General features: G+C 40.8%; 3 protein-coding genes across 11 annotated transcripts; 2 read left to right on the top strand and 1 right to left on the bottom strand.

The window, feature by feature from the left end:
- Positions 1-34,381: 34,381 nt before the first annotated feature.
- Positions 34,382-98,211, bottom strand: myom2b (myomesin 2b). Of its 2 annotated transcripts, none has more exons than XM_047029934.1 (36): positions 98,104-98,211; positions 97,089-97,194; positions 95,484-95,541; positions 95,166-95,320; positions 94,940-95,026; positions 92,545-92,633; positions 92,366-92,416; positions 91,255-91,419; positions 90,960-91,121; positions 90,509-90,650; positions 88,531-88,730; positions 88,298-88,351; positions 87,766-87,893; positions 87,478-87,661; positions 71,282-71,456; positions 71,066-71,187; positions 70,135-70,322; positions 69,866-69,992; positions 69,605-69,783; positions 69,377-69,491; positions 68,815-68,977; positions 68,576-68,682; positions 64,767-64,811; positions 64,278-64,414; positions 64,018-64,162; positions 63,842-63,904; positions 62,891-62,958; positions 62,607-62,720; positions 39,482-39,569; positions 39,351-39,389; positions 39,026-39,131; positions 38,136-38,299; positions 35,880-35,916; positions 35,667-35,689; positions 35,498-35,553; positions 34,382-35,251 (listed from the first exon to the last, which is right to left on the bottom strand). In XM_047029934.1, exons 2-36 carry the CDS (start codon positions 97,172-97,174, stop codon positions 34,811-34,813), a joined length of 4,263 nt encoding a protein of 1,420 aa, XP_046885890.1. In that variant the 5' UTR covers positions 97,175-97,194; positions 98,104-98,211; the 3' UTR covers positions 34,382-34,810. The 2 variants fall into 2 exon arrangements, with proteins under 2 accessions (XP_046885890.1, XP_046885889.1); XM_047029933.1 differs by lacking the exon at positions 98,104-98,211 and adding an exon at positions 97,886-97,932 and having other exon boundaries at positions 97,089-97,154.
- Positions 98,212-98,346: 135 nt separating this feature from the next.
- Positions 98,347-105,934, top strand: LOC124474083. The gene is made up of 6 exons (XM_047029956.1): positions 98,347-99,504; positions 103,237-103,332; positions 104,097-104,426; positions 104,496-104,655; positions 104,759-104,883; positions 105,230-105,934. The coding sequence occupies exons 2-6, from the start codon at positions 103,297-103,299 to the stop codon at positions 105,551-105,553; spliced, it is 975 nt and encodes a 324-aa protein (XP_046885912.1). The 5' UTR covers positions 98,347-99,504; positions 103,237-103,296; the 3' UTR covers positions 105,554-105,934.
- Positions 105,935-120,672: 14,738 nt separating this feature from the next.
- On the top strand, positions 120,673-143,960 carry rnaset2 (ribonuclease T2). Of its 8 annotated transcripts, XM_047029959.1 has the most exons (11): positions 120,682-121,051; positions 124,938-125,051; positions 125,196-125,250; positions 126,857-126,906; positions 127,240-127,297; positions 133,786-133,850; positions 136,853-136,966; positions 137,062-137,107; positions 137,202-137,240; positions 137,583-137,657; positions 143,254-143,960. In XM_047029959.1, exons 2-11 carry the CDS (start codon positions 124,981-124,983, stop codon positions 143,440-143,442), a joined length of 762 nt encoding a protein of 253 aa, XP_046885915.1. In that variant the 5' UTR covers positions 120,682-121,051; positions 124,938-124,980; the 3' UTR covers positions 143,443-143,960. The 8 variants fall into 8 exon arrangements, with proteins under 8 accessions (XP_046885917.1, XP_046885915.1, XP_046885922.1 ...); XM_047029960.1 differs by lacking the exon at positions 137,202-137,240 and having other exon boundaries at positions 120,732-121,051; XM_047029962.1 differs by lacking the exon at positions 124,938-125,051 and having other exon boundaries at positions 120,733-121,051.
- Positions 143,961-144,179: the final 219 nt, after the last annotated feature.

Genomic DNA, 144,179 nt, shown 5'->3' with positions numbered 1-144,179 from the left:
CAAACTTATTCTCCCGCAATGTATTTAAGCACTTAGCTTTGTTAGATGAAGCAGTTCAGCTACCCCACTGCCTCTTTAGTGTGACTCACAATTTTTTTAAATTAATTTCAGCTTGCAGGTATTTTTTCATTTCTGTATTTTCATCCATAAAAATAAAAAAATCAGACTTCAGCATTCCAACGCATTTTCAGCAGGAAATGCATTTTCTAGTTTATTATACAATTGCATTTATTATCATTTTAAGGTTGTGTATTTTTTAATACTTATTTATACACTAAATAAGAGGAAGACACAAAATTAAACCCAATGTAAAATGGCATACTGTCCTACATACCTGGACAATCATATCTGGAAGGCGAGCTGTCATACGGGAGAGCTTTTCTTTCAGTGCCATGGTTTTATCCATCAGAATCTCCAGCGTTGGGATGAGAGTGCCATAGAAACAATTGTCCTCTCCCTGAAGGATGTCCAACGCCATATAGAGCGGTTTTAGTACCATGCAATACTCTTTGAGAAAAGTACATTTGCGCGCTTTTATGCACCTTATGTTCAGTCGGGCGCAGAGACTGTTTAAGGCTGTGATGGGGATATCAGTAACCCTAGCCAAGGCATCACGGAACGAGTTCCATCTCGTAGATGTGGGGACCAGTAATTTATGACAGCTGACCTTCTCTACACACTCGTATGCCACTGTGGAGCGGCTGGCCTTGGTCCAGAGGGCTGAGCACTTTGCAACAGCGCTTCTATATACAGCTTTTGAATCCACGTTTGCTGTCAACCACTTGTCCACATCGTTGGTGGATATTAAGTTAAGAGTGTGAGAGGCACACCTATGATGTGGAGGGAGGGCAAATTGTCGGTTTTCGGTCTCTGTGTCTGTATTGGCGAGCAGCTAGTAAATCTATAAAGTTTACTTCAGATTCCTCCATCTCGTTATCTTCTCCCTCTTCTTCCTGTGCTCCCAAATCCGCTTTGAACATTTGAAATGCCTTAATGAAATTTGAGCCGTTGTCAGTCACGGTGGCTGTCACTTTAGGATTTAAGCCAAAGGATGGGTGAATTTGTTCACTATTTCACTAGCAATGATGTCATAGGTGTGTCTCCCTCTTATTCTCTTGCATGCAATAGCAGCTTTCCCACGCTGCATAGTGTGCGGATCGATCCAATGGGCTGTCATTCCCATGTAACTTTTGTTATGCATTTTAGTATCATAACTGTCTGGTTCCTACTAGCCTACAATACATTGTCTAGGTGGTGCACAAGTCCTTTGTAGCCTCTCAAAAAGTTGTCAAGGGCTCGCAGGAAATGTGAAACCCACCAAGTTCCACCTATTCTTGTTGGCATCAGATTCTTCAAGCCTATCTCCTCGAAGCTTCTCCTCAAGTTTGACCTGTTCACGCAGCTCTTGTGGCAGAAACAGAACAGGCCACTCAGGAGGTTATCAACTTTCCTTGCCAGATTGTTGTGGGACACAGCATCGGAGTAGGCTCAGCCGATGGGACATGCCATCACAGCAGCGCCGTCCGTCCCAAACGGTACGAGTTTCTGTAACCACTGCCCTGTTTCATCTTCGCTTCCTGACACGGTCTCCATTATTGAAGATATGGCCTCAACAATATGGCTAGCATCTTATGGAACGCCGACAGGGTCATATGTACGCGCAATTTAAACGTGTATTTTCGATAGGACACGCGTTTAGGAAGCGCCTGCAGCTGTTTCATAAGCGGCTGCAGCCGTAAATGTGCAGGCGAAAGTTACACATGAATGTATGCGTTAGTTAAGGCTTGCAGGCGTTAAATAAACACCTGTATATTTACACGTGCATTTGCAGGCGTTAAATAAACGCCTGTATATTTACACGTGCAATTGCAGGCGTTAAATAAACGCGTGCATATTTACACGAGCAATTGCAGGCGTTAAATAAATGCCTGAACGCCAAATGCAAATCACTGCCCACAATTTCCCTAGCTCCTCCTGCAGTTAGCTGGGCTTGTGTGATTGGATTCCTCCCTATATTTTCAAGTACCATGGATCCTCCCCACTGTAGAAGCGGCCGATTCAAAACAAGTTTAGCCCAGCACAGTCAGAAGTTTGAAGGAAGATGGCAAGAAGGAACGACGTCGACAAGGTACAGTTTTTTCAAAATCATTATTTGTGACATGAATCGTAATCTTCACCGGCTAGCTAGGCTAACAGGGGTTTAACTTGCTCACTGGCTGTGCGGATAGCTTTTGTATGTTTGTTTTTAGCAAATGGATTGCTACTGTGATACTTCTGCCTTGCTAGCTAGCCAGTAACTGACTAGTCTAGACTGTTGGATAAAGACTAGCTATTTGCGTTTCGTTTTTATCCGTGAAAGCTGCCACGTTAAGGCTGGACAGTCCATATCCAACTATCAGTCCCCTAGTTAGTTAGCTTAACGAGTTAGTAACATCTCAAACGCTATCAGGTAGCTCACTTGTTTATCAACTAGAGTATAATGTAAGGAATAACTAAGACATGTACTTTGCAATTAGATGGTTCCATAAGTGTAACCCATCTCCATCATTTCAGCAGGGTGATGTAATTTTCTTCATCATAATGTAGCCATAGTCTACATGAATTTCAATCACACACAATATTAAATGTTACACCCAGCACGTATAAATGTAGACAATGCATGTAATTAATGTGCAGCTCAGCCCAACCATGTTATTGGTCATCAAGCTTTAATAAATAAACGACTGAATTTGGAATATAATATTTCATTCTTTACTATTAACATGAACAAAGCAATCAATTTGTGATGTGTAACATGATTACAAACATTCTTTGTATAGCACACCAAAGCTGTATGACACACAATGCAAATTTGTGCTCCAATAATTTTGTAATACAAAATTGTTAAATGTGACCAAAAGGTAAGCGACTCCTAAGAGTTTCATTTCCAAAGACAAGTCATCACAGAATATTACAATTCTTCCTTAGCAAACCTGCCCCAAATCACCCTCAAAAGAATCAGTGAAAATAAACGTTCAGAACTGTTAGAAAACCTTGTCCCAAAATAGTTTATTTAGCCCTGAATTTTCAAAGACTGGAGCTAGCGCGTGGCTGATCACGTTCACAGTCGGTCATGGCATGCACAGCAATGGCGTCTGTAAAGGTATCATGTCACTAATTCTTCCAATTTGTACATGACATCTGTTTTTGGATAAGTTTATTCGTTTTAACCTTTAGATGCGTGAGTTCTAAATGTTTCAGACGCTTTCACCAGAGTGAGTTATTTTTCCAAAACGGAAGCTAGCTTTAATTAGCTTCCGTTACCTAGCAACCTAACATAATACTCGTACCAATGTTACTTATTAGCCTACTAATTGTATATTTTGAAGCAATACTATAGCGTTTGTCATATCGTTTTTTCTCATCGGAAAATAGTCAGTTGGAATATTCAGAATCACACGTGGGACGCTACGCTGTGGGGCCCTGCTTTGGAACGATCACATACAGTGCCCTCCAAAAGTATTGGAACAGTGAGGCGAATTCCTTTATTTTTGCTGTAGACTGAAAACATTTGGGCTTGACATCAAATAATGAACGTGAGACCAGAGATCAACGTTTCAGCTTTTATTTCCAGGTATTTACATCAGGATCTGATGCACAACTAAGAAAATATCACATTTTGTTTGAATCCACCCATTTGTCATGTGAGCAAAAGTATTGGAACAGATATACTTAAAACATATTTAAGTGAATAAGACTTAATATTTAGTTGCAAATCCTTTGCTTTCAATAACTGCAGCAAGTCTGTGACCCATTGACGTCACCAAACTTTTGCATTCTTCCTTTTTGATGCTTTCCCAGGCTTTCACTGCAGCCTCTTTCAGTTGTTGTTTGTTTTGTGGGGTTCCTCCCTTCAGTCTCCTCTTAAGCAGGTAAAATGCATGCTCTATAGGGTTTAAGTCTGGAGATTGACTTGGCCAGTCTAATACCTTCCATTTCTTGCCCCTGATGAACTCCTTTGTTGTTTTGGCAGTGTGTTTTGGGTCGTTATCTTGCTGCATGATGAAGGCTCTGCCAATCAGTTTGGTTGCATCTTTCCTTAAATTGGCAGACAAAATGTTTCTGTAGACTTCCGAGGTCATTTTGCTGCTGCCATCATGTGTTACATCCTCAATGAAGATTAATGAGCCCGTCCCAGAAGAAGCCATGCAAGCCCAAGCCATGACATTACCTCCACCGTGTTTCACAGATGAGCTTGTGTGTTTGGGATCATGAGCAGTTCCTTTCTTTCTCCAAACTTTAGCCTTTCCATCACTTTGGTAAAAGTTAATCTTTGTCTCATCAGTCCATAAAACTTTGTCCCAGAATTTTTGAGGTTCATCTCTGTACTTTTTGGCAATTTCCAGCCTGGCCTTCCTATTCTTCTTGCTAATGAGTGGTTTGCATCTTCTGGTGTAGCCCTTGTACTTTTGTTCATGAAGTCTTCTGCGAACAGTAGATAGTGATACCTTCACTCCTGCCATCTGGAGGTTGTTGCTGATCTCACTAACAGTTGTTTTAGGGTCTTTCTTTACAGCTCTCACAATGTTTCTGTCATCAACTGCTGATGTTTTCCTTGGTCTACCTGTTCGACGTCTGTTACTTAGTACACCAGTAGTTTTCTTCTTCTTCAGGACATTCCAAATGGTTGTACTGGCTATGGCCAATGTTTCTGCAATGGCTCTGATTGATTTTCCATCTTCTCTAAGACTCACAATTGCTTGTTTTTCACCCAAAGACAGCGCTCTGGTTTTCATGTTGTTTTCACCTCTGAATACAGTCTGCATAGACAAAACCTATCTTACCCAATCTGAACCTGAGTGTAGACATTCAGTGGTATTTATTGATTGAATAATGTATGTAATAGGACACACCTGGGCAACAAAACACACCTGTCAGTCACATGTTCCAATACTTTTGCTCACGTGACAAATGGGTGGGTTCGAACAAAAAGGTGATATTTTCTAATTTGTGCATCAGATCCTGATGTAAATACCTGGAAATAAAAGCTGAAACGTTGATCTCTGGTTTCACATTCATCGTTTGATGTCAAGCCCAAATGTTTTCAGTCTACAGCAAAAATAAAGGAATTGGCCTCACTGTTCCAATACTTTTGGAGGGCACTGTATGTGCGATGCTACTCCTTTAATATCAATATACTAAACCATGTACGTAAACTACATTCCACTTTAATTTCTGTACAGATTATCCTACCACCGTCACACGGCCTCGCACTGTGTCCCAAGGAAATTATGGTAAAGTAATGAATGGCCGTTTATAACAGTGACAATAATTGTATGAGCCATGGCAAAGGCTGTTTTTGAAGCAAAAGCATGACTTTAAACTTTTGCATCACCAGATGCCATACCCCTAGGTGTCAACTCTGGTCTGGTGGAGGAAAACCCAATGGGGGCCCAGGAAAACAGCTGGCAGCCAGGCAAGTGCAAATATAAGACAGTATAAGCAAATACTCAAAGCTTCTCAATAGCATTGCCAACTCATTGTAAGGCATACATAAGTTGTTCTGATCGTGGCGGGGGGATACATATTTGTCAAAACAAAAAAATGTTGTCATACTAATGCTTTGTATACAACCATTCAAGGTAACATTTGTTATTTACATCAATGTTACAGCTAATCTAGACGAACCACAGTGTATGCCAATCATGCTAACTCTTGTAAACTTGTTTTACTTTTCTTTAATGACAGACACATTACAGGTTATGCTCCGGAAGATGGAGACATTGGAGGAGAACCAGCGAGAGGTTCTCCTATTCAGGCAACTACCAGACCTGCAAACTTGTCGCTTTTCGGCGACAAGTTTGCAGGCTGCCCTTCTTCTGCATGCCATGCAGGCTTAGAATTGCGAAACATTGGTTTCTCACCTTATCTGTTGATGTTCGGAAGAGAAGCCCGTCTACCTGTGGACATCTGTTTTGGAGTGTCAGCGGAAAGTGTGAAGAGTGCAACCTACCAGCAGTATGTTACTAAGTTGAAAGCAGATCTTCACAAAGCTTACCAACTGGCTACTGAAGCCGCTGATAAGAATCACCAGAGGAACAAAAGAGCCCATGACAAACTGGTGAAAGACCAAGTCTTGGAAGAAGGAGATCGAGTCTTGCTAAGGAACTTTGGTGTCACTGGAAAGCACAAGTTGAAGGATAAATGAAGGTCAATGCCATACATTGTTGTTGGGAGGATGCCCAATCTCCCAGTCTACCAAGTGAAACCAGAGAGAGGAACAGGAGCTGTTAAAACAGTGCACCGCAATCATCTGTTGCCCATTGGCTATCTAATGAGATTGTCTATCGATAGTGATGAGCCACAGTTGCCCCGCAGGCCTATGACTAGGACACAGCAAGGGCAAGCCCAAAGTCTAACACAGATTGTTGACAATGGGAATACAACACTCTCTTCAGAGTCTGATGATGAGGATGTAAATCCCCTAGCCATGGGTCTGGGGAGGTTATTTGTCGCGGCCAGAGTTTGTCCCAACACAACAGACTCCGGCTAAAGTCCTTGATGCGGTCCCAGTTGCTTCACCGGCCAGGAGCATCGCAGAACTTGTCTAAGTATAGATACCGTCAACATTCCAAACACTAATCTGCTTCCCTACTCTGATCCAGGCGGAGACAGAGAGGTAGAAGAGGGAGCGGGTGAAACTGTGGATGAAGATGATTACCTTATAGAACGTTCAAAGAGGGTGAAACTAGTGGTTCGTTTGAGTTATGATGAGCTCGGAAAACCCTCTGACCAGCCTTTGAATGTACTAAGCCACGGTGTGCTTGTGGGAAGCGGCACCTTCCGAGACTCCAGATACCATCTGTGCCGGACGGTCTGGTGTCATGCTATGGCCTTATGCCGTGATTGTCATTGTTTAAATACTGCTAGTTGGTATAAGCGGATTCAAGTTATCTAAAATGTAATTTGATGAGGACATCAAATATTTTAGGAGGGGGAGAGTGTAGCCCTGGTGTAAATTTAATGGATTGAAACCGTTTAGTTTCTACATTCATTTCTACAAAAAGTATGTGTAGGAAGCAAAATTGAAGTAATGCCATTTAACTCAGTCATTTAGTTTAAAAGAGAAACAAAAAGGGTTAACTGAGATTTAAACATTTTAGTGCTAAATCAAACAAAGTTTTCAAGAAGTTAAAAGCTAGGAGTTTATATAAATTGTTCTTAATAGTTTGGAGCATGAACAGTTGTGTAAACAGAACAATATTTATACTATTGTCCTTTATTTTGACGTGTGTTATAATATTGTACTGTTGGTCAATGTTGTTGTCAGTCAAAGTCGACAATGTGTGAGGGAGGGGTTGGTGGATTTTTGGTAAAAAGAACGTTGAACGGATGAAGAACAAAAAAGAGAGAGATTCACCACATGGAGAAGAGTGGAGAAGAGTAACACTAACATAAATAGAAAATAAATAAGAGTCTGAGAAACATCGAGAGACACGAGAATAGTTAGCTTGGAGAAAATGTAAATGGATTACCGAAGCTGAAGAAGGGTACACTACGGCCCTTTTCTTGTCTAACCGCAGTGTTTATAGCAAACGTTGTGCTAGTGTGGCTGGTTAACAGTTGGAGCTAATGGCGGAGAGTTGCTAATTCAGAGGACACCGATTTCCGACTGGAGAGGACGACTGTGTGTTTCCTGCTGAAGAGGACTTTGCTGTATCTCGTGACTGGTTTTCGTGTTTGGAGCCGTGTTTCTCGGATTAACAACTAACTGTAAATTGGATTTCTGTGGGTTTGCTTCACTGAAGAAACACGACCATCGGAAGCATCGCACACGAGCTACCATCAGGCCTGCAACGGGTGTGTGTGTCTGTGTGGTACCACGGTTAATATGTTTTGAAAACGTTTTGCATTGAAACTGATTTAAGGAGGAATACTTTTGTTTAGTTGTAATGTTTTAAGTGGAAATAGTTAAAGAAAAGGATAATTTTGTGTAAAATCATCTAAAGAAATATTGCCATTAGCCTATTTGAAGGGTGTTATATGTTTTTTGTTGTTTTCAATCGGACGCTAAATATAATTTGTACATTTCAATTATCATCCAGTAAACAATACTTTTCTTGTTTAAAGAGTTGACTGGGGTCAGTTATTCTAATACCAAAATATAGATTTGCATGTAAAAAAAATGGGTAGTATATGACTAACCCAAAATAGGTAAACCTTCGGGGTAGCTACCTTAAAGAAACAAACTCAAACACCTCATCATTCCAGTTTTAAGATAACTTGTTGCAGCTTGGGCATGTTATGGAGTGTTGGGGTGCAACACTTATACAAAGTCTTGAGCTTGTCCTTTGAAAAAACAACATTCATGATGCACTTTCAAAAATACACTTACCATGAGAAACTGCTGAACTGTTAAAAAATTTCGTACCTCGTTTTTTCCACAATGGGGAACAGTGTCACAGAGAACAGTTGGCCTGCTTGATCAACTGCACCTTGTTCTTGAACATCTCTGTCTGTACACTTGTCTGTCTGTACCTCTTCTGTGGACTCTCCATCCTCACCTCCCATATCATCTTCTAGTCCAACTACCATCTGTACTCCTCGTTGATCAGGTGCTTCTGTGTAAAAAATATAAGTCGGACAATGCCTCAAGCTGTAATTCATTATCAGTATCAAAAAGTCAATTTAGCAGTTGCAAACAATGAACATACACCTGTGCCAAACAGGCATAGTCTGCCATTGAGACAAATGGCTGCCTTTCCCTGAGCCAGTCTGTGCATTTTGTCAAAAAATGCATTATTCACCCGCTGGTTGTGAAGGTGAAAGACCATGAACATGTGGTGCATGTCTTTCAGCTGGCAGAGGAAATGCCGGGCATTGGCAAGCTCTCTGTTCAGCTTTTCCGCCATTGAAGATTTTAGGACACCTGTTAGTTCAGTGACAAGGTTCAAACTCCTCAATTTCTCTTCTGGCCTCTCCTGGTTTCCTTGGTGGAACCCGTCATATACCGAAAACCTATGATTTGTTCCTGTGATAGGATGTGGACACTGAAGGCCTTTGTCCACCAGGGCTTTCTCTACAGGTCCACCTAGTTCTTTAAGTTTACTGACCCATGGAAAATCCAGCTGGACTTTATTTTCCTTTGCCAGTGTCACATTTTCAGCAGTAGCATCACACAGCCTGCCATCAAATGGCTGAAAGAACTGCTGCCTCGACCTGGGGCCTGTACTACGAATCAAGTTCAACATGCTCTGGATTACTTTCAGTTACCCGGCTACGCGAAGCCTAACAATCGCAATCACGATAAGTGGTATCACGACGGCGGTTATCATCTCTCTAACTCAACCCAGATCTTTCCAATCTAGAGACGTGCGCGTTCACGTAAAGGGGCGGTGTTTGCATCGTATGTCCAATCGCAAACATGGACAAAACAAGAGCCGCATATTTCACGCAGGAGGAGCAGACAATAATCTTACAAACTTTGTCTACTCCTCCTGCGTGAAATATTGTAATACAAGCGTATCAGGAATACAGACTTATAATACAGGCAAAATTCAACAAAGTCGCTGCTGCCAAGCTGGCCGAAAATAGCATACGCTGTAAATGCGTGAGCTACATGACTTATTGAAGATGTGACCATAATTACACGGGTGCATTCCACAACGTTAAACTTTTGTTGCTGTATTATTTTAGTTGCAACCCCGCAGTGGCAAACGGTCGTGGGAGCAAATGCAAAATAAATATAAAACCATAATTCAAAACGGTAAGTAGCAGTAGGCAATACTTGCACATATTTTAAGGCCAAGGCTGAAGGCTGAATTGCCTGAATTAGTCTATTGTAGGATATTGTATAGCTGCAAAAGACCTATAGAACAATGAAATTGCCTGCAGCCAACAGGAAGAAAAATTAGGCAACTGGTGGCAGCAGGTTGGAAGCCCAGGCATATGTATGTTTCAAGTAATCTATGTGACCATGTTCATTCAACAATTATTTATAAATATTGTACGAGTGAAATGTATTGAGGTCCTAGATGATCAGGAAGCTGTGTCTGCCTGCTCATTTTGGGGGTACACTTTTGAGTTTTATTTACCACTTGCAACACAGATGGTGAGAGTGTGTGAACGTGTGGCTGTGATTGAAGTGTCTATAATGACTTACTAATGGTGGTGGTTTCAACATAAGACACAAGTCCTTAAAGTGCTCATTTCAAATATGACTCAATTGATTAAATGTCTATGGTGTTAAACTCAGCAGGAAGAGGAACTTCTTCCTCCCCCTGAGCCTAGGGCCTCCACTTTAAGGCCAAGACAAAGACACAAGGTATAAGCAATGAACCACAGTAGTCAAATGGACACCTTCAACTTTCTCGAAGTGTGCCTTGCAAAGGGACAATGTTCTTCATTTGTTTCAGGTTGGAGCAGACAATGTGAGGGCCCTGTATAAAAGAACCCTGGAGCTCGATTATAAGAGGCTTTTAATTAAAAAAAACAAGGCTGGAGACAGAAAAACTGGAATATGAGAAGAGATAGTACATGACTGAATGAATGACACTAAACTTAGTTACACTGACATATTTTTCCTGTTCATAGGGGAGGGAGAACACATGAGGATGTATTTGTTAAACTTTTGTCTACGTTTTGGTCTTTTTATACCTTTTTGTGTCTTTTTTGTTGTGCCTTTTGAATCTTTTGTGGGGTTTTTCACAACTACTCTCTTTCAATGTCCTATTTATTATTTTTGAAAAATGCTATAAAAGTGAATGAAACATCAAAATTCAATGAAAGTAGTGAAATGATAATGTATGTATCACTTGTGAAGAGCTTTGTACAGATACCCATTGTTCTTTTTGGTTTGAAAGGTTTTGGTTGAAAGAAACCCCAATTTCTGATATGGAAATGATTAGAAAATGGGTCAAAGCAACCCAAGGACAAAAGGGTTAAGGGGAGACACCCTGAATAGGGATAACATATCAACATGAAACCTCTCAAGTTGATAACTAATAGTAGGTCAAATAATGTTTTCATTACTAGTTTCCTGTAAATGTAGGCCTATGTTTAAATGAGCAAATGATTAAGTTGTAAAATATGATATTCTTTGCATACATTTCCAGAACGGAAATCAGAACATTGAGTGAAAAACCTTGTTTAATTTTGTCAACATATTAGAGTCCAAAGTTTTTACAAAGGGCACTTTGGGCACACATCTATTTTTCATCACTCCGCATCACCCACACTATAAAACTACCCATAGCGAAATAACGAAACGCTAGTCTGTGGGACTGAGTGCACAGCTTCAATGCGTCGCACTGGCAACATACGGCTCAAGAAGCTGGCAATATACGTAATTCCCTCTGTTAAGAATCTATATCTTTCAGAAAGATACTCATGAGGGAATGCGAAAGGGTTTTGTTGGTCTCTAAATGTTCTGGCTCTTCTGAGCGCACCTCTCACTATCCGCGCACCAAGCTGCACAGGATCTACTATGAACAGTGACGACATTATCGTCAAGAATGAGTTAATGGGCGGGGTTTTATACCGGTTGATCTCTGATCTCCAACTTATCCTGCTCCCGACCAGGTTAGCCTTTCAGCATGTGTTACCATGGCGATCTACCCACCGTCGTAGTACAGAAAACCCTGGGTTGAACCTGAAGTTACCTCGCTAACGCCAAATCTTGATTCGTAGTACAGGCCCCTGTTGTTGGTGTGTCTTGCCACCCTTCCAGCTACATCAGAAATATACAGTGTTGGAGGGATCCGGAAGCTCAACAGGGCATCTGTGTGGTCTCTGGCTGACTCTTGCCACCACAGTAGAGAGCTGTAGTACACTACTGAGTGCATGCACCCAGCATGTAAGACTCCACCTAAAAGTACATCAAAATACATCAAAATTACATTGGTGATATTTTATTTCTTGACCATTTTTTACAGAGCAGTTTGATGATGATCCTTACCTCCTGTCGTCTGGAGCTTCATGAACATCTTGGGGTAGATGTCCTTGTAAAGGAGTAGTTCCTCCAACCTATTAAGGATGTCTGACTGAGAGCCCTCAGATGACACCCAAATCCTCACAGGCAGCAACTAATTCAGTCTTTAGGGGCAAAAAAAAGTTGTATGTAAAAATGAACAAATAAACTACATAATTTACAACATATTAGACATACCTGAGGTCTTACATACCTTTTTGGAGTCAAGCTCCTTGAAAAGCACATCCTCTAGAGATGAGGATGAGGGGTGCCTTGCCACATTGTTCAAACGCTTTGACAGTCCTTTAAGAAACTCTGTCTTTGGAAGGACAGGACCAACCCTGCTGGATTCCCCAACCCATGGAGCAAATCCCGAGTAGGTCAGCTCACTGCAAAAAGTTTTTTTTTTAATCTTGTTCCAATTGTCAAACATAAAAAGCATTTCAAGTATTAGAAATTGTCAGTTAAAAGGCCTTCAAACTTGTTATTACCAAACTGTTGAGGCCAGCAAACCTTTTTTTTATCATATGTTTTATATTTTTCAAATGAAATGAAGGCCTACCATCACAGAACCCAACAGCTATTAGCTGTTTCTCAAGCTGTTTCCACAGGTCCTTGATGTTCACTGACAGATCTTTTTGCTGAATGTCTTCTGGAGCTGGTCTTTTTAGGAGACTTACTATAGTGTCATAGCAATAACATAATTTAGTCAAAGACTGATGGACTTGTAATGGGTTATTTAATAGTTAATATTACATAACGATCATATTACCCACCAGGAAGATCAAAGGCAACTTTCCAGTTTGCATCAGCAATGAGCACTAGAGGATTGTGTCCACATCGATTCAGTGTTAATTTCGTTGATGAAAACTATAACGAAAAATGTTCATTAACTACCTTTTTCTCATGACTAAAACGAGACTAAGACGTGACGAAAACGGATCTTTGAAAATAAAAACTATGACTAAATATTATAACTTTCGTTAATGAGACGAAACGAAAATGTTGGTGGTTGACAAAGTCACAATACTTTTTTTTCTCCAATAATTTTATAGTTAGATAGATTCCTCCTCTCTGTTTTTTAAGCGCGCTCTCATCTCTATTGCTGTCAGTGGCCGATTCTCGTCTCTCGGCCAAGTTTCGCGCGAGTTAGAGGCGTGTTCGGGCGAGTGTTATCAACCCATGCAATTGGCAAGATATGTTGTGTTGCTATAAAGTACACAGGCAGCATGGCTAATTTAGGTAGTCACCTGAAGAGGCTACATGGTATTTGTGTGGAGACGTCTGCCTCCCCCTCGGATTCAGCTATGGCTACAGTCAGTGGCTAGCTCCACCGGTACCCCTAGCAAGAATAGGAATTCTATATTCTCCGAGAAACAAATCCCTGTTGTGTACTACAAAGTAACACGAGAGATAGCTGAGTCATTGAGAAAAACCTTAAAGTAGGACATAAATTCAATTTAGTATGTAAACTAATTTAAACTATTTTCAAAATCAGCTAACTTGATTAACTTGATAACACTGAAGATGAATGGGGTTGAATGTTTGGGACTAGGTCGCAAATGACACGCTTTACTTCTGCCTTCTTCGATTAGACCACAATGGAAGTCTATGGAAATGTCCCAACTCTCTTTTTATATGGCTCTGGGTCTACCTAGCTTTGACAAGCCTTTTAATCCGTGGCATGCTTAGTCTATAATGTCCCAGTATTTTAAGAAAATATTAACTATAACTATATACATGTTTCTTAAACTATTTGTTCTAGTCCTATCAGAGTGAAAGTTGCTAGTGGTCTGGCATTAACTGTTAAATCAGTGGCGTTGTTAGACATAAAACTGTACTGGGGCACAGGCCCTTATTCATATTCCTTCATCCAAGCTTGTTGCGCACAATGCACTATAGAAACTTCCTTCACTTAACCCACTATTTAACAGTTCAGGGACGCAAGTTTGATATCAGCTTTGGCAGGGACATCTATAGTTAATGCAAGCTTTGTGTTTTCGGTTTGTTAAAACTCAAACTTTAGATTTTACTGGGGCACAGCAGATTTATACTGGGCACATGCCCCTGTAAAAAGGTTTAAACGACGCCCCTGTGTTAAGTTATGTTTAATAAACAAATATAATTTAAAAAAACACTGCTCCTAAATGTATTTCTGTGCTCCTAATTTTTTTCATTTAGGAGCGCATGTACTCCTTGGTGAAAACATTAGCGTAGAGCCCTGCACTTCACCATACTTGCCTCGGGGGGAATGTCCCTGTACTTACTGTAAGTCGCTCTGGATAAGAGCGTCTGCTAAATGACTAAATGTAATATGTGAAGCAGCGTCGGAAATACACGAGGGCAAAGGGCAAAAATGCCCCTAAGAAATATCATTTTGCCCCTGATATCACTAGGAGAGGGGCAAAAATTGCCCCCAAAACAAACGTTTTGATTTTCTTTTTATCGATCCAGTATTTGCTTCAAAACCAACTTAAATGCGATTTTGCTCCGGAGGCAGAAGCGCTCATTGCCACAGGCAGCAGCACTCGCTGCTAGCTTTGTGACGCATTTGACGTCAAACGCGTCACAAAGCAAGGGATTCAGCAGAGGAGAGCCCAGGCAGATAAGCCGAGTGCACCAGCTGGGCGTAAAAAAGTTGGTTTTACCTCCTACGTCGGTCTTAGCTACGTCCGACTTTGTGATTTGAATTTACATCAAGTGCACCAAGCTTGACAGACCACGGTCGTAGCTACGCCTGGTTTTAAGATGCACGTCCTTGTTGAAAATGCGAAAGCGTCTATCGTTGCCAAGCAACCCATTTAAGAGCCTATCCAAAGCGCACTGCCTATCTCCCTTCAAAACAAGCCATGGATTAAAAAATAAATAAAAAAATTCTGATTGAGAAATTAGAACACTTCTAGTGTTGTTTACTCAAAATAGAAGCGTGCTCACGGGGAAAGTTGTAGAAAATACCTTAAAATAGGGTTTATCATCAAAAACCATCAAGACGCTCTGGATAAGAGCGTCTTCTAAAAATGACTAAATGTAAAATATTGTCGTTATGTATGCGTTATTATGCTATGATTACTGCTCTGGCCCACTTGAGATCAAAGTGCGCCATATGTGGCCCCTTACCTAAAATGAGTTTGACACTCCTGCCATAGAATGTTTTGGATTCGCGCCTTGACCTATGTTGCATGCGCGTATATTATCGAACGTTCTAAAAAAAGAAAGAAAAAATGGAGCGCTTCTTGATCAGACCTGCGAGTGTGAGGACACCTGAGGTTAATCAAACACAGTCTCCGTTACCATCTCTGGTTCTAAGGACTAAATTAACTCACCCAGCGACCATAGAAAAATGGAAGCTAGATTGGCTTGGGGTGGAGGTAAATGACGAGAAAAAGACACACATTTTTTGTAAAGCCTGTCGATCTTGTGCTCAACGAGTTGCTGCCAAAGTCGTCAATCCAGCACAGGCAAATTCTTCCGCTGATTTCATCAAGGGGAGTGAAAATATCAAGAAATACGTGGCCTTTCGTCACCAGGCGACCAAACAACACGCAATCGCCTTCGGTGAGTGATAACTTCATTCATTTCATCATTGATTTGTCGGGCCCTGTCGTAGCCTAGGGCTGTCAGGCCCTGTCACACAGGACTGTGACCAGCCGTGACAGGGCCTGAGGTGACAGGGCCTGACAGTCGGCCAGTTTAACCATAGATATATGAATTTAACTGCCATTAGGCCGTGTTTCACACTTAATTTGTATTTTTAAGCGCTGCCTTCAGAGCCTTTAGAGCGCTTTCACCTCAGTCTACAACTTTCATGTTGGTCTATTTTGGGGGTACCGGTAACTACGGTAGAAGGTTACTACCTTACTACCTCGTCCTGATTGGTCAGCTGTCAGAAAGGCGCTTGACGTCACCCAGCGATTTTCTAAAAAGTTGAGAAAATTGTACTCAAAAAGGCGTCCTTTCCCCATAGGGTCGCATGTAAAAAAAAGGCGCTGGCACTTGAAAAAAGAAGTCGAGTGTGAACACGGCCTCAGCATGCTAGCTTCCTTGCGTCAAAACTGATAGCTTGTAAGCAAGGCATTTCAGTAACATTTTTGGTTTTCCAAAACTTTTATTCTTTTCTAGGATATTTAAGTGTGACAGCAACTGACCCTGTAGCTTGTCCTCTTCAAAAAAACATGCAAAAACAAGCTTTAAATTATAAGTAATTGAGAAAAACTAATCTTTATCAGTGACAGCATCAACTCAGTCAAATGATGTCACATCCGCTGAGTCATAACCTTAAAGGCATATTGCACTCTTTGTATGTCGTTTTTATGTAACGTGACAGGGCTGACCGAAAACATGGGGACAGTTGTAAAATGCGATTTATTTGTAGAATTTATTTAGCATTTATTGATTCTAATGAATTAATGTGAATGATAACAACTTCAACTTTTATTAATAGTGGGGTTTGCACCGAGTGCACCAGCTGGGCGTAAAAAAGTTGGTTTTAACTCCTACGTCGGTCTTAGCTACGTCCGACTTTGTGATTTGAATTTACATCAAGTGCACCAAGCTTGACAGACCACGGTCGTAGCTACGCCTGGTTTTAAGATGCACGTCCTTGTTGAAAATGCGAAAGCGTCTATCGTTGCCAAGCAACCCATTTAAGAGCCTATCCAAAGCGCACTGCCTATCTCCCTTCAAAACAAGCCATGGATTAAAAAATAAATAAAAAAATTCTGATTGAGAAATTAGAACACTTCTAGTGTTGTTTACTCAAAATAGAAGCGTGCTCACGGGGAAAGTTGTAGAAAATACCTTAAAATAGGGTTTATCATCAAAAACCATCAAGACGCTCTGGATAAGAGCGTCTTCTAAAAATGACTAAATGTAAAATATTGTCGTTATGTATGCGTTATTATGCTATGATTACTGCTCTGGCCCACTTGAGATCAAAGTGCGCCATATGTGGCCCCTTACCTAAAATGAGTTTGACACTCCTGCCATAGAATGTTTTGGATTCGCGCCTTGACCTATGTTGCATGCGCGTATATTATCGAACGTTCTAAAAAAAGAAAGAAAAAATGGAGCGCTTCTTGATCAGACCTGCGAGTGTGAGGACACCTGAGGTTAATCAAACACAGTCTCCGTTACCATCTCTGGTTCTAAGGACTAAATTAACTCACCCAGCGACCATAGAAAAATGGAAGCTAGATTGGCTTGGGGTGGAGGTAAATGACGAGAAAAAGACACACATTTTTTGTAAAGCCTGTCGATCTTGTGCTCAACGAGTTGCTGCCAAAGTCGTCAATCCAGCACAGGCAAATTCTTCCGCTGATTTCATCAAGGGGAGTGAAAATATCAAGAAATACGTGGCCTTTCGTCACCAGGCGACCAAACAACACGCAATCGCCTTCGGTGAGTGATAACTTCATTCATTTCATCATTGATTTGTCGGGCCCTGTCGTAGCCTAGGGCTGTCAGGCCCTGTCACACAGGACTGTGACCAGCCGTGACAGGGCCTGAGGTGACAGGGCCTGACAGTCGGCCAGTTTAACCATAGATATATGAATTTAACTGCCATTAGGCCGTGTTTCACACTTAATTTGTATTTTTAAGCGCTGCCTTCAGAGCCTTTAGAGCGCTTTCACCTCAGTCTACAACTTTCATGTTGGTCTATTTTGGGGGTACCGGTAACTACGGTAGAAGGTTACTACCTTACTACCTCGTCCTGATTGGTCAGCTGTCAGAAAGGCGCTTGACGTCACCCAGCGATTTTCTAAAAAGTTGAGAAAATTGTACTCAAAAAGGCGTCCTTTCCCCATAGGGTTGCATGTAAAAAAAAGGCGCTGGCACTTGAAAAAAGAAGTCGAGTGTGAACACGGCCTCAGCATGCTAGCTTCCTTGCGTCAAAACTGATAGCTTGTAAGCAAGGCATTTCAGTAACATTTTTGGTTTTCCAAAACTTTTATTCTTTTCTAGGATATTTAAGTGTGACAGCAACTGACCCTGTAGCTTGTCCTCTTCAAAAAAACATGCAAAAACAAGCTTTAAATTATAAGTAATTGAGAAAAACTAATCTTTATCAGTGACAGCATCAACTCAGTCAAATGATGTCACATCCGCTGAGTCATAACCTTAAAGGCATATTGCACTCTTTGTATGTCGTTTTTATGTAACGTGACAGGGCTGACCGAAAACATGGGGACAGTTGTAAAATGCGATTTATTTGTAGAATTTATTTAGCATTTATTGATTCTAATGAATTAATGTGAATGATAACAACTTCAACTTTTATTAATAGTGGGGTTTGTTAAATAACAATTTTCAGAATAACATCCTCTATTTGGGTAAAGTTGAGACTGCAGTTGACTGGGGATTTTCAAGGTTTAAATGTATAGATGAAGTCTCTTATCACATATAACATACTATTTTTGTTTTTACAGAAGCATGGAGTAATCAGCTCAATGACAGAGAGCCAATTGTGGAAGCTGTGAATCTGATGCAGAAGACAGCGTTCTGCAAAATGGTCAAGTTGTTTGACATTGCTTACCATATTGCTAAACACGAGAAACCATTTGCTTACTATCCATCTCTTGTCAAACTGGAGAAGCGGCATGGAGTTGATTTGGAAGATGCCTACATTAACCCCAAACAAGCAAGGGTTTTTACCCAGTACCTCGCAGAACAAATACATCTTGAGGTTAGCAAGCAAGTACTGTCTTCCAGATATATCAGTGTCCTTGTTGATGGGAGCACAGACAGGTCAACAACTGAGAAGGAGGTCCTTTATGTGAAATACCTGCATGAAGATGGTGTCCCTCGCATGGCATTTGTGGGGTAATTATCTATGATCAATGATCTCTTTTCAATTATCTATTGCTCAAGTTGATTGTTTATCAATTAATCTAAAGGTTATTTACACACATACAGTACAATGATTTCTCTGAAGTGGCTAACTTCTGTTTGGTGTGTTAAAAAATTACATTGTGTGTTTTTATCATCCTAATAGAACTGAGGACATTGAGAGTGCCACAGCTGACGGCATCCTGCATTGCATCCGGTCACTGTTAATCTCCAAGGGCATCCCTAACTGGACCGATCATCTTGTTGGTTTCGGAGCAGATGGAGCCAGCGTTAACTTTGGATGCAGGCAGGGCATCTACACAAAGCTAAAAATGGACATGCCATGGCTAATAGGCATTCATTGTTTAGCTCATCGTTTGGAGCTAGCCTGTAAGAATGCCTTCCAGGGAACATATTTCAATCAAGAGGTTTGTGTGATATTTTAACTTTTGATATAAAAAAACATATTATAAAAACCATAGTATTTATTAACATTGCTGGACCCTAAATCCAACAGTATAAACTTTGTGGGCCTTTTATTCTCAACGCCTTGTTTGTGTTTTTCTTTTCCTTTTTCAGATTGATGGGTTCCTATCTTTCTATACATCCTTCTATCGAGGGTCAGGGAAAAGAAGACGGGAGCTGGACCGGCTGGCTGAACTGCTCGACGAGTCTGTCCTGACACCCACTAGGGTAGATGGGACCAGATGGGTTGATCACCGCAGAAGAGCCCTTAAAGCACTCGAGACGAACATCCCTGCAGTCATCGCTCATCTAAGTGAGGTGGGAAGTGATCAGCGGCAAGATATAAAGAAAGCAGATGCTGCAAGAGTGACAGGATGGCTCAAGAAGGTTAAGTCCAATGAAATCCTCCTCCATATAGGTCTTTACATGGATGTTTTGGATGAGTTGTCCCATCTATCTCTCCAGTTCCAGAAAGACAGCATCTCTCTCCCCACAGCTGTGGAGGCTATTGAGACTTCCAAAGAAGTGCTGAAAGACATGGCGAAAGGTGATGGCCCAAAGCTTAGAGCAGTGAAAGTGGAGTGTAGGTGTGGTAGTTACAGAGGTGTAGCGCTTTCTGACACTTATGCAGATGCTGAAGAAAGATTGAAGAGTTCCAGAGAGCTGCTCATCCATGACATTGTGGCCTGCCTGGATGAAAGGTATCAAACAGACACAATTCTCATGGCCATGTGTAAACTGGACCCTAAGCACTGGCCTGAAGATCTGACTGAGTATGGTAATGAGGAGGTCTTGCTGCTCCTAGAGCATTTCAAGGAAATACTAAAGAAAAACGGGTGTAATGTAGAAAACGTAATGGCAGAGTGGACCCGTCTTAAGAAGGTCATCAACAGGAGTTACAGAGGTCTAAAGTGGGAGGAACTATGGTCACAGATTCTAAGGGTGTGGTCTGAGGAGTTCCCCAACATACTCCACATCATTGAAATCATTCAAGTCATGCCGATGTCCACCTCCAAGGTAGAGAGGGCGTTTTCTCTTCTGAATCGAGTCAAAACTGACTGGCGGATCAATCTCAACACAGCCACAGTGGAAGACCTAATGATGATCTCACTGGAGGAACCAGAAGAAGAAGATGCAGCTGCTGCTGCTGGATGTGTCGAATCTGCTGTGAAAAAATGGTTTCCGCAGTGGGAAGAAAGCAAGGCGGCCCCATATAAAACCCTATGGGAAAAGGCAGCAGGTCAGACCAGCAACTTCTCCAATGGCTGACAGTGACACAGATGACGACAATGATGAACTGGTGCTATTTGACAAATAAGCCACTCATTTATGTATACGTACATATTTATAATTTTTCTCCACTGTACATATAACCTAATATGTACTTTTTAATTATCTGAAATGACATTTTCCCCTCAGCACTGCTGAGCGTTTTGTTTGTAGATTCAATTTAATTAATCCACGTATAGCCCTTTTATTGTGTTTTGTTGTTGTTCTTTGTTTAGTCTGTCCTATCTGTATTTCCTGTACTAGGTAGGAACAACATGATTAAAGGTAACAAAATAAAAAGTATATAATATAATAAAATAAATATAATAAGTTATAATTATAAAAAATAATTATAGCTTAATAGTTGTAAAAAAAATAAAAAATAAGAACAAAACAAATATGATTGTCTGATTTTTTCTTTGAAAAAATAATCTAAGAAAACACTTTGAATCTGTAGACTATTGCTTAATAGTCTTATTTTTGCCATTTGGTGACAATTGCTCATATACTGTTAGCCTAAATAAGCATATTCATTATCTTGAACAAAGGTTAAATGTTATTTCACAATTTTCAAAAAGTGCCCCCAATTTTTTTTAAATGCCCCTGGATTTCAGTCAGTGGGGGCAAAAATTGCCCCCCCAAAAATGTGTAAATTTCCTACCCTGATGTGAAGTAAAACTTTCACTTGTTTAGTTAATTGATGATTTGCTGTCTGACAAAGAAATACATCATTATGTACCATATTAAATTGCATAGCATCATATTCTTTTGCATCGCATCTCATTGAATCACATCTTGTCAAATCCCACTGCATCGCAATAGGGGTGAATCGTATCGTATCGCATTAGTAGTTGCTTTTATGTATCTTTAATGTATCGAATCGTTGGCAGTGCATCGAGATGTGTATTGCATCGTCCTCAGTGATGGAGATGCACATCCCTACTGAGAAGGGGAAAAAGGAGTTTAATATGGCTATTAAATGTGACTAAAACTAGACTAAAATGTTTTGAGTTTTCGTCGACGAAAACTAGACTAAAACTAAGAAGGATTAAAATGACTAAAGGTGACTAAATCTAATAAGCAATTTCGTCTAAAGACTAAGACTAAATCAAAAATAGCTTCCAAAATTAACACTGCATCGATTACAGAAAAAACTGTAACTGTAATCAGTCACAACTGAAAAATGAAAAAAGGCCTTTCTGACAGTATTGTGATGGATCCTAGTTTCCAGGGGCCTCATGTATAAAGGATTGCGCAGCTTTCATACCTGAAGATGGCGTATGGCCAAAACTCGAAAAGTACCTACGCACAGAAATATTCACATGTATAAAACCGATCGTACGCCAGGTCCTGCGCACCTTTCCTTTATAAATCACAATCAACGTGAGATTGACCGTACGTGAACCAGCCACTGACCACGCCTTGCCTCTTCCCATAAATGAATATGCAGATGGACAGTAAATGCACTCCTGAGGTCATTTCTTTGTCTGAATTACCGTATTTCTTCGAATAAACGCCGCCCTCAAATAAACGCTGCATTTAAAATGAACGTTAAACTCCGCTGCGTTTATTCGAAGAAATACGGTGACTGAGATTGCGGCTCTGACAGCCGAGTGTGGAGGCGAGAAAAAGTGTCCTGTTTGGCGGCAGGTATTAGCGACAAAAGAAAGTCGGTGGAAAACTTAGCTAAATGTAAAGTGCATTACAAATAAAAATATAGCTGCAAGCAGCAATGTGGTGGCCAAGCAGGTCAGATGACCCAGAAGAAACTTTCGACATCTAGTGACTGCGGTTTACCTGGCTTTCTTTGCAGTGGCTTATAGTCTCGCTAAACAGAGAATCAGAGACATGACAAGCTTGTCAGCTTTGGCTGGATTTGAACCTCTGACGTTGCCAGGACACCAATTTATCCTAGTGAGCTATTCTCAGTGCTGGAAATCAGATTTCAGTGACTGCGTAAAAATATAAAGAATTTTTCCTGTGGCAAGCGGTTGTCAGATTTGTCCCAAGTTTAAACAGCTGTAATTCAGTCCTATTTTGATATGTCAATGTGATTGTGGTCTGAAGATAATCTGTGTAAAAGTTGGTGAATATTTGATACATTTTGAGTAGGACAAAAACGTTTTATTAATTAATGAAAATGGCAGCATCAATTTGGCTGGTATCACAAGTTAACATGTGTCAGACATGGGATCGCCCCCCTAGAGGTTAGAGGACACATTCTGTAAAGCACAATAAATCTGACTCTTCTTGAGTATAGATCCCCTGAGATTGAAACATTATCATTACCAGTATGATTATACTGTTAGACAGCTACTGTGGCATACCTGGCTTCACTAAACAGATAAACAAGTATCATGACATGCGTGATGACTTTGGCTGGATTTGAACCTATGACCTTACACTTCAGAGGAACCCGTCTTATCCCAGTGAGCTATTCTCAGTGCAAGGAATTACTGTGTTCAGTTACTATGTAAAAAAAAGTAAGCCGTTTTTCCTGTGGGAAGCGTTGTCAGATTTGAACCAAGTATAAAAAGTTGTAATTCAGTCATATTTTGACAAATCGAGGTGATTGTAGTCTGAAAATGATTTGATTACATGTCCATGAAAATAGGAGCAACGGCAAACGAGGAGTTCAAAAAAGTATGTTTTTATGAAAATTCCAAATGGCCGACGCCCAAAATGGTGGACACGGGACAATGTGATATATTTCGACTTGGTATGCCACGTAGAATCAGAAGAGACCAATCTTGTGATTTATGACAAATCTGTTCAGAAGTTATGATGCAAGAAATCCGATGCACTGGCTAGATGTAGATTCACTATATCTACAAAGCACAATAAATCGGATTCTTCATGAGTATAAATCCCCTGAGAATGAAACATTATCGTGGCCATTATGATTATACTGCTCGACAGCTACTGTCACATACCTGGCTTCACTAAACAGATAAACCAGTATCATGACATGCCTGAGACTTTGCCTGGATTCGAACCTACGACCTTGCACTTCAACGGAGCCAGTCTATCCCAGTGAGCCATTATCAGCACTGGGAATTGCTGTGTACAGTTACTGAATACAAAAAGGAAGCCGTTTCTCCTGTGGCACGCATGGTCAGATTTGGCCCGAGTTTAAACAGCTGTAATTCAGTCATATTTTTACATGGCAAGGTGATTGTGGTCTGAAGATAATCTGTGCCAAATCTGGTGAATATTGGATACATTGTGTAGGAGTAAGGAAAAAAGTTTTATTCATTCATTCAAAATGGCGGCCTCATCAATTCGTCTGGTATCACGCGTTAACATGCATCAGACGCGGGATCTCCTAAGATATCACGAGACATAGGAATTGCTTAAATACGCCAAACAATTCAACAGTTATTGGTCAAAACACAATCCTACCTATTGTAATGCCCCCTAGAGGTCAAATGACACTACCTGTCTCAAACCTCTTAATAAGAGGGCCTTGGTCTGAAAATGTTTGCCTATTGCAGCGCCACCTAGAGGTGAAATGGCATGACCTATTTTGGACTTCTTTAGAACAGGGTCCCTCGTCCCTATACCAAATTTGTTGTCAATGCAGTAAAGAGGTGCTGAGATATGACCTCACTTCTTTTATGGTGGCTTGGTTGACGATTTTGATTGGCTGATGACTTTGATTGGCTGTTCCAGTCGAGTGTAGAAAGTCTAAAAAACGTGATTTCTTTTGTGTGGCTTGGTCTGAAGATGATCTGTGCCAAATTTGGTGAAGATTGGACAAACCTTATAGGAGAGGTAGCGAAAAAACGTTATATTCAAAATGGCGGCCACATCAATTCAGCCACATCAATTTGATGTGGCTGTATGTAACAAACGGTTGCGAAAATCAAAGCTCCAGGGGATAATTTTTGTGAGGCTTGGTCTGAAGATCATCTGTGGCAATTTTGAAGAAGATTCGACAAGAATTGTAGGAGGAGTAGCGAAAAAACGCTTTTCCTTTACATTCAAAATGGCGGAGAATCTATAGAACTGGGTATGATGTCATAGAGTGCGTTGAACTCGTCTTGATCCAGGGAATCCAACGATACCTCATTTTGGACAATGGGGCATATGGTTCAAAAGTAACATGTGTAAACACACCTTCAACTTTGACCCATTGGTGGCGCTAGATGGTTGGAATGGGAGACATGAAACTTGGTGAAATTGATGAGGGGACTGGTCCCAAATAGTGTGCCAAAATTCACAACTTCTGACCAATTGGTTCTAGGGGCTGCCATAGACTCCCATGGCAGAAGAAGATGTGTAATAATAATAATAAATATAGCTGCAAGCAGCAATGGAGGGGCCAAGCAGTCCAGAGCAGGACAGGGCCTCCATAGCACTTGCGCAACAATTAAGTCACAACAACCTGTTGCACTCATGCAACACGCCAAGTTTGGTTGAAATATCTGTTTGCGTTCCAAAGTAGTGATTGTTTACAGTGTTTTTTTCTGGTATAACACCGCAGGCCTCCTCTGCTCCTCGTGGGAACAATGGAACCCAAGTTTGGTGACAATCGCACAAATGGTTGCTGAGTTACGCTCTCACGTGTCTTTTGCGGCTTCGCCGCCGCCTTTGATCGTCTCTACCAAACAAACGGTTTTGAAAATGTAAAATCCATCCCGACACCTTTGTGAAGCTTGGTCTGAAGATCATCTGTGCCAAATTTAGTAAACATATAACACAATTTGGGGCGTGTAAAAGGTTTTTACACTTTTCCATTAAATCCAAAATGGCGGCCGCGTCAATTCGGTTGTTATGAAAAGTTATCAATGGCCAGGCTTGATATCTCACAAGACATCAACAGACAAAGAAATTACTTTATTAAGTTAAACACTTCAACGGTTATTAGCCAAAACACGTTTATGCTTCCGGCCACGCCCCCTTTTAGTCACATGACACCATTTTTGGAGGACATCCTTAGAATAAGGTTCCGAGTAGGCGTACCAACTTTGGTGTCACTGCTTCAAAGAACTGCTGAGATATGGCTTCACTTCCTGTTTGGCGGCTTTTCTGCAGAATTTGATTGGCTGTACCGGACAAACGGTTTTGAAAATCAAATATCCTTCGATAACTTTTGTGAGGCTTGGTCTGAAGATCATATCTGGTAATTGTGAAGAACATTTGACAAAATTTGTAGGAGGAGTAGGCTTTTAAAGGTTTTTGATAAAACCGGAAATAGCGGAAAATCTATATAACCGGAAATTGACGCCATTGCACTCGGCTTGATCCAGGGAGTCCAATGGTACCTCACTTTTGAAAATGGGACATACGGTTCAAAAGTTGCGTGTGTAAACACAAGTCCAACTTTGACCCGTTGGTGGCGCTGGAGTGGTCTAATGGGAGACATGAAACTTGGTGTAGGTATAGAATCAACTGTCCTTAATGAGTGTGCCAAATTTCACAAAAAGTTGTCGAAGTGTTCTAGGTGCTGCCATTGACTTCCATGGAACAAGAATAATAATAATAATAATAAAACTAACAATAACAATAGGTTTCCTCCTGACGGAGGAATCCTAATAATAATAAAACTAACAATAACAATAGGTTTCCTCCTGACGGAGGAATCCTAATAAAACTAACAATAACAATAGGTTTCCTCCTGACGGAGGAATTCTAATAATAATAAAAACTAACAATAACAATAGGTTTCCTCCTGACGGAGGAATCCTAATAATACCACCAATAACAATAGGGTTCCCTCCTACCGGAGGAACCCTAATAATAATAAGAATACGTAGAAACACTTAAGGTGGCTTCGCCGCTTCGCGGCTTGGCCACCAATTATTATTATTTTAATAGGGCCATAAATGCTGTGGGTTCAGTGAAATGGACCATGGCAGAAATTAAGAAGAAATGGTCCGATGTAAAACTTTAAATGAAGAAACGAGTGGTGGCGCATCGTAACAGCATGGCAGATATAGGGTTAGCGTGACACCCTCAAGTTTAACAGAAGTTATTAAGTGGTGGCGGATTAAACAGAAGGCTATATAGGCCTAGCATTTCCCGTTTTGGGTTTTGGCATTTTGATTTGATCATCATTTGATGATCAAACTTTAATTTTTATGTTTTTTGAATAGTGAACGTCATAAACGTAGTAGTGGAAACTTTATTCTGTAATATTTGGTGAGTTTCGGCACTTTTCAGTTCGAATTTGCCACGTTACAGAGCCAGACAAGACTTTACGGACCGTCCGCACATTCTCACGTCTGGTCAAAGGTTTCCGTGATGGCCCGCACAATCTCACGTCAAGTAAATCTTTATACATCACAAAGTGTGCGTGAAAACCAGCGTACGCAAGCTTTTTGTGCATACACAAAATGTATACATGAGGCCCCAGGTGATCTTCCATCATCGACAGGAACCGGCCAATCTTAGGTAGGTAGTGACATTTCTGTTAATATGTGTGCTATGTAACCATAATGGATGTAACCATGACACAGTAGGTATATGATCTGACATACCTTAATTGCTGTGGTAAGCATTGAACGCAGCGGGATACTCAGCAGAATTCTGTGGTTGAAATTGTGGTAGCCCGAGGTATACTCCTGAAATCGAACCTGTGCTTTGCATACTGGGCAGGTTTTCACTGCAACTTTGACTCCTAAATAAAAGTAGAAAAGGAGTTAAGATATTGGCAATAAACATAAATTAAACTTTGGCCTTAACCTGACCTCTAAGAGTTGACATGGAAAAGACTCTTAAACTGACCTCTGAACTGAAAGCAATCCATATATTGAGGTATCGCTGGTAACCACTCTAGGTTCTGATAATTCAGGAGGTGTTGGCCCTGGACAGTATGGACAAATAGTCTTGTTTGGCTGAAACATCTCTGGGACATCTTTTGATTCCCGCTTTAAATCAGATGGCAGGATTTCAGGGATCCTTTTATGTTCCCAGAGGTAATCTGTCACCACCTGAATCTGATTTTCAGACAATGTGTCTATGGACTGGCCAGACACATTTTCTTTTTCCTCACTTTCACTACCGCTGTGCCTCTCTCTTCAACTAGAAGCTTGTGTTTCTCCTGGAAGAGCCACCACATGGCCATATATATATGGGTGCACAGACAGAACCATTTTCCCTTGATCTTGTCAAAGGACACATGTGTTCTGCCAAAACAACTCCAGGCTTCCATCGTGCCAGTGAAAACTGAAAAGTAGACAGAACGTCCTGAATAGCCATGCTCCTCATAAAATACGGGGTCAACTGTGCATGCTCCTTCTTTTGTTGCTTGTTCATGCACGTCCGTGCATTCCTTTTCTTTGCCTTTTGAAATCAAGCCTTTGTCCACCATTGACTGCACTGAGGACATTTGTAAAGTAGCTGTTTTTCTATAAGGGGATGCCAACTGGACTCTGCGAAGGGGTTCACATTCAACACCTGGTTTTCCACTTATGTTTGCCATGGCCATGAAGTCTCTACAATCATGTACTTCACAGCCTATGGTTTGGGATGTGTGGATTTACATAATGTGTATTGGCACTCTTTGCCGTCTCATGTTTTTCTCTGTGAAAAAAAGGCCTTTCTGCACATCAACACAAAAAAACAGGCTCTGTGCTTCCAGCATGATGCTTGCATTCATGCCTTCCTCAACTGGCAGGATTTGCAAATGCTGCTTTGCAATATTTACACTTATCTGGCTGCAGTAACTCCTGGCCAACTGACTCCTGGTGGTCAATTTCTGGTTTAACTGCAATAGGACAATTAAAATATAAATAATTATTGACTCCCCAATTTTGTATAAAATAACACATTGTAGACAATGCTACACAACTAATAGCCTATTCTTAATTTCTTGGCCGCCACGACATCGGTGGATCGGATTCGGTTCTGGAGCATACATGTTGTGCAGTATTGACTTTTCATTTAAAATGTGCCAAACTGTATTATTTTGACAAGAAAAGTAAACGCTTTGATTTATGGCAGGAAATAAATTATGCAAGATACTTGTTTTGATGTTTCCCATGTGGATTCTATGTAGATAAGTTGAAGTAGGTAAAGTTAAGGTAAAGATAGGGCATACCTTGATCACCAGTTGTCTCACCAAGCAGACATCCTATAAGACAGTTGCCATAAAGTTATTATTTTGCATGCAGGTACAGATGACTCAGATTTGTCAACAAACATTTTCCTGTCGGCAATAATGCATTAGGCAAATTACCATATTTTTCAAGGTGGACTTTTTTTTTTTTGTCTCAAAATCACTTTCTCACACTCTGGACAGTGCCAGTGGCTCTGTTTGTGATCTGTTCCTTTTTCACAAAGGCAGGGAAACGTGAACTTCTCTGTAGAGAAATTGAGTAGGTTTTGGTTTAGCGTAGGTTGCTAACAAAATGATTCATAACATAAGGGAGTCAGGTGGCTGAGCGGTTAGGGAATCGGGCTAGTAATCTGAAGGTCGCCAGTTCGATTCTCGGCCGAGCCAAAATTATGTTGTGTCCTTGGGCAAGGCACTTCACCCTACTTGCCTCGGGGGATTGTCCCTGTACTTACTGTAAGTCGCTCTGGATAAGAGCGTCTGCTAAATGACTAAATGTAAATGTAAACTGCCAAGAAAAGCATGTACTTTAGTGACCAAAATTATTATTGTCTAAACAGAAGGGATGCCTATCAGACTTCTTTTTGGGGGATCTCCCACCATCCACTAAGATCAAACTAGGCTAAAATGGGATTTAGGGTGACCAAATTAAAATGAGGAAAGAAAATAAGAAAATAGGCTTACCTTTGCCACCATCTTTACAATTCACACCGTACTTCATGTGCCTTTGCTGGAAATGTTGAGATGCTGCTGTCAGAGAGCAACAGTACCTGCAGTCATCTTCTCCAATAGGCAAGTCGTCGGGTGAGCTGAATTCAAATATTGGCTTAAACCAACACAACAAGAAAGTGCAATTAGTGATGTGACACTGAATCACACCTGAACCAATAGTCTATGCCCATCCAATGACAAGGTGGTCTACCATGGAAAATAACTCTGTATCTCCAAAGTTTCTTGATTTTACTTTTCTTGTTAAAAGAATACAAAGTTTCTTGTTTCACTCACAGCACAATGGGGTCCTATGTTAGGATATGTTATTGAGTGGCCTCTTATGTTAGGCAGTGTATAGTAAATTATGACTTTTATTGTGAAGGTAGAAGTCGTGTGCAAAGACTGAAGACAATATGTGTTCGACTTCATTTGAGGCTTGGTCACTGTGGAAGCAGGAATGTCCAACTTATCCACTAGCACAGACCTGGCCAACCCGCGGCTCCCGAGCCGCATGCGGCTCTTTGCCTGGTCTCGTGCGGCTCATACAATCATATCGAATTTTGTGTTTGTGTTTTTTTCATGTGTGTTCAATGTTCATGTTGAGTTCAATATTTTCATCCCAAGCAAATGCACGTCTGACGTGAATTTTCGCATGATCGCGTCTGTATACATTCACTTTGTATCTAAAATAGACACGCGAAACGTGTTTGGTGTGGACCAACATAAAACTCCACGCTGAGCTTGGAGGGAGGGAAAACCTTGTTGTTGAGTAAACAATTGGTGTCAAGTCCGCTCTGAAAATGGCAGGGAAAAAATGCTCAGCAAAACGCAAAAATGAAGATGAACACAGGACGTTTTTAACAGATTGTGAGAGTTTATATTTTTTGTTGAACGTAATGGCCATTCTGCCTTATGCCAGGCGTCTTTAGCGCATTTCAAGACTTCAAATCTTCAGCGCCACTTCAGCTCACTCCATGCTAACATTCACCAGGAATTTCCAAAAGGGACTTAATTTCGCAAGAACAGGGTAATCACTTTGAAAAGTTAGGCAGAAAAGCAGATGCAGTTGTAGCTACAGTTGTTTGTTGTCACGTTAGTCGTATCTTCTCTTAAAGTAGGCTACACACGTTCCACATTCTGACACCTCAGCCTCTGCATGGGTTGTACCATGTGAGGGAGTTCTCCCCTCCCAAATAGAGTTGGTTGGGTCCATAGCCCGTCTTTTCCAAAAAGATCTCAGATAGGTTACCGATAGCGGTACCGTAACGATACGCGTCAGCGAGATGGATGGGAGCATGGCCGGAGTGATGGCATCACTAGACAAGGTTTTACCAATTGAAAAACGTCTGTTTATTTTGAATTTAGCTCAAAAAACTGTTTTGCGCTCAAATAATGGCGCTATGCACGCTCACATTAAGTGTGGAAGTCCCTATCTTGCATCACATCAAATCCATACGTCCTATGGGGCTAAGCCCAGAATGTTTACAACGTCTGGTTCTGCGTGATTAACACTGATCATTCAAAAAAATGGTATCAATATAAAAAATAATACGATCCCTTTCTGTAATCATGATACCCCCCAGAAACTGCACCCCCAGTCAAAGCAGACTGCATCTGGCTCTGTTTGGTATACAAAAAAAGTGGGCCGGTCTTGGGCCTGAATCTCCTGGGCTGAAAAGTGGCCCCACTCCGGCCCTGGTGACATGTACAGTAAATCTGTCTGAGCAGAGGTCTGTGTCTGTCTGTCTGTCTCTGTGTGTGGTATGCAAGGCCTTAGCCATGGAGTCAACATTGGGGGGGACAAATTAAATTTTTATGATAATTTTGGACAGCGTGCGTGGTTGCCTGTCGTAGTGTAGCACATTTATATTTTCATATCAATATATTGGGGTGGACATTTTGACCAGATTTGAATATTGGGGGGGGATGTGTCCCCCTCAATATGTATTATGATTACGGCCTTGGTGGTGTGTATGTATGTGTGTGAGTGTGTGTGTGTGTGCGTGAGAGAGAGAGTGAGTAAGGGATGGGGCAATGTTCACGTGTGCCCGTGTGTAGGATGTGGCTCTTTGCAGTAACAAGGCAAAAAAAATTGGCTCTTAGTCTCTGACTGGTTGGCCACCCCTGCTCTAAGTTGTATTGTGGGAAATTTGATGCTAAGCTGTGACTGAGTAAAAACAATAGAAGTGTGAGACATTGGTTTTAGCAAAGGAGGATGGGGAAGTACCACTCAAAGGAATGCAGAGGCCTAGCTGTAAATTAAAACGTACATTTATGGCCAAGCTTCAGGAACTCTTGCAAACCAAGTCTGAAGCTGTCACCCAGGTCAGGCCTAGGTCTGTGTCTAGGGGTTTCCTATGTTTATAAAGCACGAGCATCCCATACCAACTAGAAGAAAGTCTAAGATGTGTGTGCACCCAACACGAGCTTGGACATGGTCAGATTTATGTAAGGACAGAGATGCCAACGTGACACAGCTTCTGTAATCAGAAACCCTGGTATAGGGGCCAATTGGGTGACAAAACGTAGAAATGGTCATCAACAGAAAGGTACCAATAATGTGAGGATGCATAATGTATCTGTGACCAACAGTATTGTACCAATAGCAAAAAATGACACAAATAATTGGCAGAAAATACAGTATATAAGTGGATGTTTGGAGAGAACTTGCCAGTCTGCTCTTTGGAGCTCACTCACTTTTTTACCCCTGTGTTGGAATAAACCTTCGCATCAGACTCTGAGTTCCGGTACGTCTGTTTTGGACGTAGTTTATTTTTCATCTGTTGGGACTTAGAATAATTTTCACTTGTTGGGACTTAGGCCGATTCCCAATACTCCCCCTTACCCCTTCCCCTTACCCCTTCCCCTTAATTTACCCCTAGCCCTTTGCCCTCGAAAGTAAGGGGTAAAGGCTACATAGCCCTAGGAAATGGGACGCCACTTGGTTACAGGTACGTCATTTAGCACGTATCGATATCTCCAAGCAAGTAGTGTTATGCACTGATATTAAACTAAATTCGCTGCTAATGGAGTTTCACGGGAACGCTTGGATGCAAGCACCAACTACACTTGCTTGGATCGAAATTTTTTGGGGCAAGTTGGAATTTGACAAGCGTTTTATCATCTGGGATAGCTTCCGCTCCCACATCACAGAGGAGGCAAAGGAGAGCGTTAAGAAAACAAATACCATCATGGGTGTGATTCCGGGCGGCTGCACCAAGCTGCTACAGCCAGCAGATGTGTCATGGAATGCGCCTTTTAAGGCAGTGTACAGGTCACTTTATAAAGAGTGGCTGCAGGAAGCTGCTAGGGCTACTGATCTGACTCCTGCTGGAAACCCTTGTGTTCCTTCTCGACGATCCAGACCGCATACACTGCACTAAAGTCGGCGGTATTGCAGAATCTGCGAGACAAGCGATCCAGAAGAAGGATGATGTTGAGGAGGAGGAGAACAACGACGTGGAGGAGGAGGAGAACGACGACGTGGAGGAGGAGGAGAACGAAGACGTGGATGAGGAGGAGGACAACGATGTTGAAATGTTGAAATGTATGTTTAGGTAGCCTACCGGTACCTAGTTAGGCCTACATGTTCAGTTGTATGTATTTTTTATATGTTCTATTGTACACCTAGCCTACGTAGCTTACATGTGTAATAAATACTGTGGTTGAACACAACGTTCATTTTTGGTGCGGCGTTCTTTGGAGGGTGACGTTTATTCGAGGGCGGCGTTTATTCGAAGAAATACGGTAAACATTCTTTGCTAAAGCTAGGTAGCTTACATTTAGCAAAAAATAACTCATGCTGGTGAAAGCGTCGGAAGTGTTTAGAACTCACGTGTTAGGGCTGATTCTAGCACTGTAGGAATGTAAAGAAAACACGGCAGAGTTGGCTGTCTCAATGTGTGTGTAGCCTATGTCAGTTCACCTTATTTGCATGTGGACCATTTCTAGTAAAGCACAATATTTAAGGGGGGGGGGGGCAGCCTAGGGGCCCCTGACCACCTTAATCCGCCCCTGGCAGGGCCCCATCGGGGCCGGGGCCTGGGGTTTTTGGCGCCCCCACCCCCCCTCCGCTACTGGTTTTAATTTAAATAAACGCATGATCAGACAGTGCATTAAAAAGTGCAGTTTTCAGTTGTTGCGCATGTTCTCTTTCTCGTGTACCAAAAAGTGCGTGTACCAAAATTGTTGCCATGGAGACAACACTAAACCATCATTTATTGTTGTGGAGGGAGTTAGCAACATGAAGATGATGCGAAAATAGGGATTAAAGGGATGGAAAAAGATGCCAGGAAGAACTGAAAAAGCCAGGTAAAAAAAGAAAGGTCACTTCATAAATCTAGGTTCCTGAAAGGGTGGGAAAAATATGTTTTCTCAAAAGCCCCGAATCTTTCAGGTAAACATTTTGGTTGTAGTTTCCGGAAATATTAATATTAGTCCAACAAAATGTTCATATCACATAAAGCTACAAAAAAACGATTTTGTATTGAAATTAGTGCAAAAAAAAATTGCTTGGGCGCGCTTGCAGTACTGCGAAGTTCTGATTTCAAATAATATCAGAAGCACCTAGGTCCTAATATTGCCCTTTTTGGTGATAACTCCCAAAAACTCCAACAAGGCAGTTACGCTTATGAAAATAACACCGCTCTGCTGGTTTACGCTCTGTTTTTGCGACATAACTCTCCTTTTCGACGATTGCCTGGTCTGGTTTGCTTCTGTTCCATGCGCGTGCACAATCAAAGTTTATTGAGTTCCATCTTAAATTAGCTTGACAACGCTTGAGAATTAAGTCTAAATTGACATTTACCTAAGAGAGGCTTTCTGCATTTTTCGTTGTAAGCATTCGAGAGGTGAAACGCAGTGACCCACCAAACCTCCTAATTATATTTATATCTGTCACCTTGCACAATCCTGTGTGACAGTATGTATCTCATAGACATAATTCCATAACTATATCAATATATGTAAACTATGCAATACTTAATATCAACAAGGGAGTGTGAGAGGGGCAGAGAGATGGGTGAATTGGACTGTAACGCTGGCATATTTAATTCAGACACCTTTAGCTTGAGTGTGTGTGTGGTAGTCAGCAAGGGACAACACAATGATTTCTGCTCATTTTATTAACAACAACGGAGGGACACAGTAGGCTAGCAGACCAGTAGCTAAAACTGATTTATCTGACGAAGCATGAGGGGAGGGACAGAAAGGATTGGGTAGAGAGTTGGTAGAGGGTGGGTAAAGAGGGTGTAATCGAGGACCACACACTACAGGCTCATCTAACCTGTGGGTAAGCCTATAGTTCAATGTCCTACTGTAAGAGCAGTTTTGAAAACAGTGATTTGACAAATGAATCACCAGAGCTCATCAAAGGCAACGGAGAAGGAGGAGGAAAGAGCAGAAGGTATGAGACAGATAACCACTCCAATACAAATCACTGGTATGTAACAACACCACAATAGATCTATACTGACTTATGCTCCAGTCCAGGGTAAGAACTGGTTATCGTGATGGCATAGCAACATGGTGAGAGTTTACTTCTTCTTGGTGGGGGTGGGGCTCTTCATGCTGCGGGCAGGGCTAGGGGACTTGGTTCCCTTTGGGGGAATAGGGGACTTAGCAGCAGCAGAAGCAGCAGGAGTGGGTACTGCCATCTTAGAGGTGGGGATCTCGATAGGGCCTTTGGGGGCGATAATGGTTATAGGCGTGGGGGCTGGCTTGGCCTCAGGTATCTTCTCTCCATGTTTGTACACACTGACTACGATGTCTATGGACTCGCCACCATACTTGTTCTGAACGATCATGGTGTAGCGGCCTGAGTCCTCAAGGGACACACCCTTGATGGTGAGGCTGGCAAATTTGCCAGAGTCCAGAGAGACCACGTACTGGTCATCAGGCTCAACCTCCTGGCCATTCTTCAACCAAGTCACCTGGGGCTTGGGGTCACCACACACTGTGCATGTTAGACTCAGGGTCTGTGGGCAACAGAATGGAGCAAAGTGATGTAATAAACACGGACAGACACACACACACACAATACCTGTCTGTCAATATATAGCAGGTTTTTAGCACCATAACTCCTACTGTCTAGAGTAAAAATCAAATATGAGCTCATATAACAGTGTTTTTATGTGTCCCTTTCTCTTTCTAGCAGGTCGAGGACTACAATATCTTTAAGCTTCATTTTCCAGGTCTCTATGTTCCACAGACTACTTTCATACCTTTTTCTCCATGATGGTGACCACATCAGGAAGACCACCTACAACCTTGCCACGGTCTGAGGATAAAACAAAATGTATCATTATCATCTCAGGTCAACACACATTCCTGAGTGAGAAGCAATACGTCACATCAGAATCAACTAAGAACCCTGATCCGAAACAAACTTACTCTTCTCAGCATACGCTTCCGCTCTAAAACACAGGAAAGCAAGAGTATTAGGGAGGTCATCAGCACAAGTCTGCCCATCGCACATCAAATCATTGGGTTTTTATTCGAATATGAAATAACATGTAAATATTGGATTAATGTGAGCACGGGTAAATTACACCTCATTAATGAGGTAGCAGGTGAAGAGGAGGGGGTGTAATGTGATGATCTTACTTGAGTCTCTGGAACTCTGCATAGGCTTTTTCATAAACTGTAGAATTGAAAAACAATACACACAATTGAGCTAATAATACAACCAAATTCCGGAAAAGTTGCAACGTTTTTTAAATTTGAATACAAGGAGAACAAAATTACTTGCAAATCACTTGAGCCAATATTTTATTCACAATAGAACATAGATAATATAACAAATGTTTAAACAGAGAAAGTTTACAATTTTTGGCACAAAATTAGCTCATTTCAAATTTGATTCCTGCCACTGGTCTCAAAATAGTTGGGACGGGGGCATGTTTACCATGGTGTATTATCTCTTCTTTTCAAAACAGTTTGAAGACGTCTGGGCATTGAGGTTATGAGTGTCTGGAGTTTTGGTGTTGGAATTTAGTCCCATTCTTGTCTTATATAGGTTTCCACCTGTTGAAGTGTTCGTGGTAGTCTTTGACGTATTTTCCGTTAAATGATGCGCCAAATGTTCTCTATAGGTGAAAGATCTGGACTGCAGGCAGGCTCATTCAGCACCCAAACTCTTCTACGACGAAGCCATAATGTTGTAATAGCTGCAGTATGTGGTTTTGCATTGTCCTGCTGAAATACACAAGGCCTTCCCTGAAATAGACGTCGTCTGGAGTGGAGCATATGTTGCTCTAAAACCTTTATATACCTTTCAGCATTCATAGCACCTTCCAAAACATGCAAGCTGCCCATACTGTCTGCACTTATGCACCCCCATACCATCAGAGATATTGGCTTTTGAACTGAACGCTGATAACACGATGGAAGGGAGTCAGATAGCTAAGCGGTTAGGAATCAGGCTAGTAATCAGAAGGTTGCTGGTTCGATTCCTGGCTGCGCCAACCAAATGACGTTGTGTCCTTGGGCAAGGCATTTCACCCTACTTGCCTCGGGGGAATGTCCCTGTACTTACTGTAAGTCGATCTGGATAAGAGCATCTGCTAAATGTAAATGTAAGGTCTCCCTCTTCTTTTGCCCGGAGGACACGGCGTCCATGATTTTCAACAATAATGTCAAATTTGGACTCGGACCATAAAACACTGTTCCACTTTGAAATAATCAATTTCAAATGAGCCTTAGCCCACTGGACACGACGGCGCTTCTGGACCATGTTCACATATGGCCTCCTATTTAGTTGCTAGATGTTCTCAAAGTTGAATCTTTTCCAAATTTCTTGCTTTTCTTGCTTCAGCCATTTATTGCACCCGTGCAAACTTTTTTGAGACCTGTAGCAGGCATCAAATTTGAAATGAGCTCATTTAGTGGATAAGTGTACAATTTCTCTGTTTAAACATTTGTTATGTTATTTATTTATATTGTGAATAAAATATTGTCTCATGTGATTTGAAAGTCTTTTAGTTTTCATTTTATTCCAATTAAAAAAACTTTCTAACTTTTCTGGAATTGTGTTTCATACTAAACTCATTTTCTGGAATTATGTTTCATACTAAACTCATTTCTCTTTCTCTGTCTTGCTCTCTCACTCACTCTCCGTGCTTACTTGTCTTGGAGGCAAAATGATCCAGAATGATCAAGTAAAATAATATCATACTTCATTATTGTAATGTAGTTCTGTTGGACCTGAAATACCTTTCCACCCAAGTCTCTTTCTATGAATCTAGTTACTGTTTACAGTACACTAATCCCCAACCTTTCAGAGACGAGTCCTAATCATGTTTGTCATACAAACTGTAAGAGCCACAGCAGATGACTTTGGTATAACAGGTTGTGTCTTTACCCAGACAGGTCTAGGATTTGTGGTAGACTAGTAAGAATGTGATACTGATGGTCACCAGACAGCTACAGAGTGTGGGTGCACTGCAAAAATGCTGTATCAAATTTAAATGCAAAAATATGAGCTTGCTTTTCCTTTAAAAAAGTCAATTTGGCTGATAGTGCAGTAAGACAATTATACTTGATATGATAATCTGCTGTTTACTTATTAAGTCATTAGATAAACCATTTATAAGAAACAAGTCCAACTACATTTAAATAATAAATAAAAAATAATAAAAATAAGATTATCACCTAGATGTAGTTTTGTGAGTCCTTAAATATGTACTTCAATATAGTTTTGGGTGTAAGTGTAGCCACAGTAGTAGGCAAGTAATATATAGCTGTTGGTAGGTTATACACAAGATGTAGGTACTGTATATGCAGTCTCCTGACAGCTCCAGGGTTATCGAGTGTAGGTGTGCAACTCTATTGGGGGATGGAATGTGTAGTCAGTTTGCATACCATCTCCAGAAAGGTCTAGGGTACGGGTGTAGGTCTTCTCAGCATCAGATATCTGGATGGAGTATACACCCTTGTCTTTATCAACTGGCTCAATAATCTCCATGACAGCCATGGATGGAGTTCCTCCAATCACCACCTTCTCTGAGCTGGAAAGCTTAGTCTCACTGATGGGCATAAACATTTTTGTAAACAAAACTTGCCCGGATGTTTACAGTACAAAACAGTCAACATTACACGATACAATTTGACCAGTGCCTTTTGCTGGCTGGCTTATTAGTCAACTTGCTTTATGGGGCATGTCATAGCAGTGATTACTTTATTGGTTTACTATAAACAAATTGATGGTGGGTCTGAACATGCCTTCTCCATCAAACGTTTGTCAGTATTGTAACATGTTTCTACTGTTGTGTGTCAATAGCTGGAGCCCAAGATCTAGTCTTCTAACACAAGACTTCCAGAGATTAGCATAGTGAAACCTACCCACACAGTCCCAAACACGGCTTGCTGTCCAAGCTGATCTACCCACACACTGCAGTGTGATCTAATCTAAACACACTGCAGTCCCTTAGTACAGTACCCAAAACCCCCATGGCATTCCACAGGTTGTAGCAAGAATAGATGTAACATAACATAAATCATTATATTAGTAGTGTAGTGATAGTAGGTAGTGAGAGTAGTATGGGTGTTATAGTGGGATTGTATTGATTTGGGAAAGTGAGAGAGAGGCATAGGGAGCTGTATTTACTGATATGAAAATGTGTATGAGGGAAGCTATCTCTTACTCTAGTGTTTTCAATAAAAGCATATCAGTAGTGAGTCATGGTGGAGAGGCTCAGAATGAAACTCTCACTCTTTCAGAAAATGTACACACACTTGCTCCTGAGTCTTACGTGTGCAGCCAACTGATGTTCATCTCTGAGGTGTAGTATTTCATGTGGCACTGAAGTTGGATGCCTGTAGCAGTGCAGTGAATGGACAGCTCTGCAGCAGTGGAACCTGGAGAGATATCTCATCATATTATTTTGAGGCCCATATAACACACAAGAGATCACTAGCACACAACTAGAGATCGTAGTGAACTCTTGTTTAGTATTATCAGTATTGTATATTGTATTTACACTGATGTTATAGAGCTCCTTCAACATGCACAGAGAAAGTGGCTGGTGGCGGAAAGAGGGGCAGAAGTGATAATAGTTGCAGAGCTCCTAAACTTACCAGCAAGTTTAGAAATCTCATTGATGATGTCAGCAAAAACTGTGAACAAAACAGATGTAGAGTCTAATGAAGCCATTCTACATATCTACTATCACCAATAATTAGTTTAAGTGATATGATAGAGATAATACCTTGTCCAGAGATATCAATCTGGGACAGGTCCTTTCCTCTGTTGTCACTGATGGAAGCTTTGTATATTCCTGTGGACTTATTGGAGAACTAGAAGGAATAGAGGTGAAGAGGAGCTCAGAGATTAAGAAAATAACTTAATGAGGCTGTCTACCAGAAGTACAAGACACTTCCCCGCTCTATCCTCCATTTCTCCCTCCATCGTTTCTGCCATAAGGTTTTGGTATAATCGAGTAATCCTTCAGGTCACTTCCTTGTGAACAAAATGCCTATATTACCAATATTTTCTATTAATTTATTTTATTGATTTGTTGACCATTAAAAACAGAAGTTAAACATTAAATCAAAGCAACTCGGAAAGCAAGAGACTAAGGACGACGGCTATGGATTTGTCTCCTTGTGTGCATTTATTCATCACACAAAATTTTTGACTTTGTGCCGCTAAGCGGCGATCTGGCTGCAAATTTAAAGTCACAGTAGGCCATGGTGTCAGCCAATCCTCTTACAGGATGGAAACAACCTTAAAGGTTTTTTATGTTTGAATGGATAATAACAGCTGAGGAATAATCTGAGCTAGCTAACTATTGTAATTAACACCAAATGTTATTTTGCCATCATGTCCTTTGAAAACAAATAAGCTACCTATGATTGATAGCAAATAGCTAGTTAAGTATTACATTTTGTATCTTTTTACTGAGGCAAATTATTTTTTCATTATAGACCTTTTTTGGAACGTAAACAATAACAGATCAGTTTAGAACGCAAGGCCCTGAGCTACATCCGGCTAGCGCGTTTCCTACATTATCGCTAGCTACTTTACCTTCGAGTTAACATGACTAGCGCATATTACCATCAATTAACTGAATCAGAATCAGAAAGGGATTTATTTGCCATGAAAGTTTGCACAGACAAGGAATTTGATTTGGCAGGAAGGAATAAACATATAGGAATCTTATTTTAATATGTGGTCTAACTATACTAAGGATACATAAACTAGCTATACTAAGTGGAATACAAAATAAAATCAAATATGAGTTGCCATAAAATAAAATTGCCAATTTACAATATAAATACAATGTAAATGTCCTTGAGGTGTGCATGTCCTCGAGGGAAGGCAGATTGCAGCCAATCACCTTCTCCGCAGTGCGGATGATACGCTGCAGCCTGCTTTTGTCCTTGGCAGTGGCAGCAGCGTACCAGATGGTGGTGGAGGAGGTGAGGATGGACTCAATGTGCACCATCATTGTCTTTGGCAGGTTGAATTTCTTCAGCTGCCGCAGGAAGTACATCCTGTGGTTATGGTGAGGGAGCTGATGTTCAGTTCCCACTTGAGGTCCTGGGAGAGGATAGTGGCCAAGAAGCGGAAGGACTCCACAGTGTTGACTGGGGAGTCACACAGGGTGATGGGGGTGAGTGGGGCTGTGTTCTTCCTGAAGTCCACAACCATCTCCACTGTCTTGAGAGCATTGCGCTCTAGGTTGTTCTGGCTGCACCAGGTCACCAGGTTGTCCACTTACCACCTATAATCAGACTCGTCACCACCAGAGATGAGCCCAATGAGGGTGGTGTTGTCCGCAAACTTCAGGAGTTTGACGGACGGATGACTGGAGGTGCAGCTGTTGGTGTACAGGGAGAAGAGCAGAGGAGGAGCAAAGGACGCAGCCCTGGGGAGATCCGGTGCTGATGGACCGGGAATCAGAGACTTGTGTTACCAGCTTAACGCACTGCTTCCTGTCAGACAGGAAGTCTGTGATCCACCTGCAGGTGGAATCAGGCATGTTCAGCTGGGAGAGCTTGTTCTGAAGCAGGGCAGGGATGATGGTATCAAAGGCAGAGCTGAAGTCCACAAACAGGATCCTGGCATAGGATGCTGGGGAGTCCAGGTGTTGTGAATAGCAGCGATGCATCGAATAGTGTCCCCTAAACGACCCACTGGATCAGAACGTATTATTTTAGGCTATAATTTATTTAAGGCTGATCTGAAATCGATAGCCTACCTAAGGTAGAGCTAGAGCTAATCTATCCCGATGTCTACCACTATTTCAAATAGTAGCTACATTAGCCTACCAAATAGTAGGCTATTTTGTAGAGTGCGTTTACAGTCTGTAAAGAGGTTATTAGAGCCTATAAAAGTCTGATGCCTACAACTGTTTTTTTATGGGAGTCAACAAACGTATACATATTAAGACATTCGGCTTAAAAAAACCTAGACCAGCTGTGATGCCTGCATACTAAATGCAACGGTTGGGGAGTTGTGTATGGAGTCAAATTAGGGTCAATAATAATTACCAGGAGCAGAAAACGATTAGCAGGAGCAGAAAACGATTAGCAGGAGCAGAAAACGTTAAGCAGGAGCAGAAAACAATTAGCAGGAGCAGAAAACTATTTGCAGGAGTAGAAATCGTTTTGCATTCGTAAAAGAGTGTTGTATTATGCAAATTATTTTTTGACAAACACTTTTTTACGGATGCAAATCTTTTTCTGCTCCTGCAAATCTTTTTCTGTTCCTACAAATCGTTTTCTGCTCCTGCAAATCTTGTTCTGCTCCTGCAAATCTTGTTCTGCTCCTGCAAATCTTGTTCTGCTTCTGCTAATCTTGTTCTGCTCCTGCTAATCGTTTTCTGCTCCTGCTTATCGTTTTCTGCTCCTGCAAATCTTTTGCCGTGTCAAAATCGGGTCCAAAAGGTGTCCTATCAGCACGTTGCTTGTTGAGTAGCCAATCAGAATGCTGATCACCGACCATCCAATAATGGGGCTCCTAGTTCTCTGGAGTCATTCAACATGGAGGAGCCTGAGGCGAATGCATCAGTGACACAAGTGGGTTAATTATGGTTCATTACATCACGGAACATGCCAATAAAGTTTTATAATTAGCTATATACATGTAAGACACCTTTGCGTGCTTTCCAGAGTTCCATATTTGGATTATGTGGTCGCTGCTAATGTCAACACTTATCCTACTAATATGGGAAGAAAACGGTAGGCTAGCTGAAGGTTGACTAGGTTCAGTTTCCAATCGGAATAGCTATAAGTGGTCACAAGTTAGAAAATAAGGTAACGTGGGCTACTTTATGCGATCATTAAACAAACCATCCTAGTGGAGTTTGTGGGATCAAAAGTGCAGCCTTTTTGAGCTTGGATTGGATACGGATTTATGTGTGTTTGTCTGATGTATTGCGGCCGTTCAAAATATGCAGTATTTTAGTATGTAGGCTAGGCTATTATACAGAAATTGTTCATGGTATAATTAAATTAACGTATTTTCTTTACAACTTTGTCAGGTGGGAAGTCATCTTGTCTTGGAGCAGGCCTCTCAACGACAGCCCATGGATCTGGACTATTTGGAGTTCATTTGTTCAAGTGAAATTACTCTGATAACCTCACTTAAGGTAGATTTCATGGTCTTTGTACCATGTGGCTTGATAATACCATATGATTGCAGATGTATACAAAACTATCTAACCCACTTTCAGACAATCAAGGATTAGCATGTTTACTTAACCATGTTTTCCTTTTAAGTGAATATAGCTGTAATTAATGTCTTCTTTTTTTTGCTGAATTGTGCCACCCCCAACACTGATCACATATAACAAGGGCCATCAGGCTTTTGAATGAACATTGATATGGACATTGATACACTGTCATCACTTCTCACTAGTCATTTTACACACTGTCACTTTCAGTCACTTGTTGCTCTTTCAGCTACTGGTTGCATCAGCAATATTGCACTAATTGTAGGTAACACTTGTCTTAGGTTAGCTTAGGTTGTATATTAGATGTATATTGTATGTATATTAGAGGTCTAGTATACCGTTTTGCATACTATTTTGTAAATTAGGAGGTCTATTTTATATTTTGGCTTTTCATAGGTGTAATCTATGTTCTGAGTACTCATGTTATGTTGTGCCAGGTTGTCTTGTCCTCAGAATTTCAGTGCCCACTCTGACCCTGTGTTGTTCTGTGCATCTGACAATAAAAGACTTGAACTTAAACAACAATAGACAAAAACATTTGGTAAATCACTGAAATAACAGTAATAATCACTACACTATATAATACACAATACTAATCCTCTTAAGATGGTGCTATATTAACAGGGTTCTTGCAGGTTTCAGTAAGTCAAATTTAAGACCTTTTTAAGACATTTTAAGACCATAGAGATTTAAATTTAAGACCTACACAACGCATTACCCGAAAAATATTTAAATCAAAAGACTGAAAAAAACATGTAATTTCTATGAATGGAATTCATTTAAATTAAAAGAAGCATACATTTAATTTACAGATAAAGCAATCACATTAGTAACCAAATTGAATATTTTTGGGGCAAAGTTTGCAGCGAGCCTGGAGCTGGGTAGTGCTTGTAACCAACAGCGGAAATCGCTGTGATCTCTAGCCATAGGTGCGTTCGACTTCATGCAGCGCCGGCGTCGTCTGCAGCCGGCTCTGCCGCTGCATGAATTCAGTCCATGTCGAATGCAACTCATGTCTCGTTGAAAGTACACTTTCCCATTTTCCACACGTCGCCGAATTTTAACAAACTCTGAGGAAGCGCAGACGTATTTCGCATGCAGGTATTGCAGTTATCAAAGGATTTTTAGTTTTATCCCCGCGTACGGCTATCCTCCAGAAAGAAATACAACACACCAAACCAAAGTTTGGAGGGCAGCGTTCTGCTGGTTTTGTTTGTAGCAAAGACTCGCTTTGTAGGCTACGACTCAATACTTTTTTGCTACCTTGTAATAACTTTCTGCAGTCTGCGTGTCTGGAAATTAACGAGGGTAATACCTTTTTAAGACCTGACAAAATGAAATTTAAGACCTCGGATGAAAATAGGGACGTTTTTAAGACTTTTTAAGGCCTTAAATTTAAAGTTACGAATTTAAGACTTTTTAAGACCCCGCGGGAACCCTGATTAATCACTAGTCTCATTTTAAACATTGCAGTATAGGCCGTACATTTAATGGGTAACTGTTACTTGATAGAGTAAGGTTAGCATTATGTGAAATTGTTTGCAATATCCATGCTGCATAACCAGTATGTAAGAGGAGAAGTGTATTACTCACACAGTTATACGTTTAAGTAATACGTTTACTGAAGCTTGGCTTAGAATCAGAGGTAGCTAGGACAAAGGGGTCATGGACTCGGTATTCCCCGCTGTGGGTTATTCAATTAAATGAATGAGGAAGGAAACGGCGTAAGAAAATAATGTTTTGTGTCAAGGTAAAGATTTAATAGATGTAAATCAATCATTAGGCCTACTTAAGTTAGTGTGGCAACAATTCCCATATATTGCTCACACAAGCCACTAAGCAGCTCCAAAGCTGCGGTTCGGCTCCTATGCCTGCTACAACCGTACCAACAATTACCACACTATGCCGTACCACAGCTTTGTCTCCTGTCCATCCTGAACAGGTACAGTAATCTGCAAAAAGTGTGTATTTAGTCATTTAGCAGACGCTCTTATCCAGAGCGACTTACAGTAAGTACAGGGACATTCCCCCCGAGGCAAGTAGGGTGAAGTGCCTTGCCCAAGGACACAACGTCATTTGGCATGGCGGGGATTTGATCCTGCAACCTTCTGATTTCTAGCCCGACTCCCTCACCGCTAAGCCATCTGACTCCCACATTGTAGAGTATTTCATGGACAAGTAAGACTGCGCCCTGACAGTGACTGTCTACCAACTCAGATACTTTTGTACAAAACTGTTTACCTATTTTCTTTACATTATAAATTTCAGTACGCTTCTTTGGTGAGACCAACTAGGTACCCTGTTAGCGTGTTAGCCATCAATACATTAATTTCCAAACATGAAATGCACAGTTCTACAGGTTTGTGTGAACAATTTAAAGTTTAAACTCAGTACATTCTTAAAAGCAAATTTTGATTATGAAATTAGGCTTCATGTTTGACTGTGGGTAACATTAAGAATGATTTTCGACAATCTTACAAACATTTTTAGTGTAAGGAAGATCTCGAAGCGTGTAACGTTAGTCAACCTTTGTGTGTCCAAATGTGCTGCGGTCGGTGATCAGCATTCTGATTGGCTACTCAGCAAGCAACGTGCTGATAGGACACCTTTTTGACCCGATTTTGACACAGCAAAAGATTTGCAGGACCAGAAAATAATTGGCAGGAGCAGAAAACGATTAGCAAGAGCAGAAAACGATTAGCAGAAGCAGAACTATATTTGCAGGAGCAGAAAATGATTTGCAGGAGCAGAAAACAATTTGCAGGAGCAGAAAAACATTTGCATCCGTAAAAAAAGTGTTTGTCAAAAATAATTAGCGTAATACAACAATTCTTTGCAAATTATTATTGACCCTAATTTGACTCCATAGGTGTGCAGCGGATAGGCTATATCTGCTGGTTACTTGTTGAATAACTGCTGTGAAATGGTAGTAATTAATAAACGCACCGATGAATGTTCAATAGGCTATGTTCTGCTGTTTTTACATCACCCACCTGTCATTTCTGAACCCAATGTATGTGGTCGAGGGTTTAAAAACGGGGGAGAGTTAGCCATAGCCTAGGACTACGCATGCAGTGTCAGATCCACAACCGAGTTATCTTTACTGAAGTATATTTATTGTTCAGGTGGATCCCTTGCCTGTTGCGCAAATTAATTTCAGTAACCTAAGAAAGGACACATCGCCACTGATGCTAGGCATGATTGGAAATTCCCTTGGAAAACTTTGAACTTGTAAAAGTTATGGCACCCCAAACCACCTTTTTAAAGCACTAACCCAGATAGCAAACTTCATTGAAACTACGCTGAATCGACATTCCGCCTTCAACGATAATTTCAGCGTCAGACTCTGATGTTGACCCATCATCATTTTGCACCCTTAATTAAAACCAACGCGATTCTATAGTAACGGTATTTCCACCAATATTAGCCTACTATTGAAACAATGTTGAAAGATCAACAAGCTATTCTTTACAGCAGGAACCCAGTCATCTCGTTGTCCCATTTTTATAGGAAATTTAAACGTGTTGACAACTTGTTCTTCCCCAATCTCGTCAAACAACCAAACACAGCAACAAACTTTTTGTTCACAGTAATTGCTCACTTATGCTTTTAAACTAGCTGACTTCCATCAAAACAATCATTCGCCCGTCTGAAACCGGAAGCTTTCAAGGGCCAAACTTGAAAAATGAAAATGCTAAAATGTTCATCAAAAAGGTTCTTTGAATCTTTATTCAATTTCTTAATCTTCTTATTCCATTTCATCCGCGACACCTTTCAGCGCCTTCAAATCTTCAGCTATTAAAACCGTTCAGCTATCAAAAAATTCAGCAGTTTCAGGCTATGACTGCTATATATTTTCAGCTTTGTACCTCTTATGCTTGAATTAATATAAATCAATATTCATAATATTGTTGTATGTGTCTTATTGCTATGTTGTATCGCCTGGTCGCAGTTGTGAATGAGAACTTGTTCTCAACTAGCCTACCTGGCTAAATAAAAGTGAAATAAATATAAATAAAGTATTTTTTACATGGTTTTCCAATTGAGTATTTTTTCTAAGCCTCTCAATCCTCTTAAACCTCTTCAATTTTCTAATCCTTTTTACTCAATCCTTCAGCTACAGCCACCATTTAAACTTTAAAATGTTGTCAAAACCCTAAACTATTTATTTATTTTTAATCAGCTTTTTGATATCTATTCAACTGATTGTTTCATAAGTTTTTCAAACCAATTCCAGGGCTCTCAAGTTTTGAAGACAGGCAAGAGTGACATTCCCCCCCCATTTTTTAAATTAATTAATTAACTGCTTTTTACCTGACATCTTTGAAAGGCAGCAATGATTAATGCATCCATGGCCAGGATATAATTATGAAATTATTTTTAAAAGTGACCTATAACATCGACTATTCAAAACACAAATGTATTTAGTGCTAATAAAATTATTACGCCTATTTGGAAATTAAATTTAAATTAAACTTAAATTTAAAGTTCCGAATTTAAGACTTTTTAAACCCCGCGGGAACCCTGAAATACAATGTGTGGCGGGTGGGCGTGACAAAAGACCGAAATGAGTGACTGCCATGCTTAATGCGTGACACTTGAGAGCTCTGCGTTTCTGAGATTTACATGGGTGTGTACGTGAAAGCCTAGAGTGCTGACTGAAACGCTTAGAGTGGAGGGGAGCTTCGGATGTCGTTGAAAAAATATTTATAGTTTGCCAGCATTGCCACAATTTTCACTCTTCATGCTTCGTTTTTGGATCAATAGACAGCAAATTTTGTGCTGGTCATAGACAGTTGTCTGTGGAATCCAACAGACTTATACATTTGTTCAGAGCCCCACGAAAGCGAGACAAAAGTCCAACTCTCGCCCCATAGAGTCCAATGCAAATTTGGCGACAAATTTGTCCGAGAAAGCAAAAAGAACAAGATTTAGAAACTGCCGGTAGAGTCGTATTTCTGACCGCACAGACATATAAAGGAAATATCTGGTTTCTGCAGAGTCTTGGGTCTCGGAAAATATAAATATAAATAATATTTTTGGGATTGGACGTATAGTTTTGCGTCTAGGTTAACTTGTTTGAGGTGTGGATTCTAGCTACATTTCTGTTATTCTCTCTGCCCTAAGCGCGTTAGCAATCATAGCTGCACCATCACTGTGGCAACCAAACAGACAAGCGCCACTCAGTCTCTTACACAGGTGATTCATATTAGCTAATTAGTGGAGACACAAGACAAGCTGCTGTTCAGTCCACTCGTCTCATTAAAAGACTAAGAGCACCACAACACAACTACTACCACTACTAATACTGCTATATCTTATGCCACTACTACAACTACTAATTCTGCAGATGCTGCTAATATCTCTTACAAACTACTATGCTAATGGACAAAACTTGCCCCATCATCATTCTGCAAAAAAGTGTCGCCGTGTCTTCCTGTATCGGCCCTACTGCTGTATGTTTTGTATGGATTTCAGCATTCCAACGCATTTTCAGCAGGAAATGAATTTTCTAGTTGTTTTTTTTCTCCCACTTTTTTCCGTCGCCTACTAGTTTCACACTGTTTAAGCTAGAAACACCGTTCAAACTTTATTTGATAAATTCTGATCTGCTCTAGTGTGCTATTACTTTTCTCGCAGATAACCTTTAAAGTTTTTAAGATATTAAAGTGCTGACAAACATTAATGGGTTTCAATGATTCAGAATTTTCAAGTCAAATTCCATTGTGATACATTGAGCTTAAAGTGTATATAATCTAGCTAGATCTTTTTTCTTTAAGCAAGTTTCACAGAAATCTGAAAAAATCGAGGCTCAACACTGTCATAGCTGACCGTCAGTGTTATACTGCAGCTGGCGTTAATCCTACGAACAAACGCTTCGTAACTGAAAAGTTTTTACTTTTAGTTGACGATATTGAACACAGATGTTAAGAAACTTGTTTTTACTCTAAATATCTTCTCCGTTTTCAATTTGAAGCAGTAAATCTAACACAGTAGGAATTCTCCCACAACATCCGCTCGCTCCGCTTTGACTAAAAATATGTTTTCTCAGTCCACCATACATTAGACAAGCTAATTTCGATACAAGGTACAGGCCATGTTTGCGTTGATATATATACATAATTGTGTGCGCAATGTAGAATAGCAGACAGATTTGAAATATGATCTTTTGTTTTAAAGTTATGCCATTCTTGTGACGAGTGCTTACAACACTAGCACGACATCATAGCTGCCATAGAACGACAAAACTAACTAGCTACGTCTATCGTTTGTTACCTACAAACAAATGCTTCGTAACAGTATTTACTTTTTATCGGTGATATTGACAACAGAGGTTAAGGAAGATCATCTCCGTTTTCAATTTATAGCAGTATCTAGCTTACTGTAGGATATCTCCCATAGAGGGTTTTCACGACGCGTCATCGGACCGGAAGTCGCCATTTTGGAGGCACTCCACATCACAACAACGGTTGTACCAATAGGACAGATCGAGAAAAACATTTGGTATATTATTGACTTCCAAAAGTTATTAAAAACCAGGGAGAGGAATGCCAGAGATTATTTGAGTAAAGGAGGCGCTTGTGGTTGGCAAAACTCAACCAAGATCTACGAGGGAAAAATCTGGACAACATCCGTATTTGTTCGGCACATTTCTTGTCAGGTATTGTGAAATGTTTATTTCAGCGACTCATAACTAATTTTCTATTGTAATGATCATATTTTTAATACTAAAAACAATTACTGCTTTTGTTGTTTTTACTGTGTGTTTATTTTACTGTAAAGCTGACATTGACATCATATAATTCATATCAAACTACTGCATGTGTATGGGTTCGGCGAGAAAACCAGGTAGTTAACAGTATCGTGATATCCAACTGAAGGCAGAATCACTGGGTCGTCACGGATCCAAGTAGAGGGAGCTAACTGGTAGGGATCTGCACCGCCAATAAATCCTAATTTCTCAAAATATCGACAATTTTCTTGTGGTCCAAGTCCTTCCCTATATGCCTTTGAATCTTGGACGCGTTTGATGACCATTTCGGTCGTTTAGACATGGCTACAGTTGTACCAAAGAGTATAGAATATATGTTCTTTGGTTGTATTCCGTTCAGTTGTTTACACCGAGTGCCTCCAATATGGCCGCGCATCCGGGTTACCGCCCAGAACGTGACGTCGGTGAAAACCAAGCCCCCACCCCTCGCCCCTCGACTTGAAGCAGCGGTCATCCCCGGTGGATGTAGGTGGTATTGCATGTACGGTTAGGTTTCCGACTCTTCCTGTCGTTTTTATTCTATTAACTCCATTAAACATTTACAAAACTATCTCCCCCAATAATGTTTGTTTGATTCTCGAACCTGGCTTATACTACGAGCTTTTTCATAGAATAATTGTTCCCGATTTTTGCTAAGTTTGAAACCAATCCGAAATGGGTAAACTAGCAACCCATTTATTTGCTTAGTCAATGAAAGTTGCCTGCAAATGTGCTGGCAGATACTAACAGGGCATGAGCACAAAAGTTCACATTGGCCGATAGCCGATTTACATGAGCTCTCGGAGCTAGGGAAAAAAAGAGCCACTGTTTAAAGTTAGACAGGAAGACACGGAAGTGGAAAGATGGCCGCGTCCAGTCTCGCGATCTCGCTTGCCTCACTGCACCACTGAGCACTTTTCATAGAAATTTTCTTCCAAGATGTCCATCTTGGAAGACAAAAGTAGCTTACTCTAGTTATATTAACTCTATGGTGAAAACCCTCTATTGCATCTTCTCTCTCTAGCTTCCCCTCGGCTAAAGATGGATGACGATGCATGCATTATTCACGCCTACGGTGTTAATCCGTCTGTAAAAATACCACTGTACACACTTGCAAGAAATGATCCGCTGGTTAGATGTTGCATGATCTTATTTACTACCCACAATGGCAGTGCAGTTGCACAACAAAGTCACATAATGTGACGAGATATAATTTAAAAGTATAAAAACTCACCAGGGACAACGACAACATCGGCAACCGTGCACCATGGATTATAATTTTGATGTCATCTTTAAATTCAGTGTCTGAACAGGACTGTGTGTGTAGGCACACATGATTAGTTTCTCCTAATGAAACCTAGATTTTAGGTTAGAAATGTTGACAATGACCAACGGTTGCTACGTTACAAGAAACAAGGAACCAATCCGATTGGCCAACGCTCTTCACTGTTCAAACTTTGGATTTTACATTTAACAGCCATTTAATTCATTAAGCAAGTTGTTTGAGTCAAACAACCATAACATGTATGGTGGATATGGTATACAAAGCTGCAGTCAGATTTGGCAAAATTGTTAGCTTGGATGTTATCTTGACATATACATGGGGTCTTGATGATGATGCGCACGCAGCGTCAAGGCAGAAAGACGCGTTCCATTTCAGGAGACCTTAGCGCGTCACTAGCATCTCGTCATATCACGTAGTCGGTGCACAGCTAGATCATCAGCGTCAGTGCTCTTGGGTACCCAGCATGCAGTGCGGCATGTCAAAAAATGCCAAGACTTGTGGAAAATAGTTTGGTTACAATAGCTATGCAAGGGATTTCAGTTGTTGCGTTCGTTCAGTTAGATGTTTGTAATATTGTTGTTTGTTAGTTTAAACAATCTTGTTGGTCAGTCTCAGAGTGCATGTTGTGTGGCTTAATGGGAAGTGAGAGTCGGCCATAGTACATTAATAGTTGGAAGGAGTTGATCATGGACTGTGCCATAGACCTATTGGCAATGAGACTATTCTTGATTGTAAGTTGACTGTCGTTCTGGAAAGCGGTCTTCAAGCCATCTTTGAGAAATTCTCGAAACGGTGTTGCAATCAATGTGTTTTGATTGTGGGAGGCAATTTTTGGTCGAATTCTGCTTTTAGCCAGATGCTCCGATTATTTTTGTGATTTGTGGAAAGTGAGACTGCGTCCCGGGGGTACATTGTTTTGACTTGGCCTCAGAGACAGACTCTACTCGCTCACTGGCCGTGTGTAAACAATATTGTCTTTCACTCAATTTTACTCCTAAAACGTCAGGGAGGGCTGCTTTTTGTAGACAAAAGCCTGCTGAAGATAGCCAGTATATAGGATATTTCAAAACAAGCCTATTTCATTCGTCATTTGCCTGAGAAAGCGACCTACGTTAGCCAGGCTAGTTTCACTCGGTCAGCCTATTTAAAGGTCTCTGACAGTCAGAATCACTGTTTACAGGCAAAGGTTGAGCTGGTCTTTGGTCAGATGTGTATATATTGACCAGTTTAGAGCTAAATACTCCTGCCAGAGCCTGGAATCGAACCAAATGCTTTGAGTGACTTTGCATGGCCAGGTCTCCATCAGGTCACCACATTTGGATTCAAGTTCAAGTAATGCCACTGCATTTCACAGTCAAAACTGTAGTTTATGTCAAGTGTAGATGTAAAAAGCTTCATGTTTCACAACTGACATGGATCCTTTCTTCACTTTTACAGGTCTGGAGGGTCATGCAGAGGCCTGCTCAGAGTTCAACAGAGGATGCTGAGGGAAAAACAGATCCCTTGCTGGACTACCCCCCTCTAGCTGGACAGCTTCTCTTCAGCCCTGACCCCAGGATGGCTTCATCGAGCTGGCCTGCCCTGACTACCTGCCTGCAGGCCCTGCTTGCCCCTGCCTGCCAGCCCTCCAGAGACAGACAGTCACCCCACAGACACAGTAGCTCTGCAGACTGCTTTTTTGAGGACATCGATGAAAAAAGACAAACCAGCATTTTTTACTTTGATGAAAGTCTAAATTTTTTATCCTTTCCATGTCCCAGCATGCCAAACTGCTGACTTTTAGTGTCTTAAGTAATGAAACCAGTTCAAGTTATAGACTTTTGACCTGAATCCAATGATTAGTCATCTGAATAAATACCTCTCAAGAGAAGTACTGCTTCTTGAATGATTTGTGCTCCACATCAGTTCATCTCACACATTTGCTTTTCTTTCCATGGGATTCATGGAATTGCTAGTTGCTACATTGTGTAATAAAAAATGGGACATAGGACAGCAGTTCAATTTTTGTGTTATCCTTTCGCATTACACACATTTAGTCAATGTTTTTAAACTCAACCGATTGTTGTCATTTTACCATACTGTTCATATTGAACAGACATCAGTGTTTGGGAAGATTGCTGTATATTTCCACTTTTGATTTGTATTTCCATCATAAATTTGGTCTTTAATTTCAATTGGAAGTGGTATTAAAAGGTCTTAAAAAGTCTTAAATTTAACTTGTTTACACCTGTAGACACCCTGTGAAGCCCCCACCCCCCACTCCAGAGACAGTTAGTGACAGAGAGGTGCAGACATTAAGTTAAACATAGTTATGCCTTAAAAGTAGAGTAAAAAATTGAGACTAAATGTGTAAATGGATGTTGAAACTCAGTTCTCTGAGTTGGTGCATGTCAGTTTAGGCAAAGGTTGTCTTTTAAACCTCTAGGTTTGAAAATAATTCAGATTTGATTGGAACTCGCTCTTTTATACATTTATAGTTGGACCTGACTTGTGGAAAATTGTTTGGTTACAACAGCTATGCAAGGTATTTCAGTTGTTGCGTTTGTTCAGTTAGATGTTTGTAATATTGTTGTTTGTTAGTTAAAATAATCTTGTTGGTCACCCTGAGAGTGCATGTTGTGTGGTTTAATCGGAAGTGAGAGTCGGCCATAGTAAGGTAATACTTGAAAAGAGATGATCATGGGTTGTGTCACAGAATTATTGCCTATGAGGTAATTCTTGATTGTAATTTGACTGTGGTTCTGGATTGCGATCTTCAAGCCATCTTTGAGAAATTCTCGAAACAGTGTTGCGATCAATGTGTTTTGATTTTGGGAGGCAAGTTTTGGTCGACATCTAAACCTCATGCGTCCGCTACAGCATTTCTGCTTTGGTGTGACTTGCACTGGGAGGGAGTAATACGGCATGGATTGGTATAGTGTGCGAGCAGGTGTGTTTTTATATAGGGTGAAATGGAATGAGAAATGTAATACAAAATGTCTGAAAGGGGTGTATTTATGTAAATGTCCACGTTGCCTCCATATCTTTGTGTCAATAAATCAAACATCATTTTGACTGACGGTTTTCAAACGTTATTGGGTTCAAGATGACATCACTCTGAAGTACCATCAACAATTAAAAATATGATTGAATTTGAGTAGTTTAAACTTTGGCTGAATCTAACAACTCTTACCACAGAAGAAACAGCTTACTTTTTTATACAGTAACTGAACATGACAATATTCAACACTGAGAATAGCTCAATGGACTGGGACTGTGACCGGCAAAGTATAAGGTTGTAGGTTTGAATCCAGTACCAGTCTTTTAGCCTGTCGTAAATTTGAATATCTGTTTAGTTAAACAGGATGACATCATTATGAAATACCATGTGCAATGTCATGCAATTTTACTTTGATATGTCAACCGCTTCTTAACCTTTGTCCCAAAGCTGACCAAAGCTAATACTGTGCCCTTTCTACTCATACATTGTCAACAGTTGGTGTGTAGCAGAGAGGATACAGAGGCTGCCTTGTAACCTTATGCTCATGAGTTCAAATATCCATTCAGCCTATTGTAGTTGGCCCAACATGAAGTATCTTTGCTCTCTTGTTGTCCAACTCTTGAACTTCTACAATGTACATTTTTATAATATTTTGCCATTTTGCGGAGGAACCCGCATTGCTGCTAGCAGCTATACTTATTATTATATTTCTCAGCTAAGTGGCCCAATAGCTCAAAAGGTCCTTGACCCGATTTTGTAAAATTTGGCCCAATGATACAACAGGTACTCCAGTTGAAAACATACACTACTCCCAGACTGCCAATGGCCCATGTACGCCCATAGGTGGCGCTATAAGCCACGCCCAAAGTCTACGTGAAACCCCCAGCGCCCCATTACTCCAAAATGCCAGAAGATTACCTAATAATTAATTAATTAATAACATGCCTTATTTCTCATGGGGAACAAAAACGCCTCAGGAACTCTTAAGGTCCGGCATGATAGATATTGCTGTACTGCTAAACTGTAATTTGGTACAACCTTCAAAACCCTTCTCCTCATGAACCATAGTTGCAACCGACTTGAAATTTGTTTCAGATTTGTAGAATACATGTCTTTCTATAGGGTCAAATTGAATAAGGAATGCAATTCAAAATGGTTGAAAAGTGTATCTATGTAAATGTCCACATTGCCACAACATCTTTGTGTTAATAAATCAAATATAATTTTGACTGATGGTTTTTCAAACCTTAGTGCCTTCAAGATGACATCATTCTGAAGTACCATACGCAATTTCAGCTTGATATGTCAATAAATGATTGAATTCAATTGAATTGCTCCACAGCGTGCGCACACTCATCCTGCCCCTTGACACACGTGTGAGCTTAGCGAGACACACACAGATTCTTTCTGGAAATTGTGGGCTGACACCACCCTCACTCCTGTATCAATTTGCTTCCAATCGCAGCTCGCTGTTACGAATATAAATAATTTTTCGGCGGCCATTGTTGTTTTCAACTGGAATCCCCTGCATAAATATGTGATAAGGTAGCCTCCATGGACTCACATTTATCACACAAAGGTGAGACTTCTGGAAAAATGTTATGCAATTTTGTCTTTTAAAAGTGTAGCCTGTGCAGGATTTTAAATTGTATTAAACAATGTCTGGCATTAATGGAACAGTCGTGAATGTATTCTAAACTCTCCACCCACACATTAGGAAGTATAACGGCCCCAATCTCTTTTTCCAACTCCTCTTTTATTTTGTCCATTTTGGGAAGGCACATGCGTTGTAGTGTGTCATACAGTTGTGAAATTATGTAACGAGAGTTAGCAAACAGTTTAATAAAACTCTCTTAATAAAACACTTGTCTGCCACTGCCTTCTCAAAGTTAGGAAGATGTGTTCTGACATGGTCTGTAATCTGAAGGTATCTGAAGAACTGATTCTTTGGCAAGTTATATTTATCTTGGATTTGTTGGAAAGAAGCAAAAGTCCCTTCTATGTACAGGTTGCCAACATTACAAATTCCTATTTGCTTCCAGGTATTAAAGGTCCCATCCAGAACAGAGGGAGTGAAGGTGGGGTTTGCTGCTATAGGAAGCAAAAAAGACACTGCATTAAGTTTGAAATGTTTTCTTAGTTGTTTCCATATCCTAATTGTGTAGTGAATGATAGGGTTGTGTTTAAAACAGGTTATTTTGACTGGTACAGGTGACAGCATAACTGCTCTAATAGAGAATGGTAGGCAATCCTCCCATTCCATCTGTAGCCAAGCAAGGGTGATGGAGTGTCATCCAACCAGTGTGCAATAGAGCGTATTCCGGTGGACCAGTAGTAAAGAGTAAAATTAGGCAGTGCCAGCCCCCCGTTGGTTTTGTGTTTGCAGAGATGGTCGAACTTGAACTTGAGATCTGAACCATATTTTATTAACTTATTAAATTAACAGATCCATAACTTGTTAACAATTAACTAACATTAAGTAATTAAACAAATGCTTTAATTCTCAAATGTCTATTGGAAAAAAGATATATAGTGCAGGACACTTGCAAAAGACCTTCCAAGAACATCATGAACATGATAACATCAGTGGACCAGAAGTAGTAGTGTGTAGTATTGGAGCATGTCAAGCCTACATCCGTTTATAAGTGTACTTGTTATTACTCGGGGGGGGGGGCTGCCTCCGCCAATCTTTCAAATCGACTCGCCGCCAAGAGACCCGCCCTTCTCTGACTCTGATTGGCCATGAATCTGAAACAAACCGATCAAACCAACAATGGCAGTGAGTATTACCCAATCAGGGGCAGAATAGGACTTGCATTCTTCACAGAATGCGGGTGGGATGATTTGCATGGGATGCTGCATTGAAGACAACTCGGAAAATACGGGACAAACCCCGTCCTGTATTCTTTCAAAACGGGACGCGCTATTTTATTCTCAAATACGGGACGATTCCGTATTTTAAGGGACGGGTGGCAACCCTAGCTGTGACCAAACTAGCCATAGAATGGCTACTAGTTGAAAATTGCTGCTAGGCCAATGAGTGAAGGTGGGTGCTTGGTTAGCCCACCCTTTACAGAAACCCTTAAATGTGTGTGCGTCTCCCTAAGCTTGCGAGTGTGTCAGTGGCCAGTATGTGTCTGTGAGACTTTAGAGTGCGCACGCTGGGGAGCAGAGGGAGACAGCTCATTTGGAAGAAGCCCTAGCAATTAGCCAAGCATGCATATTTCAAATATTCAGAAAAAAATCAACTTTTCAGCTTACGTTCAACTTTTTCTCAGATTTGTGTACTAAACATTCTCAAGAGTCTGATTGAATCAGAGTATCACTTTTTGACCGGCAGATATATGTATAAATAATTATTTTAGCGTTAGCGATAATACCATTTTATAAAATAACCTTTATTTAACACGTTGTAGTGTCTTCTTCGTAATGTACCAAGTTTGGTGTTGATATCTCAAAGATTGCCTTTCTGTTTGGTGGCTTTGCTTCCGATTTTGTTTGGCTGTACCAGACAAACGGTTTTGAAAATCAAAAATCCCTTTAAGTTTTGAGTGAGGGTTGCTCTGACGATGATACATGCCAATTCTGGGGAAGATTGGACAAAAATTGAAGGAGGAGGAGTGAAAAAAAATATGATACAGAAAATACAGAAAAATCCAATATGGTGGCCGTTATAGGTTTCTTGATGCTTTTTTCCCTCATGAGCAATAAGGCATGTATACAACATTTCAGAATTTTGAGACAAATGGGATGCAAATGGCATCACTTTACATTTTGGGGCGTGGCCTGTAGCGCAGCCCTATTGTCTCACATGGCCCATGTTTGATATGGCAGTTACTAATGCTCTGCAGTTTCAACATGGCAAATTTTTACAGTACTGGTCTGGGGGCTGCCATTGACTCCCATTTCACAAGTAAAAGCCAACAATGACTAGTGGTGGGCCGTTATTGGTGTTAACATGAAATATTGCCCTTAATTTATTCTCAAAGTTGGGTTGGGAGCTGGGTCTATACCACGCAAGCTATGATGACTTTCACTTTGATATTTTAGCGCGGATGTATACCCAGCCGAATTGCACTGTAAGGGGCGAGAACGAGTCTTCGAACCTGTGCGTATGCCTTGTGTATGAAATTACCACATCAAACGTGACGTGCTAACATGGATGCAGCTATGAAGCCGCTGGGTTTGCTTCAGGGAAAATGTATTTTTAAGAGACTTCCCAATGGAAACCTCGACAAGACTAAGGTTGTTTGCACCTTGTGCGATGCAGTATGTTTTTATTTTACAAGTTATTCCAGTCTCAAATACCACCTAAACGCAAAGCATCCCTTAGCTAATACGGAAGATGCCGAGCCAAGCACTGATGTAGCGCAGGGTTAGGGTCGTCGTCAAACTACTATGTTTGAGGCAACCCCGTCAGCACAGCTCTATCAGCCAAGCTAACTAATATCCTCGCTCACCTGGCTTGAGAAACGCGTTCTCAAAGACTTACTTTTAGTCATTATTTGGGTAGCACACATATTTTGAATGCCTTCGGCGGAATTCAAATGAACCATTTTAATCTAGATTAATTCCAAGATTACAGTGAGATTAATCTAAAAGAAACCCTAAAAATAGCCTAAGAGGGCACCACACAGTTTTCTGAGAGGTAAGCTTAAAAAAAGGTACTTTAAAAATCGATCATTAAAGGGGTGATTGACTGGGTTTTTGGGGTATTTCACACTGTTCCTTAAGGTCTCCGAATAGGGTATGTAACATTGGTTGGGCTGGAAATGGCCCGGGTGCTGTTCTATACCCCTGATACATCCAGTGAAATTTTCCAGGGAAAGAATGCTAGGTTTTCTCCTTTCATGGTATGCTCATGAATATATAGATGAGCTGCACTCTGATTGGTTGGTTTACATTTAGTCATTTAGCAGACGCTCTTATCCAGAGCGACTTACAGTAAGTACAGGGACCCCCGAGGCAAGTAGGGTGAAGTGCCTTGCCCAAGGACACAACGTCATTTGGCACAGCGGGGAATCGATCCGGCAACCTTCTGATTACTAGCCCGACTCCCTCACCGCTCTGCCATCTGACTCCCCGTTTACAACGAATGAAGCTGTGGAGCAAAGACGCAGCACGTCCAACAGCATTAACTGAAACAACAAAGGTGGAGACTTGAAATAAAAACGAACAAATAAATCTATTGTGTCTACACAACACTGTTTTCAACAGATTGACTAGATATCATTTGAAATGATCGCCTTAGGTGGGTAAAGTTAGCACTACAGCTTAGCAAACAAACTATCTTGATTCAACTCAGCTTCAGTTAGCTCTAGCTATCTTGCTGAAACATAGATCTGGACAAACATGCATCTCAGGGGCGAATCTACGTTCCCACTTTTGGGGGGGCTAAACCCCTAGATAAAACCTATTATTTTTCCTGTGACCCAGCAAAACTAGGGCCTCCAGAAGAAATGTTTGAAAATATCCTTTTAAATAGTGTCCTCTAGTGGGTTTTAGGAAGAGAAATGAACACATTTAGATTTAAAATATCCATATATTTTTTTTATATAAAACATTTGGGGGGGCTAATGAACGTTTTGGGGGGGCTCAAGCCAGTAGGTGTGTTTGACTTCATGCAGCGCCGGCGTCGCCTTCAGCCCGGCTGACTTGAAGCAGCCAATGGCATTCTCAGCTTCATGGTAGCCGGCTGCAGCTGACTGTCGGCGCCGCCGGGGCTGTATGAAGTCGAAAACACCTATTGAGTAGATGGGCATGATGTTTGTCTACCGTAGTGTAGAAGATCCCTGTGTAGTTCGACCCTCGGCACATTTGCGCGAACCATTTCACCAAGGACGGTTTTGAAAACCTGGGACAATGTAAAGCAGGATTTGCTATGAAGCTGTTGCTGAAAAGAGGCGCTTTCCGACCTTATGTTCATCACAACCTTAAGCTGTAGTATGATTTTGTCGGTAACAGTTATTATGAAACATGCGCGCAGATGGCACTGGGGACAAGGGGGAGATGTCCCCCCCAGATTCCTTGTGACCATGATCCGTCCACACCACTCTCCCTACGTAAGGCGACAAGCATCAGTTCATAACTGCACAGCTGATTAGGCGATGTTAGCGTGTATTAGCGTTTGTAACGTTGGCCACACAAAAGTACTACAAGATTTAAAAATTTGTGTATTATGCTTATCTAAAGTATTTTTGGAGCCGGCGTTTGTGCTTTTAGGCTTGGCGTCTTCCTGGTTGTCATGGAGATGACGTTGGTAGCCCCGTTCGTTTGGCTGGTTAAAATGGAAATGTTTGGCTCGCTCCCTTTCATTAACCTATTGGTTGCGATCAACCATGACACATAAAAGGCTCAATGACATTGCTGTGTGCCATATTCACCAAATCAGACTTCACAAACTGGACAGACAGCCCAGCAATATCTTCAGGGAAATGAAAGGAGAGATGTTTTTGGGATCTATTGAGTCTGCTTCTAGAGAAGGGGTGTTCAATCCTGGTCCTCGAGAGCCCTTAAAGGCAAAAGAAAATGTGTGTGGAAACTGGACTGAGTGGAGACATTAACAGAACTCATGGGGCTCTTTAACTCTTGGTCGCACTACAAGCACAAAACGTAAATATACATCCCAAACTTCAAAACACAAATTTCACCAAACTATGTCATCTAAAAGGCTATGTAAAATATATTAAGCCTGCTGTGCCCTCTCATTTCGTATGCCCCAGTATTAGGTATTGTATTATGTATCCATAAAGGACATGCACGGCCAGGGCTCTCAAGTCTCACGCATTTGCCGTGACACTCACGCCATACATTACATGTATGGAAACCTCACGTCAAACTTTTGATCAAACTCGAGAGCTCTGCGCGGTGATGTTTGCTAATTGTTTTCTGGTCATTGTCATCTGCCTCTCACCGAAGCAATTTCCATACATGGCCATTCCACTTTTCTTCTTGACAACTTTTAGTGGAGCCCCTGCAGCATTAGCTGCTTGTCCAGTGTTGCCAATTTAACAATGTTGTCGGTAGATTTAGCGACTTTTTGCCTTCCCTAGTGACAAAAAATCACATCTAGCAACAAATCTAGCGATTTTACAGAGAGCTACTGGCAACTTCTGGTGAGATTTTTTGGTCAACACTTTGCTTGTCAGCATCTGACTGCAAGCCGATACTTCTGAAAAAATTCTGGTATCGTACTGTTTTTTTGGTTTGAGTACCGACTTTGTACCGGGGTACCAGTTTTTGTGACACTACTTCTCTAATGGAATCCTTGCAGAACCTCCTTGTTGATGGTCATTGGTCACCCCATGTTCTCTCAGTTTCCTGGAAAAGAAGTGGAACTGCTCTCTGGTCAATTGCAGGCGATTCTTCAATGGCGTCATAGTCTGCAGCGTATTTTCATCATTCTGCTGAGTGGGATTTAAAAGCCAGCAGAGCGGATAGATACTTTGTGGTCTGTACTGTTTTTTTACTATTGCTGGTGACAGGCTTTACAAGCCATTAGTATATCCTAGCTCTTTACCTTTGCTGCATAACTGGCTTTACAGGCTTGCTGTTAAATGTTTCTTGTGTTATATAATGTTGTTTGTGTCCGATGGTATTTTTGGTAAAATAGAATCATTTAGGCAGGCAAGTAGGCCTCTCGTTAGTCCAAAATTTTTCAGTAGCTTGCTTTTAAATGCCTAATGTGTTTTTTTATATATATACTCTAAAATCACATATTTGCCTACCATTCCTTGTAAAATTTTGTTTAAATGTTTTCTCTTTTTTTGGTTTTATGTGTAAAATACGCGATATAAATGAAGAAATCCTGGCCACAGGTTTAGATTGACTAGTATAATATATTTACATGGATTACTTACCTTTGCATTTTGTTGCATCCATTTCCTCCTCTAGCAGGTGCATAATGGAATCAAAAAAGGATTTCCACAATATGATGGTGCCAAAAACGTTTGCGGACGCCATTTTTTATATCTCTCCGACAACAAAAGCACCTGAACATGACGTCCTCGTATTCTCGATTTAACAAATGTGGTAAAATGGATCTTCTGACTAGCATGTGAAGGCATCATTTTTTCAGTAATAGACGACATGTGACAGGCAGATGGCTCATACAATCAGCTGCCCTTTTCCAAACGATTTCAGAGCCATACTCTGCGCTCTCTATATTTCCCAGTTTTTTTGTCCTTTACTACTCAGATGCAAGATTATCACATTGGAAGTTCTGCGCAACAAACTTGTGATGACAATAAATGAAACTGTGCTCTTCCCAACAGAGAGCTTGGTTTTAGATTATTTGTATAATAGCATTAGAGGTGAAAAGGACTGCTGTGTGTATCTGTGTGTTTCTGTGTATTTGGTGTGTTTGTGTGTGCATGTAGATCTGCAGCAATGTAGGATACGGTGTGGAATAGTGTTCTAATCTGTTCCCTCAGGGTCTCTTCTTATGGTCTGGAGTGCTCTCACATAAACATGTTACCTTGGTCACTGGTAACCATGACTGAATATCTCTACAGCCCTCTGGATAGCTAACAACCCTACTTTCACTGCTCTGCTCTGGAAGAGAAGTAAATTCAGAGTTTTTCCGGCACGGTGTAATTAGGGAGTGTTACGTGGGTTAGGGGCAATGAGGAGGGGTTACCTGGGCAAGGGGAAGCTTGCAGGCCCCAGAGGATAGGTCTGTTTTTTCATTAGGGACGATCTCAGTGTCTTCCTTAAACCAGTGGAATTCAGACTCCTTTGTCAGATTAGCCACCTGCAGGACCACACACAGACATCCATATATGGTCCCGACTTTATAACACATTACATTGTCACAGTTTCACAGCAACAGTATCATAATAGTACACAACTACATAGTCATGTATTACTTGCATAGTCAGTCATAGCTATAGCCTTACTTTACCAGTAGCCTTCTGCACTCACCTTACAGACCAGAGACACAGAGCAGTCGTCCCCCACATTGATAGACAGAAATTCACTGAAGTGGGGGCCTGAGGGAGTGGGTGGGGAGATTTAATTCATTTACAGTACATTTAGATAATAACCTATTTGTGCCAATTATTACTTTTGTCTACTTTATACAAAAGTAGTTGCATGAAATAACGTAGTGCGTAAATGGGTTTAGTTTGGGGGTACTCAATAGGCAGTCCGGATCCAGACGCAATACAATTTGGACCGAAGCCAAAATCAACATTCTAATTTAGTCATGATCCAAGTGAGTTTTCATTGGTGCGTGATTTCACGCCTATATTGTTTTCCTATTAGATGTAGTTTCTATCTTCTGTGTCCAATCCAAAGATCCAATCAGGAGCTGTAATAGTATTCACCTTGACAACTCACTCACTCAACATTGGGAGCAACCTCTGACACAGGTTGTGTGTCATTTGCAACAACGCAGGCAAAATATTCTTATTTATAAAACAACGCAGGCTAATCGATATGCTAACGGTAGCCTACCTGTTTCTTCCTTTCTAAAATCATGGCATGACAAATATCGGCAAAAAGCGAAAAGTTGATTCAGAAAATCGCTAATTTCAGACAGAATGGACTGACAAGTATGCATTTGTATTGCCGGTAGGGAGCACAAAACCGATGTGTTTAACCTGTAATGAGACGCTTGCCCTTGTCAAAAGTGGTAGAGCTAATGTGAAACGTCACTATGACACAAAGCATAGACACTTTGAACAAAATTACCCCCAGAACTCTGAGGTAAGGCCAGAAAAATAAACCATCACTGTTCCGGAGCCTGGACTGAATGGAAATTTGTTGAGTGGACCTTTCGAGTTTCTAATTGAGTACCCCTTGTTTAGTTCATCTTCAGATAAGGTAGCCTGATGTTGTATGTGTTTATGACAGGATATACGTTTTTCTCACCCTCCTTAACCCTGATGTACTCTCTTCTCTGGTAGTCAGCCTCGGCCAAGGCCGCCTTGAAAGCTGCAGCACAAACAAATCACATTGAAGTCCTGGATTGAGCACAGAGACCACTGCAACAGATTAAACATAATGCACATACTCTCTCACTCTCACACAAATACATACATACACACCATCTCCTATAAGGACCAGGGAGGACTGAGCCTTGCCCCTCCCATCCTGGATCTGCACTGTGAAGGTGCCCTCACTATCCTCAGTGAAGTGATCCAGGATAAACTCAATCACTCCCGTGGCAACATCATGACCCATCTTGTTGGGCTGCAGGGACAGACACAAACACAGAAGATCATGTCAAACCCAGTACAAAACCCAATCAGAAAGCATAAAAATAAGAAGACATTACACTGAAAATGAGGTAGAAATGTTATATTACATCAGCTCCTGAAAGCTCCTTGTTGTTGGCAAAGAAATTGTAAGAAACTCCGGAGGAGATATTCTCTGCCTGCAGCCAGAAACGCATACGACCTCTCTCTAGGATCTTATAGGCCAGCTCAGTTTTCAAGGGGATGACTAAAGAGTGAGCGAGAGGAAAGAAGAGATAAGGATGTAAAGAGATGTAAGGTCTTTTTTTAAATACATTTTTCTCATGAATGAAATGCCATTAGCTCAAAAGAAGACACTCCTGACATGAAAGGCAAAGCAAGCACTAACAAAGATTGATCTGTTAAACTATCCATCTTATTTATTTATACATTTTGTCATTCCAAACCAAAAGCAGTAATCTAGGCTCCAGCAGGCTGATATGGTGAAACATACCAGTACACAATTCAAAGTGACAAAGAGGATAGGGAACTCTGAGAGTGTTATGACTGGTGAAGTTGATGGAGGTGATGATTAAATTCCAGATCAAAGGTCAACCTACTGGGGTGGCGAATGTCGAAACTCTGGGCCAGCATCTTCTCCAGTGCTGCAACACACAGTGAACAACAGCTAAACAATGGATGTAAACAATGCAGGTAACAACTGAATAACATTTCAATATTCTATTATAACCCTAGGTCGAGAAACATTGGCAAGTGAGAAAACAACTGTAAACGTTTCTATATACTTTTCTTTTAGGTCATATGTTGATAAGTAAGGGTCAAGATTTGATTCTACAGATAATAATTGGGTATAAAAGCAATTTTGAAGCATTGTTCTCTAGATTCTTGAAATCCAGAGGGCTTCTACTCAGTTCTGGCTTCTCCTACTCCTTCTCCTTGCTCACCTCTAGGGCTGAGACAAACTATTATTTTGTTAATCAACTAATCTAACGATTATTAGAACGATGAAGCGACTAATTGTTGAGAGACATTAACCCATGTCATTCACCATTTAATTAACAAGTAATGGACTGACTGATGCAGAATTCTGCCTAACATGTCCTTTTGTATATCATATGAATATGAAACAAAACAAGGGTGAGTGATAAGATGTTTTATTTTTGGATAAACTAACATTTTTCATTTCCAACATTTCTCTCATACCTTAGTGTTACTATAATCAAAACTGTCCCGACTTCTATGCTAGATCACTTGAATCTATGCAAACCAAACTCACTGCAATAATGTTTTTTTCTTCTTATTATTAGTATACACTAATAAAAAGATTGATAACTATTTTGTTGCATGCACATTGTGTTCCCATTAAAGGCATGTTCCACCCTGCATGTATGCATAGAAAAGATCTGCTAGTTCAACTTCGTTTGCACTTTATCGTAAGAACCGTGTTATTTTTTCTTCTATTGGATTGCATATGGAAGGGTATTGTTACAGTCTAGCGCTACAGTCCCGCACTGGTCAAAACGTGTTATTGCAGACCCTTAAATAAACTTTTACCAAAATAATTGATTAATCACTGTAAACAAATATTCTTATTTACTTGTTTTTAGGGTTGGCCTGTTGGTGTCTTCACCGAGTCTTTGCTTAAGATGCACTTAGCGATCTATGATTGCTCAGGTACGATTGCGTATTAGGGCCAGGTAGGTAAAAAAAAAAACGGAACCGGAGGAGGGGGGGTAACTTTCCGAGATTAAAGTCTTACATTTGTGAGAAAAAAGCTAGTAATTTTGCGAGAAAAAAACTGCTGAGCTCTTCTAAGCTGACCCACACCTTGATCATTGACTAATTTGAGGATCTGTTGTATTGTGTCCTGTTGAACCACGAATCCCATTTGAATTGCCTGTAGATGTAACCAGCGATATCCTTCCATAAAGTTCCTGATGCACAAAAGCTATCATCTCATCCAAATAAGCATGATGTTTCCTTCTGAATAGTCCCAAATCACGGCAATGTCTTTTCAAAGTCAGAATGCTTATTACAATGTGGTGATTCTGGGCTAAAATCAGAGTATTTCCTTATTGCTGAATCCTATTAAAAAGTATAATTCTGTAATTTTTTTGCCAAATTTGTGACTTTATAAACTATGCGAATCTCCGACTTTTTTTCTTGCAAATGTACATCTTCAATCTCAGAATATATATATATATAGAATCCATCGTACGATTTATCTTAGTTTTACGGGCTGTTATCCAAAGCCATCGTAAAATAATGATAATTAAATCATGCATTATCAGGGCATGACAGCCTTCTTGTCGAGTCTGTGCTGTTACATGATCATCAAATCAACAGATGAACGATTTCCTAACCCCTTACTTACACCAGGTGCATCTGAGGTGCTCCAACAAGTTTATCTTTCGTCCTCCACGCGGCGTCAATTTACACCAGAGGCCTGTTCCATGAAGCGAGTTTGCCAAATAAGCCAGCACCTGACATAAGTTAGTCGGACTAATTTCTAGTTCATTCGGGTCCATAAAGCCAGCTCAACATGGTTCGAACTCAGTTACTATGGCAACTTATGCTTCGAAACTAGCGTGGTCCGGCTTGTTGTTGCTTAACCAGACGTTCCTGTAACACTGACCCAATGGGGAAACGATGATTTACCACGGACATTTTCTCAATCTCCCTCAGTTCAATATGTAGGCTACATTTATAGAAAATCAACTTAAATACATAGGCTACAACATTTAAACAATGATGAACAATGATTTCAGAATGATACAAACCTTCATAGCCAACGTTATCTCAATCTAAATTATCCCAGTATAATTATCATAGCTACATAATTGTTAACAGTAGCCAATTGCAAAACAAACCTAAATCCATACATCTATCCTTAATTTTCCCGACTCAAAAACCATGTTAAAAAGTTTTGCTACTGGATAATGTATTAATTAATAGTAGGCTTTTCATAAAACAACGTCACAAAAGTCAATTTAATTAAATGTGTTTAGAGGGTGTCTGTTTTTTTAATCAATGAAGTAAAGATCTATAAAAACAGACCTCGACCTACGTCGTTCATGTCAATCATTGCGTGTCATTTTATTTTGATGAAGTGGTGGATGAGGGAACTGCTTAAAAGGAACGTTCTTTTTCTGGAAGAAGTCACGTGGCCGTGTGCATTGCTTTTTGCCATGGTGGATCGATATAATCCATGTTCCACCTGTCGGGCTGCTTAAGAATAGGGTGCACGCGCAATTAGCTTGACTACTTAAATCTGACTTGAATTAGTAGGATTGCGTGAGCTGAAATTGGCCTTTATGGAACCGCTTTAGCTCTGGTTGACTTGTTAAGCTAATTCAAGTCAGGTTTGGGACTTTAAGTCAAGCTTTTTTGAGCGGCCTTTATGGAACAGGCCTCAGCCATCTGTGACGTGGGTTCCAATTAGGTTTTGTTCTGTCCTCCACAGACTTTAAGAAAAGGAGCGCTGCAAGGCAGCTGTATTGTAGTGGTGTCGTTGGTGAATGATTATTTCTTTTTTTTATGAATCGGGAGTAACGAGTAGTCTCAGAGAGTGATTTGTTCATTTTCTTGTGACCGCGCATCGGGACTGATTGATGCCTGAGAAATAATTTGTTCACTTTTCAACTGTGTCTTTGGGTAAAGGATTTGTTCCCCTCTCCACTGTGTCTTCAGGTAAAAGATTTGTTCACCTCTCGACTGTATCTTCGGGTACGACTCTTTGGTTCCTTTTTCATGTGACAGTTGCTTAGGCTCAGTAGAGGAAACAGAAAGAATTTGTTTACATCTCAAGTCGACTGTGTCTTTGGGCTTTCGTTAAATATTTACTTGACTGTTTGGTTTAGCATAGAAGACGTGAATGATTTCTTCACAGGTGATAATTACAGGTTTTGTTATTTCACTCTAGTTACAGTTCAGTGCAATGTAATTTTTTGCCGTGATAATTAAATGCTAGTGTTGTATTGAATGACCATTTCAAATCATACAAACTGTCTTGATGTAGCTTACTGTATTTAATACAATAAATGTCTTTAGATGCATTAAGCTTTCTTCCTTCATAAAATGATAAATGTTTGCAATAGTGGACATATTCAGACCAGGGAATTGTCAATCAAATGTTGACGCCTTTTTGTCCGGTTAATTGTGGCAACAAAAAAAAGATCTCCCAGAAGAGAAATATGCCTGATTGCTTCAATGAGGAAGATAGCACTAGTAGGACCTTACAATTCAGATAGCGAGGGGGTCAGAGTGTATTTATGCCCCGAAAACTTGAAGTAAAAGTGTCTGGCTTATTTGTGGCTTGCAAAGAACGTTATAAGAAAGATTTTTCTAATGATCTATCATTATAGTAGACATATGGCATTGACAGGAAAGGATCATTGCCTAATGCTACCTTCAGCTGAGATGCTGTAGCTGCCAGAAACACCGTCTGTGTTGGTCACTGACACGGAAAAGGTTCCCACATCCTCCTTATCTGGGTTTTTGAAGATCAACTTTGAGCTGTAAAACACAGAAAAATACAACTGAGCTGTAGAGATAATGGCAAGCAAAAGTCACATTTCTAAAAGAGTGCTTTTGTACTTGAGTCAAGTGTTGTTTTGTGTGCTGTCCTCAGGTCTGTGCTAGGCTTACATGCTGCCCACTGTCTTGACCATGATGCCTTTGGAGAAGTCAGTGATTTCCTTGTAGGATTTCTTCCAGACAAAGGTGGAGCCCTCTGACATCTGACAGCTCTCAAATGACAGTACTATGTCACCCGAATCAGAGTCCACAGAGCAGGACACCTCCTTAACACCTGTAGGGAAAATGGAGTAATCATGAATTGTGTGTCTTTAGTAAATTGTTCATATGCCTGTACAGGATAACTTTCCTCAACTCCACTCTTCTTCCCAATTTGTGAGCCTTATTTTAAGAGAGTTCCACAATGCCCCCAAAAGGTGGTCTACTGCCCTGCACTCCACCACTCTAAATCCAGCAGGTCATCAATTACTCATCAGATTCCTTCCTTCCACAATCTCCTTCAACCTTCTCTTCACGCTTATTATCAAAATGGGAAAACCACAACCCTGACCCAGATTCCCAGCACAATGCTGCTCTGAATTCAAGACTCAACGTCTACTGTGCTTCGTCAAGGGCAGATAACCAATGGAAGGTTTGAGCTAAGTGCAGATAGCCAATCCCCGTATTGTGATACCTGGCAGTGCCTTGGCAGTCACTGGGTCAGAAGCCAGAGACGCCACCCCAACACCATCACTGTTAGCAGCACGCACACGGAACACGTAGGTATCTCCCACCTCCATGCCCACCACCTAGCAAAGAGAGAAGCAGTCACATGGTGTTACAATATTGATTTGAGAGAGGGCTATGTTGCAAAAACTACTTTTTAAATCTTATTTTGTGTGTAATAGTGTATCAGTCTTACCTTCAGGAAGCGATGATTGACAGCTGTTTCGTTAGCGGTTGTCCATGAATCAGAACCCTTGATGGCGTAATCAATTAAGTAACCTGTGATCTCTCCAGCCCCAGTATAAACAGGGGTCTTCCACTCCACCACCAGTGAATCATCACGTATCTCACAGAAGGTCAGGTCGTAGGCAGGGCCTGAGACACACATGCTGTGTATCATAACATCTTCTTTGCCTTGACATGCATGTCCTTATCAGGTGTAAGGTGTGGGTCATACCTGGCTCGGCAATGGTCCAAGCCTCACAGCTGAAGACCATGCTTGTGGCGGAGGAAGCTCCCAGACCAGCCAGACTTGCTCCGTAAATCTGGAACTGGTACTTACTGCCAGCTGACAGGTTCTCCACCTGCACTCAAAAAGGAACACCAGCCAGACCCAGACTTAGAACCACAAAACACTGATACAAATGACTGGTCCCCAATAGAGACCTAGGGTCTGTAAGGATAATGTCAGGAATATGTTATGGTAGTACTAGGATGGGGATGTACCTTATGGAGTCTCTGTTTAATTGGAGGAATGTTGACCTCCTTCCACACACTTGTGCCAATCTTGCGTTTGTCAATGTAATACTCTGCTACCTTGGCTCCGCCTGAGTGGGAGGGCCGCTTCCAGTTCAGCACCATGGACTGGCCATCACAGTTTAGCAAAGCAATGTCATAGGGAGCAGATGGAGTTGCTGTAACAGTAAGGGGAGCAGTCTTAAGGCATGTTATACATTGTTTTGTTACCTTTGAATTTTGTGATTTCATAGCATTTATAATACATGATTGTTGTTTCCTCTATGTAGTTACTCACTACATTTAAACATTTTACATTTGTAGGGTTTAAGATTATATAATGGTGTATGCTGTGCCTAAGATTAGATCATGTCATGCTGACTTTCTCTGAGGTGCTCCAGCAGGCATTACACTGGTTTACACACTTATCTTGCTAGGACTGGCACAGGAATAAGGGACAGGAGCATTGCAGAGTACTGGTAATGAATTGTATCAAAGTGTTGTTGTACTGCCAGGCCAAATCCAGCACATAATTTAAGTCTATTACTCTAAGAATCAATAACTCTCCAAAGTGGTAATTGTTTTTTTACTAAATACATTGTATTTAACATGAATTGTATTTAGGTTACAATTACAGAATCGTGTCATACTTGTAAAATGAGGAAAAACACCAGTTTTCCTCATTGATTATCTAAAATCCCCAAACTGCATGACAGAAAACAGACAGATGCTTTAGAGATCATGCCACACAGTAGACTGGTCACATTCTGTTTCTGCTGTTTCTGAATCTGCTGGCAAATCAATGGTGCACTTGATTTGCTACATAACTAACGACATGCATATCCATTCTGTTGAGCGGAGAGTGAGGGTGAGAAAATAAGAGAGAGTGAGAGAGAGGCAGAGTGTGTGTTTGTGTACTCACTGAGGGCAGCTTTAACAGACAGAGGAGAGGACTCTTGTGACTCATCACTCAAACCTAGCTCATTGATGGCCTGGACACGAAACACATAGGTCTCCCCTGTAGTCAGACCCTGTACCACAAACCTTCACACACATAAAACAAACTATTATTCAGAACAATTCCATGTGCTATTGAGCAGCACAAAGGGTTATTCAGACGTCTGAGTCTTGTACATACTTGGTGCTTTTGTGAGGTTTGTGATTGGCCGACCGCCAATCCTTGGAGCCTTTCACACAGGTGTCAATGTAGTAGCCAATCAGGTTGTTGGGTTCCTTTGGTGGAGCCCATTGAATAAGAACGGAGGTGTTTGTTTCTCTGGTGGCGATCACCTGGCCTGGAGCGGAGGGCACACCTGTACAGTTTACAACATACAGTAAAATAATTAGAGCCGCAAAGCAAGATCAAGAACACTTCTGGGTACTTTGGGCGTTCATAGGTTTATCATTCCACGTTTTTCTCAGTTTTTGTGTTCTTGCAAACTCGTTCAACGTCATCTTTCATTGCCTAAATGCGGTTCCAATCCAAAAACACAAGTCATCAAGAACGCAAAAATTCCTGGAAGTGTTCTTGATCTGCCCCTTTTATCGAGGATGCATCTGAATGCAATGGTGACTTGGTCAGCGAGAATGCATCTTATTTCCCAGAAGTCATTGCAAGAACACGCATCTCAAATCGTAACCCTTCTCCGTCCTTGGGGTCTTGCAAGACCGTTCTCGCAAGGATGCTTTTGAGAACGTTCTTCAAAAGAAATCAAGTACGTTTTTAGCATTTTTCGGATTGATAAACAGCCGTGGTGACTTGTGTTCTTTGGATTGGAACTGTACTTGGGCAATGAAAGATGACGTCAAAACTTGCCTAACCCAGCTTTAATTGAGGCAGATATTCCACTTGAAAAGGCCCCCAAATTGTCAATGTTCTGCAAAAACACTGCAAGCAGGGTGGGTCAATTCCAGCACCATCCCACCTGCGTACAGAGTACCTGCCAAAACTTTATCCGCAATACGAGCAGGACATCAAAGATCCTGTAGAGAGAAAGGACATCTACATTTTCTTTGATGAGACCACATATTGTAGTAGATGTCCACTTGCCATCTTGCTCCAACCAATGGGTGAACAAGCTGTTGTATCAGACCTGGCTTTTTTTAGAAAAAGTACATTTTACTACTGTATCCCATATTGTTATTTGAACAGAGTTTGGGCTTTTGTGAGTGACTCAGCTAGCTACATCAATAAGGCCTTCACCTGCATTCTAGAAGGTCTCTTTCCAAACTCCAGGCATTTAACCTGCTTTGCCCACCTCATTAGCCTGGGGCCGGTTGCACAAAACACCTTAAGTTTTTTCATTAAGTATGACACTTCAGGGTAAATTTCTCCTTAGCTAAGGGATTTACTTAAGGGGGTTGCACAGAATCCCTTAAATGGTTTCCTTAGCTAAGGTGAAACGTTAAGGGATTTACTACATTGAACGTGATTTCACAGCAGTAAAATTAGACCGTTTCCACGGAGACCGCTGTTGTTTAGTTGTATCACTAGTGCATCACCTTCGTAGCTAGAGCTAGCTAGTAGCTAGCTTATAGACCTACGAAAAGAAAGCAAGAAAACCCAATTGGTCAGAGGAGGAAAATATTGTGCTTCTACAGGAATACAAAAAAGAAAGCACATACTAAAATGTAAATTTGATCCACAAATAACTGCAAACAAAAAACAACAAATGTAGGACGAAATTGCATCAAAAATAAACCTCAAGAAGTTTGGAGGAGCGGTCAATTCAAGAAATAAAAAATATATGCTAGAGCTAGCTATGACTTGACTGTTATGTCCAAATAAGAGATAACCAATTTCAGGAGGGAGTCCAATAAAACTGGTGGTATCAACTTTAGTCATAGGTCTTGTTGCTACTCAGTAACGTTTTTAAAAAGTGAGCGCTAGCCTACTTCTAAGGTAACTAATCAAAATGAGATCAACAGTTACTCTACACTGCATTTACCGGCATGAGTCTAGGCTATATTATATTTATATTATAGCTACTTTATTTACAGCAGTAGCCGACACATAAATAGTATTCATGTTTAGACTGCAGCACAGTAGCTTTACAGAGTGCCATAGGTGTGGGATGGGTTAATTTATCTCCATAAACGCAGCCATATTGCGGTAAAGAATAAGTCAGAGGTACCTTAAGTTTTCTTTCTTACTTTGTTTGCTAAGGTCTTTCGTGCAATGCTTAACGAACTTTAAGGGAATCCTTAAGTATACCAAGAAAAGGAGAAAACCTTAAATACTTAAGGGAACATTTAAGGAAACCTTAAGGAAAATACTTAAGGGTGCTTTGAGCAACCGATTATATTTGAAGGAAACCTTAACTCTGACCTTAAGGAAAATCTTAACTTAAGGTGCTTTGTCCAACCGGCCCCTGGTGCTTGAGATTTCCCCTGATTTGTTTGGTGAGGTAAACAGGCTCTGTGCTTTGGTAAAGAATGTGTTATGTCAGGCACCTCAGCGTCATCAGCAGCTTAGAGCATTCATGCTAGTGAAGGGAAATTATTCTGTAATGCCTGTTTATGCTGTCCATATGGTATCCAGGTGGGGTTCCTGGGTACAAGCTATAGAGTACTTGGCTGACTACATGGATATGCTCAGCGACTACACTGCTCCTCTACCAGAAACAGCCAAGTGTGTCTAGGACCTTTGCATACTGCTGGAGGACCACAAGGAATCTTAGACCTGTTAATTAAAGGAGTTGCTATTACTGATCAAAGATGGAATAATTACTTTATTAGGGAGTTACTAACAGTACACAGCCCTCAAAAGTTGTGTGCTTGACTGGAAATATACATGGTTGCTGCATAAAACATTGCATAACATATAAAGTGAGAGAGTAAATTTCAAAATACTTGATCTGGTGTACGCTATAAATACAATTGGGAGGGGGGTTTGTATTGATGTGATATTAAATGTGATTTCTGTGGGACTGAGAAAGAAAATGTTGTCCACTTATATTTTCAAATGCATTTATAGTTAAATGTTTTTGATAGATTTGGAAAGCTTCATTTGTAAATGCTATGGCATGATTATTTTTTTTCTCATAATAATGTATTTGACAATTTTAATAGACAAAGATTACCAGCAAATGTGGCCTTAATTATTAATACTGTATTTCTTCGATTAAATGCCGCCCTCAAATAAATGCCGCCCTCAAATAAACGCTGCACCAAAAATGAACATTGTGTAATTCATAAACGCCGCCCTCGATTTAACGCCGCACCAAATTTTTTTGAAAACAATTATTTAATTGGTTAAGTTTTACACAAGCAAATCACAAGTGTACTATAATTCCCTCAAAGCACTGGCAGACACAAGTGGCTTTCTTGCTACAGGTTTATTTGAAGCTTCTTCTCCAAATCCACCGTGAAAACTAAACCCACAGTATAACAAGAAAATAAAGACCACATTAGCATAATATGAACATACAATGACATGCGCAGCATGTAAATAACGTTCACCAAAGTAAAATACAGACACAAAACAACATACCTCATTGGCTGCATGCTGTACACAAGGGAATAGAGGTTTCTTTGGATCGCAAACATCCGCTATAACAACCTTAAACTTTTATCGGAGCTTTAATTTGTCCGTGCTTCGCTTGCTGTTTGCAGAGAATGTCTAGTAGAGGAGAACTGCGACTCTCGGGAAACTTCCGGGTTCTGAACTGGTTGCAGTTCCACGCTAGTTACATATGCGAGAAAATATGTATCGCTTTTTTGTCTTAAAAAGCCTTTTAAAATGTCAATTACGTCATACACATCGTACGACCAGAGATACTGCTTTACTCTACTCCATAGACTCCCATTAATTTTGCACCCGCTCGCGATCAACCCCAGTGGAACTCTGGTGGAACTGCAACCAAATTCGGTACAATGGGGCTTAATAGGGAGTCGACAGGCTCTCGGTAGACAGGCCAGAGAATGTCTAATATGGCACTCTGCCATTTAAAAGGCTGTGGCTGAGACTGCCACTCTGGCAGTCTCAGCCACAGCCTTTTAAAATATCAATGACGTCATACACATTGTACAACCAGAGATACTGCTTTACGGCAAGCTCTGGTCTCTTTTTTCTCTCGAGGCAGCGACAACACAGCTGACAGGTTAGGCTCTCGCTGTCAATACACATGCTAGAAAGAGTTTTGGCTTGCTGATGTTGTTGCTAATGTTGCTAATGCTCTGACATTCTGATTCAGCTTCGGATGCCATCAAGCGGGATCTCTGGTCGTAGTCAGTCCTTCACTAACCAATCAGCATTCATGAGCGGAACGCTAGCGTGTTATGGGCAATAACGACTTACCCTGTAAGAAATCGAAAGGACATAAGTAGTCGTTCATTCAACTTTCAAATCCATTTTGAACATGCAAAAACTACAATCAAATCTGAGATTTCTCAATGACAATCAGGTGAAAGAGACAAATTTAGCCGTTTAGCTCCATAGACTCCCATTTATTTTGCACTCGACCGCAATCACTCCCAGTGGAACTCCGAGTGGTGGAACTGCAACAAAATTCGGTACAACGGGGCTTACTGTAATAGGGAGTGGGCAGGCTCTCCTTAAACAGGCTCTCGCTACATTTAGCAAAATACAAATTGAGCGGAAGTAGTAGAAGGGCAGAACCAGGCTAAACCTTCGTAACCAGTACTGCAAAGTAATTGTAGCGAACAACCTTTCAGCTATACCTCTTCCTCTCTTCCCCTCTTCCCTTTGGCACTTATTTTGGTTGTTCACAATATGTGCTTCATGTTTTGGCTACTCCAGTGTTTCCCACACAGACTAATTAGTGGCGGTGCGCCACAGAATCAACACCGGCCGCCACATATTGCGTTTTGTAATATATTTTTTTATCGCTATTTAGGTTAAAACACGCAGCGTATTCGTTCAGCTGCATTTCCTTTCCCCTGCTCACCCTTCGTCTCTCTGTCACTCATGCGTCTTTCTCACATATGCACACAGTCACAACGTCAGCACACGTTAGCAACAATGCATACATACGCCGTTCTAGTAAGATCGACAGCTATATCAGTGAGCCTTCAGCATTAGTGCCGTAGCTAAAAGTCGAGGAAAGTGGAGGCTACTTTTCACTAGGTACCTTACTCAAAGCTTCCCCTTCGTTCTTTTGGTGAGAAGTCTCAGGAGCTAGCTACTTACCCGGCATCATGGAGCCAACCAGTTAAATAGTTGTTTAGCACTAGCGTTGCTATATGCATAATGCAGAAATGATATGTTAGTTGTTGTTAATTTTATGAAGGTGTGAATCATTTTGGATTAATATTTAATGTAACAAATTATTAACAAATTAACTGTGTAACAAATTATTAACGAAGGAATTATTACGACCCCCCCCCCCCCCCCGGTCTGACAACCCCCCTCCCCGCCACAACTAGATATCTAATCTGTGGGAAACACTGTACTCGCAATGTTTTTGGGGCTATCTTGTTGTTATTATCAGTGACCTATGCTCTTTGTAAAGCTCTCTCTTGGAAGTCGCTTTGGATAAAAGCGTCTGCTAAATGAATAAATGTAAATATATACGTACTGAAATCAACCATCCACTTAAAATATTGATATAGAAATCGAAAGGAGATAAGTACTCGTTCATTCAGCTTTCAACCTATAATCCATGTTGGACATACAACAACTAGAATCAAACTGAGATTTCTCTACGACAATCAGGCAAAAGACACAGATTTAACCGTTTAGCTCCATAGACTCCCATTTATTTTGCACTCGACCGCAATCACTCCCAGTGGAACTCTGGTGGAACTCCAACAAAATTCGGTACAATGGGGCTTAATAGGGAGTGGCCAGGCTCTCCTTAAACAGGCTCTCGCTACATTTAGCAAAATGCAAACTGAGCGGAAGTAGTAGAAGGGCAGAACCAGGCTAAACCTTCGTAACCAGCACTGCAAAGTAATTGTAGCGAACAACCTTTCAGCTATACCTCTTCCCCTCTTCCCTTTGGCACTTATTTTGGTTGTTCACAATATGTGCTTCATGTTTTGGCTACTCGCAATGTTTTTGGGGCTATCTTGTTGTTATTATCAGTGACCTATGCTCTTTGTAAAGCTCTCTCTTGGAAGTCGCTTTGGATAAAAGCGTCTGCTAAATAAATAAATGTAAATATATACGTACTGAAATCAACCAGCCGAGATAGGTGGCGCTATAAAACACGCCCAAAGTCTACGTGATTTCCCCAGCACCCCGTCACTCCAAAATGCCTGAAAATTGGTATACATGCCTTATTTTTCATAGGGAACAAAAAAGCCTCAAGAACCCATAAGGTCCGCCATGATAGATTTTGCTGTACTGTCCAAATTTGGTACAACCATCAAAACCCTTCTACACATAAACCATAGGCCCAATCAACTTGAAATGTGTTCCAGATGTGTATAATACATGCCTTTACATAGGGTGACATGGAATAAGAAATGCAATACAAAATGGCTGAAAGAAGTGTATTTATGTGAATGTCCACATTGCCTCAATATCTTTGTGTTAATAAATCAAATATAATTTTGACTGATTGTTTTTCAAACCCAATATGGTTCAAGACGACATCCGTCTGAAGTACCATAAACAATTTCACCTTGGTATGTCAATATACGATTGAATTCAAGTGAATTGCTCCACAGCGTGCGCTCCAAATTCTCACAGACTCATCCTGCCCCTTGACACTAGGGCAACCACCTGTCCCGCTTTGCGTTGTGTCGCACATCATTTGCACCCCTTGTCCCGCACGTCGCATATTGAAAATGCAGTGCGATACGATACAGCGCAAAGAGGGACAGGTGGTCAACCTACGTGACACATGCGCGAGCTTGGCGAGACGGACACACATCCTTTTTGGAAATGGTGTGCTGACCAAGCCCCCACCCTTGGTCTTTAGCTCCTGTTTCATTTAGTTTCAAGTATTTTATTTGTCACATGTCCACAGCTTCCAATCGCAACTCGCCGTTACGGCTATAAATCATTTTTCGGCGGTCATTGTTGTTTTCAACTCAAATCGCCTGGTAGCCGTGTTGGAGGCAGCCACGTTCGGTAAGTCCTATTTTTACACAATCAATTAAAGTCAATGATTGGGTTTGTGAAAGTACACTACTCTTGGATTATAGTGAAGGTTTGAGCACTTTGAGACCTTTAGATCGTGAGTTTGAAGTGACGGAAAACCAAACTCGAAATGTAGCTAGCTTTTCCCTCTGTGTAATTAGTGAATCATGTAGCTAGCATCTCGGCGAATTCATCAAAAAGGTAGAGAAGGGCAGCTTTTAGGAGAACAAGCGATTCCCCACAGATCTGTCGGCTCAGAATTTTGATTTAGCTCGTGAGAGTCTTTGTAATAAGCCTATGCGCCAGGGAGACCGCATAGACTTAGGCGGCAGCCATGTTTTGGTCGCGTCATGTCCATAAGTTCACCATTTTACAGTTCCGTCGACACCAAAAATGTCGAGGAGGGCAGCCTTTAGGAGATGTGGGAATTGTGCTTTTAGCCAGATGCTCCGATTATTTTTGTGATTTGTGGAAAGCAGGGCTCAAGTGTCACGCATTGAGAGTGACAGTCACTCATATCGGTCTTTGGTCACGCCCTCCCGCCACACATTGTATTTCTCACGCCGAAAAAAAATATTTATAATATATTGAATATGCCGCAGCACCCAACCAAAATTCCTCTGGCCGCCCCACTCTCACTATGGAACCGGCAGTCAAGGGCATCTCCCCTTTAGTTCTTAGTCGAGCCTGCCACTTATCAGCCAATCAAAAAAAAGAAAGGGTCTATACAATAGCCAATCGGAAAATAGCACCATTGTATCTGGGTAAGATGTAATGCAACAACCAATGGAAAAAAAGCATATCCTGTAATTTTTCGGGATTCTGCTACGTCTTCCAAAAGTTTTGTTCACCTACAAAGCAAACCTCAGGAGCTCGAGCATCACTGAGCACAGTCACGATCTCCTGTTCTAATGTTACAACAAATTCACAACTTGTTGACACAAACAATGACAACTTGACTGCTGTAAAAAAAAAAAAAATGATAATTAGCATCTGTTTTTCACGAGTCTCTTAGCCAACAGTTTTACAGCCTGTTCACTGACAACACCTGCTCAGAACAAGTAGTTCACAGATGAGATGTAGCCGGTGTGTATTGGTGAAAATCACTCGTCAGGTAAGTAAAACCCACCCGCATCAACGACTATCTAGCTTTTCGTTGGCGTAGTTGGTAATGGCGGCGCTTCTGATGTTAGAGGTGGCAGGATCGAACCCAGTGCGTGTTGTAAATAGGCACGATTCATTTGACTTTTAAAATGGTCATATTTTATTATTATATCCTGGCCATGGATGCATTAATCATCGCTGCCTTTCAAAGATGTCAGGTAAAAAGCAATTCATAAATTAATTTTGACCCCCTGTCGGGGGGGGGGGGGGGAATGTCACTCTTGCCTGTCTTCAAAACTTGAGAGCCATGAGAAAGTGAGACTGCGTCCCGGGGGTACATTGTTTTGACTTGGCCTCAGACAGAGACAGACTCGGCTCGCTCACTGGCAGTGTGTAAACAATATTGTCTTTCACTCAATTTTACTCCTAAAACGTCAGGGAGGGCTGCTTTTTGTAGACAGGAGCCTGCTGAAGATAGCCAGTATATAGGATCATTCAAAACAAGCCTATTTCATTCGTCATTTGCCTGAGAAAGCGACCTACGTTAGCCAGGCTAGTTTCACTCGGTCAGCCTATTTAAAGGTCTCTGACAGTCAGAATCACTGTTTACAGGCAAAGGTCGAGCTGGTCTTTTGTCAGATTTGTATATATTGACCAGTTTAGAGCTAAATACTCCTGCAAGAGCCTGGAATCGAACCAAATGTTTTGAGTGACTGCATGGCCGGGTCTCCTTCAGGTCACCAAATTTGGATTCAAGTTCAAGTAATGCCACTGCATTTCACAGTCAAAACTGTAGTTTATGTCAAGTGTAGATGTAAAAAGCTTCATTTTTCACAACTGACATGGATCCTTTCTTCACTTTACAGGTCTGGAGGGTCATGCAGAGGCCTGCTCAACAGAGTTCAACAGAGGATGCTGAACTACCTGAACTTGCTGGACTACCCCCTTCCAGCTGGACAACTTCTCTTCAGCCCTGACCCCAGGACAGCTTCATCCAGCTGGCCTGCCCTGACTGCCTGCATGCAGGCCCTGCTTGCCCCTGCCTGCCAGCCCTCCAGAGACAGACAGTCACCCCACAGACACAGTAGCTCTGCAGACTGCTTTTTTGAAGACATTGATGAAAAAGGACAAACCAGTATTTTTTACTTTGATGAAAGTCAAAGTACCATAACCATAACACAGTACATATGGTGTACAAAGCTGCAGTCAGATTTGGCGAAATTGTTAGCTTGGATGTTAACTTGACATTTACATGGGGCCTTGATGATGATGCGCACGCAGCTTTAAAGCAGAAAGACGCGTTCCATTTCAGGAGACTCCGAGACCTTAGCGCGTCACTAGCATCTCGTCATATCACGCAGTCGGAGCACAGCTAGATCATCAGCGTCAGCGATCTTGGGTACCCAGCATGCATTGCGGCATGTAAAAAAATGCCAAGACTTGTGGAAATAGTTTGGTTACAACAGCAATGAGAGGCATTTCAGTTGTTGCGTTCGTTCAGTTAGATGTTTGTAATATTGTTTGTTAGTTAAAATAATCTTGTTGGTCACCCTGAGAGTGCATGTTGTGTGGTTTAATCGGAAGTGAGAGTTGGCCGTAGTAAGGTAATACTTGCAAAGAGATGATCATGGGTTGTGTCATAGAATTATTGCTTATGAGGTTATTCTTGATTGTAATTTCACTGTGGTTCTGGATTGCGGTATTCAAGCCATCTTTGAGAAATTCTCGAAACAGTGTTGCGATCAATGTGTTTTGATTGTGGGAGGCAAATTTTGGTCAACATCTAAACCTCATTCGTCCACTGCAGCATTTCTACTTTGGCGTGACTTGCGCTGGGAGGGAGTAAAACGGCATGGATTGGGATAGTGTGCGGGCAGGTGTGTTTTTATATAGGGTGAAATGGAATGAGAAATGTAATACAAAATGTCTGAAAGGGGTGTATTTATGTAAATGTACACATTGCCTCAATATCTTTGTGTCAATAAATCAAATATCGTTTTTACTGATGGTTTTTTAAACCTTATTGGGTTCAAGATGACATCACTCTGAAGTACCATCAATAATTTCACCTTGGTATGTCAAAATATGATTGAATTTGAGTAGTTTGAACTTTGGCTGAATCTAACAACTCTTACCACAGAAACAGTTAACTTTTTTATGCAGTAACTGAACATGACAATATTCAATACTGAGAATAACTCAATAGGCAGGGACAGTGACCTGCAAAGTATAAGATTGTAGGTTTGAATCCAGCCACAGTCTTTTAGCCTGTCTTAAATTTGAATATCTGTTTAGTTAAACAGGATGACATCATTATGAAATACCATGCCAATTTCACGCAATTAAACTTTGAAATGTCAACCGCTTCTTAACCTTAGTCCCAAAGCTGACCAAAGCTAATACTTTGTCCTTTGTACTCTTACATTCTCAACAGTTGGTGTGTAGCAGAGAGCAGTGTTTCTCACAGATTAGAAATCTAGTTGTGGCGGGGAGGGGGTTGGGGTTGTCAGACCGGGGTCAGAATTGTCAGAATTATTAACAAAGGAATTATCCGGGGGGGGGCGTAATAATTCCTTCGTTAACAATTCGTTACACAGTTAATTTGTTAATAATTTGTTACATTAAATATTAATCCAAAATGATTCAAACCTTCACAAAATTAACAACAACTAACATATCATTTCTGCATTATGCATGTAGCAACGCTAGTGCTAAACAACTATTTAACTGGTCGGCTCCATGACGCCGGGTAAGTAGCTAGCTCCTGAGACTTCTCACCAAAAGAACGAAGGGGAACCTTCGAGTAAGGTACCTACAGAAAAGTAGCCTAAACTTTCCTCGACTTTTAGCTACGGCACTAATGCTGAAGGCTCGCTGATGTAGCTGTCGGTCTTACTAGAACGGCGTATGTATGCATTGTTGTTAACGTGTGCTGACGTTGTGACTGTGTGCATATGTGAGAAAGACGCATGAGTGACAGAGAGACGGAGGGAGAGCAGGGGAAAAGAAATGCAGCTGAACAAATACGCTGAGTGTTTTAACCTAAATAGCGATAAAAAAAGTTTTACGAAACGCAATATGTGGCGGCCGGTGTTGATTCTGTGGCGCACCGCCACAAATTAGTCTATGTGTGGGAAACACTGGAGAGGATAAAGAGGCTGCCTTGTAACCTTATGCTCATGAGTTCAAATCCCCATTCAGCCTATTGTAGTTGGCCCAACATGAAGTAGTTTTGCTCTCTTGTTGTCCAACGCTTGACCTTCTACAATGTACATTTTTATAATATTTTTGCCATTTTGCGGAGGAACCCGCATCACCCGCTTGCAGCTATATTTCTAACTATGTTTACTTCAGACGCGATGCGAGCGACAACGTGTTTTCCATTCATTTTCTATGGACCCAGGCAAATTGCTTGCGTGGTGCATTGTGGGTAGCGACGCAATCGAGTTGAGATTTTCTCAACTTTATGCAAATGAGGAGCGATTTTCGATAGCGAGGGCCAATTAGAGTGTTTTCTTGTTTCTCGTAATGTAGCAACCATGTTGAACATTTCTAGGTCTCTAGGTTTCAAGATGGAGGAGAAACTAATAGTTTGCGTGGCTGCTTACCCAGTGCTGTACGACACATCTCTGTATTCGTACAGAGATGTTAATAAAAAAACTGATGCATGGCGCAACTTTGCCAAAGTTGTTGGTGCACCTGGTGGGTTTTTTGGGTAACACTTTAGAATAATGGTCTGTTGTTAACAAGTAGCTATGCAGGAAGTAATAGTTAGTTCTACATTAACACCGAATTTAATACTATTAACTAATATGGTACTAAGATTAACTAAGCAGTAAGTAATAGCTAATTTACAACAAAGGTAGTTCCTTGGTAGGTATTTGGTTATTACTAAATAAATGTATCCTCTTGAGAACTACTTGTGAACTATGACCAATTAAGAAAGAATAACCAATTAATTACTAATCACAAAAGTAACATGTCTAAAAAGTGAACAATTTGGTTGTTTTACTCATAACATGGTCATAACGTTTCAGAAGCTTGTGCCTCAAATGGGTTCTTTGTGGAAACCAGTTTATGAATATTATATCCCCCCAAATAAGTTAACTACAGGTTGAGATTTTGCCTACTCTTACCAAAGGATGGACAAATGTTCTCTGTTTATTTCAAACTTAAACATGGTATAATACAAATAATGATAATTTGTTCAACATTTTTAATAATTAAGAAGTGATGCTGACACTCATGTTTGGATTAGTTTACTATTATGAGCTCTTGAGTGTCAGTTCAATGTCTCAGACTCCAAAGACCTACCTTTATGTTACAGTAGCCGCCTGAGGAGGACTTCTCTTTAGGATATGAATATAAACATTGATGTTCTCTTTTCAAAAACAATTTGCATCCTGCATTTATGTTGCGATAAGTGCAAAACCACATCTTCCAGATTACAATGTTTGGTAGAATATCACTAGTGCCTTACAGAAATGTATGCCTGTACCGTATGTGTCAAATATAAAATTAGACTTATTATAGGCATATTACTTGTGAAAACCAGTATAACTCCTCACTAATTACTCAAAGATTACCTTGTCATCCTGCAGGAACTACTTGTGATGTGGACCATTATTTTAAAGTGACAAACATGTTACCGCCTCACTAATTACTCAAGCGTTACCTTGTAATCTTGCAGTAACTACTTGCGATGTGGACCATTATTTTAAAGTGACAAACATGTTAACTCTTCACTAATTACTCAAGAGTTACCTTGTCATCCCGCAGTAACTGTAATCTGGACCATTATTTCAAAGTGAAAAACATGTTAACACCTCACTAACATGTCACCTCACAAGATCTACAACATAAAACAACTGCAGTGATTGGATATATATTTTTTTTAATGATATGCACTGGAAAATGTCCATGAAATCGTAATAGAAAATCCTACATAATGCACATAGGCATGCAAGAATAAAGCATTTTGTAAAATATGTCTAAATTAAACATTCTTTGTTTTGCACAATGATGATACCTAGCATTTAAACAAAAATCCTGTATTTTGGAATGAAACATTCAACACACTCAACAAAATGTGATGATAAACTGAGTCAAACATAATGGCTAAATAAGTAATAAGTACATGGCTAACCCTAACCCAAATCAACGTATAGGCCTATTCACTACTCAGGAGTCTAGCATTGGCCATTCCAAAGGAATTCCAAAGGAACAAAAATTATTAAGAAAGAAAGAACAAATGGCAGGACTGTAAAATAACTTGCTAGATAGCCCAATTCAGAGAACAGGAACATGGCCCAAAACGCAGCTACAGTTGTTGCTAGCTGTAAAGCCAGGCTATAGCTGTCGGCTAGCTTGTAAAAAGTCCCTCATACAAACTGTATAGTATTGCAATCGAAATTCGCACTAATTCTACAATTCGAAATTTGCATTCATTTTACAATTCAAAATTCTAGTGAAATTCACCTAGTCTTTGTTGTCGTATGTTAGCCAAATACTGGGTATTTACCATCCATAAAAATGTGCCACTGCCAAATGATTTCGCGCTCCTAACTCACTCATTGACATTGCACCAGTATAGGTTTAGGGAAAACATGACATGGATTCAGGACAAATAGGTTTTGGTAAGCCAAGTCGACTGAATTTGGAAAATGGACCGGCCGTGATTTGATATTTTCTGAGCTGCAGAAAGACCTAATAGCAGACACATCGAAATTGCCCGCATAATCATACAGTATGATCAAATATTGGGAGGGGACGTGTCCCATAATCATACAGGGGCGTGTTATAACGTTAATATTCATAAACTGGTTTCCACAAATAACTCATTTCAGGCAAAAGCTTTTGAAATGTTATGACCATGTTAAGAGTAAAAAAAAACAATTGTTCACTTTTTAGACATTACTTTTGTGATTAGTAATTAATTGGTTATTCTTTCTTAATTGGTCATAGTTCACAAGTAGTTCTCAATGAGGATATATTTATTTAGTAATAATCAAATACCTACCAAGGAACTACCTTTGTACTAAATTTGCTATTACTTACTGCTTAGTTCATCTTGGTTCCATATTAGTTAATAGTATTAAATTCAGTGTTAATGTAGAACTACCTATTACTTCCTGCATAGCTACTTGTTAACAACGGACCATTATAAGTGTTACAGTTTTTTGTACTTTCAAATTCAGTCTCGTCACATTAGCTACGTAACTTTGTTCTATGGTAGCTAGCTAACCTGGCTGGAACTCCCTACAGTAGTCGTATCGACAGATTAGCAGAACTTCGAGTAATATAATAAAATGTTTTTACACATGTCAACGTGTATGTCGAGTAAACAGTTTCGTATTTTGTATACAAGTTGTACTTTGATCGATGTTGCGAGTACGTAACCCCAAGTCTGCACACTTTGCCATGACAACTACAACAGTGACTTTAGAGAACTACAATTCTACATTAATCTGTCTGATACGCCCCCGAGCGTGGTGAATTGTGGGAAGGAAGCGATGTTAAGCGATTCGCGTTGCTGCAGTGGACATGCACTGTTAGCGAGAACACGCCTCAAAGTCCGTTAGTCTGTGATGGTGGACATTGGGATTGGGCCTAACCGTTCGTACACACCGGATTGATTCTCCGGCCGTCTTCTCTGAGGGAAAAAGCTCTTCGTCCTCCGCAATTTGGGGCGAGGCTCAATGTGGGCGATGCTCAACGTTGATTGACCAATGACAGGCTCAACGTGGGCGAGGCTCAACGTTTGATTGACCAATGACACTTGACTTGAGGTGGAAGTAACATTCTCAAATGTCAATACTGCATGACTTGAAACGGCCCAACCTGTCTCCATCTCAAACGTAAATACTGCATGACTTTAAAGGTACTACTTGTCTCCATCTCAGAAACTTTGTTGTTTCATGACTTAGTTTTACGATCATGGTTTTACGGTTCTTCGGTTTTCGTTTGTTTTAAGGAACCACAGTTAGCTATAATTAGCTTTTAGCTAATTCTGGGTTTTGTTGCTTATAGGTGACAAGTTGCCTCATGTTATAGTAATTTAGAATGCAGTAATCAATAAACCAATAACTAGCCTATGAATAAGTTACTGTGTGGTTAGGAAAACTTATATGTCCAGAAAGAAAAGACTCAGAAAGGATGTTAAAATAGTCTGCAAGACAAGTTCTGCCAAAAGACTGTGTGTCATTGTCATGAATTACGCAACACAATACTTTTTATTCTTTCCTAAAATTCATTATCCACACACCCACCATTAGCCTACACTTAAAATCTCATTGTATATAGTTCAGTATTCCATAACTGAGCCAAAGCAAAATTGGCTGGTTTTTATGCATTTTTTGATGCGTTTGTTTGTTTGGTTGGTAGGGAATGTCTTCTTCTTTTGCATTAATGGTAGATGGAAATGAGTGCACGGTCTCGTTTGAGAATGTTACTTCCGCGTCAAGTGTCTATGGTCAATCAAAACGTTGAGCCTCGCCCACATTGAGGCATTGCACCAAATTGCACATGGCAATGAGGGGCTTCTCAATTAATTCAGAGAATGCACAAAAAGAGGGGGTTATTCACAGATGGGTCCGTTGTAGTGAGAGAGAGAATGCGAGCGGGGCAAGAAGGGGCTGAGCGAATCAATGCACTGAACACAGCTCTACAATTTATTTTGCCATGTTAAACAGTCAAAAAAAAAAACGCAACAAATTAATCAAGATATGGGAAACACTGTTATTGTCATTGTTTGTAATGAGCTTGGCATTTCTAAATAAAAGTAATTAACCCCCAATTATTTTTGGCAGAAAGTTGCCAGATTTGTCGCTCTTTGCTCAAATAGATATTTTGTGGCAACGGAATTACCTTGACAAAGTCGCAGAGAGTCACAGAGTCTGCCCACTGAGATAGAGAAACGCCTCCCCGCGAATAAATATCCAATTACTATGCACTAGATTTAAAATAAAGACAATTATTGTCTATATGTCACCAAAGCATAGAATGACAGAAAACAGTCAGATCCAAACCAAAAACCGTGGTTAAAAAACTGAGGTTTGTATTGAACCGTAGGCTGACTGTATTGTTGCATCCCTAGTAGGTAGGTAGGTAGGGAAGTCAAAGACAGTGGATGAGAGAAAAATAGAGAGGAGAGCAGAGAAAGATGGAAGGAATGCCCTTACCCTTTAGTTCTAGAGTGTGGATGGGTTTGGTGGGTTCTGAGGCCTCACTGGATCCATACATGTTAGCTGCTAAAACACGGAACTGGTACTGTTTGCCCTCCGTCAGGTCAAACACAGCATAGCGAGGAGACCTCACAGGCACCTGGGTGTTCACTCTTTGCCACACTCCGCTCTGAGACAGGCTCTGGGGGAATGATCATGCTGTTACTCACATGCACTCAAAGGTTCACACACATAATATTTTTTTAACTCACAGTCACACACAAAGACATATTACAATGCTAGTACCTTTTCTATGTAGTACCACATAGGAGCCTTGCCATGATAGGCCACAGGCTTCCAACACAGGACCACATAGGTTCTGTCAATCTCAGAGGCACGAACACCAGAAGGAACCTCAGGAACAGCACCTTCAGCTACAAACACAGACACATGCACACACACAATGTGACCTATAATTTCATACAAACATTTAGCCCCTTGAATTCACTGGAATGGCAGAGACAGGGGTCCATATCTATAGAAGGCATACACACACCATGTACACACACACTGTTTGTGCACATAGTCTGTTGCTGTGTTGTGTTATAACCTCACAGATGGCTGTGAAAATCGTTAGGCCCTGCAGTACACACAAAAGCTACGATCCCTTACAGTTAAATATGAATTAAATTGCTCCACCAATACTATGTATTTTAGATATTTGGATGAATTGTCCCTTTAAGGACAGTTTTTTGAGAGAAGTGTTAGTTTTTCTCTCAGAGGTTCTAGGATCCACATTCATCTGTGCAACACCAAAGAGCAGCCAGTCATTTAACACCTGCAAGGTCATCATGGTAGGACACCACGTCCAACTTGCCACCCAATTTCTTAGCTGTCAAAAACAAAAGCACATAGTGAATTTAATGAAAATATTATCAATGTAATATTCATTTAAAAGATCAAAACCAATTATGTACTGACCAGCACAATAAATGAGTTGTGTGTGTTTGTATACATGTGTGATTTCGTAAGGTCATGTGTATGTGTTGTTTAAACTTGTAATGACATTACCAAGGAGGTGTTCAAACTCAGTGGGGTCAAGAGCAGCGATGGGCTGAGACATGCGCGAGGCTTTGCTGATGCCATGGGAGTTGACCGCTCGGACCCGGAAGTAGTAGGAGTGACCCTCAAATAGGCCTGGTACTGGGTATTTGCAGATCTTGATGGGGGAGTCATTACACTGCACCCAGTTGTCTGTGCCCACCTCACACCTGTAAATGCATTGACATGTTCTCACAGGGCTATCGTAGATGATAGGCTAGGCTTCATCTAGGTTTGGGGACACTTCATTGTCTGATATTAGGTTATAATCGATTAACTGCTATGTTGTTGCTATTAACTAAATTGAGAACATCAACATATCATTGCACCTTCTTTGTTTATACCTACTTAGCTTGTGTCAGCGTCCATGTAAGCTGAAAATAACAGTTGAAAACTAGAAAAGGTACATTTCCTGAAGAAAATGTGTGAAATGCCTAAATTTCTAAATCCATTTTTTTTTTACAATTCATATTTGAGCAACCTGAATTTCGGAGCCTTGAATTTTTGTATCAGATTTTTCTTTACATTGGAATAAATTCATATGTGAATTTGGTGGTTTAAATTTCAATATTAAGTATTCAATGCCTTTTAAAATTCAAAACATGTCACTGATTTGCTTCCATAAAAGCTTTACTTATTTTCTTCAATATGGTATAGCAGTTTAGGTATATTAATATCAAATTAACCCGTTAAGGAGTAGCATTGCACATATGTGATCGTTCGAAAGCGGGCCCCACAGAGTACCGTCGCACATGTGTGATTCTGAACATTCCAACCGACTTTTCCGATAAACAAAAACTATATGACAAACGCTATGTAGTATGGCTTCAAAGTGTACAATTAGGATGCTAACAAGTCACACTAGCAGGTAGTAGCATTGGTACTAGTATTATGCTAGGTTACTAGGTAACGGAAGCTAACTAAAGCTAGCTAGCTTCCGTTTTGGAAAAATAACTCACTCTGTTGGAAGCGTCGGAAATATTTAGAACTCACGCATCTAAAGGTGAAGGCATATTCAGGCAAGAAATGGTTAAACAGTGTGAAAAGTGACTGAGTGAGAAAAGCTTCTGAAAGTATTTTATGACATTACAATAGAATTTGACGTGAACATTCTGAACCCCATAAAAAAGTTTTGCACATTAGACTGGAATATCATAAAAATTGTAAGAGTTATCAGTGCCAAAAGTCATTGCACACTAGAGCATTCCAGCCTCTATCAAATACATTTTGAATTTTGTTTCTAACTTAAACGGTGTGAAACTAGTTAGGCGGCAAAAAAAATGCAGAAGAGGAATAATATTAAGTATGCAGAATAAAAAATATAGCTGCAAGTAGGAATGAAGGGGCCAAGTAGCACAAAATATGGAAATTCAGTAGCTAAAGCAACAAAGCAAAACTAATAATAAAAAAAACCTTTAAAAAAATTGCATTATACTTTTTGGCAACACGGTGGCGCTACCCCAAAACTTTTTGATTACCTTCATGGCATTGTGCAAAAGACGTATACCGAGTTTTGTAATGATACTGATTTCAACAACAACAACAAAATATTGGGGTAACATTTTAACAGATTAAATAGATTTAATAGTTTTGCAATTAATTGCGATTAATCATATGAAATAATGCGATTAATGACAGCCCTAATATTTCCATTTAGACATTTTAGCAGACACTCTTATCCAGAGCGATTTACAGTAAGTACAGGGACATTCCCCCCGAGGCAAGTAGGGTGAAGTAGGGTGAAGCCCAAGGACACAACGTCATTTTGGCACGGCCGGGAATCAAACCAAGAACCTTCTGATTAATAGCCCAACTCCCCAACCGCTCAGCCATCTGACCCCCATATATGTGAGAGAACAAATATTGTGCGCTTGCCGAGGCAAAGCACACCCAATAATAATACGTATGCAGAATAACAGTAGTGTCTTTGCAGTCCTCCAACTCTTACTTGTCTACGAAGTATCCAATGATAGGCCCCTCTGTAGTTGTGTTGGGGGGTTTCCAGGACACAATAACATAATCTCTGTTAGCATCGTGGATCTTGATGTCCATGGGGGCACCAGGAGCTCCCGGCACGGGGGGAGGGCCGTCTAAAGGGAGCAGAAACAGAGTGCCTGTTTACACAATTTTCACTATTGATATAGTTATTTTCAAATTGTTGGCTAGAAATCTGAATGCTTCTTTACATTTCCATCATTAGCATTACAGACAGGACATTCCATAATAGAACGAAAATTACTTAATTTAACCCTAACCCTTGATTTATCAAAAAGCATTTTTGTCTGAGATTGATTGCTGCTAATATATCAGAATCATATATCTGCCTCAGCTGAGGTGTCTTCCTTGGACTAGGAGATCCTTTTGGTCAGAAGAATGGTAGGTTGGATGCCCAGTCCTACCTGCCACGGAGACAAAGTTGCTGTGCTCTGCAGCACCCCCTTTGGTCACCATGCGAAGAGTGTATAGACCCTCATCTTCCTTGTACAGGTGAGGAAGAGTGAGCGAGGCCACACACTGCCCCTGCTCCATCTTCACCCACTTGGAGTCAAACAGACGGTGCTCTGGGTAGACGAATGATCACGAAAAGGATGAAAATTAGGAGAAGACACAAAAAGGTGAACAATATGAGGGTTGAAGAATGGTTTTGGCTTATTTAAAAATATGTGTTAGTTACTGCACACATTGAGGTGTTACCATCTCTAAACCACTGGGCCTCAGGCTGCAGGTTGGCCAGGTTAGGACTGATTGTCATGGTGCAGGTCAGAGTGGCTGAGACTCCTTCTGTGGCAAACACTGCTCCGAAGGTCTCAAGGAAGGTAATGTTAATCTTGGTGTACTGGATCTTTGGAAGTATGGGAACTAGCAAAGGCAGAGAAGATACACACAATCAATACAATGAACCGTCAGCAGCACTACCTCATCAAGACAAATTCAGGTCTCACCCTTTCAAGACTAAGTGAGCACTAAATTGCTTTTTGGAAGGCTCAATACAACATAAAAATTATTAAGCTTGCGGTGTATTACATCACTAAGCATTTGTATTTCAATGTATTGTGTGATCCAATGGTGTAGTTTTGTGGGAGGTGGGGGGGAGGTAACCCCCCCAATATTCAAACATTAACAATGTTTTAATGTTATTAATGTTTTGTTATGTGACTTCAACCCCCAATGTTCAAACTAAATACACATCCTTGGTGTGATCTGTTCACTTTATAATTTCAAAAAAGACAAAATGAATCCCTCATTTTACTTTTTCTCTAGGAAAGGCACACAGATATGAACAAAATGTAAATGCTATGTATATTACAATAGCTTCATATTGATGCAATATACTGGTTGAGTTATTCTGTCGAAAGAGGGCTCTAAATACAAGGGCAGAAAATCAGCTTAGTGCTGTTTTAATGGATTTCTAGTGCAGTAAAAGCTATGAATAAGCTAAGATAAAGGGCTCACTTGTTAAGCTATCGCCAAATCTACACAGTGCAAGATAATTTATTTTCAATCAGTTTGATCTCTATCCTTTTCAAAAACAGACCGACACATAAAACCAACCCCTTACTTTTCAGGCGCCATGACATACAGTATGTGTTTGTCAGACACAGCCATTAAGTTAACCAACAGTGTTTCCCTAACATGTCTTCAGGAAGCCTGATCAAGGCTTCTGTCTTTTCATCCAAATACTGTATGGCTGAGCCTGTGTCGATGAGAACCATCCTGATGTGCCCTTCTGCAGCTCCAGAAGGTTTAGGTCGAGGTCTGTGGGTAGAGCTCTCAGCTAGTAGGTGTAGATGTTGGTAGGACTTACTCTGGTAAGGCAGCCATGCATACACAGAGGTCTCCTCTTCTAATTTAAACCCTGTAGAAAACATATCATGATAAACGCACCTGATCAAACAAGTCATTTTCAGTGTTTCATGTTTAAGTCAAGAGCAGAGCTGAATTAACACTTTCAGACAGAAGTGTGTGTGGTGTGTCCAGACTTACTCTTGACAATGATGGAGGCTTGTGTGGAGGCCTGGCCATGAATGTTCCCTGCTACAGCCGTGTATTGAGCAGTGTCCTGAGTTTCACACCTGTCCCCCACACAAAATAAATTGCACACATTTGAGATGGAAACAATACCACATTGCTAACATATTCAACAGCAATGACTTGTCTTACTGAAGCTTACCTTGATATGTTCTTCCCTGACTTTTGCACACGCCATTCTACAACTTTTCTCGCTTCAGCTTTTGCTTCTCTCGCTGTCTATCTCCAAACATGCACTGTAAACTTTCGCTTTGATTGTTGGAGATTCGTGAAGTGATTTAAATAACACACGTGATTGGACACACATCGTAGTATGGAGCTAGCCAGCCTCTGCCGACCTACGTACTTACGCTCAATTTGGATTTTGCTTCTGTACTCGGTCTGGCCATTCAGTAGGTAAGTCAGATTTTGCAGGTTACTTTTTAACCGGCCAATCAGCGAACAGAGGGGGTGGCTGAGAACGATGACGTTGATGTTGTGCGCTAGTTTGTGTTGTAATGAGAAAGATGCGAGCCAAGCCATTCGGTCCGTTGTGGCAAAGCTGCCGAATATCCAACAGCTAAAGCCGGAGCAAGAACAAGTTTTGCTGAGTTTTGTTGTGGCCCTCCTCCCCACGGGGTTTGGGAAAAGTTTGATTTTCCAGCTACGGCAGCTAGCTCTGTTAGTGGTGAAGCAATTGGCTAAGGCGAACGCTAGCGATTGGTTATGGCAGATCAGAGTGTCTCTGGGCAGATCCAATAGTTTTAAACTTCAACAGAGTACCCGCCTACAAGGAAGTCAACGCTTGTCAATGGAGCGAGGTACAAATGAAATGTACGAGAGTCTGGTTAGGACCAGGCTAGTATGGAGCGCTTGTCTGGGACCTTTCCAGCTGCGCTGAGATCATTGAAAATAACGGTTGTTTCATCAGTATTTAATTTGACAATTCTGTATATGAAACGTATCTAGGTCCAGATTGAACCTTTACTCGGCCCGGACACGGACCGAGGTCCGCAAATCGCGCACCCCTGGTATACATGATATATTTATAAATAAAGTTTGGTAAAGCAATGCCATGAAATTAACGTTCAATGACGATAAACTATATCGTACTATAAGTATAAAATAAATGAACATGTACTGTAAGGGCAATTATTTTGAAATGTACAGTTGATACTGCTAGATGCCCAACTTTATAAAAACTGTATTTTGCGGTAATGTATATTCAAATTATGGACATAACCCAAAAAATTGGTAGCGTGCATAATTTGAATATAAATTATGCCAAAACTTTTTTCCTGAAGTGGACCATCTGTTTGGCACTAATAACTATATCTCAAGAGTGAGGCATTCTTTTTTATATTTCTTTGATTAATGGACCCAAATCTGCCATTAATAGTGTAAACTTTACAGTGTGGCAAACAGCACAGGGAAATGTCAAAAAGCAATCCTGATTCTAAACCCTTTACTGTCTCAATCAATGCTCGTAAAAAATCCCTCTACTAGCACCTCAGGCCTCTACAAGAGCTGATCAATGCTGGCCCTGCACTGCTGAGCTGTCCTACATGGAGGACCTGAATGACAAGCATGTCAAGCTGCAAGAGACGAAACACAACCTTGACTTGCTGGCTTGCCTTCGGTAAGACTCCCTTCCTTCAGTTCCTCTCACTCTCTCTCTCCTTTTTTGTTCCTGTCTTTCTTTTATAGTCTTACCCTATCCTACTATCCTCTCTCTGTCTTTTCCTTTCTTTATTCAGTTCTCTTTCCGTCTCTCATTTCCTTACTCTCCATATTACTTTTATTTTGTCACACTTTACTGTTAAGATTTTTCACCGCAGAGGCATGTTAGAGGAATCTTAGGAAATTATTGTTTGTATGATTTTACTGAATCCCTTCATGTGCATTAAGGAATTACAGCAGTTTAAAGACTTGCACCCAGATCCCCTCTCAGACAGAGAAGGGGGAGAGAAGGGTAAAATGAGTACGAGCTCAAAGCTCTTTAAGTAGCTGCAGGATCTTGTGTCACTGAAGTCAGCACTTGAACATGAACAGCTGACACTCCTGAAGATGTGGCAGTGGCCTACCACAGTGAGGGACTCAATAGGAATGAGCAGAGCTTCCCTGCCAACACAGTGGTATAGCCTTAGTCTCCTATTCAACTTACAGTACCCAGTATGAACTATGTGTTAACTCAATATCACACAGTAATCTTCATATTCTTCTCTAATAGATGACTTGGCCTACAAATAGGCCAACACCCACCATGGTCTTGGATTATTTAAACAAATTGATAATATTGTGTATGATTCTATCTAGATCAATTAGGTAAAATAATCATCTACAAATACAGCATTCATAGAATAACACTTACTTAAAAATCTCCAAAGTGTGGCTTCCAGCTTTTTCACCAACAATATATTTTCCTGATGTGTTATCCAAGATGATGCCATCTTTATACCTGGTGGGTGACAAGTAGAGAGGACACACTCTAAGCCACATAATGACTGAAACAATGTTACCACTTGATAGAAAAGACAATGCTTCTTGCTGTAAATAGTTATGTGACAACATTATAGCCAATATTAACTATTGCTGACCATTTTACCACAGGTGTGGGGTATCCTTCCACAGTGCAGAACAGTTTTATAGGTGTGTTCTCAAACACAGTGTGTGAACGGAGTCGGACCACAAACTTAGGGCCCCTGATCATGGACTCCTCACGAATGTACTTCTCAACCATCTTCTTCCTCACCTGGGAAACAAGGTTTATGAACATGAGTATTTATCACCCTGAGAAGGAATGCTGCTTAACCCATCAACTTGAGTAACTGACACACAGGTGGACAAGTATACTCAATGTCAAGTAGACAGGTATATAGACATATAAACAAGTCACAAATGGTTCTAGACCTTACCACTCCTTGGATTCGTTTCTCTGCTTTGTACTGGTAATCGTCTTCCACAACCTCAGAGCTACAGAAACAAGGAACATACTGTTACTCTCACGTGTGAAACAGGAAATCGTTTTACAGTGCACCATTTTAACATTCCTAAATAGTGTATTTGGATATGTTAAATCACCACACTCTGGCTTTAGTTAGCCTGAAATTGCATGAGTATTGTTAATGAAGCAGATGCAACTAGTATAAATGGTATCATCATGGTGAAAAGTTGAGCAACATAAACTCCTCAGCCTGTACGATTAAGCCTCACAGTGTGGCATGGCAACACAAACAGGCATGGATCATAAACGTGTCTAAATTTAACAAAAGAAAACGTAATCATTGTAAGCAAAAAGCTATAACATTGAGTACCACTACATAGATTGAATTTAATGTTCAGGTCAAACTTTCTGGTATGTCGACAGATAGAGTACATGTGGTATTACAGCACAGACCAGGGCCTACAGTACAGTGCGACCAGTGCAGCTAATGCTCATCATTTCTGCATACATGGAGATTAGAGTAGAACAATCATCATGAATTTGGATCAATGGAAGCGGCTGGAAATTTGGCTGGAGAAAAACTATTCTGTCGAGAGTTCTAGAACAGTAGAATAGTGTGAATAATGGAAGACAGAAACTAGGCTCTTCTCTTTTGACACTGTATGGAACAATCATGATACCACCACAGTATATTGTCCTGAATTTGAGATTTGATTGTGCAGTTCTGAGGATGGCACAAAACAATGAATCTGTTTGTCCCTTGCACTGTTTATATTAGTTTTGTATTATAGTATAATACAGAACTATTATAAGTAATTTTGAAAGTAATTTTGTACTTCTAGCATAATTAAATTACAAGAGTGCAACTGCATTTTTTCTAGAATGCTAATCAGATAGACTGAGTACAGGTAAACACTGCAAAATTGGAATGTATTGATTAAGAGGAGACTATTCATTGCTTAAGAGATTTTTTTTTGAATTAAATATGTTTGTGTGAGTCAGGTAGGGAGTCAGGTGGCTGAGTGGTGGGGAATCGGGCTAGTAATCTGAAGGTCGCCAGTTCGATTCCCGGCTGAGCCAACTGACGTTGTGTCCTTGGGCAAGGCACTTCACCCTACTTGCCTTGGGGTCCCTGTACTTACTGTAAGTCCCTCTGGATAAGAGCGTCTGCTAAATGACTAAATGTAAATGTTGTGTGGATTCTAATGGTACTGGTGACCATAGTAAAGTGAGCCAGGCAATTAGCAGGGGGATGTAGATGTAAGATGGGGTGATGGAACAGGCAAGTTAGGCTATTAAAGAGTTATAATTTAGAGCTAGCTAGAACACACTGGCAGCCATTTGAAACGTCTACTGGACCAGATCTACTTTGACTGTTGCACCAGTTTTTTCTGTCAGGGAATAAAACCAACAATTGGTTTTATAATTAATTGTTTTGCTGTTTTTTAAGGCCTTAAGTGCTTTATTTGGTGCTTTTTCCGCTCTGCAGGTAATAGTTTGTAAATCTGTCCAGCACTTTTGACTTCTGGAATGTTTCAGACATGGCCTGTATCTGGTGAGTACCTAAACACCTTACCTTGAGTACTCCTTGACCACATACGGGCTCTGAGTATCGTGGTAGTCATGGCTGAAGTGCTTGTGTCTGTAGACGGTTGCAGCCATAGTTGATTACTTTTACTGACCTGTGAGTCAAACCAGACACACTGTACCTCACATTGGTAACAGTAAAAGTGTAGTGGACGTGGTTTGAAGTCACAATATAATAATGATGTAGCTTGCCATTGTAGATGGGCATGAGGCACAATGTGCCTGTTCTGTTTGCCCAATGCGGACTCTTTTAAACTCTCCATAGTTTTACAATAGAGGCTATGGGATTGTGGAGTCTTTATTCCACACTCCATTATGCCTGGGTTTAGAGTTGAGGGCAGATTAGTGGTCAAAGAAATCATCCACAAAGTTTCAGTTACAACTTCAGAATTAAACTCATCTGGAAATAGAGTCTATAGAGAGAATATTTCAGGATCCTGTGCATGGCTTTAGTGTGGTGAATATATTTGATCTTCAGCTTTTTCACTTGAAGTTGGCAGCATTCCATATGAGCCAGATTTCTTTACAACCCATATATTACAGCAGCACAAAATATATCCCATGACATGTAATAAAAAATAAACCAAATGTATATATCTTTGTTGGTCACCTAGTAAAAAAAATAGTATTTTCATGTATTTAAAAATGCAAATCTCACCATCTACATGGGTATGTTTCAACTGTAAAATGTCTTACATCAGCCTGGCAGGCATTGTAAATATAAGCAGCTGACACTGGAACTCCGCAGCAGAACCATAACAGATTTTTACTCTCATACTCACTTACCTGAAAAATCTATGTAATCCCGCTGTTTCCATATTATACAAATAGGGATTAAGATGGAAAAGAGCAGGCCTAACTTCTGAATTATTTCCTGTAAAGATTTCTAATTATGTAGCCTAATTAAACAAAATAAAAATCCTTCTTGTGAAAGTGCACACCGTCCTGTTTCACCTGTTGTTAAAAAATCTTGGTATGGGTGGAAGAAAAAAGGGCCTACTTACCCCAAGAGAATAGCAAGGTCGTTGCAGAGGTGTGTCAACCTGAACCCTTCGGGAGTCAGTCGCTGATGAAAACAAGGTTAACCCGACGGAGAGCTGCCTGCGGCTTCTGCCACCCATGTATGGCTAGGCATACGTCTAAATATAACTCACATCAACTCGAACTATCACATCTGCCTCGTTTGAGCTCCTTTGTGCTCAAGACCAAGGGTCGACGAGATTCGATCACCCCCATAGGCTAATTACACATGATGTTCCTTATTCTTGCCTATAAAGGTGTGTTGAATATTAGTCGTGTTTAACTAACGTTTACTTACTTGCCTAGGCACATAAACATTTCAGATTTAAACAGGAGGATATTTACCACAATAATGTACATCTAACACTGGCCTTATTCAAGTATACAAATTGTTGTTGTGCACTCTCTATATGAAGGTAGCCTACCTTGAGTAACTAAACACCAAAATCTGTCGTTAAGCCCCTTATTAAGTAATAACTCCTCATTATTCACGGGGCTAAACAAATCAATCCTTGTCTTGATTCTGACAAATCTTTGCAAAAGTGTGATTTTTGATTATTTGGTTGTAAATGCCTACTCTTCTTGCCCCCCACTGGTTGAAAAGTTTGACAGAAATGTGTGATGCAAGAGGGCCTTTTTGAGGTAGGCTATACTCTGATGAATCACAGGGAGAGGTTATGTATGATAGACTAATTGGCAGTATTAATGCACCTATCATTTCTAGCGTTTCAGGAATATTTATAATTTAAAAAAATGTTTTGATGATATAGAGGGGCAGCCTATGGCTGAGAATGGGCCTGTGTTGTTACTCTTTAAGACGTGGTTAAGAATGTTCTGATCCCCAAGTGAAATGTGAAATTCAACCAGGCACTATTTTTAACAAGCTGGTTTGGTACACAAATAGCCTACAGCAGTGGTATTCCGGATTACATAATATGTCTCCATACAGGGCTGGACTGGCCATCTCGCATACCGGGCATTTGCCCAGTGGGCCGACGCATTTTGGGGCCGGATCGCCAATATAATTGATAGGCTTCTTTTTTGGGGGGTCAATCAATCAATCAAAAAGTACACAGAGGTAACACAATGCGCCTCACAGTAAAAAGGATAAAAAAAAGGGGGAGGGGGGGTTAAAACCACAAATAACTAAATGTTCCATGCATGTTAAATAAATACATTTTACAGTGAGTGATAAGCAAGATCAAAGAGGTATGTCTTAAGTGTATGTTTAAAAGTTTCAATCGTTTCAGCCATTCTAAGGTATTCTGGCAGAGTGTTCCAAAGGCTGGGAGCATAGAAACTAAAAGCTGCTTCCCCATATCTCTTTGTCCTGGCTTTTGGAACTGTTAGAAATTCAGTACCGGAGGACCTCAGGGGTCTACTGGGTGTGTACCTTGAGAGCATGTTTGTAATATATTCTGGTGCATGATTATGGAGTGATTTATAGACTAGTAGGAGAATCTTGAACTCTATTCTAAAACTAACAGGTAACCAATGCAGTGATTTTAATACTGGTGTGATGTGCGCTCTCCGTCTTGTTTTAGTAAGGACTCGCGCTGCTGCATTCTGTATTGTTTGTAGCTGACTAATGGCTTTTTTTGGTAGACCAGACAAAAGCGAGTTACATTAGTGTAGCCTGCTCGTGATAAATGCGTGCATCAGTCTTCCAGTGTCAGCCTGAGCGAGAAACGGTTGCACCCTAGCAATGTTTCTTAAGTGACAAATATATATTTTAATTATATTTTTTATATGGGTTTCAACATTTAGATTTGAGTCAAATATGACGCCTAGGTTTCTGGCTTGGTGCTTGGTGTTAAGTGCTAGTGTTTATAAGTGTGCAGATAGTTTTTCTCTTTAGTTTTTTTCACCAATGACTAATACCTCTGTTTTATCTTGGGTGAGCTGGAGAAAGTTTTGTGACATCCATACATTTATATCAGAAATACAATTTACCAAACAATCAATAGAGCTGTAGCTATTGGGTGTTACAGAAATATGAAGCTGGGTGTCATCTTTTTTGGTTAGATTGTAAATTATGGCAACTTATATTTTATTTTTTATTCTAAATCCACTTAGTATTAGCTAGACTTTGCTCCTTTTGTATAGTTAGACCACATATTTAAGTTTCAAGAGTCCTATATGTTTAATGTATGCACCTTCCTGCCAAAGTAAATTCCTTGTCTGTGCAAACATTCATGGCGAATAAAATCCCTTCTGATTCTGATTCTGATCTGCATGGCTATGATAGTCGATGTTGTGCCTCCTAATCACACTACCTAGCATGTATAGACTAAAAAGTAAGGGCCCTAAAATGGATCCTTGACGGACCCCACAGGTCATACAAATGTTTTTTGAGCTGTGGCTTCCGAGGGCGACAAAGTATTCTCTGTCAGTTAGATAGGTCCTAAACCAGTTTAGGACCGGGCCAGCGAGGCCAACCCAATTTTCAAGTCTATCCTCTATCCAAGTCTACTTTTTGGTTAATTTTCTTTATTGGCACTGGCTTGACCCAATCAAATCCAGGAACCCCCTTCCTCTGATTCATAATATCGCCTCCCGCAGGCCCTGAGACACGAGCTGTTGGCTAATGCGTATACTGGTTTAGCATCGTTAAAATTAAGCATCTACCAACCAAAGCACAAGGGAGTTGCAGAAAAGTTAAGGGAGAAACAGTTTTTTTTTTATCTACAGGCGAATGCCACAAAATGTGCCCCAAAAAAATGTGTTTGGGGGGGCTTTAGCTGCTTCAACATCAGCATTACCTGTTGAAGAAGAAGGAGAGGTAGCTGGATCAGAGAGGCAGAAACATACTGACAGGGTCAGGGAAGAAGCCGAGGAGAAGGAGAGTGACCATGACAGGGCCATGGGAGCGAGTGAGGAAAAGATGGAAGAAAGAGTAATTGACGATGTGGTAAGGAGTAGGCAAATAAACAGGGACTCAGAAAGGGAGGGAGGCTGTGTGTGTTTCTGTATAGTATTTAGCAGACACTTAAATAATTAAAATTAACACTAAACTGTTTTAAAAGTTGCTGAGCCAATATTAAGCAAACATTTTATAATAACAATACAACATAAAATATCAATATGTATATATTTTTTAATACCATATATATACAAATCATAAGTTAGAATTAATTAATTATTTAAGTGTAAGATCAACAGATAAGCCTTGAGAACCTTCTTGAAGGATCCAAAACTATCACATGAGCGCAGAACACTAGGCAACTTATATTATAGAATTCACACATTTTTTAAGGACTGTCTGCAGGGAATGTGTCTGACCAGTCACTGTGGGTGTGGGCCGCCTGGGCCCAAAATCCCAGGGCCAATTTTTTGTCCCAGTTCCATATGAAGAAATGAATGTATAAAATGATAGTATACAATGTCTACTAATTATAAAATATCAGACCTATAAACTATAAAATTGCATATCTGAAAGGACGGTGTAAATGATTGTGGTAAAGTTGGTTTGAAGTTTGATATTCAACAGACATTCAGACGCCCAGTATTGTGTTATTTTAACCGTTTAAAACCGCTATGACCAGCCGTTTAGCCAATGCTTTTGCTCCCTAAACAACGCATATGTTTAGGGACCATCAACAAATTACGCCCAGTATTGTGTTATTTTAACCGTTTATAACCGCTTTGACCGGCCGTTTAGCCAATGCTTTTGGTGCCTAAACAACGCATATGTTTAGGGACCATCAACAAATTACAAATGTAAAATTTCAACAGTCAATAGCTTTTCAACAACATGAACTATGAGCATCAAAATAACGTTAAACTATTCAAGATGCATGCATTCATGCTACACAGCCTTTAATTTGTAAATTTGTATCTCACATTGTTTTCTGTGAATTTTAAAACTTCTATAGCTCTTTAGTCATGTGCCCTATAATCCTCAAATTCATTTCAGAGTGTTCACTGACTATGCATACATGTTTCACAGCCTTTAGTTTGTTCATTTTTATCCCACACAATTTTAGATGAATTTATGAAAGATTTCAAACTTCTATAGCTTTTTAGTCATGTGACCTACAATCCTCAAATTAATTTCAGAGTGTTCACTGACTATGCATAGATGTTGGCACAGCCTTTGTCCATTTTTATCTCACATTATCTTCAATGAATTTCTAAATATATCAAACTTCTATAGCTTTTTGGTGATGTGACCTATAATCCTAAAATTACTTTGAGATTATTCTCTGACTACACAGCAAATATATGAGTGTTAAAATGTTAGGGACAGTGTTGAATCGAGAGTGTTGGTGTTGCTATAACACCACACAGTTATAAAATAGCACTGCTTGTGTTGCCTGTGACTCATTTACGTTGTCAAATCAGAGTGTATTTTTCACTGATGTTAAAAGTAACGCCCATTGGGTAGGTCAAAGCCACACCCTCACATGTATCCTTGGAAAACGGCAGTTGGAAAACGGTCTCATAATTTTTCCACCTGCGCCATTTTCTTTCACGCGAGGAAGACAGTACATTTTATCACAAGTTAAGCGAGACTCTCTTAATCACATGATCACACAATTATCATGTTTATGATAAATTATGTGTTTCTTAACTTCTGCTTTTTTAAGTTGTAACCGTCTGTTTTTTGTATTGAACTAAATAGCAATTAGCTAAATGAACAAGAACTAGCCTAATAGCAACTTGGATTCCATTTCCAGAGCAAGGTGCTTAGCTACAGCTGTCAGGTAATAGCGTTATAAAGTTTAAAGTTTAGTCTACTGCAAAGTTATAGTGAACCGTTACTCCCTGATAATGAACAGACTGTCTAAACGCCAGTATATGGTATGCTGAACTGGTGAAGTTAGTAGGCTGTGCTAGTTATGTAAGAGTTGATAGTTAAAATGTGTGTTTGGCGCGGGTATTGCTAGGCTAACTAGCAAGCTGGCTAACATAGCCAGCGACATGTGGTTGCTGCATGCTGAGATAGCTAGTAAAAACGTGTATACTAGATTGGCGCGACATAATTTGACAATTACTCTGTGTCTGTCAGTAGTTTTATTTCTTAACTGATGTTGTTAATATCCGTTTAGAAAAAAATAATACATCTGTGTAGTCAAGACCTGAAATTTGTACGTTTAAAACGTTTTTTTACACAGACATGCTGGTTCAAGTGGAGTGCAAGGGAATCCTGAAATGGGTACGAGTACCCATTAAGGATGACAGCTATGATTACCTCCAATTCATCCAAGAAGGTAAGCAAAGGGGCAGCCCACTGATTTTTCACGTCACACCTATTATTGCATGCTAATCTGAGTATTTTACCGACTATAAACCGCAAATTGTATAAACCTCATTACAGTTTTTTTATGTTATCATCCGGTTTATATCGTCATATCGCAGAGCCCTATAAGTAGCACATTACTAACTACCATTACTAATAGTCCAGTGACCTACACATGCATTTCCATATACAGGCTGCACCGGCCGCAGACATTTTACTAAATCACTTTAGGAACTGTGGCTAATAGTCAGGAAATTACAGTAAAGGTTTTGGCTCTCAGTTTCAGCTAAGCTTACCATGCCAAATAGACCTGATGTGGACCTGAAGGACTCCTCAGGAGTTGATGTTGCTGATGACATTTTTGATGAGCTAGTGAGATCTGCTGCAGTGTCTTTCAGGTGTCAGGTGTTAACTGGGGGCTCTGGTAAGACACAGAAACACCCCTCTCATTGCATTTACATGTAGGGCATTTAACCGAAGCTTTTATCCAAAGTTACTTACAATTAATTTGTCAGTAGGAAGAGAAACAACAATATATCACTATTGGTATACTGCATAAGTTGAGAACAAATCTGCCAGATCGGTCACTTTGGTGATGTGGCTTTCCTGAAGTTAAATATTATGCAATTTAATCTCTCCCCCTCCCCCTCTTGTCCCCTTAGCTGAGATGGATTGTCCCCTGCTTTGATGGATATTAATATTCACTATGTGTCTTGTCTCCTTCTTTTCTGACAGGAACATTACTATGATCCTCACAGTGGCCAGGGTTACCTGGCCTACAGATTGAAGACGGTTCAGCGCAAAAGTTCAAGTGTCTGCAAGAGGAGCTCCAAGTCTGTTTATCAAGATGGCCCTAAGACCTTGCGCGAGACATCAACATCTGAGCAGTTGTCAGGTGATGAATGCAGAGAAGCGATGTCCGTAATAAAGCATTCAGCGGACCGCCCAGTTGTCAAGGAGAAAATGAAGGCGACATTCAAGCACCGTCAGAAAATGCTACATGATCCAGACCAGTCTTCACTCATCCTAGATTACTTCCCCAGATTCTTGGATACACCAGGCTTGGTAAGACAAATAGAGACTAGATTGTTATACTTATTATTAGATCATGTTTTGACATTTTTTTTGTGTTAGATTGACCAAGACTTCACAATGCTTTTTGGAGAAGACATCTCAGGCAAGTTTATCGCAAAGTGGCCAACCTTCTACAAACCGAGGATTCTCACTGTCTGCAAAGGCCTTCACACTGGTACTCCTGTGGATGACCTTCTGTCTGAGGAATCAAATGATTATGGTAAGTGTACACAAATGTTTGTGTTCACCACTATTCAATGCGCCTATAAACTATGACTGTGTATACTCATAGGATGTGGGCATTTGTCATTCTAATTCACCAGGATGGGACAGTGACTTGGCAGCTATCCTCATGCTCGTTCACATCCTGCCTCCAACTGCAAAAGGAAAAAGACATGGGAAAATCAGTGCCACTGAAGCTGTTGACCATGTGGTCAAGTTCATGAAGGTATATATTCTAGAAATAGATGATTAATGTTGCTTCGCCTCTTACATCACTTGATAGACTTATGATTTGTCATTTTTTTGGTCAGCTGTGTGTATCTCACCCCCTCAAAGCTATTGAAAGAAAACGCCTCTTAGTGAGGGATGGGTCGAAAATGGGATGTTTCATCTTATTTTATTCATCATTACATTTTCTAAATGTGTTTTACGGTTGTAATCTGGTCTTCAACATGCAATGTGTATCTCAGTTAGAGGTGTTTAACACCTGACCAGCTAAAGGAAGGTGGAAAATATTTTTCTCTTCAGTGTGAACAAAACACAGTTTCTAATTTCCCCTACCTTTCTCTTAGGTGGGGACGAGCATGGTGACCTTCCTTGAAAAGGTTGGATCAGCACAGCCCTTCCTTCTCTGCGTTGGAGAAAAGAAGAATAGTATCCAGACGTTTTACGTCATCCTTGACCAGAAGGCCATTCCCTGCATGGCGCAGACAACTGTAGCTGCCTTCGATGAACTGTTTAAGGCGCACTTTGTGTTTGCTGTATCCTATGATGAGGCCTTGGTCAACTTCTACACATTTATCCAAACAACGGTGTATGGCATTGACGTGGGCACTGCCAAGGAAAGTCCAAGGGTCAAGGAAATCAGAGCGAGAGTTGATAACATAGAGGTGTGAAAATGTTCACCTGTTATATTTGCAAGGAACAGCACAGAAGTTGTTCAAATTTTTTTCAACATTTGAAGTTCAGTCGTGGTACCTTCTGCGCAATACTCCCTTGATTTTTTTAGATTTAGTTGACCAGAACAACAGTTATTGGAACTTGATTTTACTTTTGATTCAGATCGTCAACATTGTATTCATCATAACAGATGGTATGACTTATTATTTGAAGCATTTAATTTCTGACCATCACAAACCTTTTAAGTTGATGTTTACAGATAAGAGACTGAACCCAAAGCATCATCTGATGACTCACTATCCCAGATGTATTACGAAAATAGGTCCACTTATACATATGTGGTGTATGAGGTTCGAAGGGAAACACAACTTCTTCAAGAAGTCTGTAAAAAAAATCAAAAACATAACCAAAACACTGGTCAAGGAACATCAACATCAGTTGGCTTTTCATTGGGAGAATTTTTATTTTAAACAATTTCAGTTTGGTCCTGTTAAACATGTCTTAACTAGCAATATAGAGGGCAGCGAGGTCTTGAGGTCTTGTCAAACTTTGAATGTGTCTAGTGTCTCCACTACTTCCTGGGTGAAATATTATGGAACAGAGTATCAGATTGGAATGTTTGTCTGCACTAGTGTTGAAAATGAAATGCCTATTTTTTATAATATCAATATCATTATAAAGGATGATGAACCATTTCTTTTGACCACCAAAGTTATGACAATGTATTTCGATGATCATCTGAATGCATTCAGCATTGAGGAGGTGGATGATGTGTTCACTGTCATTTTTGTGAATGATCTGTTATATTATAGACCTTATGACAGGCAGTTTTCACCTGACAACAATGAGACAACATATATTGTGCCCTACTGCAGTTTTGTCTGATATGCGTAGAATTGTAAAGTCTGAAGTTGTGAATGTAAAATGTATTAAATACAAAGGAAATGTTCTCTCCAATTTCTGCTATTCATTTTTTATTGAAGTTAGTGGGGTATGGGGAATTTTACACCCAAAAGAGTTATTCCTATTTACACCCGGAAGTGTTAGTATTAGTTATTTACAACACTGAGTGTTGTCTTCACACTACACTGGTGTTAAAAAAAACAGTGTTCCTTTTTAACATTTTATTTTAACAGTAACACCAGTGTAGTGTGAATACAGCACCGTAAAGTGTTATATAGTGTTGGTGCAATGTTGATTTGTAACAATTTTGAGTGTTAAATCAACAAAAATTGTGTGTTAACTTTTTAACACTTTTGAAAGTGTTACTTTAACACGGTACAGGGTGGATGCATATAGACTCTTTTCTGGTGTTAAAATGAACACTGTGGGTGTTCATTTAACACTAGCAATTTTGCCATGTATGAATACATGTTTCACAGCCTTTAGTTTGTTCATTTTCATCTTACACAATTTTAGATAATTTTTTCAATGTTTCAAATTTCAATAGCTTTTTGGTCATGTGACATTTCAGCCCTGTTGAACCCTTAGATGCCTGAGTTCTAAATATTTCCGACGCTCCCACCAGAGTTATTTTTCCGAAATGAAAGCTAGTCATCTTTAGTTAGCTTCCGTTACCTAGCAACCTAGCATAATACAATGCTACTACCTGCAAGGGTTACTTGTTAGCTTCCTCATTGTAAATCGGCCGTCAATCTGCAAATAGTTAGTTGGAATGTTTGAAATCACACATGTGCAATGCTACGCTGTGGGGGCCGCTTTCGAACGATCACATATGTGCGACGCTACTTCTAAACGGGTTAATTGCTAACAAAGTACATCTACACATGTCCATTTAGAGGCTGAGACTTTCTCTTATCTAATCACAATTTGTAGTAATGACAGAGACATATCCAAACCCTTTGACTCATAGGAAGTGGAGTCAAGTGTAAAACCCAAAGGCTAACTTTAAAGTCAAATAGGCCTGGACTGGTAATCTGTCATACCGGGTAAATGCCCAGTGGGCTGAGGCACCTTTTGGGCCAGTGTAAAATAAAAACTTAATGAACAGAATAATAAATCAACATGCCCATGAACCAGGGATAACTTTTATTCTTTCTATATGCTGACACTGGGATAACCCAATCACTTCTCTTACAATTTCCCACCCCTCCCCCTCATTCATCTGTTCTTGTGAGTCAGATGCCGTGGCCTAGAGCCATAAATCTGTGGAGCTAGTGCATATGCTATGACGACAATGACGATGATAATGTCAAAACAAATCAACGTTGAAAAAGGACGTACTTGCAGCTTTGGACACAGTCACTGTAATCAACAGAGTTGCAGAGAAGCATAAACTACTAAAGAAACTGTTGTTATTGTAAGGTGAGATGAAATTGTTTGTTTTAAGACACAATTATTAACATTATTCTAAATATTGTATCTCTGTACACTGGATATAATGTGATAATGTGAACCCACCCCCATACTTTTTACATACTTACCATGTATACTTTTTACTTAGGCCTACTTTCATTTTATTACATAATTTGAAATGATACTTTGACTTTCAGTAAAGCCTTTTCTTTGACAATTACTTGTACTTCTACTTGAGTATGGAGATTGTGTGGGCCTACTTCACTGCCACCTCTCATCACCAATAAGTCAGTCAAGAGTGTGTGAATACACTGGTCCACTTGCACCCGCACAATTGTACACAGCAATAACTAGGTACAGTTCCTGCTGTTTAAGCAGATCACTAGTTCCTGCTCTGTGGAGTCTGCTGGACCAAATTACGCAGAATAACAGAGTTCCATATCTGACCTTTCACACCTCATGCAGAGAGGCTTTTGGGATTATTATATCTCAGAACCATCTCAACTGTACACCAAGGACATCAACACTGCAGAAGGTGCAATGGACTCCTGGTTTCACCTTGCCTGATCAGTCAGTGTTGCCCAGTTGAAACAAGCCCTCACTAATCGCGTAACTATTTGTACTAAATTTCACTGTCATTGACATTTGCAATGCAATGTTCTTGTTTTCCTAATTTCTCTGATTATATGTCCTATGATCTAGCCTTTTGTATAGGATATTATTACTTTTTGTATCTTTATTTGATGTGTACTCTTGTAGTCTATAACAATAAACTCCATACTATTAGTTGTTGTGCAGCCTTATCAGAAATATGCTGTGTTTCTTAGGGTTTACATTATAGTGCTAGCCATGTGGCCTGCTATTTACAACCAGTAGCACAAATTGGAGCTGGCCCTACGAAGCTGCAGTACAGTGTCATGAATACAATATTATTATTTAATTATGATAGGCTATTATGAGTGCTGATGAATCCCCTCTTTCCCTACAAATGCTAATTGAGTGCACAGAATTAACACTTGTTAGAGTAAGATGTACAGTGTAGTGTGGGGATGTTACGACCCTTCTGGCCTAACACAGGAGGGAATGGTGGTGCGGATAAAACGAAGCGCAGCGGTAACAGAAACAGAGATATTTATTTTGTCACAGGGGAGAAACAATGGAACAACAAGCGGTGCCAAAGAAAAAACAGAAAAGTGCCTTGTCTACAAAACCATAATTGTCCCTAACTAAACATACATGGGGTGGCACCCGCTCCTTACCTAGTGTGCGCAACAGGAGGTTTACTGCGTGATGGTGTGTAAGCCCATGGGCAGCTTGCCTATCCCAGAGCCCCCCCCCCCCTGTGCGAGTGAATAACTGGCAAACAAAAAATACACAATAAAGAGTATCGGACAGAACAAAAACAAAACAGGGTTTTAGCGCTACTATGTAACAGGACAATCTAAACACAACTAAGGTCTCACTGACCGCAACACACAGCTAAGGTCTCACAGACCGTGATATCTCTTCTCTCGCTCAAACACCAAACAACCAACAGTTCACGATAAACCGAAAGAACGCCCTCCCCCCACGGCGAATGTGGACTGCCGGACCGCTGATTAGGTGGGCCAATTTGAGGGCTGGCCACTGGTCCGCCGATATCCAACCACCGACACACCGGACAGACACACCCTGCAAGCAACTGATTGGGGAAAACAGAGGAGAACAGAAACACAAAACTTTCCCACACGGACACAAATCAAACACAGTCACATGAAGGATAAAGGTCCGCAACAGGGGAACAGCACTACACCTCAGACCCTACCCATCACAGACAGCACAAATAGGTAGTGTGTTTAGTGCCCCATGAGGTGCATTTATTTTAGGTGTAGCAAACTGGAGAGAACTGTCATTGGTTCCCCAGGGAGTGGTGAGGGCAGGGTGCCAGGATAATTCATGGTCAGCGTTGTGGTAAAGGTCTGGGTGTCTGGAGCCCTGTAGTGGTCTTGTGTAGTGCTGAGACCAATTTATTTGTTATGGCTTTTCTGAGGGTGAAAGAGGCGTCTCTTTCACCCTGTTTCGACTGTCCCTTCTTATGACCTGCTGATAAGGGTTGATTGACAGCAACATTCACTGCCACTGACAGACTTCAGATGTGACGGCCAGGACTAGCCAGTTTGGAGCAACGAACGGGACTGCACCCGACTACATCAAGTCTCTCCAACAACCTTACACCCCCACCCGTCACCTACGGTCTTCCTCAGACAACCGCCTGGTGGTCCCACCGCTCAAGACTGCCCGGTCCCAACACAAGCTCTTCTCCTGCCTGGCCCCCCAATGGTGGAACCAGCTCCCCACCTCCATCAGGGACACTGACTGTCTCCCCACCTTCAAGAAAAGGCTCAAGACGCACTTGTTCCGGGAGTACAACGGCACTTAGGAATGCTTGGCTGAACCTGTTGTTAGTTTCCTCCAGGATCACAATGACTCTTATTGAGTGACTTGTTGCTCTTGTAGGTTAGTTATAACAAAGTTAAGTCTTGTACTCGCTGTGAAATATTTTACTGTTGATTGTTCTTCTACAGGTACAGGCCTGCACTTTTTTGTAGTTCATGTTGTTTTAATTGGGGTGTGCTTGCCTTCGCGAGCACAAACCATTGTTATCTCACATATATATTTATTGTGAGAATGCTGTTAAGTTTTCTGTTTCTCTTTATTATTATTCCAACTTCTTAGTTCTTCCGTAGGTTTTTTGGCCTTTAACTAGTCCTGCATACTTTCACCGATTCCTACAATTTTTGTATCAAAACGTTCAGCTCCTTCAGGAGATGATGGCTATGACTTTCAAGTCATAGTTCAAGTCATTCCAGTGTTGTCCTTTTACCTTCAAATTCGTTCAACCCAGACTTCAGCAACTGGTTTTCTGCTCAATTTTCACATTTAACTGACGCTCATCTTTCAGAAATTTTTCCCTTTTTGTTTAGCATTTTTCTTCTTCTTTTCTTCTGTTTTCTGCCTTCATCTTGCTCCAGGTCCTTTCAAAAATACCTTTTACAGCACTATCTTCCAACTGCCAGTACCTTTGCATTTTTTTCTCTCTTTTCTGTGCTTTTCTGCCTTCATCTTGCTGCAGGTCCTTTCTAACATACATGTCAGGCCTTTTAAAACTCCAGCAAATAATTTTCTGCTAAATTTGCATTTTTCTTTTGCATTTTTCTTCTCTTTTCTGTAGTTGTATGCCTTCGTCCAGCTCCAGCCCCTATCAAAAATACCTTTCGGGCGCTTTGAGGCTTCAGCTTATAACTTTACTTTTTTTTTCACAATTTTCAGCTTTTTTAGCATGGTCAGCTATCCCCATTCAGGTTTTCAGCATTTTCACTGCTGTTTCGCAGGAACAGCCTTTTCTAGTTGTGAGTTGCTGTTAAGCATTCTCACTATTGCTTTTCAACTTTTCAGTTCTTCCACCGTTTTTTGGCCTTCAACTAGTCCTGCATACTTTCACCGATTCCTAAAATGTTTGTATCAAAACGTTCAGCTCCTTCAGGAGATGATGGCTATGACTTTTGGTATTTCTCACTTTTATACTTTTTTAAGAATTAAGGTTTTTGTGCAAATTATTCTCCCATTGAAAGTAATGGTAAATCCTTTCAAATCATTAAAAAGCTTCCTCCTCTTTCAAACTTAACTGCCTCAGCATACTTTCAGCTAGAGACACCATTCAACCTTTAAAATGTTCACAAGACATTCAGCTATTCCCAAATGATTAATCTTTTTCAAATATTCAGCCAATTTTGATTCGTGACAGTTTTAAATACATGAAAAATTTAGCTCCTTCTTGATTTTTATTGCTCTTTTTCTGATATTCAACTAAATTGACAAACAAATTCCTCTGACGTTCATATAGTTTAACTTACAGAAACAAGTTATACCTTAAAATGTAGGAAAACTTGTCCTCTTTCAGCCAATGTAACTATTAAAGAGCTCACATTTACAGATTTTCAGGTTTGAGGCTTGAAGCGAGCAACCTACGATCCTACAAACAAACGCTTTGTAACTGGAAAGTTTTAACTTTTAATTGACGATATTTAACACAGATGTAAAGTAACTTGTCTTTACTCTAAATATCTTCTCCGTTTTCAATTTGAAGTAGTAGATCTAGGAAATCTTCCATTGCATCCTCTCTAGCTTCACGCCTTCGGTTATGATTCAGCCTACGGTGTTAATACATAAGCTACCACTTTGACACACTTTTAAGAAATGATCCGCTGGTTAGATGTAGCATGATCTTGTTATTTACGTATAAAAAAACTCACCAGGGACAACGACAACATCGGCAACCCTGCACTATGAATTATTATTTTGATGTTTAAATTAAGTGTCTGAACAGGACTGGGTGTGCAGGCACGCATGATTAGTTTCCCCTCCGTCTTGAACCTGATACCTAGATTCTAGGTTAGAAATGTTGCCAATCTGTTGCCAATGACCAACGGTTGCTAAATTTTTCCAGCAAGTTCAAGTCATTCCAGTGTTGTCCTCTTACCTTCAAATTCGTTCAACCCAGACTTAAGCAACTGGTTTTCTGCTAAGTTTTTGCATCTGTCTGAAATGTTCCCCTTTTTGTTTAGCATTTTTCTTCTTCTTTTCTTCTGTTTTCTGCCTTCATCTTGCTCCAGGTCCTTTCAAAAATACATTTCACAGCAGTATCTTCCAACTGCCAGTGCTTTTGATTTTTTTTCTCTTTTCTGTACTTTTCTGTCTTCATCTTGCTGCAGGTCCTTTCAAACATACATTTCAGGCCTTTTGAAACTCCAGCAAATATTTTTCCCCTAAATTTTCACATTTTTATGCATTGTTTCTCTTCTATCAGAATTTTTTTCACTTTGTTTTGCATTTTTCTTCTCTTTCCTGTAGTTTTATGCCTTCGTCAAGCTCCAGCCCATATTTAAAATACCTTTCAGTAGCTTTAAAGCTTCAGCTAATGACTTTCTACAAAATGTTCACTATTTTCAGCTTTTTTAGCATGGTCAGCTATCCCCATTCAGGTGTTCAGCATTCTCACTGCTGTTTCGCAGGAACAGCCTTTTCTAGTTATTATATATTATATCGACTTCTTAGTTCTTCCGCCGTTTTTTGGCCTTTAGCTAGTCCTGCATACTTTCACCGATTCCTACAATTTTGGTATCAAAACGTTCAGCTCCTTCAGGAGATGATGGCTATGACTTCTGGAATTTCTCACTTTTATACTTTTTAAAGAATTAAGGTTTTTGTGCAAATTATTGTCCCATTAAAAGTAATGGTAAATCCTTTCAAATCATTAAAAAGATTCCTCCTCTTTCAAACTTAACTGCTTCAGCATACTGTCAGCTAGAGACACCCTTCAACCTTTGAAATGTTCACAAGACCTTCAGCTATTCCCATATTCCCAATATTTTTCAAATATTCAGCCAATTTTGAATCGTGACAGTTTGAAATACATGAAAAATTGAGCAGCCAGCAGAGTGGCACACTCGGCTGCCTGCTCTTTTTCTGATATTCAACTAAATTGACAAACAAATTCCTCTGACGTTCATATAGTTTAACTTACAGAAACAAGTTATACCTTAAAATGTAGGAAAACTTGTTATCTTTCAGCCGATGTAACTACTAAAGAGCTCACATTTACAGATTTTCAGGTTTGAGGCTTGAAGCGAGAGCAGCCTTTCAAATTCTCTCACTAACTTCAATGGAGAGGTGGGTAAAATTCGTCAGAGGATTTCAAAAGTAGACGTGTTTTTAAACTGCCGGTAGAGTCGTATTTCTGACCGCACAGACATATATACATGACTGGTTTCGGGAGGGTCTTGGGACTCGGAAAATATCCTCATTTTTTGGATTGGACGTATAGTTTTGCATCTAGGTTAACTTGTTTGAGGTGTGGATGCTAGCTAAATGTGTCATTCTCTCTGCCCAGCTCGTTAGCGAGTACAGCTGCTCCATTGCCGTGGCAACCAAACAGACACGCACCATGAAAGCAGAATTGGGTAACGTTTTGGAAACTGCAAAAAGAGTTGTATTTATGACCGCACAGACACATAAAGGATATCAATGGTTTCGGCAGAGTCTTGGGTCTCGGAATATATCCTTATTTTTTGGATTGGACGTACAGTTTTGCGTCTAGGTTAACTTGTTTGAGGTGTGGATGCTAGGTAAATGTTTGTTATTCTCTTATAATCGAGCTAGCGCGATATGGCTCTCCATAAAACGGTTCGACTTTTTCTTCAACTACAGTATCGACCAAATTGGCCAAACAAGGTATGTACATTGAGCTTAAAGTGTACATAATCTAGCTAGATCGTTTTCATTTTAGCAAGTTTTACAGAAATCTGCAAAAATCGAGGCTCGACTGTCATAGCTGACCGTCACGAACAGCCAAACCAGGGCTGGGGTAGTTATGTGTTTGCTGCAGCTGGCGTTGATCCTACGAACAAACGCTTTGTAACTGGAAAGTTTTTACTTTTAATTGACGATATTGAACACAGATGTTAAGTAACTTGTCTTTACTCTAAATATCTTCTCCGTTTTCAATTTGAAGTAGTAGATCTAGGAAATCTTCCATTGCATCCTCTCTAGCTTCAAACTATATGTTTTCTAATTTCTCTATCAGTAAAATGTATTTTCCTTTTCTTTTGTTTTTCTTTATCCATGGCTTGTTTTGAAGGGAGTTGAGGCTAACTATAAAGTGCGCTTTGGATAGGCTCAGAGAATGTCTAATAAGCCCGTGGACTGGCTCTGATAGGCTCCTAAATGTGTTGCTTGGCAACGATCGACGCTTTCGCATTTTCACAAGGACGCGCATCTTAAGACCAGACGTAGCTACGACCTTGGTCTGTCAAGCTTGGTGCACTTGGTGTAAATTCAAATCACAAAGTCGGACGTAGCTAAGACCGACATAAGAGTTAAGACCAACTTTTTTACGCCCAGCTGGTGCACTCGGCTTCAGGTTTTCTGCTCAATTTTCAAATTTTCCTGCAGCTCATCTTTCTGAAATTGTACCTTTTTGTTTAGCATTTTTCTTCTTCTTTTCTTCTGTTTTCTGCCTTCATCTCGCTCCAGGTCCTTTCAAAAATACCTTTCACAGCAGTACCTTCCTAGCCTGGCTGCCAGCCCAACTTCTCCCCGCCCACAAAAAAAATTGTTCGGGAAGTTGGGTCTGGAGGGTCTCGTATTGGGGACAACTCGTATTGGGGACTACTACAGAAAACCAGAATCGGGACGGACCAATGAAATTGCCAGGGCGGGCTTTATACGATGATGGACAGATGATCAACAGTAACGTAATCAACAACGTCACGAAAGAGCGCTTGGGTTGAATTTGTTTTCAACAAACAACATATTACGTTGCTCTGATTGGTTGTAGGTCTATCCAATTGAGCGAAGAGGCATTTGTTTTACGAGTTTGGTTGAAACACGCCCCGTAGTCACAGCCCAACGGAGAGTTTTCAGACTCATATTCTGACTAGAATTATGAGTATGACAACGTCAGGCTAGTACCTTCCAACTGCCAGTACTTTTGCATTTTTCTTCTCTTTTCTGTACTTTTCTGCCTTCATCTTGCTGCAGGTCCTTTAAAACATACATTTCAGGCCTTTTGAAACTCCAGCAAATAATCTTTTGCTACATTTTCAAATTTTTATGCATTGTTCCTCTTCTTTCTGATTTTTTTCACTTTTTGTTTTGCATTTTTCTTCTCTTTTCTGTAGTTTTAAACCTTCGTCCAGCTCCAGCCCCTATTTAAAATACCTTTCGGGCGCTTTGAAGCTTCATCTTATAACTTTCTACAAAATGTTCAGCTTTTTTAGCATGGTCAGCTATCCCCATTCAGGTTTTCAGCATTCTCACTGCTGTTTCGCAGGAACAGCCTTTTCTAGTTAAGTTTGTTAGTCATGTTGGTTGTACTTAAATAATTGAGTTAGTCTGACTAGAAAAGAATCACGGAATTTACTCAATAATGGCTGAGTTGGAACTACATAAAGGAGACATGAAATGCTGTTTTTGGATGCTTTTATATAGGCCTTAGTGGTCCCCTAATACTGTATTTGAAGTATCTTTCCCGAAATTTAGCCTTGGTGCATAGTTACAGCCACTACGAGCAGTCCCTCAATGAGCTTTCCTCAAAACGCGCTGTTTCTGTGTCTGTAGCTTTAAATGCTAATGAGGAGGAGAGGGGCGGCAGCATGCGCTAATTTTTACAACGGATTAGGGATGTGCATCTCCATCACTGAGGACGATACGATACACATGTCGATGCACTGCCCACGATCCGATACATTAAAGATACATAAAAGCAACCACTAATGCGATACGATTCACCCCTATTGCGATGCAGTGCGATTCGACACCATGAGATGCGATGCAAAGGGAATATTATGCTATGCAATTTAATATGGTACATAATGATTTACATTTATCAGTGGGGAACTTTCAGGGCCTTCTACGCCTTCAGGGAAGGCCTAAACAAATTATAAATAGTAATATATTTAATACTAATAATAAAGTATTCAATAAATAATTAAAAAAATATATATATCTCATTTAATTTAATACAATACATTGAATACATTTTCTCTCATCTATGTTCTATAGTTATGCTTACTGTCAAGTTCATGTCCTGAAAACATGTTATTCAATCAGAATTGTCTCTATTAAAGCCCAGTTAGCTAGCTCATTCATTGGTTAGGACTTCACAAATCGTGGGGAAGGCCAAGCTATGTGTTTTGGTGTGAAGAGTGACGGGCAAATCGACCAATCACGCTTTGATTTCAAGTGGGCGGGAACAAAACAAAACATCCTAGGCCTTCATGAAGTCCTCTAATCTCTTGCAGAGTGGTGAGAGCGGTTGAGAGACAGAGGCAACGTCCACACTAGCCCGGGTAAATTTAGAAACGCATACATGTGTATGCGTTTGCACCTCCCGTCCACACTAATACGGCGTATTCGGACACTAAAAATTGAGCTTTTCGAATACGCTCCCCTAGCCGGAGACATTTGAAAACGCCGGGTTCAAGTAGTAGTGTGGACGGGGTCCACGGAGCTTTTCAGATTAGCTTGCGCTCTATAGCTATAGCTAATGTCAAGATGAACATGGAAGGTGAAAGTAATATGCTGCTCCATCTCTATAATTTATTTACCAGTTTAGTTAGTGTACTACTTCAGATACAAGTATTATCACTTTATAGATTCGCGTTACTCCTACGCAGAAGGCGAGCGTTGTACTCGGTGTGCCTGAACAGACGTTATTGACGTTATGGTATAGCCTATTTGTTTACATCCGTGTCATCGTTAGCTAATTAAAGGATTGCACTTGTTTAACCCATTCAATTAATCGTATTGTTGCTTTTGTACGCGATGATTTTTTTCTCGGCGGTGATGGCCGAGGTGAAGGCCCAGCTGTTGTACTCCAGTTCGCCACTGACATTTATGCTATGATTTATTTCTTTGTCAGACTGCAAATCATCAATTAACTAAACGAGTGAAAGTGTTATTTCACATATTAAAAAAAGTCTCTGACAAAAGATAAAATAATATCAGGCCTGGACCTTGCCTTAAACCAGTCCTTCTTTCCTGTTGTATGTGTTCTCTGAATGTAAAAATGGGTAAACTATTACTGGCAGTCACAAGCTGTTGTAAACACTGTAATTTAACACCACACACAATTGAACTCGTATGTCCTACTTTTCCTACTCACTCGTTCTACTTAAGATTTTTCTCAATGACTCAGCTATCTCTCGTCTTACTTTGTCGTACACAACAGGGATTTGTTTTGTCGGAGAATAGCTTCCTATTCTTGCTAGGGGTACCGGTGGAGCTAGCCACTGACTGTAGCCATAGCTGAATCCGAGGGGGAGGCAGACGTCTCCACACAAATACCATGTAGCCTCTTCAGGTGACTACCTAAATTAGCCGTGCTGCCTATGGACTTTATAGCAGTACGATATATCTTGCCAATTGCATGGGTCTTGTCAAATTGCCTATCTTTCTTGTAAAATCCGAAGTGTTGCCAAACCTTGGATTTATTGCAATTTGTAGGAACGTGTAACTCTTCCTCCGCCCTGATAACACTCGCCCGAACACGCCTGCAACTCGCGCGAAACTTTGCCGAGAGGCTTCACGAGAATCGGCCACTGACAGCAGTGGAGATAAGAGCGTGCTTAAGAAACTATCTAAATATAACATTATTGGTCACAAATCATTGGTCAAATTTCTAAATACTAAAGGTGTTTGCATACACATAATTCTATATATATATTCACATAATACATAGGATTATACCGATGCAAAGATGTTAGAAACAATGCATCGCGATTTAATCCCACACTTTTTTGATCCGGGCCATCGCATCGTGAACTTTAATGCCGATGCATCGATGCGAATCGGTGAATCTTCCAATCCCTACAACGGATGTATCGCAATGGCTCGTAGCCCTCGTTGCTGTAAGATGCCTCGAATTTAGCCATCCTCATCTGATCACCCTGGTTTGCAGAGGTGCACACTCAGTCATTTCAATGTGGAGAAAGGCGGATATCGCGAGCCATAACACCAACAGCAGAACGGTTATCCAAATAACAAAGAAGTGCACAACACTCGCGTTACAGCGTTTGTATTCACACACACACTTGATGCCATCTACCTTTACATTAGCGACAGTAACTCAGCTGGCTCGTATAGCCCCGTTGCTGTAAGATGCTTCAAATTTGCCCATTCTCCTCTGATCACCCTGGTTTGCAGAGGTGCACACTCATAATAATTTCAATGAGGGGAAAGGCGGATATCGAGCGCGCCATAACACCAACAGCAAAACGGTTCTCCAAAAAAAAGAAATGTACAACACTGGCGTTACAGCGTTTGTATTCTCACACACTTGATGTCATCTATCTTTACATTAGGAACAGTAACTCAGCTGTTTGCTGCAGAGCTAATGTTACAGCCACATTCTAAGGGTAGCAAGCTAGGTAACCATATACGGTAAAGCAACAAAATTATATAGCGTTAGTTAACTTACTTGTCCAAGGTTTGTAGCTTGACCAAGGAGATTTAGTAATGATCCAGAATTTAATTTCAGCAAGGCCAGCTTTGTGTTGGCGCAGACATACAAAACTTTGGGAAGTTGTGTCGGCGCATTTCCAGCGAAAATACAATAAGATACTGGTTGTGCAGAGACTCGGATGAAGGAACTAAAAAAAGATTGTGCTTGCATGTGTACAACCAAGCACTGAGCAACTGTTATGCTTCGTTTGTTTGCTCGCCATGATGTATCTCCAGGAAAAACCGATATCGCACTCGCCCTTGCACGGTGGTAGCTCAGTTTCTCATGGGCGGGCCAGATGATCTGGGCGGCCAAAGCAGAGAGAGGGGAGGTAACCTTCCTCCTATCTACGTCACTAGCAGGAGATTTTCAAACAGAGCAATTGAGCCTTCATTTTGTCAAAGGCGGAGAAGAACACGCAGGGCTTGGTTTACACTTATCGAAAATTCTAGCCACTGGGGGACCAAAGGCAGGCTAGGGGAACTCATATTAATGTTAAATAACCTCATAAAATGACGTTTTCATGTCATGTCTCCTTTAAGAAAGTCCATGCTAATTATTACCTTAATTTTTTTAAGTTGAGCCACTATAATTTTCTTTAGAGTGTATGAAATTTAGTCTTTGGTGTTAGGCTACACCAAATTTATTTCGGATCATTCCAACGGCAGAATACAAGGCGCAGGGAACTTAGATGTGTGTAAACGCACATAAACGCAATTTAGAGGTGGATAAACGCAATTTCGAGTTGGATAAACGCAATTTCCACAATTTAGAGGTGGATAAACGCAATTTCCGCAATTTAGAGGTGGATAAACGCTATTTCCGTGAGGTGCTTAAACGGCGTTTACGTGCGTTCACCCCCCACTACATCCCTGCCTTCATATATATCTATGGTTCTCCCCATATTAAACATTAGGTGCGTTCGACATGGACTGACTTCATGCAGCGCCGCAGCCGGCTGTGAATTCTGGTTAGACTTTTTGTCCGACTTGAGACGGCGCCGGTCACTGTGACGTATCGTCCGCCTCTTCACTAACGGAAAGACTAAGTTTAATTCTAATTATAATACGGGTGGCTGAAATCAAGCATTCTGATTGGTTGAGAGTGAGTCACGGGGTGTGCTTTATTGAGCATAAAGTACTGTACGCAGCCTTATTACATTTACCTTAAAACGGGAGCGTTCCATATTAGTGCGCACTCAAAATAACTAAAATGTTGCCGAAGAAAAAGACTGTCTACAAGTACTGGTGTGCAGCAATTTTTTGGTTAGCAAGCTAGACTAGCAACATTAGGTTAATTTTTGAGCAATAATATTGCACTGTCCCTTGCTATCAGTGCTAACTAGCTGGTCTAACTACTGAAACGTTGGACGGAAGCTCAGGTCTAGCCATTAGTTGTTTACTAGACATCCACTTTTAATTCGAGCTTCGTAGCCACGCAATTACATGACCTGGTCTTGGCTTCTTAAAACAACGTTTTCCACGGATGCACAATTAATGGAGATATCCAAATCAACATAAGCTAACCTTTCCGATCACTACTTTATCAAATTCACTGTCGTGTTCCACCCTTGAACCCGTACTTTATTGGCGATAAAGTACTGCCTCTCGTACCTTATTGCTTAAATAAAGTTAAGTAAGCAAACAGCGCTTGATCGGCCATGACTGACGTCAACGCAGCAAACCACGAGAAGCTGGAATGTCCGACTTCACAGAGCCGTTTTTAACTCCTCCCGACTGCAAGCGGCTACTCTCGCCGGTAGTTTCATGCAGCAGCTGTCCATGTCGAATGCACCTATTCTCTGGGACTGGCTCTGTTATGCAATAATCACGTGAACAGATCACGTGATTACCATTCCGTAGAATTCTCAGCACAGGCTTCGAACAGAAAAGGATTCCTTTTGATCGAATACGAAACTGACGGATTTAGGGAGTAGGCTATACACTTCAATCTGGCTATCCCAATTTAAACTAATTAATTGATAGATATCTCAGTGAAAACCTTCACGAATCGTTATTAGGGTTAAGGTTCGTCTGATTCTGATTAAGGGTAGCCTATATTTTCTTTTACTCGAGTGTTTGAAGCCCAAGGCAATACAAGCTGAAACCAAGCGTTTCCAACGAGCAATATAACAAAGGTAAGGTTTGTTTTCTTTCCTCATCCCTCTCTAACACACACACACACGTTTTATGAGTGAAACATATGCTCTATAGTTGGCCCTATAGTTTATCAGCTCACAGCGGGTAGGCTACATACCTACTATGGAAGCTTCCCATTTCCGCCAGTAAAAAAAATAAAGACAAAATAAGACAATTATGAGATACTACATCGAAATATTGAGATACTAACTTATGGTTATGAAATACTAAATCGAAATTGAGATAACTACTCTATCGAAATGATGAATTACCAAGTAGCCTACGCATGTAGCCTACTCCAGTATAGCGCTGAAAGTTGGAGGTTGAAAGTGGCGCAGATGCCAATTTCCCAAATCAGTAATAACAGGAACGTTGTTACAAACTCATCATGTCATGCCTCTTTCCAACCGTAGTGATTTAGACAACGTGCTACAAATACCCTTTTTTAAAGGTATAAACGTAAAGGATACTTCTTACAGCCCATGCACGTGCTTCAGTGAACTAAATTATTCTGACTTGTGAATATTCTATAGCGAATTGCCGTTACAAATAGCCTACGTCGTGACATTATAGATCTAAATTGTAGTGATGTTACGCTCGATACCGTGCTCGCGAAGCGGTATCGACCTTTCGAAACAATTGGTACCGATACAAACGTGTCGAGCGTGTCTTCAAATGGGCAAAAACCACGTGATCAGAGTAGGTGTCGAGCAGCTGAGACAAACGGCGTTTTATTCAAAAGCTTAAAAAGACATCAGAAATCACTAATATTCGTAGGTTAAAGAGAGGAGACATAGGCCTATTTACGGACGCTAGAGGGTTTTCACCGACGCGTCATCAGATCGGAAGTCGCCATCTTGGAGGCACTCCGCATCTCAACCAATCACTGGCACTGAAGTATATCCCGAACGTCGTCAAGGAAAATTTTGAATTATTGCCGTGTTTCAGGTTGTACAAATAGGATAGATCGAAACATATGGTATATTATCGACTTCCAAAAGTTAGTAAAAACCAGGGAAAGGAATGCCAGAGATTGTCAGAGGAAAGGAGGCGCTGGTGGTGGTTGGCAAAACTCAACCAAGATCTACGAGGGAAAAATCTGGACAACATACGGATTTGTTTGGCACATTTCTTGTCAGGTATTGTGAAATGTTTATTTCAGCGGCTCAAAACTAAGTTTCTTTTGTAATGATAATATTTTTAATAGTAATTAGTAAAAACAATTACTGCTTTTATTGTTTTTACTGTGCGCTTATTTCACTGTAAAGCTGACGTTGACAATATAATTCATATCAAACTACTGCATGTGTATGGGTTTGGCGAGAACCAGGTAGTTAACAATATCGAGATATCCAACTGAAGGCAGAATCACCGGGTCGTCACGGATCCAAGTAGATGGAGCTAACTGGTAGGGATCTGGGTCGCCAATAAATCCTAATTTCTCAAAATATCGAATCTTTTCTTGTGGTCCAAGTCCTTCCCTATATGCCTTTGAATCTTGGAAGCGTTTTGATGACCATTTCGGTCGTTTAGACATAGCTACAGTTGTACCAAAGAGTATAGAATATACGTTCTTTGGTTGTACTCCGTTCAGTTGTTTACACCGAGTGCCTCCATTATGGCCGCGCATCCGGGTTACCACCCAGAACGTGACGTTGGTGAAAACCCTCTATAGAATACATTCATTGACAGAGCCAGAGATACAGATAGATTGCTAGAGCTAGATAGACAGAGATAGATACGAGATCGTACACAAGCACATAGCCTACATATTTCTCTAGTTTTACCAGCCTTCAAATGTGGCCATCCCTTTCCCGGTTGCTAAAGCATGTTACAAAACCTTAACCGCTAGCTTACCTTAACCGCTAGCTTAGATTATCAAATAATAATGTATTCATTTAGCATATACTTCCACTGAAACAGGGTGAGCGGATGCGATCTCACTTTGTCTGAGTGAGAGGCTGCGCTCTTACCACGAAGCCATACTTAGTTGAACACATTGTGTAATTAATGTTTTAAGAACCTAAAAATAAATGTTATAAACGTAACGTAGTAAAGACGTTATGTTGTTTATAATACAACAAGATATATGATAACATATTTTTGACACTTGCAAATCGAAACATTTGTCACACAACCTTTATCAAGTTGTTAATGAGGATTGTGAGACTGACGTCTCGAGGACTTGACGTCACTTGATTCCTTCCTTCGCTCGATACAGTCGCCATACCATAAACTGACCAGCAGATGTCCCTATGGAAAAGATGTATCGAACGCTTCGAAAAAGCGATACTTTTTCGAGACAATTGTGTCAAACAGCTCGATGCTTCGGAAATCTTCGTTTCCCCCATCACTACTAAATTGTTCGTCAATTTATTTTAGGTATTAACATTATCATTTTATTTTTTAGGCACTATCTTTCTAGTGCGAAAGTGTATTCTTCAACAAGCTTCTCATACGGGAGCTTATCAATCCGCGGGGGGGGGGGGGGGGTGATGATAAAGCTTGCCTAGGTTCTTAGTTAAAAGTTAAATATAATAATATTCATAGTTACATACATTCGGCCAATATAACTATGAGTTCAACATAATGTATATATTACATACCTACAGCTCAAAACTATTTTTACTCGCATTACTTGTGAGCGGGCAGAATCCTTACACTCACATCAGTGAGTGAGACTTGAGAGCCCTAGATTTATTTTGCTCGCTAGTTAGCTCCTTGTCATGACGGAGCGCAGTTACAAGGAGTGACTGACGGCTATTATTAACCTCTAGAAATCTATATAAAAGTTTAGAATGTAAAGATGAAGTTTAATTGGTTTTGTAACATTGGATAGAACGGTAGACCGGACACTATCAGCTCACAGCAGGCAAGCCTACTGTACAGTAGGCAAATTAGCGAGCGTTGTGTAAAGAAATTAAAACGCATTGCACCATAACCAGTGTTTCCCACACATAGACTAATTTGTGGCGGTGCGCCACAGAATCAACACCGGCCGCCACATATTGCGTTTCGTGAAACATTTTTTTTATCGCTATTTAGGTTAAAACATGCAGCGTATTCTTTCAGCTGCATTTCCTTTCCCCTGCCCTCCCTCCGTCTCTCTGTCACTCATGCGTCTTTCTCACATATGCACAGTCACAACGTCAGCACACGTTAGCAACAATGCATACATACGCCGTTCTAGTAAGACCGACAGCTATATCAGCGAGCTTTCAGCATTAGTGCCGTAGCTAAAAGTCGAGGAAAGTTGAGGCTACTTTTTGCAAGGTACCTTACTCGAAGGTTCCCCTTCGTTCTTTTGGTGAGAAGTGGAGAAGTCTCAGGAGCTAGCTACTTACCCGGCGTCCTGGACCCGACCAGTTAAATAGTTGTTTAGCACTAGCGTGGCTACATGCATAATGCAGAAATGATATATTCGTTGTTGTTAATTTTGTAAAGGTTTGAATCCTTTTGGATTAATATTTAATGTAACAAATTATTAACAAATTAACTGTGTAACGAATTATTAACGAAGGAATTATTACAACTCTCCCCCCCCCCCCCCGGTCTGACAACCCCCACCCACCCCCCTTCCCGCCACAACTAGATTTCTAATCTGTGGGAAACACTGATAACGATTATTTAGACTTGCACAAATTCTTTCAAATATATTTTGAGGTAAGACGTACACAATTTTGGAAGCATATGAGACCAAAAGGGTCACAATTTCAAGCCATGCTGTAGTACAGTAGAAAATAGTATATTGCTAAATTCTTGAAACATGTTGCCATTTAATCTAGGCCAAACCAAATCCAACAATTTGCCTATATTTTGTGCCAAAGCAAGACTTGAGGCTACCCACATTTAAATGCTTTAATTGAACCTTGTAATCCTTTACAGACCCCCTCACTCTAACAGTGACCCTGTGTGTTTTGGTGTGAATATGAATCTGACACCTCTCCTCCTCTGTATTTGCTGCTGTTTTACAACCTCAGCCTATTTTTTCACATCTCCGTGAGTATAACCATTTGACCAGGCATAACATACCTGAGTTACTAGAGACCAATGTTAAGTCGTACAGAGAAGTGAGAGAGTTTGATTATGTTCAGTGGCTGATCACAGGAATGACATTGGACTTTTTGATTGTTTTTCCTCTAGACACGTGTGGACCAAGCTGATACTGACCCACCACTGGCCCAGCACCTTCTGCAGTGTATATGTTCCTTTATCTTACTTCCCATAACCATTAACCCATATCCATGATCATGTGATGGTCTGCTCATATGATTAACTATTAGGTCACATGACTAATTCTATCGATTTGTTGCAACAGGAGCTCACTTAAAGTACAAATGTTATCAGTGTTTCCTCTAGGATTTGTTTTAGCAGTGGGGGAAGGTCTGTCCGAACAACAACACCCCCCCAGCCCAGCCGCCAAAAGTTTTACAAATGAAACGGAACTGACACTTTGCTGCAACACAAACAAACATATTTATTCACCTCTATTCACACACAATGCCGCCATCTTCTTCTCCTCCTCTCTCCTCTCTTTCTGCGCTCTCTCCTGTTACATTGTTTTCTTCTGCTTCTCTCTGCACTTGCACTTCACTCTGGTCTTGTGCTTAACTCTGGTCTCCTCCTCTATCCACCACTTGCACTACTCCTGCCTGTCGGCTTTACCTGTCTAATATTTCATCAGGCAACCACTAATAACTTTGTAAAATGTTGTAGAAGCCACCACTAGTGTTTCCTCACGATAAAAAAATAAAGAATTGTGGGCATCTTAGTGGAAAAAAACTATGCAAATTAGCTAGGTAATGTGAACTTTAGGCTACCTGGTTATCTTCATCATCAAGCGTCTTCCTATTCTTAGAGAAATATTTTAACCAATTCTTCTGAAAAAGAAGTAATGAATAATAGCGTTATGATTCATAAACAAAGTTTACTGTGTTTCGGAGCAGGTTAATGTTGGGCTACTTAAATACTCCCCTTCCACTCATAAAGTATGTTCTAAATGGCACACATGCTGCCCATTAATAATTGACGTAACAACTTATTGTAAATAGTCAGTAGCCTAGCCTATCAATTAAGGTAGGCCACTCTAAAGCACGTGTACACTGTCTGCTTAATGATCTTGACATATAGGCTAGGCATTATGTAGCAAATAATAATAAACCCACTATTAATTACATTATCTTAATGCAGTGTAACTACTTCAGCATAATATTGCACCTAAAATACAAAAGTGAGCAAGGGCGTTCAGCAATCGCTATCGGTCAACAGCCACGTGCAATTTAGCTAACGGGTAAAGTATACAAACAACGAAAATCGCCAGTTAACTTCATTTAAATTAGCAGGAACTATAGACTAATACAATAGTAGGCTTCAATAAACTGACAACACAAGTTATACGATTTACAGTTCTCAAGGACGCACACATGCAATCTCAACTGGTTACCATCCGGACAACGGAAGTCTCTTTTCTTTCTCTCCCTTTTCCCCCAAGTGGCACGCGTGCCCGTCGTGGTGTGAAGCACGTGTCCGTGCTATTCTAAGACATGTACTCTAACAATTACTGCGGATAGACAGTCTTTTGTACAGCCCTATTTCTGATACCGTGGCGGCAAAATCTGGAGGAAACACTGATTATGGATGTATCTATGCTTTCTGAATCTACCAGACTGTGATTGGAGGATTTTACATTTTGCATTACTACAGGTGACTTTGCAATTACCTGTATACATTTGAGGCAAAGGACAGATATGATAATATATTGAGGTGCTATTGTGAGCTACTGTGATGATAATGTATATCCACAGATGGAGCATTGCCATCCCAATATCAGCTACTGGACTGTGCACGGCCTCTGGTAAGAGCAGCAAAACTAAACCATACTCGACCATATATAACCATACACAGCACAACTGTGATCTAACCAGCACCAGCCTTAGTCTACTGGCTAAGTCTTGTGTCAGCATCTCAGACATGATGTAGTGAGGTACATTCTGATATAGACAGACTTGGGGAATCGAGACTGCTGATCAGCATGGAATCAGTATGAAAGTGTTGAGTCAGACGGTCACCACTTGCCATTTTGGTTTTTATGCAATCTACAAACAAAGATCGTAAAGTTAGTCACATGATTTAAGTGAAGGAGACAAGTTGCCTAACATGTTTATACCCTTGTCTGTCTGTGTGCCAGGCCTGATAAAGGAATGGACTGTAACAATTCTTGGCACTTCAATGAGAGTCTTATTGAGGTACAGTCTGCCAGCTTGCAACGTCCCATAATCATCCTTCAGCAGGCAAACTGTGGACATAACTTTTAACGTTAACAATTTACATTACATTACATTTAGTCATTAAGAGACGCTCTTATCCAGAGCGACTTACAGTAAGTACATTCCCCCCGAGGCAAGTAGGGTGAAGTGCCTTGCCCAAGGACACAATGTAATTTGGCTTGGCGGGGAATCGATCCGGCAACCTTCTGATTACTAGTCCGACTCCCTCACCGCTCAGCCATCTAACTTCCTTATTTCCAATTTCCAATTTAACTTGAACATTTTGTTTTGTTGATCTTACTGAAACATTGAACTAGCCTGTTTGTGTGTATGTGCGTGTCTGTGCACCATAGACTGTTTATAAAGATGAACGTGTCTCCACTTCCTCCCACTGTAAAAGAATGAAGCCAAAATTGACCCACCCTCTATTTTGCGTATATATGGCACGCAAAATAGATGTCTAAACCCATGTCATAGATACGCAGAAGTATGAGACTGTGTTGGCGGAGCGGACCCCATGCCGACTGCCGAGTCTTCTGCCTCTTTGTTAGGCTGTCACTCATCATTCCCGCCTCTGAGTTGAAGCCACGCCCTATATGCAAAATAGGGGCCAAAAGTCTGAAACTGAAAAATAAATTGAAAATTGGTATTCAATTTTCTTTGAATACATGGTTTTATTTTTCAAGTTTTCGACCAAAACGTAAATTTTCTATGTCAAGCTTTAGTTTTTCGACTACAATTTTTTTTCTCGACAAAACATTTGGCCCTGATTTAGCTCCATACCAGATACTCATGACAACTTAAGCTCAAAGCACATATCATTGGTTAAGGGGTTACTGGGAGGGGGAAATAAATGTATCGTCAGCAACGGCAGCCATTGTTTTCCGAGGTGGAGCCAGAGCGGATACCATGGGAGATTGCCTACAGGTTTGAGATTTACAGCTTCAAATTGAAATCGGAGATGATATTATGAGTAAAGACAAGTTTCTTAATATGTGTTGTCAATATTGTCAATTAAAAGTCTAAACTTTTTACTTACAAAGAATTTGTTTGTGGGAATGATGCAAGTTTTTTCTGGAAATAATTACGTGTCCGGCTTGGCCGTTTGTGACAGGCAACTATGACGGTAGGCACTGTTTAGCTTCGATTTGAGCAGACTTTTTAAAAAACTTGGAAAAACAACATTAACTAGGGTAACAGTTTAGGTGTATGATTTTATATGAAAATTCATAAAATATTAATATGAATATCATATTTCAACAGCATATGGAATGTTCAGACTTTTGGCTCAGGCAGTAAAGGGCTAGCCATGTTGATTGACAGTTTGACAGTTTAACTTTTTATTACCAAACACATAACTCAATAGCCTACCAATAACCCAACAGTAGCATCACAATGTAACATCTATTCAGAGGTGGTGGTTCTCTGCTGTGTATCTGTCCCTAAACAGCTGGTTCAGGGTGGTTGATCAGGGCTTGGCAGGGACGGACTGGGAGTAAAAATAGGCCCTGGACTTTGATCCAGACCGGCCCATCAGAACCGGCCCCCGTATACGCCACTACAGCTGCCCTGCCATACATCCACATTGTGTTTGATGTGATGCTAGTTACGGATGTCCCGACTTAATGCGAGCCGTTTTTCAATTGGTAATACCTTGTCTAGTGAAGGTGATGTCTTTTTGTCTCTTAATTTTTCAGCCCCACCCTTAAGTTTCTTAGTCTGGTTTGCCAAATTATAAACATTTAAAGCTTTATTACTCATTTAAAAACTATTTGATAAATTAAATATAATAGCATCATAGAATGTAAAGTAAAGTAACAGCTAGCTGGCATTAGTTACTTGTAAAATGCATAGATAATGTTTAACAGTAAAATCTCAATTTAGCTTGCACCTAACATATTTGAGTGTGCTAACATTAGCAATAACGTCAGCTAGTTCGAGCTGTATGCATAGGCTAACCATTAAATTAGCAGCACATTTCCCGTACATTTCCCCACATTACCTAGCTAATTTGCAGCACAGTAGCTTGTTTCAAAGGGGGTTCCTTGTTTCAAAGGGTGTTCTTAATGAATTATGCAATATGAGTAGGCTAAATGCTTGAAAATATCACTAGAAGGGAAAACGGACCCACCTGCATCTGAAGCAAGCAAGCACACCCTACAATTTCCCCAGAAATTGTACCCTATCTAGTTATTATAACTATGATGATTTTTCAGTTGGCAATTTTTTGGTGCCCCCTCAGGACTTGGTGCCCTATGCACAGCACGTAGTGCGCTTTATGGGAGCGTCGGCACTGTTTGTCATGTTAGTGATCGTTACTTGGTTTGTCAATGTTTATAGTGTCGTTTATTCAGTACGACCGGCAGACACTTCTGGACATTAAGTTGTCACCTGGCAAAGATTATTTCACAAACTTAAATTGCACTTTCCGAAGTGCGAGCTCGGACTGCAGCTAGCCGTTGTTGTTCCGCCGCTCTGTTTATCTGCGAGACGGAAGAAGAAGAAACGAGGCCGGCGTGCTGGAGTTCTTGTTCGAACTCGGAAACGGTGCTTCAAACCTGCTTTTCCAACCATCTTACTTGCTAACGTGTTCAGTCCATCGACAACAAAATTGATGAACTTAACGCTCGTGTCAAATTCCAACGGGACATCAGGAACTGCTGTGTACTGGCGTTTGTCGAGACCTGGCTGTCTCCGGAAACGGTGCTTCAAACCTGCTTTTCCAACCATCTTACTTGCTAACGTTCAGTCCATCGACAACAAAATGGATTAACTTAATGCTCGTGTCAAATTCCAACGGGACATCAGGAACTGCTGTGTACTGGCGTTCCTCGAGACCTGGCTGTCTCTGGAGATCTCCGGGATTCTCCATATACCGCCAGGACGGAACAGCTGATTCAGGGAAGTGCAGGGGCGGAGGTGTCTGTGTTATAGTTAACTCTCTGTGGGCTACGGATGTAGCGGTACTAGCATCCCACTGCTCTACGGTCCTTGAGCTGCTAACTGTAAAAATCAGACCCTTCTCTCTGCCTCGGGAATTCACTGTGGTCGTCATGAGTGCAGTCTACATCCCGCCCCAGGCAGACAAGGCCGCTGCTTTGGATGAACTGTATGGGATTGTCAATGGTCTGGAAAATGTGCACCCAGAGGCAGCCTTCATTGTTGTTGGTGATTTCAACAGAGCCAACATGAAGATAGTCCTGCCCAAGTACTATCAGCACATTGACTTCTTCACACGTGGAGACCAGATCCTTGACAATTGTTATACAGCATTCAAGGGAAGTTACAAACCCCTCCCCCACCCTGCTTTTGGGAAGGCTGATCACACCTTCATTCTTTTCCTCCCCGCATATGAACAAAAGCTTAAACAGGTCAGACCGGTTGAGAGGTCAGTTCACCTATGGAGTGACGAGAGTGTGGCGACCCTCCAGGACTGCTTTGACACCACTGACTGGCTGATGTTCAAGGAGGCAGCAGAGGCATTAACGAATACACGGACACTGTTTCCAGCTACATCCAACACTCTATTGATGACGTCGTCCCCAAGAAGGTTGTCCGGTCTTTTCCAAATCAGAAGCCCTGGGTTGATGTCACGGTCCGGGCCAAGCTGAGAGCCTGCACTGTCGCCTTTAACTCTGGGGACCCTGATGAGTACAGAAAGGCCAGATACGACCTTCTGAAGGCCATCAAAGCTGCGAAAAGGGCTTATAGGACCAAGGTGGAGTCCAGCTACCATGGCTCTGACCCCAGGCGCATGTGGAGTGCACTTAAAGCCATTACAGACTACAAACGGAGAGGCTCCAGTGAGACCCAGTCCTCTGTCCCACTGCCAGACGAGCTGAATTCCTTCTACGCTCGCTTTAAGAGGGACAGTGACCCCCCTGCAGTGGAGCTACCTGAAAGCCTAGCCAGTGGTGTGCCTACACTAACCGCAGCCGAGGTGAGGCAGTGCTTCAAAAAGATCAACCCTCGCAAGGCACCTGGCCCAGTCGGCATATCAGGTAGGGCCCGCAGGGGCTGCGCTGACCAGCTAGCAGGGTTCTTCAGTGACATCTCCCTCAACCTGTCTGTACTCCCTACCTGCTTCAAGAGGACCACCATTATCCCTGTGCCCAAGAACACATGTTTGAACAACTATCACCCGATAGCACTGACCTCTGTCATCACAAAGTGCTTCAAGTGGCTAGTCGAATCATTCATCTGCTCCTCGCTGCCCCCCACCCTAAACCCTATGCAGTTTGCATAACGGTCCAACAGGTCTACAGACGATGCCATTGCTTTGACTATGCACACCTCTCTCCCACCTGGACAAAGGGAATACGTATGTGTGGATGCTGTTCATTGACTACAGCTCAGCATTCAACACCATCATCCCTCCAGACTGGTCTCTAAGCTTGTTGACCTGGGACTAAGCACCTCCCTCTGCAAATGGATCCCACTTCCTGACGGGGAGGCCAGAGGTGGTGAGTATCGGTGACCGCACCTGATCCGTACGGATCACCAACATAGGCACCCCCCAGGGCTGTATGCTCAGCCCTCTCCTGTTCTCTTTGTTCACTCACGACTGTGCGGCAGCGCACAACTCCAACATCCTTGCTAAGTTTGCTGACGACACAACCATCGTGGGCCTCAACTCTGACAGTGACGAGTCGGCCTACAGAGAGGACCCTGACATCATGGTGTCAGGTCAATAACCTCTCTCAACGTCAGCAAGACCAAGGAGATGATTGTGGACTATAGGAGGCGGAGCATGCACCCCTACTCATCAATGGATCTGAAGTGGAGAAGGTCAGCTGCTTCAAGTTCCTCGGGCAACGACCTCACCTTGTCTGTTCACACGGACAAGGTGGTCAAAGCAGCCCGTAAACGCCTCTTCTTCCTGAGGAGACTGAAGAAGTTTGGTATGGACTATCCATGGTCATCCACACTAACTTTTACAGTTGCACTATAGAGAGCATTCTGACTGGTTGCATCACTGTGTGGTATGGGAGCTGCACAGGCAGGGACCGCAAGGCCTTACGAAGTGTGGTCTGTTCTGCTGAGTTCATCATCGGCAGGAAGCTCCCAGCCCTACAGGACACCAACCACACACGTTGCCTCAGGAAAGCTGGCAGGATTCTAAGAGAGTTACCACCCATCCTTGCCTTATGGCACGTTGCCTTATGGCAAGCATACCGCAGCATCCAGTCGCGCACACGTAGACGTAGACTGAACAGTTTACATTTTACATTTAGTCATTTAGCAGACACTCTTATCCAGAGCGACTTACAGTAAGTACAGGGACATTAGGGCAAGTAGGGTGAAGTGCCTTGCCCAAGGACACAATGTAATTTGGCTTGGTGGGGAATCGATCCGGCAACCTCCTGATTCCTAGTCCGACTCCCTCACCGCTCAGCCATCTGAATCCCAGCCAGTTTCTACCCAAGGGCCATCAGGCTTCTGAATAGACATTGATATGGACATTGATTCACTTCACACTAGTCACTTTTAACACTGTCACTTTCAGCTACTGGTTGCACTATCAGTAACATTTCTCTAGTGTACCTCACTGTACTTCGCCATCAGGCTCCTGTAGGTCAGAGCATAGCCTACTGCACAGATTTTGATGACGTAAAGCATCTGCAATACATGTAATACAGCAATGGTTGATAGCCACTCAACTTAGAAACATAGGGAAATTAAAGTTCAATTCCAAATGGCTTAAAAAGAACAAGTATTCTTGGTTAAGGATGGTGCCTGAAAATGCTTATGACGCGAACTGCGTGTCGGAAGAATTTCAAACTTTGGACAAGTTGGGATCAGAGCGATGGAATTGCACGTGCAGAGCAAAACACACAGAGACTACTTAAAGGCACTCCAGCAGCCTGCAATTGTTAGTTTCTGCTCCACCATTTCCACCGCAAGCAACGATGTCAACGCTACAACGCTGGATGTTACGATCCAGAAATCCAGAGCCAACAATGCCATCTAACCTCTGAGCAATTATACACATTTAGTCAATGTTCTTAAACTCAACCAATAATTGTCCTTTTATTATACCGTTCATTTTGAACAGACATCAGTGTGTTTATTTGGTTTATTTGTATATTTCCATTGTAAGTTTGGTCTTAAATTTCATTTAGAAGTGGTATTAAAATGTCTTAAGTCTTAGATTTAACTTGTTTATACCTGTAGACACCCTGTTGAACAGACATCAGCGTGATAATAAAAACGACAGAAACCATCATTGGGGAAAATATACATAAAATATACATAATATACATATTTGATGTGCCCTTGGATTTTTTTGTTTGGCTTATGTCCCATCTGGTAATATGGAGGGGGCGGGACTTATGACCATAATACAGCCAGCCACCAGGGGGCAATCAATATGTTTTGGCTTCACTTTTGGGGAGCTGTCATGTTGTCCATCTTTATATACAGTCCATGGTTTGCACACACAGCCTGAGATTGGTTGTTTGTTCCAGGACCTACTCCCAGACATGATGAAAAGTTGGCCGGACCTGTTAAAACCATCCACTACTTCATTTTGGTATGTCCCACTACAGTGCAACAGTTACTGCTACTCCTATCACTTCCTGTTTCAGTCTGTTGCTAATTTCTTCCAAAAATCACTGTTCCAGGCTTATCCATCAGCCCAGATAGTTTAATTAGCGCAGGGCTTGAAATTGCGACCATTTTGATGGCATATGCTCCCGAAATTGTGTCCGTGCGACCTAAAAATATATGTGGGAGAATTTGTGCGAGTGTAGTGTTGCTTTCGTCAACGAAAATTAAATGTCGTTGTCAACAAACCTTGATCAAGTCACGAAAACGACACAAGACTCAACTTGTGCTGGTGATGTGACGATGACTATAATTAAATCATGTATAATGCAATGTCGTTGACTAATAAAAACGAGACAATGTAGTTTACAAAATAAAAACAAGACAAAATGTTACAACGTTATTTCGTCTTGTTTAGTTGCGTTATTATTAGCTAACTCATGAGGCTGTGCTTAATGTGTCTCATTTTTACGTTAGCTTTAGACGTTAGCTTTAAACGTTAGCTACTGGAGCTGAAACCGAGAGTCTGTGACAAACGTGTGTGACTAGCGTGTGTTTGTGAAAGAGTGTAAAGTGGGTTTCCATGTGTGGCTAGTGTGTGTAGCTACTGTGTGTGTGTGTGCGCGTGTGTATTTGTTTGTATGAGAGAGTGTATGAGATGAGAGTGTATGACTAAGCATCCCTTGTTGGCCAAATACTGTAGCTAGTTTTGTAATTCACATAGCAATCAAACTGAACTGAATTTGGCATCAACAACATGACTTCGAATACCTTATTCTAGACCAATAGGCCTACATTAAACAAATGGTTTTAGCATTAACGTGTCTCTCGAGACTACTGCTTAGACTACTTCTGTTTTGATTAAAAAGAGACTAAAGTCAGTTTTAAATCAGTTTTCGTCGACTAAAACTAGACGAAAATATTCATGGATAAGTCTGACTAAAATAAGACTAAAATGCTCAGACTTTTAATCGACTGAAACTTGACTAGACTAAAGAGTATGAACGTGACTAAAACTAATAAAACTAAAATGACAGCTTGACACAAGGACTAGACTAAAACAAAAATTAAAACAGGCCGCCAAAAACAACACTATGCGAGTGCAAATAATCGTAAAGGTGCAACCTGTTTTCGTTTCTTTACAAAAACGCTCGCTAATTTGTCAACTACACGGTGTGTGTATATAGTGATCGGTCCACTGATCTATCCAACGTTACATAACCATGACCTTATCTTTACGTTATCAACTTTAATGCAGATCAGTGTTTATATATTTTTTTTCCAGGGGGGGGCGGTAGACCAAAACATTTTCTCCCATTCATTTTCAATGTAAGTCACGGGACAGGCCCTGCAAGGCAGTAGGTGTGTTCAACTTCATGCAGCGCCAGCTGCAGCTGGCTGACTTGAATCAGTGAATGCTGGTTAGACCGAGGCTAAGTCACTGTATGCCATCAAAGTACCGTGAGATCGATTCGAGAACTGCCGGCTGTGTAGCCGAGCGCATTTTCTCGAGAGCAACTGCACGGGTTCTAATGACACACACAGCTATTTCATGATTTGCCGGACTCACTCACAACAACTTTGACGCGTGTTTTGTATTTATTCTGATACCTTCAGCTTTGCCAATGCTCAAATCAGGTTCAAACAGTACAATTGAATTAAATATTTGTCTTTATTGACAGACTGCAATAGCCTACTTTTGTTGCGGAAAGTGTTTTGGTTTGCCTCTTCACTAAAGGCCGAAATATGCTTCTGCGTCTCCGTTTACGGATGGGCGGGCGCACGGATACGGACGTATAGGTTCTCCGTAGGCTGTGGGTGCTGAAAACAATTCACCGCCAGAAGAGTAGGTGGCGCAACGTTTTTTTGTTTTGACGTCGTTGAGTGTTTATTTACCTAGGTTACCGAAAAGTCTGAGCAAATTTACAAATTAGCTGTTCCATCAATAAAATACGCAAATTTTCAGCAACTACACTGCCCATTTCTCATCACATTTTAATTCAGATTCTGATTTACATGTACCGTTTAGCTGTAATATGAATTGTAAAAACTTTACAAGCAATGGTGGTCAAAGGATTCTGTTCGTCCTGCTATCACGGCAACCCCGCCCCTACCCCTGATGCAGGCGGTACTTAATACTGACCAATCACAGCCAAGGGGGTCTCCGTAGCTCTCCGTAGCTACGACGGAGAGTTACAAAATTAAGGAGGTGCACGTCAAGCTCTCCGAGGCTCTACGAGGGCTGACGGAAACCTCGTAGAGGGCGTTCCACGGAGATGAGGGCGTTCCCATGTGTCCGTTTTTTGAAAAACGCAGAAGCATATATCGGCCTTAACGGAAAGACTAAGTTTAGTTGAGTTCTGGTTGTATTATCAATCTGCAGATTAGAGTTTAATATAGCCCAATACATAAAATGAAAAATTTCTGTGCACTGGTTTGTGCAAGTTCTAATAAAAAAACAATTAAATTTGCAACTATGTAGTTCATCAATGATAAAGTTAGCAAACAGCGCCTGAGCCGTTTTTAACACCTCCCCGACTGTAAGCGGCAACTCTCGCCAGTCATTTCATGCAGCCGCAGCCGATGTCGAACACAGCTAATGGTAGGGGAAACACTGCAGATTTGTGTTTGGTTAATATTAGCCATCAGTCATTCCTTGTCACTGCTCTCCGTTGTCATGTGACAAGGACCTAACATCGCGCAAAATAATACTACAATATACACATTTTAGTTGTTGTGCTCCTTAATATTCAGTGGGTGCTCCTTAATATTCAGTGGGTGCTCCTAGATTTTCTAAGTTGGGAGAACCAGTGCCACCAAGTAAAAAGGTTCATTTCAAGCCCTGCAGTGGTAGTAGTGCATCTGATGGCAGATCAAGAGGTTGCAGGTTCAAATCCCCCTGTACAGTAAGTCGCTTTGGATAAAGTGTCTCCTATAGAAACACATTATAATTATTAGGTCTTAAAGATGTTGTGTGCTTTTTGATAGGAAGTATGAGTGGAACAAGCATGGGACATGTGCGGCCAGGGCACAGTCCCTGAACAGTCAGCACAAGTACTTCAGCAAAGCTTTGGAGCTCTACCACAAGCTGGACCTAGATGGGTGAGACATGTGGTTAACCTGACTCACACAAGAGGCTCTGCCATTTGGTTACTCATTAGTTAGACTGTTACTCATCAGATGTAATTATGTTTCAGAGTTCTGAGAAAATTCAATATTGTTCCCTCTAAGGAATACTACTCGGTAATTACCTTTCTTTTCTTTTTTTAACCCTAACTACTTCACATTTGTACGTCTCTTACATTAACACATAATAAGACAGATTCTCCTCAGGCAGAATGAGCAGCTGAGGTGGACCTGTGTGGACTCACTTAAGGTTCAGCACCATTTTCAGGGCTGGGTAGAATAATTTTTTCAAAACTGAAACCCCATTCTATACAGAACACTGGCTTATTTTGTGATTATGTTTTAGTTCAACTTTACTCTAAAGGTGTAGTAGTGTGGTGTGAAGTTACTTCATTATGTTTAAAGTCAATGAATGGTGAGGGTAGAGTGTTATAAAGGTTAAAAGAAGAAACGGAGTGCTCACAGACTATATATGCGAGTAAGGGAAGGTGACAGTTGCTTAGCATAATTCTTTGAGTAATGAATGTATTGTTGCTATAATCGGCTTAATGTATCGTTTGCAATGCTTTTATCTGTTTGTTTCTGTTTGTAGTTTGATGACATTGAGGGAGCCATATTGAAGTTCTACCAAGTGCAACCAAAGATCCAGTGTGTTCAGCCTGGGAAGGTACAATTGAATTAAATCAAACTTTATGTATATTGCGCATTTCATACCAGAAGGCAACACAATGTGCTTCACAGAGGGGAAAGGGGGGGGGGATACAAACACTTAAGTTTGACAAAAACAAAAAATTCCAGAGGGAAGCAAACAATCAGCTCACCCATTTGGGCAAATATAGGAGAATTGTAAATATGTATTCCCTGACCTCCCTGAAATGAGACAATTGAGCGCTCTCCTGGAGAATATGAGGTACCAACATGTTACAAAGCTCACACATAGCATGAATGAATACTATATCATAGAAAACATGGCATGTTATAAAAACAAGAACAAGTTAATAGACAAATACATTTTTAAATGTATGGTAGTATATACACATGGTGTGTATGTGTATTAAGAGTATATACACATTACAAAACACTAAGCATTTTAAAGCAACCTACTGCAACCCTCTACAATGGTAGTAAGTCACTCGCATATGCAACCAAATTTCACGTTAGGCAACTTAAAAGTGTCTTTAATTGGCCAATGAATAGTAAATTGTTAGATTTCACTTGCCTGTGACTGAGTTAGAGGCAAATATTAAGTTTAGAGCAGATTTCAATGACGCACCATTGCTTGACTGCGAGTTAACATGATTCATGATTCAGATCATGATCTGCTATGACAACAGACGTACAATTAGTTATTTTCCTGCTGCTCAATAATGAATAACGGAGATGACCAAAGTAACGTAAAGTCACTAGATTTGTCGCTAAATAAGATTTTTTGTTGCTAGGGAAGGTAAAACACTACACTGCCTCTGTCGCTTTTCTCTCACAAAGATTTACTTGCTTTTACGTCACTCGTCACAAACAAAGGATGGATGCAAAAAAGCTACAATTCCAGTCTAAACGGAAAACGCTTAATAGTTATTTTTGTTTTCTACACAATTTAGGATTACTGTTTCTTGTTGGTGGCAAAGCCGCGAAGTGGCGAAGCCACCTTAAGTGTTTCTACCTTTTCTTATTGGTGGGCAAGCGGCAAAGCCACTTAACAGTGTGTTTACACTGTAGCGATGCGAATCGCTTGCCTTCCCACAGTACGCCACGTTCGGGGGGCGTATCAAACAGATTAATGTAGAATTGTAGTTCTCTAAAGTCACTGTTGTAGTTGTCATGGCCAAGTGTGCAGACTTGGGTTTATGTACTCGTGACATTGATCAAAATACGACTTTTTTACGTGTAAAAACGTTTTATTTTATTACTCAAAGTCTCTGCTAATCTGTCGATACGACCAGGGAGTTCCAGCCGGGCTACTACTGTAACTAGCTAGTTACCAGAACAAAGTTACGTAATGTGACGAGAGACTGAATTTGAAAGTACAAAAAACCCACCAGGAGCATCGACAACGTCGGCATGCACCAGGCCTCATTCTTTTTATTTATGTCTTAGCATCGCTAACCACAATGCACCATGCAAGTGATTCGCCTGGCTCCATTGAAAATGAATGGAAAACATGTTGTCGCACGCATCGCGTCGCTGCAGTGTATACGCACTGGTGTTACTACCTTTTCTTATTATTATTGGTGGCCAAGCCGCGAAGCCACTTAAGTGTTTCTACCTTTTTAGGGGGGATGGATTCACACCAAACTTGGTATAGAAACTAAGCACCCTGTTCTAAGTGTAACGGGTGTGAACCTGTGAAACTCACTCCTCAGGTATGTAATGGGCTACCCACGTCAACGAATAGCTAGCTTTTCTTTGGCGTAGCTGGTAGTGGTTGCGCTTGGCAAGTCAGAGGTTGTGCGTTCGAGCCCAGCGAGTGGCGAACAACGCCTTGTAGTGACGGAGCGTGGCAGCGTCCGTTACACACCGTAACATTGGTGCCGTGACCCGGATTCACAAGGTTAGCACTAGCTAACCGCCGGAGTGAATTTAAGAGGGGTGAATGTAACGGGTGTGAACCTGTGAAACTCACTTCTCAGGTATGTAATGGACTACCCGCGTCAACGAATAGCTAGATTTTCTTTGGCGTAGCTGGTAGTGGTCGCGCTTGGTAAGTCAGAGGTCGTGCGTTCGAGCCCAGCGAGTGGCGAACGACGCCTTGTAGTGACGGAGCGTGGCCACGTCCGTTACTTACCGTCACATAAGGATGTCTAAAATGTTTTCTGGGTCATATGACTGCTTGGCCACCCCATTGCTGCTTGCAGCTATATTTCCTCCGTAAGTAGGGAACCTATTGTTATTGTTAGTTTTATTATTGGGTGTGCTTTGCCTTCGGCAAGGGCACAACCATTGTTATCTCACATATATATTTATTAGGGTTCCTCCGTCAGGAAGGAACCTATTGTTATTGATGGTATTCTTATTATTAGGTTCCTCCGGTAGGAGGGAACTTATTGTTATTGTTGGTATTCTTATTCTTATTATTTTTCTTCTCCTTGCGCCCCAATATCTCAAAAAGTCCCTTGTCATAAATTTTCTAATTTGGCACATTGATACTACATCCAAGTGGGTACCCCCACACCAAACTTGTGCCATATCGGACCATAGGGGGCGCCACAGGCCACGCCCAAAAGTCAGATTTTCTAAGTGATTAGATTTCCACCCCATTGCTCCAATTCTTCTGAAACTTGGTGTGCATGCCTCATTTTTCATGAGGAACAAAAAAGCCTCAAGGACCCATAAGGTCCGCCATTATGGATTTTCCTGTACAGTGATAATTTTGGAAAACCTTCAAAATTCCTCTTCTCTTGAACCAAAGGTCTAATTGACTTGACATTGGGTACAGATATGTATCACTGACGTATTTGGAAATGTTACTTAAGGCAATTGAATGAAGTACAAAATGGCTGAAAGGGGTGTATTTATGTAAATGTCCACATTGCCTCAATATGTTTGTGTCACTAAATCAAATGTATTTTTGAAGGATGCTTCAAACCTAATAGGCTTTAAAGTCTCTGAAGTACCATGCAAAGTTTTACCTTGATATGTCAAATTATGACTGAATTACAGCTGTTTGAACTTGGACCAAATCTAACAATGCTCGCCATTGGAGAAACAGCTTTTTTTTTATTATCCAGTTATTGAACTTTGTGTATTCCATGCCTGGGAATTGCTCAATTGGCTGAGATGTTGTGCCGGTAAGCAAAGGGTTGTAGGTTCAAAACCAGTCAGAGGCATAGTTTTTTATTTTTTATTCTGACAAAACGGTTACTAGTCTTCCAATAAATCCTCCGGTTATAAACATAGCAATGCGTGTTTATTTGAGCCCATCACAACACTCCAATCGTCTGTTTAGCGAGACTGTGTAAACCACTGCAAAACAAGACAGGTTCACCACAGTAGCTAGCTACTGGAGGTCAGATGGCTGAGCTGTTAGGGAGTCGGGCTATTAATCAGAAGGTTGTTGGTTCGATTCCCGCCCGTGCCAAAGGACGTTGTGTCCTTGGGCAAGGCACTTCATCCTACTTGCCTCGGGGAGAATATCCCTGTACTTACTGTAAGTCTCTCTGGATAAGAGCGTCTGCTAAAATGACTAAATGTACTTGTAGTCTACGCATGGTAGAGATAACGCTAATGGTTATCTCTAATGAAGTAAATTGATTGTTCAGGTGGATCCCTTGTCTGTTGCACAAATTAATTTCAGTAACCTAAGCCAGGACACATCCTCACTGATGCTAGGCATGATTTGAAACGATCCCTTCAATGACAAGTTATGGCACTCCAAACAACCTTTTATAAAAACTATAAGTAAGTTATTCTTTACAGCAGCAACCCAGTCATCCTGTTGTCCCATTTTCATAGGAAATTTATAAGCAGTTTCAACTTTGGCTGAATCTAACAACGCTTATCACAGGAGAAACAGCTTACTTTTTAATACAGTAACTGAACATGACAATATTCAACACTGAGAATAGCTCAATGGGCTGGGATGGTGACCTGTAAAATATAAGGTCGTAGATTGGAATCCAGCCATTATCTTTTGGCCTGTCATCATTTTGATTATCTGTTAAGTTCAATAGGATGACATCATTCTGAAGTCCCACAAACAATTTCACCTTGCTATGTCAAAATATGATTGAATTGGATCAGTTTCAACGTTGGCTGAATCTAACAACGCTCACCACAGGAGAAACAGCTTACTTTTTTGAACAGTTACTGAACATGACACTACTCCACACTGATAATAGCTCAATGGGCTGGGATGGTGACCTGTAAAGTATAAAGTATTAGGTTGGAATCCAGCCACACTGTTTGAGTCTGTCTTAAATTTGAAAATATGTTTAGTTAAACAGGATGACATCGTTTTGAAGCACCATGCTCAATTTCACCTTGATATGTCAAAAGATCATTGAATTACAGATGTTTAAACTTTCACCGACTCGAACAATCCACGCTGAAGAAGAAACGTCTTTCTTTTTTTATACAGAAACTAACCAGAATTTCTCAGCCTTGCGGGTAGCTCAATGGGTTGAAACATTGTCCTGCAAAGTGCAACGTCACAGGTTCGAATCCAGGCAGTCTTTGGCCTGACATAATTTTGATTACTTGTTTAGTTAAACAGGCAGACATCCTTCTGAAATACCATGTGCAATTTCATGCAATTTCACCTTGAAATGTCAACCGTTTCTTAACCTTTGTCCCAAAGCTGACAAAAAACTAATACTCATATTACGCAGTCGGAGCACAGCTAGATAATCAGCGTCAGCACCCTTGGGTACCCAGCATGCAGTGCGACATGTCAAAAAACCGCAAAGACTGGAAAATACTTTGGTTACAAAAGCCGTGCCAGCATTTGTTGTGTTCGTTCAGTTAGATGTTTGTAATGTTATTGTTGGTTAGTTAATATAATCTTGTTAGTCACCCTGATTGTGCATGTTGTGTAGTTTAATGTGACCAGAGAGTCGGCTGCTAACCTGTCACAGGCCATTCTCGCAAGGAGTTGAATATGAGCTCTGCCCCAGCTCAGTTGCCCACATGACTATTGTTATTGTGCATTGACTGAGAGTCTGGAAAGAGATCAATTCAAGAAGAGTTTCAATATTCTATGGAAAGTTAATAATGAACCCTTACTAATCATAAAATCTCAGCGGTTGGTGTGTAGCAGAGAGGCTAGAGACACTGACTTGTAACCTTATGCTCATGAGTTCAAATCCCCGTTCAGCCTATTGTTGTTGGCCAAACATGAAGTAGTATTGCTCTCTTGTTGTCCAACTCTCGATCTTCTACAGTGTACATGTTTATAATATTTTGCCATTTGCGGAGGAACCCGCATCGCTGCTTGCAGCTATATTTGGTGGCCAAGTCGCGAAGCGGCGAAGCCACTGAAGTGTTTCTACCTTTTCTTATTAGGGGCCAAGCAGCGAAGCTGCAAGGCACCTATTGTTATTGTTAGTATTATTATTAGGGTCCAAGAAGCGAAGCTGCGAGTTTTAAATATATTTCTGATACAGAAATATCAGTTGTAAAATGTCAGTAATTTTTTTTTGAAAAAGACCCATCTGTAACCGACACAGGCACACAATTTCCCCAGAAATTGTATCCTCTCTAGTTTATCATATGCCACACTGAATTGTATACTCTGACATATGTTTTGTGTGATTTTTCATCTCTCACAGGGCAGCCAGACCCAGGTCCTAGGACAGATTGAGATCTGCTTTAACCCAGAGTTCCAGCTGGAGAACTGTGAAAAAATTGAAGTTGACATGGCAATTTTGGGTAACAGCCCTAAGGCTGCAGGCTTCAGTGTATGCGATCATACAATGCCTGTGTACTATCCACCACTGAAGCGCAGAACTGATGTCTAACATGGTAGTCAGGTCAGTCATCTTTAGAATGAGGTAAAGTGCCTTGTCTATGCTTGGTGAAAGGGTTTGCCGGGTAACACTGTCATGACCCAGTAATCAGCCGAGTCTGAGAAGAAAACTTTGTACAACCTATTACAGTTTGATTTATATTGACTTACTGTTACATTATCCTAATTACCGGCAACACTAGTTTTGTAGGTTACGTCATTGGTTCAGTCATACATGAAAAGATTATTATGATGTGACACATTTGTTGATTTTGATTTCTGTCTGGGGATTTTGTCTTTAAAAGTGCACTTTTATTTTAAGATTATTCATTTTTAAGACATATTGTGTGTCTAGACACTACTGCTATTAAATGAGTTGATTGGTGTGTTATGAATGTTGAACCATGTTTAGCCACTAGGAGGAAGCACACCTCTAAGGCAGGGCCTACCACAGGCAGACTATGTTATACTCGATCTGTGTGATTGACTTAATTGTCCAATAATAAAGTTCTTTATTAAAGAAAAAAAAAAGTATTTATATGGATCCCCGCTGAAGAAATGGTTTTCCTGGATTAATGCTCTAACGTCTGCTTTTTCTTAGTGGGCAGATGGGAATGTCAATACTTAAGGGTCTTTGGAAGATGCTCTGGATAGCGTACCGTAGTAGCCAATACCGATAACTATGGTACTCCTTTCGATGTACATTTTATTGGGGCAGCTGTGTATTTTGGTCCCATATAGGCCTAAGTC

The sequence above is a fragment of the Hypomesus transpacificus genome, chromosome 11 (genome assembly GCF_021917145.1).
Source record: "Hypomesus transpacificus isolate Combined female chromosome 11, fHypTra1, whole genome shotgun sequence".
In the NCBI taxonomy this organism is placed as follows: Eukaryota; Metazoa; Chordata; class Actinopteri; order Osmeriformes; family Osmeridae; genus Hypomesus; species Hypomesus transpacificus.
This window is presented reverse-complemented; position numbering and strand designations above follow the sequence as displayed.

Coding starts and splice junctions, on each gene's coding strand:
- myom2b (XM_047029933.1), bottom strand. CDS start 97,917: ATGGAAACAGCGGGATTACATAGATTTTTCAG. Junction 69,784..69,865: donor TTGGACCATTGCCGAGCCAG/GTATGACCCACA, acceptor TGTGTGTCTCAG/GCCCTGCCTACGACCTGACC. Junction 38,300..39,025: donor AACATCAGTTGGCTGCACAC/GTAAGACTCAGG, acceptor TATGCCCATCAG/TGAGACTAAGCTTTCCAGCT.
- LOC124474083 (XM_047029956.1), top strand. CDS start 103,297: ATGACAGCTATGATTACCTCCAATTCATCCAAGAAG. Junction 104,427..104,495: donor TCTTGGATACACCAGGCTTG/GTAAGACAAATA, acceptor TTTTTGTGTTAG/ATTGACCAAGACTTCACAAT. Junction 104,656..104,758: donor TGAGGAATCAAATGATTATG/GTAAGTGTACAC, acceptor CTAATTCACCAG/GATGGGACAGTGACTTGGCA.
- rnaset2 (XM_047029959.1), top strand. CDS start 124,981: ATGAATCTGACACCTCTCCTCCTCTGTATTTGCTGCTGTTTTACAACC. Junction 136,967..137,061: donor CACAAGCTGGACCTAGATGG/GTGAGACATGTG, acceptor ATTATGTTTCAG/AGTTCTGAGAAAATTCAATA. Junction 137,241..137,582: donor CCTGTGTGGACTCACTTAAG/GTTCAGCACCAT, acceptor TTCTGTTTGTAG/TTTGATGACATTGAGGGAGC.